This window comes from Psittacula echo, assembly GCF_963264785.1.
Source record: "Psittacula echo genome assembly, chromosome: 27".
NCBI lineage: Eukaryota > Metazoa > Chordata > Aves > Psittaciformes > Psittacidae > Psittacula > Psittacula echo.
In genome coordinates this window covers 1,765,101-1,905,269 of record NC_137762.1, presented here as the reverse complement: position 1 = coordinate 1,905,269, position 140,169 = coordinate 1,765,101, and the positions used below count along the sequence as shown (strand labels likewise).

Below are 140,169 nucleotides of genomic sequence, written 5' to 3'. Positions count from 1 at the left end.
ACCAACCTGGTGGAAAATGCAGCTGGTGAAAAATGAGACTTTATTTCCCTTCCCAGGTACATGAGACTCCAATTGAGGTTGAAACCTCCAACTCCAGAGATCACCGGCACATGCCTCAAATGCTGGGTAGGAGGGAAAGACCCAGAGGAGGATTATGTACAGGAGGGGATACCAAATGGGTTCAAGACCAGGAGGTCTGTTGTACAAAATATGCATTAGAAGAATGACTTCAAAGGTGTTGTGGAATTTTGTTCTCTTTGGGAAACCCCTGTTTTACTTCTTGATGATCAGGTTTGCTGGAAGTGGGAGCTGGGAAGGAGAAACATAGAAGAAAGGACTCCCTTTCCCACAGCAGGATGTATGGAGTAAGAAATACTGCTTCTTCTGGACGACCTGGTCTTCTCTGCAGCTTCTTAGGTGCTCACCTGTGGAGGCCTGTGGTTCCTGTGGGTCACCAGAAAGAAGGTCACTGGGAGAGAAGATAATCAGGGAGCAGTGTTGAGGCGATACAAGTCAACATGGAAATAAGCGCACATATCTATTGTCAATGAGCTGGGTTTCCACACAGGGTTTCATCCCCAGATGATATTTTTGGGATAAATATTGGTTTTTATGGAAAATATTGAATTCTTCTTCCGTGCAAAGTTGTTGGTTTTTTTTCAATCTTGGGTGCTCTTTGCAGACCCAAGGGTCTCCGAAGAAAATTCTGAATAGAAATTAAATGAAAGGGAAGGTCCACTTAGGGTTGCCTGTCTGTCTGTCCATCCATCCTTCCATCCATCCATCCATCTATCCATCCATCCATCCATCCATCCATCCATCCATCCATCCATCCATCCATCCCAATGTGCCCTATGTGCAAATGTGGACCTTGGACATTCTCTCATCACATGCATGGTGAGAGAAAGGGGTCAGCAATGTCCTGGCCCTACAACAACACTCCGTATCCTCTGGAATATGTTCTCTGTGTATTTCCCAGGTTGTTTATTACGTTTCCAGGGTATTTTGTCTGTCTTGTCTGTGTACTGAAGAGTAAAACACTGCAAAACAGAGCAGAGCCTTCCTCTCTCTCCCTGTGAGGAGTAGGAGGAGGAGGTCTAAAGGCATCTGAACCCAGCCAGGACCTCCTGGACATGCAACTGGCTTTGACCTTCTTGATTTCCCCCTGCCTCCAAGGCACCATGCAAGGATTTAATTTACTTTCCAATGTGGTTTCTTTGTTGGTTTTCCCTTACATCGTCCGGCAGCCGTTATGGACTCTTAACTGTATTTATAAGAGGCCTTTTCCTCTCATTTTAGTTATGTATTTTGCTTTTCCTTTAGCTAGAGGGGGTGGTTCAATAAATAATGGTAATGAGGCTCCTGTAATTGCTTTTGGATGTGCCTGCAGATGGAATCTTGGATAAATTATTTCTTGGTGGGAAGATTTCACTTGACTTTTTGTTGTTGTTCTTTATTTCCCCTTTCTTCTTGCCCAGCTGCCAAAGAAAATTGGATTTCCTAAAAACCAGCTACAGCTTGGGGACTTTTGAGGGCTTTTTATAAAACAACAACTTTACAATTTACCACCTTGTAGGGTTGTTGGTTAGTTTTCTCCCCCATGTGCTTCCCTGTGCACGGAGAGATTTATTCTGCCTCAAATGCCTCCCGCTCACAACAGCCCTGTATGAAAAATCGCTGCCCTTACGAGATGTTCAAGCTCATTCTTTGCCTCCTAAATTTGTCAGGCGTAAATTCAACAAAATAAAACATGTCAACAGGAAGAGAAATGACTCATGCTTCTATGAAATAGTCCTCTTGGTAGGAAAATGGTACTTTTACTGGGTTTAAAGAAAGTTCCCTCTTGACCCGGACTGGGGTTATGCTTAAAACTTGATGGCTGGAGGGGACTCCATAATATTAACTAAGTATTGCAGTTGAGGGAATTGATTTTGGTTAAAAAAAAGGAAAATAAGGCCAGGAAAGTGGGGTGCTGGGGTTGGAAGCAGCAGAGAGAGGTAAGAGGGATGGAGGGATGGGTGAAATGGGATGAAAATGCCCTGGGAGCCGTTGGAGAGGTTTGGCTGGATGGAAATGCGGAGGGCAATGGGATCGGTTGTTGTTATGTGAACTGATTAACAAGAGCTAAAAAAGAAAAGCAACTCACTCACACACTCCCACGACTAAATATGCCTTTGGTTGTCCAGGCTGAAGGAACCTTCCCACTCCGCAGTGTCTCGCATGGTTAAAAATCTGTTTTCCAGTCAAACAACGGATTTTTCCCATGACTCGCTGCCTCTGGAAATATTCCTCTCCCAGACCTTTCTCCCCTCCCCCAAATCTGTGTTTTTTTTCCCCTTCTCTTGGACATTTTTGTCTTATTTATTTCCACTGCTAGAACAAAACTTTCCGAGTCAGTAAGGAGAAAAATGGCAGCAAATGGCCAAGGGACTTCAAACCCAGGGATGCCATTTCCAAAGGCTTGGAAAATCACTAAGGGAACAGTTTCAGAAGTGCCTGTTCATCTCAGCAACTTCAAAAGGGCCTAAACCAAGAAGGAATTAACCCTTTGGCCCCTAATTTGCTTAGACGTAAGGCAGAAAAAGGTCATCTCCCTTGTCTCCAATCTCACTGTGTTTCAGGGCATGAAATTTGGGCAGGATCCTTTGGAAACTGCTTGCTGGGGAGACTGGGGGCAGGTAGATAACGGGAGGGATGTTTTGGGGGGCAAATCTCTCCTGCCTGTTTCACCCTGGCATTTGGAGCCAAAGTTGGCCAAAGGAGGGAGGGAAGGCTTTGTTATAACAAAGAATATAGAATCAGATAAAGAACTTTGTTCTTTTGCTTTATATCCTTTCTCTCTAAACCTGGAGGGATGTGTGTGACCCCTCTGCTCCAGTCCCATAGGAGCATTTTATTTCCCTTCACACGGCCAAGGTGCAAAGCTGCTTGGTCCAAAGGTGATCTAGGGAGAAACTACACCAAACCCCGCCGCAACAGGCAAGAAGGGGTCATTCCATGTCATCACCTTTCCCATTCTATCGCCTTTTCCCATTGAGTTTTGGCAGTAGCAAAAAGCCTGCCTCGATAAGTCCCAACTCGTCACAGGGGCTCCGATTTACACGAGCTGGGACGAGCAGTGATGAGAGCAGCTATAGAAATAAAAGGTAAATTCCCTTTTTAATCCCACGACTTAAAGTGGTTTATTCTTCAACACATACGTGGATCTTTTAGGTTAGTGCTAGAGCCAGAAGAAGGATTTCTCCTGCCTTTCTGAAGCCAACAGCCAACACTTGTGCACACACAGCCATGCAAAACTTCTTAGTTTCCCCTCCTGCACACCGAAACCCAAATGTGATTTCCCTTGCACGCATCCACGGTACCATTTAGATCTGCAGATATTATTCTGACCTCTGGATAATTAATGCATTAATTGTCATTAATGAAATGCCCAGCTTGCCTCATGCAAGGAGCAAAGTAAACCCAACCCGAGAGCTGGTGTGTTTGCCAGCTCCACCAGTGCTGATGCCTGGGATGGTGCTGGGCTGTGGAGCCAAATGAAGGGAGCTTTCATCAGAGCATCACTCTCGGGCCAGGGCTGAGCTGAGCCCTGGCGTGGCTGGAAGCTCCGACTGCCAAGAAAAAGTCTTCCTTGGGCCAAGAGTGTTGGTGGTGTAAGGCAAGCCTGGCTCCTTTGAAGTGTTTGGGGCAGAGCCAATTTACGCCCAGTTGGGTTTGGCCCATGGCTCATGTTTAGCAACAATATTTTCAAAAACAAACACTGGGGAGGGAACTCATGGGTATTTTTTCCTCCAGGGCATTCAATTTACTAGCATTAAAGGAAGTACTCCTCTTTCCTTTCCTTTCCTTTCCTTTCCTTTCCTTTCCTTTCCTTTCCTTTCCTTTCCTTTCCTTTCCTTTCCTTTCCTTTCCTTTCCTTTCCTTTCCTTTCCTTCGTTTTTTTTCTTTGCTCTTCCTTCTTCTGTTTCCTTCTTATTCCACATCCTCAAACTTGTGAATTGATTCTTCAGGCCCAGTTCCTGGTTCCTCCAGGATTTCAGAGCTCAATTCCTCAAGGCCTTCCCTGTCCCCAGCCCATATCAGTGGGAATTAGGTTCCTGGTTCTTGGAAATCTCAACAGCTGGATCCCACCAGAGGTCACTGACCACCCTCAATCCCCACCTGGTTGGGATCTGATGGAGTTTATGCCCACTGAGTTGGAAGATCTCATGCAAACCTCGGGTTTGCTTGTAGGGAATAGGTTGCAAGCTCCAAAATCTCTGGAGCAGGCACAGCCTCGTGCACGCTGCTGCTCCCTGAATCACAGCGCTCGGCTCTGGGGAGTGGGCCTTTACACAGCATTTGCAACCCTGTGATTCACAAAGGCTGATGGCTGCTCATACCCACGCGCAGCAAATCCACCTCGAAACAACCTCTGCCAAGATGAGCCAGGCTCGACTTTCTGTTTGCAAAGAGATTTTCTTTTGAAGTCTCTGTCTGGTGAGCTAAAAATAAGACAGAAGGATGGGTGGAAGGAAAAGACATTGGAAAAGCCAACTGTGGCTTTGGGTTTCATATGTACAGGCACCAAAGTGTCTCCATGCTTGGCTTCAGCATCTCAAAGGGTCAGACCCGATGTATAGCCGAAGTGCCACCATTAAAGACAGCTTTATTCCTTCCCTGGAGATCTTGGGACCTGAGTAAAAACCATCACCAATGAAGCTGTGCCATCCAGGCAATCATGATTTCACCCTGGGATTTTGGAGCTTGGGTATCAAAGCATTGCACAGTGTGCTTCCTCCCAGCAAAATACGCATTACCTTGGCGTCATCACGATGGATTAGGGTGACTGGAGTCAGCTGAGGGGATGGCAAAGCAAGCTCACCCCTTTATCCACCCGGAGAGGCAGGAGCTGCCAGGCCAGTCACACATGAACCAGTTCTGCAGCGCTTCAAACCAGCCGCAGCACCTGATGACACCAGCCCAGCCAAGCTGAGGGTGTCTGGGATTTGGGACATCCTTGGCTTCATCATGTCTGAAGACACAGAAGAGCTGTGAAGTTGGGTAAATGAAGCCCTTCTTAATGATCATCTTCTCTTTGGTCCTGTGTTCGCCCTGTTCCTTGTACAATGAGCCTGGATTTGAATCGGGTGTCTCAGCTCTCCCCTACAAGGTCTTGCCACCACAATGCTTTATGCATTATCTTCTTATATCAATATCTTCTTCCTCTTCCAGAGCCTGGAGAAGGGCAATAAATGGGATTTCTGGAAACTCAAGACCTCTGGGGAGGCAAAGCCAGTTCAATCTACCCCTGTCATTATGCTGGGATGAAACTCAGACCAGGGAGTTTTCTTATTGTGTGTTGATGACACCACCCTTTAACTCCATGACTAAGCCCTGGGGATGAGCCATACCCACTCTCACCTTGTTTCTTGCCAAAGCAGTGCACCTTGCTGCAGACACCAGAGATGAGGATCATTCCAAAGAGCACTACCATATTCCTTATGTTATGTAAACCCCCAAATCTGGAATGAACCATTAACCTCTCTGACTGCTCAGGTCCCTCTTCAAGAATGTCCTCTGCTGTGTATTTCTGTGGAACGCGCCTGCTTCAGCACCTGCATCCATCTCTTCCCACATATGGGACAGACGGAGCTGCATTTGCTGGGTGGGAAGGTAGAAGAACGGTTTATCCATGGATTTTTATTTGCTTTCCTTGCTTTGCTCTCCAAATGGCAAATCCAAGGAGTGGCAAGGATGTGCATCAACAGGAGAGGACCATTCCTACCGAGCTGGACACATTTCCTAACATGGCTCCATCTTTTCACACAAATCCAGGTTGATTGCCACAACATCCCATCTCAGGAAAGGGTTGGGAGCCATTCATCTTCTTGTTCTACCTTATCTGCTGTGTGCTCATTCCTGGCTCTGCCATCAACTCACTTGTGACCTCGGCCACATCATTTCCCCTCCCAGTGCTCTAATTTCTTATTCTATAAAATGAAGCTAACGGCTGTGATTTCCCTGGCAAAACACTTTGACAACTCCAGCTGAAAGGCTTTCTAACAACGGGTGCGATGGTTTTATCACTGTCTGACAGGTAGATTTGGGGTTGCTGGGAATTACATGGCTCTGAAGCATTTACTGAGCTGTTTTTAAGCTCGTAAAAGCAAACCAAACCCGCGAATGAGCAGAGGACTCCGCACCTCAAGGCTCCCTTCCACCAGAGCCAAGTGGTTCTTATCCTGAAGTTATAGTCAATGAGGTGGGATGGGACCAAATCACCCGGTTGGTTATCTTGGCACGAGCAGAAAGCCTTCCCCATGGAGATATGTCTGAGCTGCTCTTCCAGCACTTGAGAGTCAACGTTCCCTGTGAGCAACAGGTTTTAACATCTCCCATTTTGTAACAGCCAGGGCTGTATTTCATCCCTCTTCCCCAGAGATTCTGCATTAGAAAAATTTATAAGCTTGGAGGATTGTACTTAGGGATGAGCTAATGGAGGCCAGGGGTGCCTCTTCTGGGAAATGCTTTGGTGGTCTGACAAAAGCTGGAAAAATATACCTATTTTTTTCCAGTTAGGTCCATTCATCAAATTAAAGACACCACCTGCCCCTGATAGGTTTTGGCAGTCCCTGGACAATCAAACAGGAAGACCAGCATGGAGCAAACAATGTTGGGCATCCTGCAGAAACTGCATCTGAAATGGGAATAACTTTCCTCTGTACCTGTAACTCCTTCCATAAGGAAAGAGGAGGAGGAGAGAAGGGTCTAACCCACCAGCCGCACGCTCTGGAGGCTATGGAACTGATTGTAGACTGGTTAAATATGGGATAAACTGCAGAAAGAGGTGCCCAGCTGGCCTCCACCTGGGATTGCCAACTCCAGGAGGGACCACCAGGTCAGGAGTGCGAATGGAGCTTTGCAGCTTCTCCAGCCTGGGCTGGTTTGACTGGGTTCAGCTTGACATGGAGCTGAGTGGGGAGGGAGCAGGCAGGCTCTGGCTGCTCAGCCTGAGTTCACTCTCTGCATCCTGTAATGTTTCACAGTGACCTTATGGGGCCAAGAAACCAGCCCAGATCCTTTCTGGAGAAGCCAAGTGCTGGGTGCAGGAGATGATTTATCTATAGGCATCCTTCAGTGGTAGCAAAGCCTGATCCCACGGAAGACCCATCAGAAACAGGCTGCAAGTTCTCCCATTGACTCCAACAAGCCTCAAGCTCATCCTGCAAAATGGCAGATGCTCTTGGTCCTACCATGAGGGACTTCAAGGAGCTCAAAGCTAGGCCATGCTTCCTTTCTACTTTTGCAGATGCTTCGGCTCTTCCACTCCAAGCCAAGAGTTGCTGCCCTTTGACTAATCACAGTGTAAATCCTCATCTCCCATTACAAGAAGCTGCACACATTGAGGGCTCAACACCCCAGATTTAAACCCCAGGCAAGTCTCAGAGGCTCAACCCATCCCTGCATGGTGGCTGCTGCAATTGTGTAGAGATGCTCAGAGCACCATGAAAAGAAGGTTTGAAGGAGAAACCAACAATTACTGCTCAGCCAAATAACTCAATTGGGGGGAAGTGGGAACGGGCGCATTCACTTTCCTCCTGTCATCCCTTTGCTGAGCTCATTTATCTGAAAATAAATGACTGGCCGTCCTGTAAAACACTTTACTGGCAGCTTTTGAAAATGGTCTCTCCCTCCAGCTCCTAATGCCGCGTTATCCAGCAAAAAAAGCGGTGTTCCACACACGGCAGCCATCAACCACATTGATTTGTGAGGACTCAAAGATGAATGATAATGCCGAGCCACGGGACGGATGGTGATTTATGAGCCAGGAGGGAGCTGGTGGCTCGCTCCTCGTAGCCCAGGCTCTAGCACTGCTCAGGCACAAGCATCACATCATCATCCCGCTACTGGTCCCCCTAGAACCAGTAGGAGAGGATTACTGGGGATGATGGAGAGGGGCCCCTTGCTTGTGTTCACGGCCCAGCAAGGTGATGGCAAACCATGGCTTGTCATGCCATCATTAGGAATGGTTGCATTGAAGGTGAGTTGAGGTTGGGTGGAAGCTCCCCAGGACATGATGCCTGTGTTTTTAGGGTGCTATTTGAGCCAGCAGCTATTTATGAGTCCTGGGATGGAGGAAACATGGTTGCCAGAAGTTCATAGCTTGCCTTTTTGAGTGAAGTCTCACTAACCGTAAAGCACGACCTCAGAAATGGATTTTCCCTTTGCCAGCAGGATCCGGGCTCTGGGTGAAGTTTCTGCTGGGCTTTGGGCAGCATCAACATCTCTCTTTGGCAGGGAGGCTCCAAAGGTTACACTGGTGTGGAGCTCACCCAGACCTCCCTGAGGTAGAAATACTGTCCCTTGCCTTCACCTGGTTACATCAATACTGCAGGATTTTAATTACCTTTGAGACCTTTAGCTCAGTACTGATATTAATACAGCCAACAGGTCTAAAAGCCATAGAGAGGTGGGAATTCATACACCAGCTCACACGGACACACACAGAGCACGAGCGATAATTCCTTTAGGAAAGCAGCCGAAAGATTTCAGTAGGGATTTTTGCAGGCGGATCTGGGCAAAATGGGGATGCGTAGTTGGAGGAGAAACCCCACATCTAGGAATGATGGCTCAGCACCTCCTAAATTTAAGTTAATACTTAAATCCAGCTGGATTGCACCCTCTCCCGCTGCCGTCCCAAATGCCAGGCTCTTCTTGCGCAAGATCCCAAGGGATACAATGACGTGCCAGGGTTTTCCTTATAAAACTTTTCGCCCAGCTCTGCAGGATTGCAGAGGGTTGGAAAATTCTGCTGGGCATGTGCAACTCTGGGTCGTGCTGGATGCAAATTACCTTGATTACAGGTTGGGTAATTACAGTCGCAGCACTGGCGGTTGGAGGGCTGGGGGGGAAGCCCCTTGTCTTGTTTGTTTGGAGGCTGCCTATGAATCCATCTTCAAGCTTTCAACAGAGAAGGGGGGTGCGTGTGTGAGTGTGTGGGGGGACTCTGCCACTCCGCACTGCAAAGAGCATAAATCACTTCTAGGGAATCATAAATCAATCCTTTTCCTGAGCCCTCCAGCCCGTGAATGCAATGAGGCGATGGTGGAGCTCATGCTTCACAGCCTGCATGCGACTCTGGCAAGAAAAACACTCTCCAAAAGAGAAAGAAGGCTTGAGAGTCTCAAAGCCCTTCATTCAGAATGGGCAGACCCAGGAGGCTGCTAAAAGGGGCCCTGGAAACTCTAGGTATTTAGATAGGGGAAGATTAAGGGGGGGGCTATTTAGGGGATTAGTGCTGGAGCACCTTTCCCACTTGGATTTTGGGGAAACAAGCGTGGTTTCATCCTGGTTTAGTCCCTTTGGGATGCAGACACCTTTGTGCATTTGTGTCCTCTGCTCTCAAGCTCTGCCCACCCCAAACACCAGCCTCAAATCCTCGTCTTGACCTGATAACTGATGTCTTTAGTTTTATAGGGGGGTTTTGTGCCAGCCCCAAGCAAGCTAGTGGTGGGGCTGCTGTGGGGGATACATGCCTGTGACCCAGCTAGAGAGCATTAACTGCTCAACGCTTGAGCTGCGCACATTAGGGTTTGCCAGTGGGAGACACTGATTTCTCTCTGATGAGCATTTTGAACAAGTGTATTAAATGCTCAGCATCCTGCTGAGCCCTCTGCGCTCAGCATGGGTAATATATGTATTAACACGCCAGTGAGACACAGCATTATTCTTATTAAAAGTAATTTACGCAGCCCCATCACTTGACATTTATGTTTCGAAGATGGTATAAATCTGACGTGCCCAGGCAGGGGGGTTTCTGCATGGATGGGCCATCCCGAACGGGATGCTCCTACCACCAAAAGCTTTGGTTTGAGGCCAGGGAGAGAAAAAGCAGCTCCAGGAGGCTTCTATTAAGGGGAAAAAGGGAATATTTAGGGAAAGGGGGCTAAGGAAGCGTGCGGCTCTTTCTCCTGTTTTGACTAAGCTGTTAATTTGACAGTGAATGACGACGGGCTGGTTGTAAATCTGCTGCTTGTGGATGCAGTCGGCTGAAGCCGTCTGCAGGGTGGGAAGCATGACAGCGAGGTCCCCCCGGGCCTTGGTGCCTCCAGGTGAGGCTCAGTCCCATGGGATCTGCCTGTGGGGTGCCCCCATGCTGGAGCAAGCATCCTGGCGTGAGTGGGGCACAGCGGGGTCGGAGCTGGTTGTGGCGCGTCCCTGTCCCCCCAGGTCTGCTGAGCGCCAGCCGCTCCATGAGCTCATCGCTCGGGGGATCTCTGACTCAGTAAATGACCCGTTGGAAGAAATGAGGGGGAAAAATACTGGTGGAAAGCAGAAAAACACAGACCTAAAGAAACCCAAAGAAGAGCAAAAGGGTTTGGAACGTGGTTGTCTAATTTGACATCATCGGGTGCTCTTTCCACCCGGCCTCTGCCCTGTGCTGCCTGCTGTCCCCAGCGCCCTGATGTGAATTAGTCTTATATGCATGCTGTGCCTCAGTTTCCCCATCTCTAAACCAGCACTCTGCTTGCTCAAATAGGTTGCAGGGAGCCCTGAAGTGAGATACAGCAGGCAAATGGGCTTTGGTATGAGTCATTTGTAGACAAGAGGGGATAGGGCCCCAGAATAGTTCTCTCCCAAACCCAAAGAGCTCAAAAAGGGATTCCAGCGAGCTCTACCTCAAGCCCATGGCACAATCCTGTCCCTGTGCCCTGAGATGCCCTATTACACCCCATTTCCCATCACCTGGGCTTTGCCATCACCCAGCGTGCAGCGCCCAGAGGGTACCCTGGCCACCTTCTCCAAACTGCCTATCTCAGGATGGAGGGAGCCACGCACTGGAGGCATCTATTTCTCTTTGGGGACTCCAAAGGATGCTGAGGACAGCTGGAGCAGGCCCAGGTCGCTGGGGTACCCGCCTATGTTACAGCCAGGGAGCTCTGATGAACGAAGGCTGGATTGTGGGCACAGGCAAGCCTGAATGAGAGCGGGGTGACAGCAGGGACAGACACCGCGTCCCTCTGCATCACTGGCAGCCAGTATGGGACTGCATCCAGTGTCTGCAGATCATGGGAAGGAGCCAAGATGCCAACAGGTAGTGCCAAAAACCTCTCCTAGAATGGAGGCAGCCAGCAGGTCCCGGAGCGATTGCTGCCGCAGAAAGTATGGGGTGACCTACTTGCCGTGGAGTTTAACTCAGTGCTAAGAAGAAAATAGATGCCTTTAACTAAATCTGCTCCGCTTTCAGTGGCCTATATTCCAACCTGCCTCTTCAGCAGCAGCAAAGTCTCTTCTGCCAAGAAACGCTGCAGCAGTGACCTGTTTCTTGCGCTGCCAATGCCTCCAGCCCATCACGGTGGCACGAGGAACTGGAGGAGCCTGGACGCCCAAAGATGACGCATAAAGGGTCTCCTCCAACCTCTTCCTTCTGCATGCCTTAGTATGGGGTTTAATGAGGATTTTTCCCTTCCTGGCTATAGCCAAGCAACTTTTTCCACAGGTTTTCTTGCTTTTGCAGGTCCAACGACAAGGGTTTTGGGGCAATCACTTGTTCGCTTAACCGAAGGGTACATTCTCCATGGTTCTGACCCCCCTTCCTTGGGAAACACACAGCAAAGTGTCACAGGACGGTGGAGGAAAGGGGTTCGGCTCGCTTGGCGCTGAAGAAATGCCTTTAATTCCTTAATATCCCCATTTTTAGGGTACAATTATAGATTGGCTGCACCTCGCTGCCGTAAATCAGCATCAAAGGCTCCCTCGCGTCAATAGGAGAACACATGTACTTACAAGACTTTGGGTGTTTGATGCTAATAAAAGAAGATTAAACGAGAGGTCGTAATCACCCGCCGAGCCTACGAGTGCCAACACAGAGTGTGCAGCCTGGCCAGGCTGGAGGAGCTGGGGCTGACCCCCTGAGGACACCCGCCACCCCAGGGACCATCCCTATAGGGACCCACTGGGGCTGCTCCAGCTCCTGTCCCCCTCCACTTCCCCCTTCCCACACCCCACGCTGGATTTTGGGAACATTAATCACCCTCCCTGAACTGACAGTCCGGCTTTCTGTAGCCGTAGCGATTATCCAAGCGTTTTAATGACACCTTGGACCCAAGGTATCAATTAGACATGTCAGGATAAGAACTGCCTTGAGCTGATTCAGCCCATCACGACCACAAGGCAGGGACCTGTTCCAGGCTCTCCCCGGGATGCGTTCAAGCCTCTGGGGCTGGGATGGCTCCAAAACGCCGGCGGGGGGGAACCAGACAAGGATTTTGTGCCTTTTATTTAGTGCCTCGCGTGCTGCTAACTCCTTCCCTTGTGCAACAGCTCCTGCAAAGAGAGGCAGGAGTGTGCTTTAGAGTTATACCGTTGGGATAGTGTTGGATGGGATTATTGGATCATATGGGCTGGATGGCTCCTTGGCCCAAGCTCCTGCTGGAAGTAGGGTCATCTATGGGGTTAGACAAGGTTGTTGAGGGCTTCATCTTCCATTTGCTTATCCACTCATCCTTTATCTTCAACTGTCTCCCTCTATTTCTCATATTATTTCATCCCAGCCTGGTGCATCACCCATCTGCAACAGCATTTAATGTCCAAAATGCTTCCCTGCTGCTCACACAGGAATCTGCATGATTTTCCTCCTGGATATATCCCTGCTTTGCAAATGTGATACCTGCAGCCACTCCTGGATCCTTCTGAGACTCTCCACTTGCCACCTCCCATGGGAATGCCATCAGGTGGGGTCCTGGGGCAGCTCTAAGGGGGAGCTGAGGGTCACAAACTGGGATGTTGAACATCTGTCCCTTCGCTGGTGGAGGTTCAAGGCCCAAAGAACCCCTACGCCTATCCTGGCCACAACTCATGCAGCTGTGGGATGGGACACATGTGGTACGTGAAGCACATCCCTCTCCCAGCTGCTGCAAGGAGCATTCCAGCACAGAGCAGATGTGCTCGTAGGTCTGGAGATGACTCCCACAGATGTGGCTGCTCTTGAAAGATGCAAAGCTCTACTCTGCAGGTGGGTATTTCTCTTCCTTTGGGTCACCCAAGATGCATGGACTCCAGGAAACCTCTTTCTTCTGACAAAGCCCAAACTTCTCCATAGTCTTTCCCTGGTGCCAGACGGTCAAATCAAGGATTTCCGTTGAGGGAGGCCAAAACAAGACAGAAAACCACCCTACCAGTGCAAGAGGCTCAGGGCTTGGGCGGCAGCTCGGCCCGTGCTTGCTTGCCATGGCCAATGACTCAACAAGGTTGTGGGCTCAGGTTTTTCACATTCTTCTCTGCATGCAGGGAGTATTTACACCCACAAACTGTAGTGCACACACAGCTCAGCATCCTTCCTCTTAGAAAAGCCTCCAAGGAGGCAAGAGAGCCTCGAAGCTGTCGTCAACATGTGGGCAAGCCGATGAGCACTTTGTGGTGACAGAGGGCCTGTCTTCGTGAGCTGGCCTGCCAAAAATGTGTCTCTCACAGTGCTGGCAATGACATATTTTTGGGAGCTGGCTGCCTCCTCCTTCTCTGGAGCTGGAAGGGCTCTAAAGCCAATGATCTGTCAAAGCCTAAGGGCTATAAACATGTGGTTTTGCCACCCAAGGTCTTTCTCCTTAGCTTTTGCCTTTGCCATTCCGGGATGGGGTGTTTTCTTTCTTTCTTGGTTTTTTCGAAGAGTCTGTGGGATTGGGCAAATTTAATGCAGCCTACGGTTCCCTGCATTGCTGGGGCCTGCAGCTACAAAGCTTTTGGGCCAAGAACAGCACAAGTGTTTGGAGGCTTTGCCATGAAGCCACAGGCGTGGGATGCAGGACATCTCGGCTCCTCTTCACCACAAGGCTGGCCAACCTCTGTTCATAATTCATCTGTTTCTGAGTCCCTGGGGGAAAAGGTCAGAGTTTCTCAAGTGGACCTTGTCTATGCTCCTCTATTCGGAGGACATGGCAAACCCATTTTACATGGTGCAGATTGTACAGCACTAAGGGTGATTGAGGTTGGGTCATTCTCAAGAGCTATTCAACTAAAAGTGACTGTAATATGCCAATTATTTTAGAGACAGAGAAGAACAAACATTTTTGGCTCCAAGGCCAGTGCTAAACCACCTCAGATGACATATTCCTCATAGAGAGGTTGGTGGTAGGCTTTGATTGATATTTCGTGTAGTGCAATCATAGGAAAACTTATCTAAGTATTTTTTTGGTTTCCAGCTGCTGTCTGGGACTCTGAGATTTCTATTCCTCTTCCATTTTAGGCTCTTCAAGGCACAAAAGTTGCTCCATGGTGTGATAGCCTGGATAGGACCCAGCTTGCTACACGCTGCTCAAGCTTTTGGCTTCTTCTCTTACCCCAGCAGACAGAGGGGTTAGTATACTCCTTTTTTCAGCAGACTTTGACACAAAGCAGCAATTGCTGCTCCTTTTGCTTCCTCTTCCCTAAAGTCCTTGCAGAGATTGCACAAGGCTGTGTTTCCGTCGGCTTCTGATCATTCTCAGCATTTTTCCTGATTTACCCTCCAGATCAGCCTCGAACGAGGCGCTCAAAAGCAGCCGCACAGGTAGGACCTGTCTACGATGAAGGCTGAGATATCAAAGACTCCCGTTATAATCAAAGGTGAGGAAGAGACACCTGCAGAGGGTGAATCACTGGAGATCGGTACCTGAGATAGCGCTGATGAATTGTCCTCTGCCTGTGCGTACGTCTCCCCATGGAGAACCAGGTGGAACCTGCTTCAATTTAGATGTCGCAGGGTTTCCATTGGAGATGGGGTGGCATGGGCTGAGGTGGCATTTCATGCTGATTGAAGGGGGGTCACTTCTCCTCTCTCATTTATGCATCCTCATAGGAAGTTGGTGTGAACACATGCAAGAGATGCAGTGCCAGGGAGCAAACAGCATCTGGCTTCTCTTTTTCTTTTTAATTTGCCTTTGCCTTTTCTTTTTCCCTTTTCTTTTTTTTTCTTTTAATTTTCTTTTTCCTTTTTCCCTTTTTCTTTTTTTCTTTTTCTTTTCCTTTTTCTTCTTTTTCTTTTCCCTATTATTTTTCTTCTTTTCTGTTGTCATTTTTTTTGTATTTCTTATGCTTTCCTTTTTTCTTTTTCTTTTTTTTTTTTCCACACAGAGCATTGGTTTGATTCCAGGACATTTTTTAAATTGCTTTCAGAATTAGCAGGAGGTGGGGCAGGGAAGAGATCTGCTCTGGAGCTAAGCTGGGATATAGAGGCTTAATTCCCCATTCCAAGGGGAGCTTGGTGATGCAAACAGGCGGCAAAGGCCCTGAGCTGAGCAGTTGCAATCCCATCTTCTCTGGGGCACGCGGGAATGTCGGGGTGACTCAGAAAGCTGCTGTAGCTGCTGCTGGGAATGGAGCTAGTCTGAGCCCGTCGCTGCACGTGAGAGTGGGTAAGGGAGGGCAGGCAGGGTTAGGATCGACGTGGCAGAGGCAAGGAAGAAACCTGCAGCTTCTCATAGAGAAATCAGCAGTGGAAACAGTGGTGTTGTTCACTGGGGTCCTGGTGGCATGAAAGGAGGGGATTCATCTGTCCGTCATCATCCTCATCCTCCAAGCGCGGAGTCCAGTGTTACCTGGGCGGGGAGCAGGACTGAGGTGGTGATGGGTCTGGCTCATGCACGGGTGGGTGTACATCTGGCTTGTTGAGTTAGGGTCCCTCCATGTCGTTGCTGATGGCTCAGCCTGCCCTGAATGGCACAAGGTGTGGGTGAACTACTAAAGACCTGCTCTATGAGATATCTCAGATACCCTGGGGCATCTGAAACAACTCCAGACACCTACGTCTGGGCAACCCAACTGAGCTGAACACTCAACTCAGGCAGCCTTAGAAGACCAAAGGGAAGATGTCCCCATGTGAGCTGCTCTTGCCAGGCTTCCTGTATTAGCCAGGCAGGGGACCATATGCTCCCCAACCATCACAGCAGCATGTTGGGCTCCATCTCAACTATGGTGAGACACAGAAAGGCAGATTCCTTGTGGGATTCAAGCAGTATTCATGGTGGTACTGCGTGGAGTAGATGCCCCAATCACTATCTCTTCAAGCCTCAGTGTCACCTCAGTCTCTGCCTCTGTGATTGTGACTTACACCTTCCTCATCATCCCATATCTCAAACAGCCCCTCAAAGCAACGCAACATGTCAAGGGGGAGGAAGAACCCAACCAATGGTCTATAGAACCTCAGCTATGGGCACCTGAGAGCAGCTTTCAAGAGCAAAGTGAGGCTCAGGGCTGCACTGATGGGAGCAGTGATAATGGGGTCCCAGTGGATGGGTTTGGGCAGCTTGGGTCTCATAGGGCTTGTTCACCATGTGGAGGTTTCTTGCCATAGGCTTAGTGGTGACTTGAGTTGGGAGAAGGATCTGGAGCAACCAGGAGACTCCTGTCAAACCTCTCCTTGTCCTCTTGGGTAAGACTTTATCTTGTCTATCAACAGCCGTGGAAGGCTTTCCATTCAACAGAGACCAGTATCTCCAAAAAACCCTCCTTCCATCCTGACTTTGCTGTCTTAGAGGAGCTAGAGAAGAACTGAGAAGGTGCCCATTTCTCTCCATCAGCTCCAAAAGAAGACTGAACAAATTCATGCTACAAGACTAAGTGAAACACCTTCTGGCCTCCCTACCAGGACCAGCACATTGCCCTCTCCCATCAAGCCATTTTGGGGTGGACGTAGAATTAGAAGGAGAGGTCGAGGATGGGTTGGAGAAGGCCACCCTTGGCACCAACAAAGCCTCGCCTTGCTTTCCTTACCCCTACAGCTCTTGCCATGCGGAGACGTGCACCTGAAGAGGTCACGAGTTGAGAGGAGACGTCTTGGCGGTTGGGTTGGCGGAGGAAGCAGGGAGGAGGCAAAGGGGGTGGATTTGTTCTAGGCAAGGAGACAACCAGGCAAAAGAGTCATGAGTTCTTGGCTATGGAGGGGCCCATTCCTTGGAGAGAAAATTACTGGCAAGTGGCTGAAACACTGAGTGTTTCTCCCCAGCCCTTCCCTTGCTGAGAGCAATCTGAAGGCAATTATTAGAGCTACTTCTGAAAGGAAAAAGGGGGAGGGAGAGGAGGGGAAAATGCAACAACAGAAAAAAGGGAACAACCTGGAGAGCTGAAAGCTGCTGCCTGGATGTGGGTTTTCAACAAGACTGCTTGGCACATCTGTTTGCCTAACCCAATGCATCACACAGCCTCCGAAAGCTATAATCAGGCAATTTCAGGGTGTGGAGCTGGGCACTAAATAAGTACTGAGATAAGTGCACGCATTGTTCACACGCCAAGAGTCAAAGAAGTGCAGACGGAGAGGCCTGCATTGGCCCAAGCCATGAAATCATGACAGCCTTGGGGGCTTGGGGATGGTGGGGATGGTCCTGGGCCTGGGTGCTGGTTGTCTCGCAGTGGAGCGCCAGAGGGGAGAAAAGGATGAGCATTAAAAGAACACAAAAAGAAGGGAGAAAAGAGCCTGGCTTCTGCTTCTCCACACCTCCCTACGCCAAAAAAGCCTCGGTGTAAGTGTCAATGGCGTCATCGCGGAAAGGTGGTGCTTGTCACAAATAAATCAGCCCTTGCCTTTTAGCTGTGCTGATAATTATATGGTGTCTTAAGTATCTGTACAAACTGTCAGGGGAAATATATGGTGAGTAAAGAAACTTGGAGCTTGCTAGCAGGGAAATGTTAAGGTGTCTCAGCTTAGCTGCTACAAAGGAACCTTGTCTGGATTTATTTGGAGGGGGGGGAATGATGAAAGGTTGGATTCATGTCCCTTCTTGTCCGTCAGGAGACATTTCATGTAGTTGTATAACCCTAATGGTTTATTTTTGAAGGAAAACTAGAGAATCGGAGATTTGGGAACAAAACGTGGTCCAGGACAAAAGGCCAGAACCTGGGCACCTTCCGTGGTGGCAGAGAAGGTCCTCATGGCCCTGACAGTGGGGTGGCAGCACCCCAAGTGTTGCCACTCTGCAAGTGCAAGGCCAGAAAGCTCAGGTGGGGCCAGGAGCGATGCTAATTCGGGATCAAACCCCACAGGGCAAACGCATGAGTGAGCGGCCGTGCAGGACTTTCACCCACAGGTGCAGATAGCATCTGGGGTTGAGGAAATCCCCAGACTGTGGATGCTCGTAAGTATTTCATTCGCCACCCGCCCATTATCGGAACCCATAACTACGAGCAGGCAGCAGCCCAACTCAGAGAATACCACCACTGAGGACTTGACCTTGGCGCTGAGAACAGCCCCAGCCTCACTGCATGGCCAGCTCAGGCCATGCTGGGCACCTGTGCCAGGATACGGCCCCCACTGAGGTGGCATTTCTGCATTTGGCCGGGCTTTTCCCAGGGCACCCGTCACCGTGGCCTCTGGGCGCCTCGTAGCTGAGCTGAGAGCGTAATATCCATGGTGATCACAGTGTTAAAGGAAGCTGGGGAGACACTGTAAGAGGGCTATGCTTTCATTTCCCTTCACCTAAACACAACCAGTAAGCGTGTGCAAACCAAGCTTGCCTCAAAAGGCTCTGTTTTTACCCAAACCTGCTCCATTCCTTCTTCCTTTGAGCTCCTGGTTTTGGTGAATCCAAGATCTAACCCCCCCCCCCCCCCCCAGGTTGGGTTTGGGCACAGCTATTTCAGTTCTAGGTGTGGCTGCTTACACAAACTATAATTACACCAACAAAACCCCCATGGGGGACATGGCTACAACGGCACCGAGGTGCCAAAGGCACGTATGGAGATAACAAGTCCTCAGTAGACACGTCTGCCCCAGCACCTTCAGAAGAAGGCATCAGCACCACCGTCGCAGCTTTACAGGCAGGGAAACTGAGGCACGGGGCTATGAATTGCTCAAGGCCAGCCATAATCAGGACCAATCTCACCCCTCGCTGCTGCTGTGCTTCACATTCCTCCCTCTCCTTGACAGCCCACAGCCGGGAGCTTCTCACAGGTATCCTACGTGAGGGCTCCTGGGTTATTAAGCAGAGCCAGGGCTCAGTGTTGGGAAGGATGCTGCAAGCTCCTACATGCTGGAGCTGGGTTAATCCCCGCCGGTGCAGCTGCAGCCAGGCAGGGTGGCTCCACGCTGTGGCAGGGTCCAAAATGTGGGGGTTTGGGGTACCCTAAAGATGGGGGCACTGGAGATCTGCCAGGGGATGGGTTAGCAGAGATGAGGGCATGGCAGCCCTGTGGCTGTCCCTGTCCTTGTGTCCATCCCAGCAGCTCTCAAAGGCTTGGCAGAGGAGGCCACTCATCCAGTTTGCAAACTGGATAGTGAAGAGCATCTCCCCTTGTAGTGGTGCCCTGGAAGGGGCACATTCTGCTCCAGGGGGGCTGCATCACACCCTAGCCTCCCGTTATTCCACAGGGCATCCCGCCTACAGCATCTTCCCCAGGGTCATATCCTGCCCAAGTCCAGCTGCACCATGGGGCATCCCCCCTTATCCCTACCCCTCAGTCAATCCCACTCTGCCATCTGTGTTCTTGACCAATCCTGTGCTGTTACCTAGCTCTGCTTCCAGCCAGTCTTGTGCTGCCACCTCACTCTGCTTCCAGCCAATCCTGTACTACCACCCATATTTCCAACCAATCCCATGCTGCCTCCCCAGGGATATATAAACCCCCAGCAGCCACTCCCCTAGAGGGACTGTTACCCTTTTTTGGGGTAAAACTGGGTTTCCTTGGTAAATGAAACCACCCCAGAGCACCCAAACCTCTTCCCCACGTGGGAAAAAGGGGTCCCTGCACCCCACAAGACATCCATCCCCGCCTTCCAGCCGGATACATCCCTAATGCCACCTGAGCTCATTAGAACCTGGTGCTAATTGCCTTTCTGAGCAAATTTGGACATGGGGGGGGGTCTCATTAACCCCCACCCGGTGTCTTTGCCCTGCCAATGTGTCTCCTGAAGCCGCAATTAAACCCAAGCCCATTTGCATGCAGGTAACGAGCTCTTCAGGAGCGAGCCAGCATCCCATTTCTTAATTTTACATTCCCCCCTCCTTGTTTCTCCTCAACTCTCCCCAGTTCCTTTGCTTGTTTATTTATTGGCCTTTTATTGCAACCGATATTTGCATGGAAACTGTTTCCTGCTGTTCCCTTCCCACTCCAAGCCATCATCCTCGGGTTGTGACATTAGAGTTTCCATGGCAACATGTTGAGATGCCACAGAGGACCACGCTGCCTTCAGGTGGGGAGTCAGGCAGATGGAGCTGGTGAGAAACAAAGAGGGGAGGGAAGAAAACACCCGGGTTTGTGTGGCTGGAGTGGTCCAGGGCTTGCTGCAAAGCTGGGCTGGGATAGTGGGAGATGCTGGGTTTGGGGCGTTGTTGCTGAGCTGCGTGAGGACAAACTGTGGTGTTAAAGGTGTCTGCAAAATGCTTAGAAAGGGCTGGGGGGTGGTGAAGATGGGGTTCCTCAAAGGGAAAAGGGCTGAGGTAGTGTTCTACCTGCATCTCATAGCACCCTATTTCACTCCGGGATGCCCAAGACCTTGATAGGTTCATGCATCTTCAAGAAAACCCCTTGGCATCTCCATTTGAGGGCACTGGGAGCTGCAACACCACTTCTCCATAGGCAGCTCTCTCAGCCTATTCTCCCAACACCCTAAACCCCTTTTCTCCTCCAGATCTGCCCCATTTCCAGCCGAGGTCACTGGCTGGTGTTGTTCCTTCCCCTCCTCGGCTGCAGGCGGGGATGTCTGGAAATCGTTAATCCCAAGAATGTTGCCAGGTTTCTGGCGCAATGGGAAGGGGACGGGGTCGGTCCTATAAAACCTGAGCAGCCTGAGAGCGGGTGGTTTGCGAGCTCGCTCCTCCTCGCCTTGGCCTCTTTGGCAGAGGTCGGGCTCTCGGCTTTCCTGATCTATCCTGATGGCTGCTGCATCTCCAGATGTTTGTCATCCTAGTGGGGGCTCCTTGGTTAGGTGCGTGCCCAACCGCAGCCCCGTCTTCTGGCAGAGACATCGCTCTTGTGTGGCCCCATTGGGTCCAAATCTCTCTCTGATGTGGGAGAGGAAGAGATGAGACAGAGGTCTGCTTGCTTGGCTTTCCTTGACCCCTAAAGGTGACCCTCTTTTGGATCCAAAAACCTTGATGTGCTGATCCACACCTTGATGTGCCAATTCAAGGGGATGCTGGGAAGTTCATGTTTCACCTTTCAGTACAAAACCTGCCCCTGTGAAGGGTGGGATGAGTTGCATTGGGTAGGAAACCCAAAAGTACTCATTTCTGACAAGTTTCATGCACTTCCTGGTATCTCACCTCCATGCACCCAACCTCCTATAGACATCAGCAAGTCCACAGGGCTGTCACGGACGTGGCACCTCCAGGAGTAAGGCCATCATGGGACATCTCCAGTCATTGAATGGTTTAACAAAGGTGAAATCCAAACCAAATCCAAGCCACCTCTTCCTCTAGATCTTCCCAAAATGGATGCTGAAGCCTTTGGGACAGCTGCCGGCACCTCTCCAGCACCATGAACCCAGGCTCTGGCTGGCTCTTACCTGATTGTTGGGTCATATTTTGGGCAAAACTTCATCCCTCCCTTTCCCAGGACCAGCCCTCGGTACCTCTGTGCCGTCTTTTGTTGTATTTTTGCTTTTATTTCTTTCTCAGCCTATAAAATGACAGTAATAGGTGCCGCAAATCAAGGGTGTCTAGATGCTAAACACGCTGTCACTCACCGATGGGCTCTTTGTGACCCCGGCACAGCGATGCTGAGGGGCTTTTTTTCATGGAAAAGAGCTTGGGAAAGATCATTTCTCTGCAAAACTAAACCATGACTTCCTGCAACAAAGGAGGGAGCTATTACTGCAAAAAAAAACCCCTGCTGACTGCAACCAGGACACATCTTTGCAGTATATTACTGCTTATTGGAATATTCCCCGCATCTACTTTACCATATGTTTGTCCTCCCTCATTTTAGGTTGTGCTGCTTTGCTAAATTACATGTTTAAAGCCAACCAAAGGAGAGAAGAGGAGAGGGGAGACTGGAAACACACCAAGGGCTTTTCCTCTTGCAAACCCATCATGGTAAAATGAGGCACAGCGCTACACTCGCAGCCAAAACCGACTCGAATTTCCTTGTCATTTCGGTTTGGAAGGGGAAAAACCCCCCAAGTGCGATGGCTGCATCTTCCAGTTTTGATTCCCCTTGTAAGTCACAGTGGAACAATCGGCTGCTCTGTTCGTGCTACTCTCTATTCATACGGTAATTAGAAAGCTAGGAATGACAGCCCGTTTAATGACGGCTGTAATATGTACCTGCATCTCGCACAACAGCTGGTGCACTGGAGAAAATGCAGCCATGTTTCTTTGAGATGGGCTAATAGGAAAATCTTGAGCTAACAAGGAAATAAATCTCCCCAAGGCTAAACTTCGCCGAAAATGGTTTCGTGTGCAGAGAAAGGAATTTTAAACAAGTCGGGCCAAATTCAGCCTGGTTGGAGCTGAACCCGGCGCTGCTGCGGGTGCCTTCAGCCCGCTGCCGGCGTAACGGAGCTCAGTACCTGCACCTCAACGGGGTTTTTTTTCGCTGTTTATGTTGGTATAAATCAGGGCTGACACGTCCTGAGCTGCTGCGTTTACACTGGGCTGTAAAAGCTGTGGCTGGGTGGATGTAAAAGGACACGGTAGTTGGGGCTGGGGCTGGTGGGTGCTGTTAGCCGCCCGTTCCTAGCATGAGCTGGTGGCCGTGGTGTGGCTGTGACAGAGGGTCTCATGTCAGGAGGGATGCAATGAAAACTCCATGGGATTTATGCCGTTTAATTAGATCCCCCTTTCTAGGTGACCCTGCCTTGGGAAGGGGGTTGGACTAGATGGTCTCCAAAGGTCCCTTCCAACCCTAATAATGCTGTATTCTGTGTTGCAGGAGATGACGAGTGCCTTGGCAGGAGGTGCTGATGTCCTGTGCAACGTCCAAGCTCAGCTCCTTTTTTTCAGGCTCCAAGAGGCAAAAGTCACAAGGATGAGGCTGAAGGCTAAAGAAAGGGACCTTTGTGTAGCCCCAGGTGATGCAGTGGATCATTGGGAGAAAGATCTGCAGGGAAAGCAGTGCTTTAGCTAAATCACTGTGCTCCCAGTCTACATGGGACTTACCATGGGGTTAACCCTTTCTGTTGGAGACCACGTCTGATTTTGAAAGGGGATGTGATTTTCCCTTTGAGTAGCCACCTCCTCAGGATCTCTTTTCCTTCCCAGATCTACTACAGGTCTTCTCTCCACTCATCCACCAGCCCTGGCTGCCTTCATGTTTTTGTTGTGTCCTCTTGGGTGATGGCAGCTGGGAAGAAAGAAGAGAAGAAGCTGAGATCCATCACTCAACAGTCACCCCAAAACCCCTCGCATACAGCTAGCTTCAGCGTGCACAAGGGCATCCCTTTTCACAGCATCCCATCAGAGGGGGCCGTCCCAAACTGCACCCATCAACCTGAACTTTAGGTGCCCGACAGGAGCAAGCTGAGCTCGCAGCTCCTCCATCTCATGGTCCACAGCCAGCAAAGAGGGCAGGATGGGACCAAGACCCCTGCTGTGCCATGAATTACAGCCGCGGGGCTGCCAAGTCCCAGCCCAGCGAGGACCTGCCGGAGCGGTGATGATTTGCAGCTCGGCCCAGCCCAGCTCGCTGCGTGCCTTCTCCAAACGGATCCGTCTGAACCGGCTCAAGTTCTCCCCAGCACTAATTGATTTCTGCTTGCAGCCGGCTCCCTTTCAGCCCCCTGCTAGCCCCCAGCCCTCAGAAACCCGGAGATAAAGCCCCAGGGTCTCAGTTTCCTGTAGTCAACCTCCAAACATCTGATCAAGTGTCTTAAATTGTGTGGATTTCTCTCTTTTTTTTTCTTCCTCCTTCCCCTTTCTCAGGCATCCCCAGGGAAGTTCCCAGAACCATTCCTCATTTCTTCCAGCCATCTGCTCCGACCCACGGCGAGAAGCGTCTCCCTTCCTCCCAAATTCCCCTTAAAACCCGTGTTAATCCAACCCGGTTGGGTCGCACATGGGTTTTGCAAGGGACGTGGGAAACGGTTCCTCGGCAGGAGAGGACCTCAAAAGAAACCCGGAGCAAGCGGAAAGCTATCGGGGTGGAGAGCGTGAACTCAGTAGCATCCACGGTGCCGTGAAACGGGCCGTCTCAGGGGGCCAGCCCCGACCGTTGTCAGCCCATAAAAAGGAATCCTGCAAACAACTTCTCAGTGTCCTTCCAAAGGGAGCTGCTGCTCTGCTTCGTCCCTCCTCGGGCTGTAATTTAAGGGCTCAGAGGGGGTGTGTGTCCCTTCCTGGAACCGCTGGCGCTCCGCATGCTGTGAATAATATCCCGCTTTTTCCATCTGTGACTAGATTTATGACCCGGCAGCTCCGTTCAGATCTAGGTCTGATTTCGACGGTCGATGCTGGAATGTGATATTTTCCTAAATGTCCCTGTAGTGCCATGAAATCCAGTTATAAAGAAAACAAGGACATGTTTTAACAATAAAACCAATGTGCATGATCTAATTAAATGGCGTAATAAAATTAGGAAATAAATGCACAAAGCATGAAAACCTGTTCCTTGAAAAGTGAATCAAATTGGCTACTAAAATGAGCGTTTATTCCTTGTGAAGGAAGTGGGAAGATCTTGTCCTTTTGCTCCAGGAAGGGATCTCCAAGCTTTTTCCAGGTTTTGGGAAGGTTTAGTCGTTGAGGGCTGTTTCTCTCCAAGAGCTGGATGGAGCCGGAGGCAGCCAGGAGGGGGAAAAGGAAAGAAATATTTGCCTAGTGAATGCATTTACCTGCTGGAAAACCCATTCTTGTGCACAAGATTAATAAATACCTCGCAAAGGAGCCTAAGATGCCAAAGCTGGGGGAGGAAGAGGTTTGCTGCTTGCTCCAGCAAGACCCAGAAACATGGCTGGGAGATGATAACCACCCTACAGGGCTTCTATTGGTAAAAGAAGGAGCAAATTTGGTTGCTCAAGTCTTAAGCTCCTCTGATGTGCAAAAATATGACTCTCTTTTTATCCATAAGCTTCCTCGTGCCCTCCAACAGCGGGTCTGCAAGCTGGAGCAGGGGAAACTGAGGCAACAGCGACATTCCCAGCCCATGGCCATGAGCGATGCCGGCTCCATGCGTGCAAAGTGGAGGCAACAGAGGAGGAGGAGGTGAGTTTGACTCACCAGCTTAGAGCCTTGGATCCCGCCGCATTGGCAAAGGAAGAGGGAGAGAGGCCAAAGCTGGAGCCCTGGGTTTGCAGCCAGCACCAGGCACGGAGAAAAGCCTGGCTCTGCCCGGGGGTTTGATGCTAAAACCTGGCGGTCCCGGGATGCTCGGGCTGTGCTGGAGGCTTCTGGGAGGAATTTTGCAGGATTTTTTCTTTTTTCAGTTTTGCAAAACTGTGGAAATTGAGTCTGGAGGTTGCAAACCTCAACGTTTTGAAGAGCAGAGCTCCAGCATTTACAATCACCCCGTGGTCCAATTACCCCATGGTCTAAGTTAGGCTGGTGCCAACAACCAAGAGGTTCTGGGGGTCTGACTGAGATCTACCTGGAGGTGGCCACTTCTTCTCTCCCGCTCTCCCAGCAATGCCTTGGGATGCCGCTAGAAAATTCCCTTTTCCTTTTCTGCTTGGCACCGCGATTCATCCTTCATCGAGCCCATCCATCAACGGGCTTGGCTCGCTCTCGTTCACAACTGGCTGTGTCATCTCCTGTACCCCCGTGGTGTTAAATAATTAAACTGTAGCACGTTGTAAAAGAGGGGAAAAAAATAGAGATCTGTCTTACAGCTGCGGAATAAAATCATTTGGCACCAGCGCCGAGATCAGATATCGTTCTGGCAGGCAACGGTGCCAAAGCTGGGCGCGGGTTGGAGCTGGTGTCTTGACTGGTGTATGGGATTTCAGATGACCCCGGTGCTGGATTTGGCCTCCACAGCAGAAGGAAAAGCTCCTCAGTGGAAGAGGGATTTTCAGGAAATGGGAAAATCTATTCCAAATTAATTATTGCCCGACATCAGGCGAAGCTGTGAACTCGTAAGTCAGCGTGGGAACGCAGGGCGGTTGGGTTATTGCTTTAATCAGCGTTGCAGGGTGTCGATAAGGACGCGGGGTCTTATTTATTGTGTAGGTGAAAGAACATTTCAGCTCCATGCTGGATCCTTCAGGATCCTGCTAGGAACAGAGTTCCACGTGCCTTCAGGGCGAGAAGCTGAGCAGCATCTCCAAGCCAGTGGGAGATGTATGGCCATATCCCAACACCAGCATGGCTGCAGCAGGGGACACAAGAGGGGTAAAACCCTCAAGAGTTTGGGGTTTCTCTTTTTGCCTTGCAGTTTTTTACCTGCCAAAGAAACTTTCTGATTTATTCTTGGCCCCTATTTTTCATGCTTAAGGGCATGACACACATTATCATTCACCACCTTCGTTTACATGTAGCAAACATAGGTCAATTTATTTCTAAATCCCCTTTTTTATGGCTCTATTGAACTATTTGCCACATTATTTATACGTTAATGCGATGAATCCCTCTGGATATCCCACTGTCTAATAAATAACGCGACAAATCATTAAGCAGGGTGATAAAATCAAGCCATTTAAAAATACATCAACCTGTGTTGCTTTCGTGTAAAATAAGCTCCAGGGGCCCATCAGCGCCAGAGAGGAGGTGAGAGACACACACACACGTGCGCGCACACACACACACAAAAAAGGCAAAACATCTGCTTTTGCTGAATACCCTGGAAAATGAGGACCTGGTTGCTTGGGGGAGGGTGGTTTATTACGCAGGCGATGAGGCTGGAAGGGGAAGGATGAAATGAAAAGGAGGGATGATGCAGGGTTGCACTCACTGAGGGATGGATGGGTGGTTGTGGGTGAAGAGTTGAAGGCAGATGGGTGAAACTCGCCCCCCAAACCACGCGAGACCTAAATCCTGCTGTCGGGATGGCGCATGCGGCATCCTCCTGGAACAGTCACGTAGGTAACACAGGCAAAGCCGGCTTGCTGCAACACGCCGAGGCATTCACGGCTCCCAGCTTTGGGCGAGGGAAGGTGCCAGGTGGGAGAGAGGACCCGCACTCCCGGCATTGCGTCTGGGATTTTCCAGTGGAGCCGTGGCCATGGGAATCCCAAATCCCAGGCGCCTGAGTAATAGGTGAGGGGGAAGGAGAGGTGGCATCTCATCCAAGCAACCTCAAGGTGGATTAGATAGTGGGTGCTTTTGCAATCGCATCCCTGACAGCACCCAAAATCCTTCCAAGGATGAGGGAGGTGACCAAGGCCAGCGGAAAGGCAGTGTCAGAGGAATGACAGCTCCCCTCATCTTGCCTTCATTACCCACCTCTCAGTGTCCTCACAAACAGATTTGCATCCAGAGAGGCTCCATCCTCTCCATTGAACAGATCCGCCTGCTCCATGCAGATCCTGCATTGGAGGTGCCATTGCTGGGCATCATCTCACCCAAGCCCAAGGAGAAAACCCGCATAACTCGCCTGCTCGCTGCTCCCGAGCCATCGCTTGCCTCTGGCACTTACAAATGATGTAATCCACTTTATTTGTGTGACAACAAAACGGTTATTATAGTAATAAGTATAATTAGCACCAGACAATTACCATAATAATACATTTCCCTTGTTCCAGAGGTGCTTTTAAAAAACAGGTTTATTTAAGATTTTGAAGAAACAAATAAAAATCGCTCAGCAAGGCGCAGCCATCAAGTGTTCCATTGTGCTGATGCGTGGGGAACAAAAAGCGGCTCCTGCCGGAGGCAAGTGTGGACTGGGAGGTCATCAGGTTGCTCTTTGCCCGGAGCTCGGGAAAACCTTATCCCAAAGATCTTCTCCAAGCAGGCAATGAAGGGAAATACGTGGGATAACCTGGAAAGAGCCCTCCAGTGTCATCTCCTGATGGATGCAGCCCATCAAGCTGGGGGATGCCCTTGGGATGTGCCATGGGCATGGATCATGGTTTGATGGTCACCATTGGAGGATGTTTCAGGGCTCAATGCTGTTGCTTTTGAAGATGCTGCAGGGAAGTGGAGCTTAAGGAACCACCAGCTTCAGCCAGGACTTACAGAGGGATAATTACATGGGTTAAAAACTTGCTTTTTCTTTCATTTTCAAAACACACCCTTCGCGTCCATCGACAGAGCAGGGAAGCTTTTCCAGGGAGCTTGGGGCTGGAGGTGCTTCGGGGCTGGGAGTTGAGCATCACGCGAAGGGCTTAGCCACTCCGCTGGGGTCTTTAGGATGGATTTGAAGCCCAGAGTGGTTAAAAATAGCCTGGGAGACGCGTTGCTGCCGTGACACCTTTGTTCCCAACAGTGCTGGGATGTGCCTGGCTCCAGTCGGGATGAAAATGTCACCTTCACTGCACCTTGTGTCATTCCAGGGAGTTGAATGGGTGATGGGGAAGCTGTGGGAGCAGCCCGGTCCCCTCCTAAGCCACCTACCACCGTGCACCCCCAAATTCTCCTCTGCTCAGTCCCCTGTATGCCAGTGCCTCTACATGGTGTGGAGTCTCTGATGGCTTGTAGGGTTGTGCAGCTTCTCCTTTGGTCGGAGACATCATGTCCATGGGGATGGGTCAGCAAAGGGGCATTTTTGCCTCAACGTCCAGCTGGAGCTGTGGGCACACCAGAGGCAGCTGCAGAGGGGATGATGGTCAACAAGCCTCTTGGTGTTGCCTCTTCTTGCCACTGTGTGGTCCCATGAGCATCTCCCCAGCCATTGTGCTCAAGAATCAGTTCAAAACCAGTCCCAAGCTCAGCTTCCTTCCCTGCTTCACTGCTCTGCCTTCTCCCCTTGGATCATGCAACGTTGCATTGGCAGGATGCCTCTTCCAGAGCATCAGCCTGTGTTTTGAGGCAGGATTTGGGAATTTTGGGTGGAGGCAGCTGCGTTGGAGCTGCTTGGTGCTGACTTGACTGCGGCCCAAGGGCTGAATCACCTTTTTCTTGGTCTCTTGGCCAAAAGGGATGGGTTTTCCACCCAGACCAGCAGAAGACGCTGCTGCCGCTTCAGGATGGCGCTTGAGCACCATCAAACCATCCTGAATTTCCCAAACTGATACCATTTTGGCATTGAACCCTTTCCTGCTTGTCCCAAGGCTGCGATCCACAGGACACCACCTCTTGCTCATCTCCTTCCTCACACAACCCAGGTCGAGCTGTGACCCAAAGACATTTCGTCTTCCTGCCTTTGAAGCAGACGGCGTCTCCCGACCGTGCAGAAGAGCCTTGAGTGTAAACACAAGCCTGGCCTTGGTATTTTTAAAAGATGCTTTGAAAAATCCACTTTAGGACTATTATTCCTGCAGCCTTATTATTTTCAGATGCAACGAGCGAGCTGTTTGGCAGCCGGCAGCCGGAGTTAATGCGATGCAAATGCGGCGAATCCACCGCAGCTGAACTCCTTCCATGCCGGAGTAAGGCTGCGCCCTTGATTTCTTTGACAATGGCTCTTTGGAAAGACACCAAAACATCTTCTGCAAAGGCTTTTTCTCTTCTCAAGTCTGGTTCAAGCAAAAGTTTATTAGTGGAAAGGGGGTAATGAAAATAATGTGAGCTGGCATCGTAAACACGCACACTCAGACGGAGGAGCTGAATGTAGTTTGGAACAAGCCATGTAAGCACCACGGTATCGTATTCCTTCAGTCCTCCCAGCCAAATGCCAATAATTAGCCATAAATAATACCTAGGCTCCTTGCAGCAGGTTAATCCACTATAAACATGAACCAAGCTGGAGAAATAACCCGAGGATGGAAAACAGCCTGGTAGCCAAGTGAAAAGTTTTGTGCAGACGGAGCCGTTGCCAGATTCCAAGGTGCTGGATATAAACAGCTTCTTGGCTCATCCCACAGCTGCTTGGCCACCGAGCATCCCTGTCTCCGTGGGGGATTCGGGCTGCTCCGCACTGCAGCAGGGACACCCGGCGGCTGTGGTCCTTCCTCGCGGTGCTCCTGAAATCCCAGCGGCATGCAGGTGGGGTTTGCTGTGCCCACGAGGGTGGGTGCATGGGCGCTGCTGGGGACCCTGTTGTGAAGGAGCAACTCAAGATCCATCCAGATGGACTGGAGCGTGGAGCGGATGGGTGGGATTTCACCTGTCACTGGCCCTGATTTCAGCCCAGGATGAGTCTCAGGAGACATCAAGGTGGTCATTGACCTACGACCCCCTAAATTATCCAGCGGCAGTGGAAGGAGAGGAAAGCCTGACCAAAATACACCTTTTCCATGGCTCTGTGAGGAGCTCATGATGTTAGAGATGATGAAGCCTGGCCATGGGCAGCCAGAAGGTGACTGAGGTACCACCAAGCTCCTGAGGTGGAAACTCAGCCTGATCCCCTGCCCTGGACCATTATTTCTCACCTCCCGGACAGACCAGGATCGGGGCACCAGGGATGCCAGCTCCTGCTTGATTCCCCTTTGCAGGAGCTGCCGATGCTTTGTCTAAATAGAGGACTGTTAAATCAGGCGAATTCCCATCCAGGACCTCTCAGCTGCTATTTATAAAAGCTGCTGCTTTCATTAGAGCGGAGCAGGGGAGCAGGGAGAGCTCACCCAGCCTGGGAGAGGCGAAGCAGAGAGGCTGGGGCAGCGTGCCTGGTTTGAAGACAGCGCTGTGTCCATAACGCTGTGCAGATGTTTAACCAGAGCAATTCAGTATCTAGTTGCTTTCATTTTCCTAATGGGCTTTTTTCCTTTTCTTCCCTTTTTTTCCCCCCTCTTCACTTCCCATATGTATTTTTTCCCCCTTTTAGTTCCAAGCTACAAACCCCCTACGCTCTCTCCCTCCTCACAGGGATAACCCCAGTGATCCATCAGGGATAACTTCCCTTCAGCTCTGCCTCAGGTCGTTTCCATGGGGCCAAAATCAAGAATCATAGAAGCATAGACTCGTAGAATCGTAGAATCATAGAATCATAGAAAGAAGAAACAAGTCAAGACCCCAAACCCACAGGCCGTGTGGATGCTCAAGTACCACAGCATCCCCCAAAGGTTCCCCTTGCCTGTTTCTCTCCACCCCAGTCCTCCCAGCATGGATGGGGGGCCCTTGCCTGTTCAGGGTGAGTGGGGCATTAGGGACCCATCCCCTGCCAGCAACCACAGCAACCAGCTTTTAGTTTTTAAGAGGCAAAACCTGGATCTCTCCTGCTCAGGGGCTGCTTTCCTGCTCAGATGGATTAATGAAAAGCAAAGAAAGAAATCCAGAGCAAAAAGCCCCTGGGAAGGGAATAGAGGTGGAAAAGCTCTGTCAGTGACCCCATCTAGAGAAGCAAGTGGTTCTCCATGGCTAGAGAAAGGATGTGGGGTAACGGGGGGAGGATGGTGCTGCTGTGCAAGACAATATGGGACAGGACATCTGGGAGGGATGATGTTGTTCCCGAGCAAACCCAGCCACAGCAGTTCATCTCCTATATGTGTATATATATAATACTGGGTGTCAGCCCTGATGTGAGCTGGGTGGGAGGGTGAAGAAAGGCCATTTTCTGTCCCAGCATAATTCCTCCTTGTCACTCACCGCGAGGAGCCACATTCCAGCCCCACCAGCCGAGGCAAACCTTCCAAAAATATCTCTTTCACAAGGAGTTATGGTTTTCGGCTTCCTCTCTGGGGGCAAAATCCTTCCCTTCCCCCATCCCTCCAGCCCAGCATCCCTTCCAGCCAGCAGAGAAATGAAACACAGGATATTTTGCCCCAGATCTCTCCAGCTGCGGCCAAGAAAAGACACGGTTCCATTGGAGCCAAAGGTGGCCCTGTTCCAGCTCCCATGAATGGGATGTTTGGAAACCAGTTATAAGTGCTGAAGGGAATCTCAAAGAGCAGGAGGAGGGGCAGGAGGGCTGCGGGGTTGGTTGGGTTTGGGGTTTTAGGAGACCTCTCTGATGTCATTTGTCTTAAAAGTAGCAGAAGGGAAGAGGCAAAGGGGTAAAAAATGGCTTTTTACGCAATTGTTCTCTCCATGCGAGTGTGTGTCACCTAATAGCTTGAAACCTGGAGGCTAATCCCAACTGTGAGCAGTGATGCTCCAATCTGCCTAAATCCATTGAAGCAGAAGAAACATCCCCAAAGGAGGATCCTCAACCATTTGCAACTGAGAATCCACCCTGTGGCATATCCTCCGCAGTCACCATGAACGCAACACTGCTCCTTATGATCATTCAGGATCTTCTTCTCTACAGCCAGAATGGCTTTTGGAATTTCAGAGAGCATTCCCTTGCCCAATCCTCTCCGGATTAGCCCCAAATCTCTGCTTTCTCTTGCATAAGCCACATACCTCCGAGATGACACCACCACCAATTAGGGATCATGTGTTGGCAATTAAGCATGTTGGTATCCTTGCGCAAGAAAATCCAACTCAAATATCAAGTGGAGCCCATTATATGGACTAATTGGCATGGAGAGGGTGTAAAAATGGGTCTTTTAACTGTGCGTTAATCTCCCTGAAGACAAACTGTTTGTTTTCACAGCTTTATGACTCTCACTCCCACACGCATTGTAGATTTTGACCCAGATGATGGACAGAGTTATGGGAGAGAACTGTAAAAAAGTAATTAGGAATTATGAAAAACATATATAGCCCTTTTCAACCTGGTGGATGAGGCAGTGTGGCCGGTGTCTCATGAAGATTTAATACTCCTGGGCTTTATTATCTCTATCTAACCATCCATCCTTATAAAGCGATCGCGGGACAGTATGCTACTGTAATAGCCCCAAACACGACAGCCTGCAGAAGAGATAAGGCAGCTCGTGCCCAGCCAATACTCAAGCATCGTTTTATCCTTTAAGCCCATGTGAAACGGTCGATTCTTCAAGGTCAAGGCATTTGGGGCGATACCAAAGCTCCATCAATCCCCCTGACGTTAACGAGGTGGAAGATGCAGGCGCTTGGCCAAGCTGCTGTTTGGCTGAGGATGAGGAGCCAGGCTCTGCGCTGGGGTAGCTGAGCTGCATCCCCATCACATGGAGCTGGCACAACCCCTGTGGGGTTCCCCACGTCATTGAACACACAATGGTGGCTCACGGCCAACACGTCAACCCCGTTGAGTTGACAACGAGTTGTATTTGGTGCTGGGAAGAGCTTCCAGGATCACTCGGATGTGACCATGCGCGTGTGCAACATGCGTGCGCAACGATCCTGGCCGCCAACATGTCTTGATCCTACCACATGTGCACCCTGCCAAAAGCTACGCATGTCCTCGGTGGTAGTAGAAGTGCTTTGGGACCATCCAGAAACCACAACTCAACCTTCATTGCCTTTATTTCTGCAAAAAACAATGCAAAAGGGGCACAAGCAGTGGGTAGTCCAGGCTGGGAGGTACTCAGCAGCGGTCAGGATGAAGCCACCACCCACCCTGGCAGGTCTCTCCCACCCGATGATGCTCCCACTGCGGTCAGAAAGCCAATGAAGCTGGATGCTGGCAAGGAGCTGACAACGAAATGAGAAACATCAGGTTGGAGACACTCCAGCTTCTTGACAAGGCGACTACTCACACGCGGCAATGCCAGATGAGCCCCGGCCAAGAGGCGATGGCCAGCTCCCTGCGGGGACACTGCTCCACGCTGGCCTCAGCCGCAGCTGTGGTGGGAAGGGGGGTTGTAAAAACACCTCCATGCCTGGGATTTTACAATGTGCTTCCAAAAAGATTTAGGTCACCAGGAGGAGGTCTGGTGGCAGGCAGCAGGATGCTGGCTCCTTGTCCGCTGCGATGTGCAGGTGAGTCAGAAAACCTGCCCATATCAGCCAATTCAAGATCAATGGTGAGGTCTGCTCCAGGCTGGAGAGAAGAGGACATCATCCAAGTTCAAGAGGTGGTGGCTGGCTCTCACTTCAGCACCGGTTTCTAGCCAAGGGCATTCTCCAGCTTGTCCTCCTGGAGGGGTAACACTGAAACCAGGGCAGAGGAACCACCATGAAGGTCTTCACACTCTCCATTGTCTCTAGCCCTGCTCTTGATGCTTGCGTGGGATAAGGATGGTGGAAGCTCTGAGGCAAGTGGACAGTCTCCATCCTTGGCATCTCTGTCCTTGATGTCTTCAAGCCTTGATCATCATTAATGTCCCAAGGTTGGTCCAGTGGTCCTTCAGGGTCTCTTCCAGCCCACTGTGACACACTGAAGAGCCTCAACAGGAGATTGGTCTCCTAGATGGCATCGAGGGACCAGAGGTCCCTTCCCACCTCCTCCTACCCTGCATTGCCCTTCAAACCCAGCTGCTGCTCTTCAGGCAATGCCAGAGCAATGCAACCAGCATGAGATGAGAACATCTGCGATCCTCAGCCAGGCCTTTGGCCGTATTCAGAAACATGCAGGAAAATCTTAACTCACCATCTCCCCTCCAGATTGCACCTGTTTAATTCCATGTCTGATTTGGATATTGATTTATAGCAGCCAGGCCCTGGATCTGGGTAGTCTCAAATTGATTCCAACCTGCTTTCTATTGATTGAGCTTTATGTCAAGCAGCCGTAAGGTGCTTTTAAATCAACGTTCCTGGCCAATGCAGAGCTGGCACTGGCAGCTTAATAGGGAGGTATTCCCGTAAAATGCCGGTCATCTGGAAGCCAGCGTCTGCACCAGGCTGGGAGCAAATGTAACGTAGTGGGGTTTTATTTGAAATCCAAGACAAAGGTGGGGTTTGGAGGCAGAGTTTGGCAGGGAGGAAGGGCTTGTGGAGGCCTGTTTGAATGGAAGGGAGTGAATCTGGGGGTCCAGCCCAACCTGTGCTGCTTTAGGATGGGTAGGGAGGATCACTGTGACCACACCACCGTGGTTGTAACTGGGATGAGAGGTATCCCCACCACATCACCATATGCGAATGCGGAGGAGGGCCACGAGGATGAGCAGGGGCTGGAGCAGCTCCCGTACAAAGACAGGCTGAGAACATTGGGGCTGTTCAACCTGGAGAAAGAAGCTGCGTGGAGACCTCAGAGCAGCTTCCAGTGTCTGAGGGGAGCTACAAGGATGCTGGAGAGGGACCTTCAGCAGGGACTGGAGCAATGGGACAAGGGATGATGGGTTCAGACTGAAACAGGGAAGTTCAGGTCAGATCTAAGGCAGAAGCTCTTCCTTGTGAGGGTGTTGAGGCCCTGGTACAGGTTGCCCAGAGAAGCTGTGGCTGCCCCATCCCTGGCAGTGTTCAAGGCCAGGTTGGACACAGGGGCTTGGAGCAAGCTGCTCCAGTGGAAGGATGATCTTAAGGTCCTTTCCAAACCATTCTATGTCCACATCAGTAAACCTGCAATGTCCAAATGCATAGAGCCAGGAGGGAAACTGAGGCACAAGAACCCACGTTCCTTCTTGCCAGCCCATCTTCTGCAAGATGCTACCAAACATCTCCAGGAGGTGATTTGGATGGGTCATGCCTCCATCCATGAGTCCTTGCTTGTTCACAGGAGTGGCTGGGGTGTCCTGGGTCCCTGAATTGCCTCCTGCAGCATCGCCTTGCTCCCCCACGGCTGGAAAACCTCACGAAATCCTCTTCATTGTGCGGGTTTTATTGCACAATAAAAAGGTGTGGACCTTCCAGTCCAGCCTGGCAAAGGAGGGAGAAGAAGATAAATAACAGAGTCCCATAAATCATGGGAGATTAATGGAGAGAGCTGAGGTAAAGCAAATAAGAGCACGTGCATGAGCGCAGCGCCACGGCAGAGTCGCTGTGTCCTTCAGGGAAGGGTGGATGAGGCTGTTGATGGTGGCATGCTGGTGGTGATGGAATGTTGGTGGTAATGGGATCCTGTTGGCAATAGGATGCTGTTGGAGGTGGGATGCTGTTGGAGATGGGATGCTGGTGGTGACGGGATGCCATTGGTAAGGGGATGCCACCCAGTGCTGCTTAAGCACTAACTGCTCTGTACCTCAGTTCCCCACCTCCATACCTATGGGATGCTCCAGGGGCTCTTCCTGCTTCCTCATCTCTCTCTGAAACACACCAGCTCCTCATTCCCATCCATTCCTCTGCATCCCCCAGAGCCCAGACGCCATTTGGCTTCTTCAAAGCACCAAATCCAGCTCCAGAGGCAAAACCTGGGTAACCTGGATGCTCTGACTACTGAGCTGTGCTCCCCCATGTGCTGAAAGATTTATCCCTGGGTAGTTGGCTGAGTTTCTAATGAGAGCCAAGACGGATGCTCCACTCACCAGTTAATAGGCTGGGGCTTGGATTAGTCACACTAACTGGCATCAATGCACTGATTTTCTTTTTATTGCACATTATAACTCATGCTCTGGGGAGGCGAGATAGAGAGAAGCCTCGTGACACTGGGAAGATACAGCTCCAGAGGGCTATTCCACACTCGCCGCCAAGGATTTGCCATGAATGGATGGAAGGGATGGCTCAATGCCCCAAACTGGGACCCTCTTGGCCCTCGGGAAGGGGGATACAGGGATAAAGAGGCTGTGGGAGGGATGCTGGGTTTGAGCATCCCATTTGGGATGCTGTACTGCGGCTCCACCATATTCTTCACCTGCTGGGGAGGAAGGACGCGGCACCGCATTCCTGCTGATGAATCCCTCATTGCATCTCCTGCATCTTCTCCTTTTGGGTTTTGATGTTGGGCCAGATGTTTAGTGGCTGGGGGGACCCTCCATCATCTCCCACCCTCAGAAGCAGCAGAATCCAGGTGGCCATGGAGCTAGGACCACAAATCAGTGGTCCTGGACGTACTGGGATGAAGCTCAATGGGTGCCCATTGCATCAGAGCACCCCAGCACCCATCCACCTACAGCTCACAGCTGGAAATCCCAGCCCTGCAAGGCTAGAGGAGCTCTGGCAGCCAGACAGGAGCAGGCAGCAGCTCCACACGCTCTTGCTAAGCTGTTATCTCCCCATCTAGTGACCACAGCACGCATAGCAAGACGCACGATGCTGCAAATTATTTGGGATGCTCCCAAATTACTTAGGAGCTGAATAAACACTGGACGGAACAAGAGCTCCTGGAAAACACCCTTCCCAAAATGAAAACCAGTTGGGTTTGGAGGTGCTCGGAGATGCCGTGCGTGCAACGCCACCCAAAAGCCAAGTGCGCGCGTATGGGGGGGTCACATCCCTTGCGTGTCCCCGAAGTGGGGACACAGGGAGCACCCCGCGGCATTCCCACCCCGGCAGGCTTTGAGCATGAGGCTGCTCCAACCGCAGCCGCCGCGGGGTTTTTCCTTTGCTTTTCCCACTCAGCAGCTGGTTGTGATTTATGGCTCTCGCCTAAACGCTGCCACGTGGCCGAGCTCCCATGGGCGCCCGCCCCGAGCCCCCGGAATCCCACCGGAGGCCGATGGGATGCGCAAGGGGGATTTGGGGGCTGGTTTGTGGGGTTTGGGTGGTTTTCTTGCGCCGTGCACGGTGCTTTTTTTGGCTTGAAAAGGCAAATGAGGGGAAAAACAGAGAAAGGCAAAATACGCGCTTGGATTGCCGGGATTGCTTCTGTCTGGAGGGTGCAGCGGGGCTGGGAATGGGCTGGGCACGCCGGGCACCCTGGATTTAGGTTCTTTCACTCCAGTTTTCCCCTTTCAAAGTGCTGTGGGGATTGAGGGAGTGTTTTTTCTCTGAACTGATTCATTCCAGCCACAAGGGTGATGCTTGGGCCTGGCTTCCCCATCCCCCATCCCATCATAGGGCATCAGGACACCTATTTCCCACCCCCCCAAACCAATCCTTGACTCTGTCTCCAGACAAACCCCATTTCTGACCTCATGGGATGTTTCAAGCTTTACACCCCAAGACACAAAGGCTCCAGCTCTTCCCATACACAACGCAGCTACCGATGCCGGTGATTCACGAATCCCTTCTTTATTCCAGACATTTCCATAACTTTCCCAACCTTTCCAGAGGCAAAACGCGGCCGATAATTGTGTTCATGCAAATTAAAGCCAATTAAACCGAGATAGAGGAAGGCGAGACGGACTTTCCACCGACTGAAACCTGTTTGCATTTCATCAGGGCAGTAATTACAGGTTAACACGGGGGTGATTGCGCGGCCGCTGCTCGGGTGCACGTTTGGCTCCTGGCAGGTTTGGTTTCCTCCTTTTTAAAGGCTTTTCTTCGTTTTCATGCTAAAAGCAAAGCCACGGGACTTCCTCTGCCTGCCCTCTGCGAGGGGGCTCCATCCCGCCTGGAAACGGGAAGGAGATGGAAGAAGGATCCAACCCCGCTTGGGGCAGGCAGGGAAATTTGGGGCTGGTTTTGGCAGGAATGCTGAAATCCTCGCGGGAGTGAGGAAGGGGGTAATTGCTCTGCAGAGCCTCTGGAGCCTTGCAGAGCCCCAAAGGGAGGCAGAACCTCACCGACGCATCCGTAGACTCCGCATACAAGGGAACAAGCCACAACAGGCTACAGCCGCCCGCTGCGCCTGGCTCCACTCGGGATGGAGCACAGGGAGAAACGTGTTCTCCCCACGTTTTCCTCGATCTTTTCTCTTCGCCTTTGGCATCCCCATGTAATTCTGGCAAAGAATCACCCGGTGGAGCTCGTGGAGAGGTTGGTGCAAAGTGGGTGCAGAAACGGGGTGAGGTCTTCGCTTGGCTTTGCTTGGATGGATGGGTGCTCCTGCAGTGTGGAAGCAAAGCCAAGGTGGGGATGCCCAGTGGTGCAAGAGTAAAGCCAAAGTGGGGATGTCCAGTGGTGCAAAAGCAAAGGCAATGTGGGGATGCTCTCCTGGTGCAAGAGCAAGGCCAAGCTAAGGAGGATTCTAAGTGCAAATGCAAAACCAAGGCTGAGAGGTTCCTCCAGTACAAAAATCAAGTTGAGGTGGGCTTGCTCCTGCAGTGCAAGAACCAAATCAAGGTGGGGATGTTCCTGTGGTGCAAAACCAAGATAGAGATTGGGCACAAGCAAAACCCAGGCAGGGATGTTTCCCCATACAAAAGCAAACCCAGAAAGGTCCCACACCAGCTCTGTGGTCCCTCTGCACCCCCAACCCCACACAAATTCCCCCAAGCACCCACATTTCCACGCAGGGACTCATCCGATGCACCCGTTTTCCCTCATCTCGGCTGCTTTGGAAGGGGGACAAAGGAGCCCAACCCGCTGCAGAACCCAAAACGCCAGCGCAGCAACAAGCTGGGACAAGCAGAGCCCAGACAGAAGGTGGCTGCCCAGAAAATGCACCCTGGAGAGGTAAAACCCTCTTGGATTATGCAAACCTTCAGACGCCGCCTTTGCCACCGAGCGCCCTTCCAAAGCCCGCTCCCTCCTTGCCTGCAGCGAGTCGTTTTCCTTTTGATCAGCAAATAAAATAGAGTTAGTCAGGGCTTTTTTGGTTTTCCTGCCTTTTTGAGGTTTTTTTTCCACTGTCAGCACAGACCAAAAGGAGGATTTCAATCCTTTTCGTTTCTATTTCCACCTTTTCTTGGCTTTTCTCCACCCAGAATCACCGGGTCCTGGATCCATGGCGATGCTGCTTTGCTAACAGCAGAGGATTTTGCAGGATTTGGCCCTTTGGAGAGCACTTACAGCAGGATTTGACCAAGCTGCAAAGTGCCATCACTTGGGATTGCCCCCCTCCCGGAGGCTCACTGCCTTCTGCTTGGCTTCTCTAGTGTCTAATACGAGGTTGTGCCCTCTGCAGAGGACACTGGTGCCGCATCTCCCCTTTTCCCAGCTGCCTCATTCAGGATAATTTAGAGGTTTTCTCCCTGAATTAGCCACGTTCAGCTCCATTTTGACAAGAGGATTAAGAAATAAAAGCTGGGAGAGGGGAATGGGGGGGATCGGGAGCACCCCAGGGCGCTGTGGGGGTGCCATGGGCTGTGTGATGCTCGGTGCTGCGAGCAAGGACACGCAGGGCTGCGGATGCGCGGGCACAACGCTCCCCCTGTCGAAGGCGGGCTGGAAAACCGGGATCCATCCACGCTGCCGCAGAGCCAAGGCTGCCTCTTCCAGCCGGGATAAAACAGGGATGGGGAGGGATGAGAGCCCAAGGGGAATGGGTGTCCCACAGCTGCCGTTTCTCCCCCTCTTATCTCCAAAAGAAGCCTCTTTGCCTGTTGAATCCATATTCCCCACCATGCTGGAGAGGAGCATCTTGTTTCCTCCTTGGATTTATTTACCTGCAGCTCCCCAGGCTGATGGAAGCGCCCTGGGCTAACAGCTCCTTTCTCCCTGTGCGGCTATTTATAGACAAGGATATTTATAAACAAGCCAGAGATGCTCCAAACGGATCGAACATCCCATAAAAGGAAGGAGATTTGCAAGGTGGACACAGCCAGGCTGGAAAGGGGGGGAAACCCATCGAGGCCTGAAGCATCGTGGAGCATCCCCAAGCCATGGGGCGTTGGGAGGTGGGGGTTTGCTCCTTCCTTACCAGCCCACCCCTCCTGAATCTGGCTTTCCAGGCTGGAAAATGTTGGTTTTCCACCCAAAAACGCCCGTAAAGGTCTCAGTGGCTCTTAGATATGGATGTCCTTCTGCAGGGTGGCTACTGAAAGCAGAGCGGTGGCCACCAACATGTCCCTTTATTTCATCTCCCCACCCCTAAAAGGGCAAGTTTCATTCCAAATGACACCCCAGGAAGAGCAGGAAAAGGAGCACAAAATGGAAAATGAGGCAATTCTCAGGGATTTTGAGTTACTCATGACCAGGGGGGTGGGAAACGGATGCTTTGTCCTATCAGGAACATCTGCCTAAGCTTGGTACCAACTGGATGGATGCAGATGGGTTTCTGCTTTGATTAACCCCCCCCAATTAAATCAGGTGCGCAAAATCCCACCTATCTCCATAAAATGGGGCAAACCCCCTGGCTATAGGGAAAACAATTGCCATGGAGGAGCTTTGTGAGAAGCTTGGAGCCCATCTTTGGATGGGCAGGAGCCATTTGAGGATTTCAGACCAGAAACCTCCCCCCCCAAAACCCCTCTTTTATTTTTCTCCTCTCATTTTAATGTTATTAACGGGATATTTTCCCCCAAAGCAGCGGATTTTCAAGCGGAATGAGCCAACGCTGGTGTTCTCAAGGGGCAGATAAAGCAAGCGGTGGGGGAAGGAGCAGCGCCTGACCTTTCCAAAGACAATTAGAATCCTGACGGAAACGGTGGTTTAAGGAGAAGAACCCAAGCTTTGCATAGCAAAAAATCATCAAATCAGGGCTTTTTAATCCCAAGGAGGGTGTTTTTTAGGAACGACTCTGGTTTATGGGGAAATAAGTGGGATTTGGGCAGTGTTTGCACCTGATGATGGCAATTGGGCACAGCGAAAATCCCCCCAGTGGTTTTGGGGAGGTGATAACAGGTTTTAAGGGGAAAAGGAAGGGGGGGGGGGAATTTCATCCTGGTTGCTTTTTATCCCCCCTCCTTCGCTATCCCTGCAGCCTTGCTGTGGTTTATAGAGCATCTCTGCGGTGCTCATTACCAGCGGCTTTGGTCTTTTGGACTATTTTAACTTTCTTTTTGATTTTATTATTGGATTTTACGACCTTTTTTTTTTCCTTTTTTTTCCCCTTTTTTTCTAGGTAATACCCAAAAAAAAAAAAGAAAAAGAGCACCTCCCGCAGCCCCTTTGCCTGGAGGGATCCGAGATAAAATACAGAACAATTTGTCAGTTACAACGGGAAATAAAAATGATCTATTAGAGGGACAGAGCCAACCTCCACCCCGCTCCCATCGGCAACGCTTTCCCCTCCTCTTGTCGCAAGGCGCAGAAATGCCGGCTCAAAAGCACAAGAAAGGTGGAGGAAAGATGCTTTGGGGTGGAGAGTTGGGAGTTGGGGTGATTTTTCCATGCTGGGCAATGGAAAGCTGGTTGCAATGGGGATTTTTAAGCGTGGAAAAAAGAAGGTGAACAAGCAGAGCTGGATCCTAAGAGGCTTCAAAAGAGGTGAAATGCAGGATCCTAAAATATCCAGGAATTCTCTTTCCATCGATTTCAATAGAAATGAAATCAATTTCCATCATTTTCTATAGAAAATGCAGATTTTGGGGGTAAAATGCACCTCAAGGGTCAAAACTGCTGTAACCAGAGTTGGACCCACAGCCAAATGCTCTTAAATGTTCACCTTGAGGTGGGAAGTGGCCAAATCTGGGGTTTCTTCACCAAAAAAAGTCTTTCCCTACAGGAAACAAAACATCCATGGTAAAAAGTGAGGTATAGGTAAAAAAATTGTCAGAAAAATAATGGAAAAAAGCTATTTTGCCATCATCCTCTTGGGGTTTTTTAGTCTTGGCATCTTTTTGGGAGGGCTGCTGCAGGAGATGCTGGAGACGAGTTGGTGCATGGAAAGAAGGTTGTTTTATTAGGGGATGAAAATGGAGCATCCCATTGTGGAGGAGGGAGGATCTCCCTGGAAAGCCCCGATCCTGGGGAATGGAGCTGGGAATCCTGCCCAAAACCCATCTTGCCTTATCCAGGCCTCACCCACGCCTCGGGATCACCCACAGGAGATGGTGGGTTGGGGGAAAGATGCCTCTTAAGGAGCTGAGTGTATCCTGATTTGGGGAAAACGGGATTAAATCCAAAGCTTCAGAAGGAATTTGGGTGTCTCAGCCCTTACCTCCCTGGCACACATCCCATGGGGCCTGGCTGGGGTGTAGGGGCTGCTCCAGAAGCATTTTGGCCAAGCAGCCATGAAGAAACTCTTCTCTGCTGTATTTTGGGCTGGTTTTGACGCAAATGGACCCTATTGGATATTTGCTTGGGCAGAAGAGATGTGAATTTGGGGGTGAAGGTGGCTGCATCCCCCAGCATCCCAACCCAAGGTGAAATCCTGATTACAGTGCTTCACACCATCGTGTTCCTCTTGTTCCCTGTCTCTGTTTTCCCTGCAAAGCTGTGGGGAAAAGGAAAAAAAGGTGGAATTCCCCGTTTTGGGAGCGCGGCGCGGACAAAGAACTGCAGCGGCTGCGTGAAACAAAGCCCTGACAGGAGGCAGATGCCTGCCGAGGAGCCGCCGGTACTAAATCACGGCCGTGCCAGTGCTTTTCCGGATCCCCGGAGCTGGAAGCACAAGGGGACGTCTGGGAATGCCACGGCTCGGTGTCACCCCCCTGCAAAGCACCCCGGGGTGGGGGGGTTGTGGTGTCGCCCACCCCAGGGTGGGATTTGGTCCCTGCCCCGCTATCACTGGGGATGGAGGGGTTAATACAGGTGCTGGTGTCCAGGGCTGGCCTGTCCGACCCCCCTCCCAGCCCCTCTACTGGCGAGTTGAGGTCACTGAACATGCAGGAAACTGGTTGGAAACTGGGATAGGGCAAATCCGTTGGGATAAGGATGGGGCTGAGAGGCTCAAACCCACGAGGATAAGGATGGGGGGACTGGGAGGCTCAGCCCCATTGGGGTAAGGATGGGGGGGACAAGGACAAACAAACAGGAAGGATAGGTGGAGAGGAAGGATGGAGAAGTGGATTGAAAGGACAGAGGGGCAGATAGGAAGGATAGACAGAAAAGATGGATAAATGGATGGAAAGGACAGACAGACGACTGCGTGGGCTAGATGGATGGAGAGGCTAGATGGAGGGAAGGAAGAAGAAGACAGATAGAAAGAATAGATGGACAGGAAGGATAAATAGATGGATAGAAAGGATAGAAAGGATAGATAGATAGATAGATAGATAGATAGATAGATAGATAGAGGAAATGGATGGGTAGGCAGGATAGATGGATAGAAAAGACAGACAGATGGATCAAATGGATGGACATGGGCAGGAAGGATGAGGGATACAGGGATATGAAGGCTATACGGACAAGGACAGAGAGAAAGGAGAGAAAGGGTAGGTAGATAGGTAGGTAGGCAGACAGACATACAGGCAGACAGGAAAGAGACATAGGCAGTGAGGACAGATGGACAGGAAGGACAGATGGACAGAAGGATTTCTCTCTCCCTGGGCACCTCCTTGGACATCTCCTTCCACCTCAGCACCCCTCTCCTTCACCTTGGCCTCCACTGCTCCCACGCCAGCCTGGCTACAGCACCTCGACCCCTCCCTTGTCCCAATCCCTGTCCCCATCCCAATCCCTGTCCCCATCCTGTCCACATTGTGTTCCCATCCCCTTTCCTGTGCCCTATCCCCATCCCTGTTCCCATCCTTGTCCCCATCCTGTCCCCATCCCCATCTTAGTCCCCATCCCTGTCCCCATCCTGTTCCCACTGTGTCTCCATCCTGTCCCCATCTCTGTCTTCATCCTGTCCTTATCCTGTCCCCATCCCCATGTCATTCCCCATCCCCAGCTTTTCCCTGCTGTATCCCTATCCCTGTTTCATTCTCCATCTGCACCCTATCCCCCTCCTGCCCCCTTCCTATCCCCATCCCTGTCCCCTGACCTGGCACTCACTAAGGTGGTGGCAGCGCCGCTCTGCCCCCTCCTGCCTCCCCCCCCGCAGCCCTTCTCCTGCCTTCGCCCGTTTCATTCTCTGCTCGGGTTTCGCGGCGCGGCGCCTGCATACAAATGACACCTTTTCCCCCCAAACGGAGGAGCGGAGAGGGGGGTTTTTTGGCTGTTGCCATGGAAACCTTCCCTCGGCTGCTCTTCAACTTCCCGAGCATCCCTGGCCAACGTGGCGGCCGTTCAGCTGGAAAGCGGTCCCCGTGGTCCCCCCGCAAGGACTCGCAGGGGACAGGCGAGGACGTTCATGCACAGGGTGATGGACAGGGACCAGGGTCCCCAACGACCTTGGGTGTCCCCCACACTGCGGATGAGAAATGGGGTTCAGGGTGGAGCGGATCCCCTCAGCATCCCTGCAGGATGAACCCCTTCTCCACAAGGAAGGGTGAGATGGGTGTGGGCAATGCTCCCTATTTCACCTGGTTTTAACCCCAAAACAGGTCTCTCCGGCCATTTTGCAGCTCTGCTCACGTTGGCTTTACAATCTGCCTGTGTTACCCAAATTCCTGATGTTTGGCACCATAAAAGCGGCCACGGAGCCGGTGGTGCCAGGGGGAGCTTCGGTTTATGGGGTTTGGGGTTCAGGCAGCACCTCATGGCCCCGGTGTTATCAGGGTTTTAGGGAGCTATTTCCAGCCCCCAAATCCAGATCCCAACCCCGATGTAGCTTTAAGGAGCCATTTCCAGCCCCAAATCCAGCTCCTGATCACCTCTGGGTGGGCAAACAGGGAGGGATGGAGGGAGTTGGGTGTCCTCCCGTAGGTTTGCACATAGGGAAACTGAGGCACGGGAGGGCAGGAGGTGCTGGAGGGGCTGCAGGTCTCCCTGTGGAAGAGGTGATGGCTGAGTATGTGTCCCCCCTCTTCCCCTCTGCAGCCGCCCTGCCTCTGCCTGCCCCGGCATTGATTTAATGGGCTGTAATGGGAATAAAAATGAAGCCGTTTTAATGGGTTTCCTTCGCTTTTAAATATTCATTTTCCAGCGGCTTTGGCGGCTCCTTTTTCGCCTCCTTTTGTTGCCGGCGCTGGTGGAACGAATCCCATTTCCCACCGGCGGCTTTCACAGCCAGCACCGGGGTGGCCACAGCACCCAGGACCCCACCGCTCCCCCCAAAACACCCCCATAACGGGGGGCAAAGCCTCTGCCCTGGCTTTGGGGTATCCCAATTTGAACCAGGGGCTGGGGGGGTGTCAGAGTGTGGCCCCACTGCAACCCCCTGACCCAACCTCAGCCTTTTCCCCACCTACCCCCCCCCCCCCCCCTTAATAACGTTTACCCTTTCTCTCGGCTTTTTTCAACCAAATTTGGGAGATGGGGAGTAAAAAATGCAGAGTTCATCGTTTTGGCTAAATTTGGGGGTAGAATGTTGGGGATTAGGCAAAGAGCTGGAGTGAGCCTGTAGGGAACAGCCAGGCAAGCACAACCTTTATTAGACATCAGAGAATCCACTGCAGACGGGTGCTGGGGGGGCTGTTGCGCCATGCCTGGGGCCTCTGGGGGTTTGGGGGGTGGGAGGACGTTGGAGATCCCCACTGAGCCTTCGGTCCCCCGTGGACTTCCCCCTTGGGGGGTGACAGCCGGGGCTGGTCCCAGGGGTGAGGGGCGGGCGCGTCGTTGCGTTCCTGGGCGAGCCCGGAGGGGGGAGCAAGTGTCCCGAGAATGGGAATTGCTGGATCCTTCTGCCCCCTCCCCACTCAAGGGACAGATCCCAGCGCAGGCTTCCAGGGACCTGGAATCTTGGGTGCCTCCCACAGTGCATCGCATCCTGTGATGCAGCTCCACCCCGTGACCCGCTGCACTGGGATGTGGTTCTTCCCATGCTGGAATGCTGCACCCCACCCCACCCATCCATCCCATCCCCTGGCTTTCCGTATGTCCCATCCCATTGCCTATTTTCCCACTCTGTGATCCACCACCCCATCCTACCTACAACCACCTCATTCCATTGCTCCAAACATATCCCAAACCCTACCACTCTGTCCCACCACTTCATCCCACAACCGTCCCATCCCACGACCCACGACCCCACCACGAGACCCACCACCTCATCCTATGACCGACCACCCTCTCCCATGTCCTACCACCCACTCCTATATCCCACCACCCCGTCCCTGAGCTCATCAACCCCTACCTACTCCCCACTCATCACGTTGCTTGGGATGAGGCTCCAAAGGGGAGATAACAAGAAGGGAAGAATATCCTGGTTTAGGTGGAAATCCTAAAGCAGAAGGGGAAAACATGGGAATGGTGGGAGAAAAGGAAGCCCTTGGAGGCAGGCGCTGCTCCTCTGCAGTGCTGCTCGAGTCAAAGCTTCCCGAGGAGAACAAAGGAACAGCAGAAAATATTGGGAGAAAAGACTTGGGATTGATCCGTGGCCTCCTCTCAGCCAGGCTTTTGTTGCAGGTTCCTTGGGGGGGGGGGAGGAGGTTTATGCCTATAAATCACTGCTTTTGACTCAGCTGCTGTAATTGAGGCCTTTAATGAAGCTGCCCCCTGTGTCAGCATCCTGATACCTGGCTGTGGGCAGCCCATGGGACCCAAAACTGGGATACTGGGATGTGAGCACCCAAAACTGGGATGCTTGGAACATAGGCACACGATGGCACCTAAGACTGGGATGCTGGAACATGGGCACCCCATGGCACCCAAAACCAGGGTACGCAGCTGTGGGCAAGCAACCAAAACCAGGATACTGGGACATGGGCATCCTTTGGCACCCAAAACTGCGACACCGGGATATGGGCACCCCATGGCACAGAGATGTGTGCACACACTCACATGCACACATGTATGTAAGCGTGTGTTTGGGGGGGGGCTGCCCCCAAATTCCCACCTCCATGGGGCTCTCCCTGCCTTGGGTGCACAGGATCCAGCAGGATCAGAGCAAGGAGCTGGGGCTGGGTTGACCCAGAAGCCAAAGACCCTTCTTAGGGTTGGTCCGGGGGGGGGGCTGTGACATCATTGGCTTGTTAAGAGAACTGATGACATCACAGATGCAGGCAGTGATGTCACAGGTGCAAGCAGTGACATCACCTCTTCCATTCCAGCGGCTGCAGCTCTGGACCAGACACCTCAGTGAGGGGCATTTGCTGACTGGGTGGCATTGGCAGAAGGGGAAAGGGCTGATCTCCTCCTGGCTCTGCAGCACCATGGACCCACCAACCCATCACACGTTCCCACATGCAGCAGCTAAAGACATGGCCCCAGGTCCAAGGCACTGTCACTCGACCCCAGACATGGCCCCAGGTCCTAGATACTGTCTCCAGCCCAAGGCACATCCCTAGGGAGGAGATGCTGGAGAGCAAGAAAGGGGGAAAGCAACAGGAAGGGGCTGAGGATGACATGGGAAAGCCAAGCCTCTCCCTTTCAAACAGCAAAACCTCCCAAGAAAACAGCACGGTCACCCCAGCACAACCTTATACGTGCCACTAGAGAATCCCCATGGGCTCAGTTGGGTTCTACCAACCCTTGTCTTCTAAAGCAAGCCCCAAGCCCCCAATAAATCGTTGTCCTTTGCCTGTGGCGCATCCCATGGCTCCAGCATCCCGCCCGGACAGAGACGGTATCGCTAATCCTGCCGCGCTGTCGGAGTAAATCTCGCAGCTCTCCTGGCATCAGCGAGACCCCAATAAATATCTCCATTTCCTGCTGTCCTGCAGGGGAGATCTGATCAGCTTTTAAATGTCAAACGTAAAGGAAAGTTTGTCATAAAATAGCATATAAAAAGGAAAAAATAGAAAATAGGAAAATACCCCATGGAAGTGGAGGAGCCGGAGCGGAGCACGAAGCATCTGAAGGTGCTGAGGGATGTTCGGATACCCCATTCCCATCAATGTGGGTTGGGAAGATGGGATATCCAAGCCCGTTACACCCCAAAATTGCACCTTATGTTCCGGATGACAGGGGCTGGGTGCACAGTGGTGGGGTTAAGGGTGCTATTGCAGCATGGGTTGCTCAGCACCCAAAATCCTCGTGGATAAATTGAGGTGTAGCATCACCAGGGAGGCCAAAAATCCTCGAATCCCCCCCAAAACTCCCCCCTCCATCCCTGTTTTTTCTCACTCGCCGCCGATCCCCTTCCATTTAATGCCTCCCATGACGCCATCCCCATTTGGGCTCTTCTGAATCATCTCCTTTCATGGACTAATTAAGCAATAAGAGCCACCAGGGCCGGGATTTATGGAGCTGTATTTCACACGGAGGTGTGCGATGGCACCGCGTGGCCGCCAGCGCTTCCCCGTGGCCACCGCAGCACCCTCTGTGTGGGGCTGTGGCACCCAGGGGTCCCACTGACACCCAAGGGTCGTGGGGGCCACCCTGCGGGTCCTGCTTCCCAACCCAGGGGTCCTGGTTGCCATCCTGGGGGTCCCGGCTGCCACCTTGAGGTTCTGGTTGCCAACCCTGGGGTCCTGGTTGCCACCTTGGCATCCTGACTGCCCCCATAGAGGTCCTGATTGCCACTATGGAGGTCTCGGTTGCCACCCCGGGGGTCCTGGTTGCCCCCATGGGGGTCCTGGCTACCACTGTCCAATTGTGGGTGTGACGGTGACCCCCATGATCCAGCTGTGGATGTGATAGAGCCCCCCATGATCCAGCTGTGGGTGTAAAACTGACCCCCATGATCACTGGGATCCAGCTGTGGCTGTAACAGTGATCCCCATGCTCCAGCTGTGCGGGGGTCCGGGGCCGATGCTCACACCCACGGGGATGCGCGGTTGTGCCCCCCGGATCCTCCTCACCCTTCCACCCCCGGCCCCGGGGGGGGTCCGTCGGGGCAGCCGGTCCCCATCCCGGTCCCATCCCGGTCCCCATCCCGGTCTCATCCCGGTTCCATCCCGGTCCCTATCCCGGTGTTTCGGGGTCTTTTCGGGGCCGGTCCCACTCCCGCCGCCGCCTCATTAGGATGCAGCGCGGGCGGCGACTGCGCCAGCGCCGGGATCGGGAGCGGAGACGGGAACCGGGAGCGGGAACAGGGATCGGGAAGGGAACAGGGACCGGTAACCCCCACTCAGGCGCACCCGTTCCCTCTTGTCCCCCCCATCCCCTCCCGCCCCAGCCCCCTGAACCCCCTCGTGAGACCCCGTCTGCTCCACTGCCCCCCCATCCTCCCTACACCCCCTTTCTCCACCAGGGCACCCCACAGCAGCCACCCGGACCCCAGAGACCCCCCCCCACCATTCACACACGTGTGTCCCCCTTGAAATTCCCCATCACCCCCCCAGCACCCCCTCCATCACCCCGCCATTCATCCCCCCCCTCCAGCCCCCCTTTCAATCCTCAGCATCCCCCAATCCTCCCCCATTCCCCACTCCTCCCTCAGTTTCCCCACCCAGCACCAACCCCCCTCGCACTCCAAGCCCCCCCCCAAGGTGAGGCCCCCCCAACCCCCCCCCCCCCAAAATCCCCGATCCCCCCCTTTGGAACGGCGGCCGCCGTCACGCCGCGGCGGCTTCGCACCCCCCGCTATTAATCGCAAGGTCAAAGCCATTACGGTGAGATTAAAACCATCAGAGCCCATGCGGGGGGTGAGGAGGAGAAGGGGGGGTGTGAGCCGGGCCCCCCCCTTGCCCCCCCCGTCTCCGCGCACACAGAACATTGCTTTTTAATTTAAGCCGTTAAGGTCAGTGGCAGCGAATGGAGCTGCTGTTTCCATCAGGGAATAAAAGGGAATAAAAAGTGGGGAAAGGAGGAAAAATAAAGGAGAAAGGGGAGGAAACGGAGGGGGGTCGACGTTTTGGGGGGGGTCCGGGGGAGTTTAAGGGGGTAAAAGGGGGGTTGGGGTGACGGGGCAGGTTGAGGGGTGCGGATACGTGCCTTGCACATGTGCACACGCGTGTGTGCCCGTGTAAAGCCTGTGCATATACACCCTAAGTGCACATACACACGCACACAGGCTTGCACACACATGTGCACACACATGTACGCACACATGTACGCACGCATCCCGATGCGCACGCACACACATGCACACAGTACATGTACAACCCGCATCCATGTGGGTGCACACACAACCGTGCACATACACTCACATCCATGTGCACATGCGCCCCTCGGTCCCGTCCCGTCCCGTCCCCCCCTTTCAGCCCTGTCTCCTCGTTATTGATTTTCCTTTAATGAAAGTTAATTATCGCGATGATTTAATTAATGGCGGCTCCCGCATTAGGGCTGCTCGTAAATCCACTGCCTGACAGCGCGGCCCTGCACCCACCCGGTCACAGCGGCCCCCCCCGCCCCTTGTGCAAGGGGAGGTTCCCCGGTGCTCCAGCACCCATCGGGGGTCCCCCCAGCACCCTGGGGTAACAGGGTGCCCCCCTCAACTTGACACACATGCATGCTGCTTGCACACACATGTGCAAACACTCTCATGCTCAAGCATAGGGACCGCAGCCACGCACATGCACTGTGCACACGTCTGTGCAACAGGTACACGCACGTGGGAATGCACACGCATCACGTGTACACACATGGACACACATGCGCACATACATGTGGACACACACGTGCACACACACGTACAGGCATATACACACACTAGCACACACGCATGTACATACATGTACACACAACACACGTAGACACACTTGCTCACACATGAGCACACACACGTGTACACACATGTACATACTTGCACACAGATGCACACACATGTGCATACATGTACACACGTGCCCCTCCAATTGAGCCCGCAGCGCCGCTCTTGGCCGCCAGAGGGCGCGGTGAGTGACAACCCCCCCGCAGGCCCTCCCCGCTCCACGCGGCGCTATCCCCTCGCCTCCCAGCAGAGGGCGCACAGCCCGCGGCTCCGCCACCTCCCGTCCGACAGGCGGCGCGGCGTGGCGAGCGGCGCTCGGAGCGGCTTCTCAGTGATGCTTCCGGGCAGTGTTTCCGGTTGCGCCTGCGCACTCGCTGCCTCCGCGACCTGCCCGCCGCCGGTGCGCCAGGTGAGGGCCGTGGCCGGGCCCGGGGCGGCAGCGGGGGGAGCCCCTCGGTGGGGACAAGGGGAGAGGGGACCCGCGGGTGGGGACGGGGATAGAGACACCCCCCGGGCCTTGGGGGCGGACAGGGCTGCGCCAGCCCCCCACATGTGGAGTTGGTTGGGGCTGGGGCATCCCCTCACACACTGCTTTGGGGTGAGCGCCCGGAGCAGGGGTGGGCCTGTTTTGGGGTGACCACCTCTGGTTTGGAATGAATGCTCCCGGTTTTGGGTGACAACCCCGTGTTCTGAGGTGACCTGGCCCTATTTTAGGGTGCACCCCCCATTTTGGGTGACTAGCGGCTGTTTTGGGGTAATAACCCCTTGTTTTGGGATGATCTTCTGGAGTGTCCCCCCCTGTTTTGGGGTGACAACCCCCTGGTTTAGTCTTCCTCCCTCGTTTTGGGTTGACAGCCCCCTGTTTTGGGATGCCCCCTCATTTGGAATGGCCACCCCTGTTTTAAGCTCCCCCCTGTTTTGGGGGACCATTCCCTCACTCTGCCTTTTGGGGTGACCTCCCTCCACGCTGGGCTTTCCCCCCGCCATGCTCTGTCGTCTCCAGCCCCCATGCGCCCTGCAAGGGCTGGGGGTCCCCAGGCCATGTCCCGCCCCCTGGAACCAGTGGGTACCTCAGGCTGCACCATTCTCTGCCTCAGATGGGGACCAGGGGCCTCCTGACCTCCTGGTGCCCCCCCCGGGCAGGTGAACCCCCCCCCTTAAACCCCAAATTCCTGTACCCCAAAGTGGTGGCGCTGAGCCAGGAGCTGTCACTTGGGTGACCAAGAAATGTCCTGCCCTGCATGGCTCATGTCCCGTGTGTCCCCATGTCCCCTGCCTGTCCCAGCACCCATGAGGCCAGGTCCCATATACTGCAGCTCCTCACACCCCATGTCTGTGTCTTCCAGCCGTCCCCTCCACGCACGTGTCCCTCCGTCCCTCACCATGTACGCCTGTGCAAAGTTCCTCTCCACTCCTGCACTAGTGAGTAGTGACAAACCCTCCTTCACTCTCCCTTTTCTAGTTGGGGGGGTGATGTGTGACCCCCTTGGGGACAGGGGGTAAGGTATGGGGACACTTCTTGCTTGTTTAGGGCCACCTTGGAGGGTGAATGGAGCCGCGCTCTGGTAAAAGATCATTTATCATCACTCCATGGTTACTAATTACCCACGTGGAGGTGGATGCGGTGCTGGGAGTCAAGCACCTTTGGTGCTGGCCCCAGTGGCACACAGGACCCATACACCCGCTGTGGGACACCCTTGTGGTGGTGGGTGCCAGTTCAGGCTCTCCCATCTGGGTGCTGCTGGCTCATGGGGCTGAGCATATTTGGGGGAGGGACACCAGTGGTGACAGCAGTGGCATCAGGGGACTCTTGGGTGCTGGGGAGGATGGAGTGGGGCATCCCACCCCAGTCTGAGGGTGAATGTGCCTTGCAGGTGAGGAGGAGCCCGCGGATGCTGTGCCAGCCCCTCTCTGCCTCTGTGCTGAGCAGCCCTGAGGCCCGGACAGAGCAGGTAACATGGCCAGCTTGGACTGGGGAACACTGGGGAGCCACAGGGGTGCTGAGCACCGGCCTTGGGTGGGGTGTGGGGAAGAAACTGAAGCTGGGGTGAGGTTAATCCCCCTCACCCCCTTGCCCACCCTCCTGTCACATCCCCAGGCACCGGCGGGCACCCACCGGGCTATCCAGACAAGCACAGCCCACCGTGACATCGACACGGCCGCCAAGTTCATCGGTGCCGGCGCTGCCACGGTGGGGGTGGCCGGTTCTGGCGCTGGCATCGGCACCGTCTTCGGCAGCCTCATCATTGGCTATGCCAGGTCAGGGGGGGCACCGGGGTGGGAATGGGGGGCTCGGGGCTGGGTGTGCTCTGCTGAACAGCCTCTCCTCTCCGCACAGGAACCCCTCGCTCAAACAGCAGCTCTTCTCTTATGCCATCTTGGGCTTCGCCCTCTCTGAGGCCATGGGGCTCTTCTGCCTCATGGTGGCCTTCCTTATCCTTTTTGCCATGTGATGGAGATGGTGACGAGAGCCTCCCTGTGCCCGGTGCCCTGGCAGGGGGGGACCCCTGACCCTGGCCTTGCCGCAGGTGGGAGGGGAATAAAGACGGTTTGATAACGGGACCCAGCTCATCGTGTCTCTTTGGTGGCTCCTGTGTCAGTTGGCCATGGTTGGCATGGGGAGACCGCGCTGTGGGGCGATGGCAGTGTCCCCAGAGGGCACACAAAGTGTCTGCAGCCGCCCTGAGCCCCATGGGGACAGGGACATCATTGATCCCCAGGGACAGCAGAGAGCTGCTGAGACTGCGACCTGGGCTGTTACCTCCCCTTGTCCCTGCCCAGGGGCACCACCCGCTGGGGGACACCTCAGCCGGGCCCTGGGGTTCGGGGTGTCCCGGTACCGGGGTGTCCCCGTCCCGCTGCAAGGCGGGTTCTCTCTCTCGGAGGCGTGGTTAGCCCCGCCCCTTCGTGATGGAGCCCCGCCCCTTTGCAGCGAGGCTCCGCCCCCGAAGGGCTCTCATTGGTCCGGCACTGTCACCTCCCCTCTGGTCTCGCGAGAGTCTCGCTCTGTGGGGAGGGGCGGTGAGGAGGGGGGGGGCCCCAGCGCGAAGAGGCAGGCAGCGCGAGGCCCCGGCGGCGGCGCGGCCCGGCGCTCCCTCAGGTAACGGGCGGGGCACCGGGCTCGGTGGGGGCCGCCCCGGGACGGGGATGGCGGCGGCGGTGGAACCCCCGGGGGCCGGTGGAGGAGCCCCGGCCGGCCCTTCCCCCCACAACTCTCCCCGAGTTTTGGTGAGGCGGCCGCTGTGCCTTGCGCCGCCTCTTCGTTGATTGACAGCGCTCTTCAGCCAATCGGCTCGCTGCCAGGCCTGGAGTGAGGGGCGCCGCAGCCAATAGCGGCTGAAGGGGCGCCGCGATGGCGCAAGCCCCGCCCCAAGTGGGCGGGGCTGCTGGAGGCAGCGAGGGGCCCGGGCGGTGCCGGAGGGGGGGAACCGGAGGCCCCGGGGTGGGGGGGGGAGAACGCGGAAAACGGGGGCTTTCCGGGGCTGAGGGTGGAGGTGTGGGGGGGATCAGCGGGATATGGGGTGTCAGGAGTGTGGGGGGACAGGAGGGAAAGGGTCTGGTGGGGCTCTCTGTGGTGGGGGGCTTGGGGGGAGTGCTGGGGCATATGAGAGGGCTGGAGGGGCGCAAATAAGGGAGGCATTGACTGGGGGGGTCTTGGGATTTTAAGGGAGAGAGGGTCTTGTGTGGAATTCTGGAGGTGAACCCTGCAGAGGTATTGGGGGTCTGTGGATGGGGGGGGAACTTGAGGGGTGAGAGAGCTCTGGAAGATGAGAGAGAATTGAGGGGGGGCTCTGGAGATTGCAGATATGGGACATCCCTCAGTGTGCAGGTCCTGGGGGACCCAGAAGAGACCTGGGATGTCCTGGAGGGGTGGTAGGTGTGGAGACCTCAAGGGTTAGAGGAGCCTTGGGATGGATCCTATTGGTGACCCCCTGAGGTGCAGGGGGAACCCCTTTAATTGGGCTCTGCTCTCCTGGATGAGGAGGGATTTGGCCTCAGTGACTCTTTTGGGGCAGGTGGGGAGGATCCAGGCCTATGTGGGGGGGCTCCCAGTGGCAAGCAGCTGTAGACAGGGTGTAGAGAGGTGGTATGGTGAGGTGGGGGTGTAGAGAGGTTGTAGGGTGTAGGCTGGGGCACAGCTGTGGGTCTGCAGGGTGCTGGGAGGTGGGGGACTCTCAGCAGGTCGTTGACTCCTGTGGTACTGTCAGTAAGATGCAAACAGCAGGAATCAGGGTATGAAGTAGTTTCTTTCCAAGTCGAAATCAATGGTTACTGGGGCACTGGGAGAGCTCAGACTTCTCAGAGCTTGTTGGAGTGATGAGGTTTCACCATGCATTTGCTCACCTGCTGCTGGCACCGTGAAATCCGCCTCTCGGTAGCTCCAGCTCTGTGAGTGCAGCTGGATCACAACTCAAAGCTGGGTTGTTCCTGCTGCCAGAAGTGCTGGTTTGGAGTCTCTCAGCTAAGGCAAAGAGATCAGCTGGTTCAGGTGTGTGCTGAAGTGTGTGACAACAAAACCTCCTTGTTCTGCTCTGCTTTGCCCATTTGCTGCCTCTTTACTGAGTCCCATCATTACCTTTCCTTATGAAGTTATCACTTTTCCCCCAGCTTGGGTCCTTCTAAAGCCAACATTTCAGGTTAACATTGAGGAGTACAACAGGAAAGTGTCACTAATGCTTCATTGAGCTTCCCAGTTTGTTTTGCCTCACTTGTGCTTTTGGGGTAGGATCTTTCTTCCACCTGGAGTGGTCTGAAGGACTTGGCTGGTTCTTTGCAAACTGCTTTTAAAACAGTGGTGCCTAAACTGGAGTTGGTTCTGGAGAGGAATGCAGCAGTTCTCAACCATGGGCTTTGTTGGATGCTTTTGGATTGGGGGTTTTCTCAGTGGAGCCTAAGAATAACTTCACTGTTTGAATGTGGAGGAGAAGCTTGTGGGAGATGGATTGAGCAGCCAGATTCCCATTTGGAAAGCGAGGAGGGTTAACATCCTCGCTCCTCATTTCCTTAAAGCAAGAGATCATATTCACCTTTGGTGACAGGAGTGGGGTTGTGCCTGTTGCCAACTGCAGTCCTTCTGTGGGCTGGGCTTCTTGTTTGCTCTTGGTGTTAAAAACTAACAGCAAAGGTGTGGGTTCAGGGTGGAAGCAGTGTGTTGGGCATCAGCCTGTGAGGCTTGTAGGGATTCCTGGGCTTCTCTCAGTGTGTTCTTTCTGCTCCTAGAAGCTGCTTGGGAAGTGAGAAGTGGGAGGCTATTTTAGCACCCGATAGACCTCACTGCTTTGAGAGCTTGAATGCAGCCCTGAGTTGCCCTAAATACCTGCCAGTGCTTTGGTTCTACCTAAGTGTGGGACGTTCAACACTTCCTCTGCTTTTTGGCACTTCCCTGTCAGCTAACTGTAAAACATCATCATGGCCACCTCAGTTACTGCTTAGCCAAGCCAGGCCTCCAGTTATTTTAATCTTTCCTTGTAAATCAATCCCTCCAGCTGCTTCACTGGATTTTCCTGAATGCCTTCCAATTTGCCAATATCCTTCTGATACCCAAGAGCTTGGAGCTGGCCGTGCTTTGCAGCAGGACTTCCCCTCCCTGCTCTCCGTCTGCTCGGATTAGGAGGAGGAAAAGCTTTACACAAACTTGGTGAACACATTCAACCTCCCACTTGCCATTTGTCTTTTGCTGTAGCTTAACTCTTCCCTGTTGAGGGGACGTCTACCATTAATCTCTATTTATTGCTTCTATTTCTGTTGCCCAAGGTTCCTTAGTTCCCAGTTTTCTCCAGAGGTTCCCACCGTATGTATTTTGTGCTCTGATTTCTTTCCCTCTCTTTGTGATTTATGGAGGTGTCAGGTGAAAATGAACTTGCTCTTGAGCCTTGCTGAGCCCACCTTGGTACGTTGTGAGTGGTGTTACTCATTTAAGCTGGTTGCTGGTTCCTAGTCTGGCCTAACTTGGAAGCGCTGTTCTCAAAGGGAGTTTGTGGACGTGGGATGGGGCAGGCAGAAGATTCCCCTCTCCCGTTTGGAAAGGTAGGGAAGTTTGAGAGAGGAAGTGAATGGGTGATGGTTGGGGGGAAGAAACCAAAACCTCCTTCCATCTTCCTTGGGCTGGTTTCATGTGGTGAGGCAGCTTAGGAGGAACTGCCACATCCTCACCCGGAACTAGTTGCTGCTTCTTGATGGTGGAACCATTTTAAACTGGTTCAGTAAAAGGCTCCAGCTGTGGCAGCCTCATGGTGCTGGGGTTTATAGCATGTGGTAGCAGAGGATCTCCGAGATGGATTTGGTTCTGGACTCCTGTTCTGCTGCATCACGTGTGGGCTTTCTCACTTTCTGTTTGGGTTCATTTATCCTTATCCCCTTCTTAGGGCCTTTTTTGACTTTCCTTTCTTTCTTCAACATTCCCAGCACCAAGAATTGAGGCCAGATCCCCAAAATTGCTCTTCCCTCATTTAGCAGCCAACTATGAGGCGTTTTGAGAGGAAATATTGGGAGAAGATAGACCTGGGGACCTGTTGCTTCCTGAACTTCATTAAGTATTTCCCCCCACCTTTTAATCTAGTTTCTTGGTTTTGGTTTCAAGGAACTTGTAATACAGAGGGTGAATGCTGTGTAGGCTGACCAAGGATGTAAGCCAGGGGCTGTGTTTCCCTGGGGAGCTGGAAAAGGTCTTTGTTTTATGCAGAGGTGTGTAGGAAGCTGCCTGTAAAGACTGAAACAAACACACATTTATAGCCTGGCTTCCTTTGGAATATAAACCTGAGGGTTTAATCAGCCTTTGCATCACAATAACTGTCACATTTTTCTGTCTGGCTGATGAATTCCTACATAGGAATTCCTGGTGAGTTCCACTTGAAGTCACAGAATCCCAGGCTGGTTTGTGTTGGAGGGAGCTTAAAGCTCATCCAGTTCCAACCCCTGCCATGGGCAGGGACACCTTCCGCTAGAGCAGCTTGCTCCAAGCCCCTGTGTCCAACCTGGCCTTGAACACTGCCAGGGATGGGGCAGCCACAGATTCTCCATTCAACCCATTCCTGTGTCCCACCACCGTCACAAGGTAGAGCTTCTGCCTAAGCTCATCTCAGTCTCCCCTCTGGCCATTCCCCTTGTCCTGTCCCTACATCTCTTGTCCAAAGCCCCTCTCCAGGTTTCTTGTAGTCACTTTAGGCACTGGAGCTGCTCTAAGGTCTCCCCTTAAGGAGCCTTCTCCAGGCTGAACAACCCCAGCTCTCGGGGTATCTTCATAGTCTTTAGCAAATCTTTTGATTCTGCTCCTTCTCTGCTTGTTTGAACCCCAAAGTCAGGATTTAACCAGCATGTGGCCTTATTCTGCCAACAGAAGCACTGGGACAGGAGCCTGAGGCTGTCTCCCATGTCCTCAACCCTCAACGTGCAGGTGGACAAGCTGCAGGACCAGGCTATGGAGCACAGCAATGCTGAAGGACACCAGGATTTCCTTATTTACAGCCCTTGGAGGTGCTGGTGTCCACAGAGATGCCTCTCCAAGCCAACGGTTGATGTTCATGCACTCGGGTTTGTTCTCCTTCCTCAGAGCTGGTATTTACAGTGTGTTTTGCTGCAATTAGTCTTGGCTCGTGGGAGTTTGGCTTAATTCCTTCTCTGAAGTTCAATTTCACAATCTTCCAAGAGGCTTCTTGCCTTTTTCTTCCCCACACACACCTGGTGGGGCACGTGCTGCTGCGCAAGCCAGGCCTTCAGTAGCCTTTGTAGGGCTTTGTTTGACATTTGCTTTTGAAACATGATGAATTCAGCGCCTAAACCAGCTCCAGCACAGTGTGGTTTCACCCAGGCGAAACCGGATTCTAATGCAGGTTAATGCTTTAGCAGAGTGGGATTTTTCTGGCTTGCACCTCTTCCCTCTTAAGTTCTTTGCCAGTGAGAGGCCAAGTTGGCTGGGATGGATTTCCCTACCTCCACATCACCCTTTTGCTGCTGTAGGTGAGCAGGGGCTGCTGGGCCATACTGGGACAAGCACAGATCTGAGCTCCCAGGCAACAGCAGCCATGTATTGAAGTTCCTTGCTGAAAGCAATGCATTTTATACCTCAAAGCAGCTTCCAGTGTCTGAAGGGGGCTACAAGGATGCTGGAGAGGGACCTGCATCAGGGACTGGAGCACTAGGAAAAAGGGTGATGGGTTCACACTGAAACAAGGGAAGTTCAGGTTGGAGATAAGGAAGAAGTTCTTCCCTGAGAGGGTGCTGAGGTGCTGGCACAGGGTGCCCAGAGAAGCTGTGGCTGCCCCACAGCAACGTGCTCTAGTGGAAGGTGTCCCTGCCCCTGGCAGGGGGTTGGAACTGGATGAGCTTAAGGTCCTTTGGAACCCAAAGCATTCCATGACTTGGCTCCTGGGGAGCAGCACCGGGATTGGAATCGGCTGCTGCTCTTCTTGCAGGAGCTCTCCCATGGTGAGCCTGCAGCGGTCTGGAATGCTGCTCCCATGTCCCACCCTGGTGTGAGGGAAGAAAGCAGCGGTAGAGATGTGGTGCCAGCCTTTGCAAGCTGGTTCATGAATAAACAAAGCTCCTCTGCCAGCAACGGGCCGTGCTACCCACTGCAGCTCTGCAGAGCTCTGAGCTCTCTTTGTGAGCCCTAGCCACTGAAAAGCCCTGCAAGAGGAGCTCTGCAAAGATGTTTTCTTCCCATTCTCCCATAGGAAAAGGTTGTTTCAACTCCTTAAGGATGAAATGTGAGTTGGTTGTGGGGCACTGGCGCAGGGTGCCCAGAGAAGCTGTGGCTGCCCCATCCCTGGCAGTGTTCAAGGCCAGGTTGGATGGGGCTTGGAGCACCCTGCTCTAGTGGAAGGTGTCCCTGCTTTAAGGTCCCTTCCAACCCAGACCACTCTGGGATTCTGTGCCTGGGGTTCCAGAGAGAGTAAAGCTTCAGAGTTCCCTTTTCCCTGCCCTTTGGGGATGTGCTGTTGTTAGCAGAGCTCTTGCACAGCTTTTTGTATGCCTTAAGAATGTTTTCAGCCCTGGCTGGTAGAGATCTTGCTCTGGATGCCATTGTTGCTATGTAAAATAATCAGAGTAATCATAAAAAGCAGTTTTTCAGACTTCAGTGTATTAAAGACTTGGCTAAATGCACTTGGCAGGGAATAAGCAATGCCCAAAGGAGTGTATTTCTACCTGTTAAAGTGACTGTACTGAGCTGTCTTATGCCCTTTAACTGTTTCCAAAGTGAGTAAAGCAGGCTTGGAGCAGAACCCAGCTTTTGGGGTTTTGTGCCAAAAAGCTCTTGTTGGTGCTGAGTGTGCTGTGAGGAAGGGAACAAATGTTCAGCTCACGAAGCAGTTAATGCTTGCCATCATTTAAAGCAGGCAGTGTTTAAAATAGACCCGTTTCTGGTCGTGTCCAGGGCTGAAGATGCTGGAAAATCCTTCAGAGCTCTGAAAGGACGTTGAACTGCAGCTGCGAAGTCGAAAGAGGTTGTGTACAGGGAGGGAAAGCTTTGCCGATTGAATCCTGCAGTGAAATACGCAGTTTACCTTGTTCTGTTCTCGTTGCAGTGGGATCTGAAGGGAGGCTCTGGCAGCCTCTGCTCCTTCTGCTCTTCCAGTGGTAGCAATAGTGCTTTTACTTCTGTATTTGGAGTGTTGGTAAAGTCGAGCTGGATGAGGAGATGAGAACCAAAGGCAGATGGTCACCAGGGCTGACAGCACCTGGGTGCCAGGGCTCAAGGAAATAACTGTTGGCTCCTGAAAACTGAAAGCAGAGTGGAGCATCCCCCAGCACAGGGGAGATTTACCGTATAGAAACAGGGCTGAGGAGGCTTATCTATAGCCTCAATGGGATTAGAAGTTTCTACATGGCAGAGACACTGCTACAAACCTGGAGGGTTTATGTAAGAGTGAGCATTGCTCATTGTCCAGATCCATGCTCTGACCCAGCCACGTGCACACTGAACGTGACAAAACGTGATTGGGGCTTTTGGAACAAGAGCCTGAGCGTGCTGGCAGTGCTTTAGTGAGTAAGTATGTTTTCATGGAGTCCCAGACTGGTTTGTGTTGGAATGGACCTTAAAGCTCATCCAGTTCCAACCCCCTGCCATGGGCAGGGATACCTTCCACTAGTCCAAGTTGCTCCAAGCCCCATTCGTATAGATGTTCTTTGTGTTTCTACCCCACATTGCTTTCTTTTCCTTTGCTTTTGGGAAAGCTCTTGTCTTTTCAATGCACACAGAGTGCCTGTGTGTATGATCCACTTTTAGGCTGTTGTATCCTTCATCTGTGCAAGATTTCAGGTTGAATTATGTCAGTTATCCAGGAAATCATTGCTGTGTTCAGTGCTAAACCACAATCATTCCAAGGCGGAATGCAGCTTGAGTTAAACAACTCACAATAATGTCCCACATTTCTAGACATTGCTTAGATTTGGAATATTTCTTGCTCCCTTCTGATTTTAGGGCTCACATATCAAGTAATGACACCGTAAAACGTGTGTGCCTTGGAATGCTAAATAAATAGAAATGGCCAAATAGGATGTAAATAATAACAAGGTGGGACAAAATATTTCTACTTTATGGGCATGCACACGTACAGGAGCTTCAGGTCTCACTGGCTCCTCTCCCACTGGTGCTATTTTGGTTACTTTAATTCATTGGTAAGAGCTTTATCCATAGGTAGTCGCTTACAGAAGAGCCTCTTCTGTGCTGAACTCCACTCGGCGTTGACTTTGCTCTTCCCCTCATACCCCATTGTGGGGAAAATATGCCTAAGCTTGACTTTGGGTTCTTATGGCCTGTTTTCAGCAGGTTTTTACCCCTCACTTTCATTGAAACAAGGGCTCTGAAGACGCTGAATGATTCCAGGCAATGGGGCTTTGGTTTCTAGGGCATTTCTGAGCTAAAATAGTGCTTGTCATGGCTCTCATTATCTCTCCTCAGGAAGAAGCAGTGAGTCTCTTAGGTTTTTCCTTCCTTCCTTAAACTTGAATTATTCCTCTCTCCTGTAGTAGCTCTCTTGCAATATGTTGGCCCTGCTGTGAAGAAGCACAGAGCTGAAGATGTATCACCACTAATGAAGGAGCGACCCAAGAGCTGTAGCACCAAGATCCAGAAGCTGCCTGCGTGTGTCTTGGAGTGTCTCTTTGCTCTGTGTCGTGCTGCAGACTCAAACCTGCTGGAAGCAGCTCCAGAACCATTTCCTACCCAGCGATCTGTGCTTGAAGCCTCTGTGGGCTGCAAGGGTTTGGTTGGTTGTGGGTTAAAAGAGGAAAGAAAAGCTTTTTGCTTGGGGCTTCTCCATCTAAGTGCTGCTCTGTCTCTGTCAGGGTCTTGCAGGTTGGTCTCACCTTGTCCCTAAGTGTAAATACCTTAGGGACATCCGTAGAGCCCATCTTTTCTTCCCAGAAGTTAAGAGAGGAAGAACTTTGGCATATGAGGGATTGGATGATGACTTGGAGATGGTCTTTCTCCATCTCCTTGCCTGGGGAAGTTGCTGACTTGCTGGGTTATGTTGGATTGTGTCTCATGTGCATCCAAGGCTTCAAAACCTTTTGGATGGATGCCTTTTCCTAGCAGAAATCTGACACTTGGCACCTAAGGAGAAACCTTGCCTGTGTTAAAGCATGTTTTGCCAAGCTACAGCTGCTTCGGTGGTGTTTGGCATGGGTAACTCGAAGGAGGTATTTAGAGAGCAGCAGCTACTTCTCTCTCAGGAATCTGGCCATGAAGGGAGGAGCAGGAGGATGTGTGCTGGTAGGGCAATGAGATCTGGCCTTCTCCCACCCTAAAACCCCACAAAGTGCTCACAGGGCACCTGAATAGTGGCCCTCAGGTCAATGATCCTGAGCAGAAGGACCTTCTGAAGATGGTTCTACATCGTTCAAGCTTCTTGTCCTTGGTCTCACTTGCTTTTTCCATCAGGGTGTTCTGCACAGATATCTCAGGTTAGATATAAGGAAGGAATTCTTTACTGTGAGGGTGGTGAGACACCGGCACAGAGTGCCCAGAGAAGTGGTGAATGCTCCATCCCTGGCAGTGTTCAAGGCCAGGCTGGACAGACATGGTCTATGCTCATCCCTGTCCATGGCAGGGGGTTGGAACTGGATGATCTCAAGGTCCTTTCCAAGCCAAACCATTCTGTGATTCCATTTTCCTTCTTTCTGTGCTGCCTGTGATGTAAAGGCAGTCCCGTGGCTCAGCTGGGGCCCAGCTGTGCTGAGATGACATGAGGCTCTTCAACACCTTGCTCTGAAGTCCAAGCAGGAGGCCAGATCTGATCTGGAGGCTGGCCAGCGCGAGGAGGCTCTCGGACAATGGAGCTTCTATGATGGTTTTTATCCTCCTCATGGCACTTTTTGTTATGGTAACAGTCAACTCCTTACTGTTTATAAGAGACTGATAAACAGTGGAAGTCGTGTGGTTGGGAGGACTGGTGGGGGCTGGGCTGGGAGAAGCCTTCTGCTGGCTGGAGCTCTCAGGCAAGGGGGGTTGTAGCTCTCGCTGCAGGGGAAAAGCTTTTCTGGCCTCACTGAAGTCACTCGTAGCTGATGTGCTGCTTTGGGACCAGGTTTTAAGGCCCTTGCAAGGGAGAAGTGAGGGTGTAGCACATCTTTGATGTATTCCATCTCTTTAGGGATGCTCTTGTGGAAAGGGGATCCTCCCCAAGCTTGGGAGCAGTGCTGAACACCCAGCAAGGTACAGTCAGATGGTAAAGGGTTGGACTTTGCTTTCGCCCTGTGCTGTAGGTGAACTTGTAATGACTTGTTAAATACTGTCTGTCTGTTGGAGATATACTTCCAGGCGGTTCCTTGCCAATATTCCAGTTTATACAGTTGGGTTTGCTTTATCAAGCTTATAAAGCAGAAGGGTGTTATGCCTCTAAAGCAGATTTTATAGCACTGGCTTTTGGCTCTCTTTCCCAGATGACAATTTTAAGCTCTCTTGTAGCTTTCTGGTTACAAAGCAAACATTCTCCCTCCTTCTTTCACACCCCAAAATAACTTTAAAGGCAGAGCCTAAGACTAACAGCAGCCTGCACTAAGCTCCATGGTGGCCTCTCCCTGTAAAACTTAACACCTTTTGCAATGGCTTTGGGTGTATAATAGCTGCTGGTAGTCAGATGGAGCTCTGGGCACCCAAAGGTGCAGAACAGGCTCTGTTCCTAACTCCCTGCAGGCACCTAATTTAGTTGGGAGAGTCACTAGTGGAAATTAAGTGCCAGTTGACTTCACAAAGCATCTAGAAGCAGGTTGGGCACCGAGCCCTGTATCTTGGAGAACAAACCCTGCCATAAGGAAGCCTGGATGTTCAAGGGACTTGTGGTTTTGGGTGGTTTTTTTAAGGAAGAACTTGCCATGTTTGTTTTTATCCCACTTTCTGATGGATTCTGATGCTCTGAATCATCACTGCAGTGTCCCACGTTAATCCAGGGTAACGCAGGCAGCTCCAATGCTAAACCCCAGCCTGATGCTGGGTCCCCTTCCTGCCTTTTCTGGGTGCTGCTCCCAGTTTATTCAGAGCACCGTGTGCTGAATATTCATGTAGCTGAGCAGGAAGCTGGAGGCAGAGCTGTTAATGGCTGCACTTAGACAAATAATAAAGAGCCTTTCCTGGAACACTCTCAAAGCAACATGTTTCCTTCCTTGCATTTTAGTGGCAAATCTCGGACTATTTTTGCGAGCTTGGGGCAGTGCCTTGTGCTTCCTTCTCTTTTTTTGGCTAGCGGAGTGGAAATGGCTCTCAGCCCGACTGCTTTTCCCTTGGCCTTCCCAAAAAGCAGTTTGGGATTTGATTGAATCCAACCTCTCTTCCCATTCCAGCTCCCAGTGCAATTCCCCATTCTGCCTGGAGTCTGCCTGTGCTCCTGCATCTTCTCTTGTAGTCAGATGAGTTTCACAGCACAGGCTCTGTGCAGCCATCTATAATGATCTAATTTATTGTGGGTTTATCTCCTCTTCCCAGTAGCAGCGTCCTTGGGGCTTGGGCTGGTGTCTTGAGCACTATTTGTGTGTGAATAGGCTTGTTTGTATTGCGGCTTGGGTTGTTAATGCTCCTGGCATGGCTCCCAGGTCTCACCCAAGTTATCCAAATGGAGCTGGGATGGCCTTGCCACTCATTAGTCTCCTGGAATGAATCCCATGGAGCTCAGGCTCATCAGAAGTTAACTCCTAGCTCTGTTTTACCTTCTTTTCTGCATGAAAGTGCTGAAGTAGTGAGGAGCACAGTGAGTGGATCAAGGAGAAGGAGCTCTGCCTGCCATTGGTGCAGCAGTACCCAGGTGACAAAGATGTCTCTCTTTTGGGGGATCATTATAAGAACACCATTTGTGATCCAGTTCTGTCTCTCCTCCTGCTGCCTGCTGAGCACTGGAGTTTCCCTATGGCAGTCACAGCCCTCCCTGCATCCTCCACTCTTCACCCTACTCAATATCCTGGGACAATTGCTAACAGGTTCTCTATTGCCTGTTGCTTGAAAGACCTCTTGGATTTAGCTGCACCTTGGCTTGGACTTGCTCCTGCAGGCCTGAGGCTCGTGTCTGTGATGGGTTTTACACCTGATTGCGAAGGGTACTTTGTAAACCAGTTATAATCTGTGGCAGTACATGTCGTGCAGTGAGACGGGACAGGGCAGATGCACTGAACCATCCCGGTGACCTTTTTGCCTGCAGGTGTTGCCCATCTCCTTCCTTCCAGCTGTAACTCAGCCATGTAAAAGTGAGGCTGAAATTCCCTAAAATGCCCCTTTTCACAATTGGTTCTTCTTTTGGAGGCTGAAAATCAGGAGAGGGAGATGAGGAGCCCTTTTGTTTCTGCCCCTTTCACTGACACTCTTAACTTGCAGTCAGTTCCCAGGGCAGGTCCTTTCTCTTTATGTCCCTATCTATAGCGCTTTTCTCTCTTCTAACCCATTCTGCAGCTCATCCTTCACTCAGGTCCTCCCAGGTGAGTAAATCTTAGCAAGAGAGAGATGTCAGTCAGCAGAACATGCAGGTTGCTTTGGTTTTCTGTTCCTTAAGCCTATTTTTAGGAGGTTGCTCTGCAGCTCTCTTGGGTTTGTCTCATAGTTGGTGCAACCTCGAGCTTTAATTTTGTGGTTGCATTAATGTAAAGTTATGGTTTATTCCTATAAATCCTAAGGCTAACATGTGCTTGTACTGGTGTACCAGTAAGTGTGCTTGTGCTGGAGGCTGGACCTGCTCTGGCAACGTGAAGCAGAACTGTTTTAGCTTCTGCCCAAGTGTTCAATGAGATGTGAAGTATTTCAGCTTCTCCTGCAAGGCACAGGGACAGGAGTGTCAGGCACCAGCAGTCCTGAGGAACAACAGTCACATGCAAGTACAATAGAGCCTTATTTTTAGAGCATTTTTCATACCAGCTCTATCCCCCAACGTTTAGCAGAGCTAATGGCTTGGGAGTGTCGCAGAACCACAGCTGGGTTTGGGATGAAGGGACCTTAAAGCTCATCCATTTCCAATCTGCTGCCATGGGCAGGGACCCCTTCCACTGGAGCAGCTTGCTCCAAGCCCCTGTGTCCAACCTGGCCTTGAACACTGCCAGGGATGGGGCAGCCACAGCTTCTCTGGGCACCCTGTGCCAGCGCCTCAGCACCCTCACAGGGAAGAGCTTCTGCCTAAGAGCTCATCTCAGTCTCCCCTGTGGCAGGTTAAAGCCATTCCCCTTGGCCTGTCCCTACAGGCCCTTGTCCCAAGCCCCTCTCCAGGCTTTTTTGTAGCCCCTTTAGGCCACCATCATCCGGACCCAGGAGGGTAAGAGTCCCAGCAGCATCCTCAGAGGGGATGAGGTGCCAGTTGCTTGTGACTTTGGCAGAGCAGGAGAGGCCTGACTCAGAGTTACAGATCGTGGCTTGAGGCTGCTCCAGACCTCAGCTAATTGTCAGGAATTCAACTGGAACAGTCTGTAAGAGCTTCAGCAGCACAAACCCCACACTTTTTGTGCCTGGATCCTAGTGTTAGTGAACCTACACTGGGGTGTAAGATACTTGTGGTAACATGGAAGTGTGGCTGTAGGTAACTTCCTAAAGACAATGAAGAGTTTGACTGTGGCCCTTCCTGTGGCATCAAGCTGCCAGCCATACCCATGACTGTCTTGTGGCTATGGGCATATCTCAGAAGCCAAACTAGTGCATTTGGAAGGATAAGGAGCATCTTGGATTGAAAAGATCCCTAAATGTGCTTTCAAAAGCACATTTCCTGCTTCTCGTGTCTCTTCCTAAACTGTTTCCAAATTGAAGTTTGTCAAATGGATTCCATGAGGTGCCAACACACTTCCTGGGGGAAATCCTGTTCAGGAAGGCTGCTCTTTCATCGCTGCTGTTGATGCATGTAATATGTCTAATTCCTTTTAAGGGACTTAAAATATTACCCCTAGGTGTCTGTCTAGACTGGGATAATGGGCTTAGTTTTTTCTTAATGGCTTAGTTAACATGCTTTGGGACCACTTCAGTTTATGGACTGATGTACCAGGGGGACTGTAGCATATGGGCTGGCTTGAATAGCTGCAGGAAGAATGAAACTTGGAAAGAAGGGGAAATTTTGGTTCTTGAGGTAAGTAAAATCACTTCTCCCCACCTCACGGCCTAGGCAAGTTCTTCATTGCAAATAGAGGATCTGATGAGCAGCTCAGTTTGGGTGAGAAGAGCTTCTGCCTCAGAGCTCATCTCAGTCTCTCCTCTGGCAGGTTAAAGCCATTCCCCTTGGCCTGTCCCTACATCCCTTGTCCAAAGCCCCTCTCCAGGTCTCCTGCAGCCCCTTTAGGCACTGGAGCTGCTCTCAGGTCTCCCCTTAAGGAGCCTTCTCTTTTCCAGGCTGCCCCAGCCCAGCTCTCTCAGCCTGGCTCCAGAGCAGAGCTGCTCCAGCCCTCGCAGCATCTCCATGGCCTCCTCTGGCTTCGCTCCAGCAGCTCCACGTCCCTCTTGTGCTGCTGCCCCAGAGCTGGATCAGGGCTGCAGGGGGGGTCTCACAGAGAGCAGCAAAGGGGCAGGACCCCCTCCCTGAGCTGCTGCTCTGGGGGTGCAGCCCAGCACAGGGGGAGGGTTCTGGGCTTAAGCCCACACTGAAGGCAGGTCATGAGAAGAGTCCCTCATCTCCTGGATGCTATCGCAACACGTGCCTCCTGTGTCAGCTCTGTGTCAGCTCAGTGTCAGCCCAGCATCTTGGCATGCACTGAACTGCTCCACAGAACATTTCTCATTTATCTCCATGCTAGTAGTAGGAAGAGGCGATGTCCCAACAAATCAAGGAGGAGATTAACTTCAGGAAGAAGCTGTCATAGCTCTGTTAGCGCTGACACTCTCAACTAGCAGTGCTGCATGACTGGTGAAGTGTGGCCTTTGGCTGAGCTCTGCTTGTCCCTCTTCACGACCGTCCCCTTGTGATGCTGCAGTTGCTTTGATGAGGAGTTAAAGCTTCGGTTGAAGGTGGGACTGAGATCCACAGCAGAGCAGGCGCTCTCTTGGATGCAAAGCTCATGTTTATTCTGTTTTCCTCCATGCTGTGCCTGCTCCAGAGGAGTTGCTCCCGTTGAGAGCACTGCTCTATACAAGTAGGCTTCAGGAAATCTGTACTCTTAAATACCCTGTGCAAGCTCCAAGGGGTGCCTGATTATCAGCACAACATACACTGGAGACTGCTGTGAAGTGTGGCTTCAGCTTTCCTTTTTTTACAGCCAGCCTAGAGGTTGTTTGTGTGAGTTAATAAGGCAAAAGAGACAGAAAACACACACAGGCTCTTGGAGCACAGTGTATTTGGGTTGAGAATGGCTTTTCAGCTCTCCCGGAGCTTGTCAGGGCCGTGCTGACAGAACTTGGAAGCACGCTTCAGTCATCTGTCTGCATTTCTTCCCTTCACCTTGCTGTTCCCAACATGCTGAAACTCATCAAAGCAGTGAAATACTGTCCCGCTGCTGCAGGAAGAGGAATGGGAACATGCTCCCAGTATCCAATCAGCTGCTTATTCTGCCTGTTCTCCAGAATAGAATTTATTGAAGCAATTTATCCTGCCTAAATGTGACATAAATCTGAGCACATGTATGTACATACCAGGCATAGGCGGTAGTGAATGAGCAGCTAAATCTTGCTTTAAGGAATGAGTGAATCCTCCTGATGCTTTGCAAGATCAAGTAAACTGAGGGCTTTGCAATGGGTTGCTCTTGGGTTCTAATAGAGCTGCTTGTTAGGACCTCAGAAGTCACAATGCAGGCAGCCCTGGTTTGTTTTCCTGCTCTCTGTTTTCGGTAGTGTTATCAGAGCATGGGGACTGACAGCTCATCTGGTTCTTTAATTTCTCTACTAGCTTTTATATGCATTGGAAGCATAGAATAGAATAGGATCAACCAGGTTGGAAAAGACCTTTGAGATCATCAAGTCCAACCATTCTCCAGCACTGCCAAGGCCACCACTGACCCATGGCACTGAGGCCTCGTCTCCACAGTGTGTGAACATTCGCAGGGACGGTGACTGCAGCCCTGCCCTGGGCAGCCTGTTCCAATGCCTGAGCACCCTTTGGGGAAGGAATTGTTCCTCAGCTCCATCTAAACCTGCCCTGGTGCAGCTTGAGGCCGGTTCCTCTTGTCCCATCCCTTGGGAGCAGAGAGCAGCCCCCTCCTGGCTCCATCGTCCTGTCAGGCAGTTGTAGGGAGCGATAAGGTCCCCCCTGAATAGGATGTAGAGAGACCTTGAGGTTCTTCATGTTGGGGAAGGCTTGGGCTGCTCGGGTAAGGGCAGATCCCTGACCTGTGTAATTAAGCCAGCGCAGGGTTGGCTGCTCTGTGAGATCCAGCACTCTCCCTCCATAATAATTACTCTGCTTGTTTAAGATTTGCTTGTTGCTGGAATAAGCGCATCCTCAACCTCATCCCACGCACCCGAGTTTAAATGTAGGAGGGTGATTTAAGCACTCCTCAAACACTTCCACTCACTTTGACAGCAAGAGCCATTGTAACTGTCCTTTAAAGTTTGGTGACTTTGCTGCTCTCAGCACCACAGCTCTTAACCTGGAGCTGCTTCATCACAGGGGCCCAAACTGGTTTGGGTTGAAAGGGACCTTAAAGCTCACCCAGTTCCAACCCTTGCCACGGGCAGGGGCACCTTCCACTAGAGCAGCTTGCTCCAAGCTCCATCCAGCCTGGCTTTGCTCTTTCCTATGAGGGTGCTGAGGTGCTGGCACAGGGTGCCCAGAGAAGCTGTGGCTGCCCCATCCCTGGCAGTGCTCAAGGCCAGGCTGGAGCAAGCTGCTCTAGTGGAAGGTATCCCTGCCCATGGCAGGGAGTTGGAACTCGATGAGCTTTAAGATCCTTTCCAACCCAACCCATTCTATGAATCTATGTTCCTGGCCACCTTTATTGCCTTTATCCTTAACACTTGTCCTGTACAAGGGAGCGTTTTGGCCGCTCGCCCGTTCCATTTGCGAGAGGGCTCTTTATCCTTTGTGAGCTCGTGTTTGTATAGGCCCTGGGGTTTTGCTTAGTAAATTCCAACATAGGCCAGGGTTGTGGAGAGCTCTCCTCTTCTTGCGGGAGAAGAACGGGCAGCTACTTACTCACAGCTTTTGGTTGTTGCTTTGTGTGCTGCGGCCGAGCCAGTGCTCAGAGAGGGGAATTCCCCCCCTTGTAAACCCCCATTTTAGCTGCTTTAGCACATGGTAATACAAGAATAATCTTGTTTTCATATTAAGCACTAAGTGATGTCTGTGCCTCTTCAATCCAAGCAGAAGGGGAGTATCTGCTGTCCCTCAGCGTTCCCCCTCCGCTGTTCCGTTGCATTCTTGGAGCACTTTCTCATGTAGCTCCTAAAAATAACAACCCTCCCCACCCTCTCGCGCTGCTCGGTGCATGTGTGAGTAGTTAGAAAGGCAAAAAGGGCCCTCAAAAGAGCTTGTGTCTTCATGGCCACGTTCTGCTTTCAGTTCCACTCTTGCCTGCAGCGAGCTGACATGTGTCACCGAAGCCAAGTGCTGAGGAAGAGATGCTGGAAGCAATATGAAGAGCCGGAACGTGTTCGCAGAGTCAACCCCCCGAAGAGAAAGCATTTGCTTTGTTATGGCTTTTTAAAATCCTGCTATAAAGAGAGCAGTGGGGGGGGGGGCAGCAGCATTTCTGGCGGTGGAGGGGGGGGTGACTTTATTTACTCTTGATTTCTTATTAATAAGGACAGCTTCACTTGTAGCATAATAGGAGTGAGTGTTTTGTTATCCTTGGCTATAAGCTGTGATAAACTACCCCTGCCATCAGCCTTGTAGTTTACCCACTAGGGAGCCAGATTATTGCCTTGTAAACCAGAGCACCACTCCTATAATCCCTTAATTAATTAAATGACAAATTTTAGTTCTCTCCCATTGAAAATATAACTTGTACATAGAGAGGGCTTGGATTTATTTCATCGCTTCAAGCTCACGCTTTTTTTTTTCCTCCTCTGTAGATTGTCTTTGCTTCTGTGTCTCTGCTTTCCTCAATGCCTCTATCTATGGGGTGTTCCAGAGGTCTTTGCTATGCAGAGTGGTCTTGTGCTGGAGCAGAGCAGCTTCCAGTGTCTCAAGGGGGCTACAAGGATGCTGGAGAGGGACCTGCAGCAGGGACTGGAGTGATGGGACAAGAGGTGATGGGTTCAGGCTGGAACAGGGGAAGTTCAAGTTGGATGTAAGGAAGCTCTTCCCTGTGAGGGTGGTGAGGTGCTGGGATGGTTTGAATGGAGAAGGTTTGGATGAACCATCCCTGGCAGTGTTCAAGGCTGAGTTGGATGGGGCTTGGAGCAGCCTGCTCTAGTGAAAGGTGTCCCTGCTCATGGCAGGGGGTTGGAACTGGATGGGCTTAAGGTCCTTTCCAACCCAAACCATTCTATGAGCACCATCCCCAAGTTGCAGATGGTGACACTGAGAAGCACAGAAGTCCTTTGACCCTCTCAGAATCAATGCTGGGCCTTAGTGGGAGCCCAGGCATGGAAAACTCAGTCTCGTTTCTCCAGCTGGGCTCTCCAAAGTCTTATTTAAACTTGGCTTGGCTTAATTCCTCTTCCTCAATTGTGCACAAAGAATCCTCCTTCCCTGCAGCATTCATCAATGCCCACCCTGCAAAGAGCAGCTTCTGCTCTTGGTATTTGAATGTTGGGAGCTTATTTAACAATTTCCTCTTCTTTTTTCTCTCCACAGCTTGACTCAGCTGCATGAAATATGGGTGACGACAGGCCGTTTGTGTGCAATGCCCCTGGCTGCGGACAGGTATGCTTCCAGGGTGCTTTATTGGGAACGTGGTGGTGTGAATCAAAGTGGCTGTTTTATCACTCAGGCAAAGAGTTTAAAGCCGGTGTTTTACGTGAGCACTGGAGGTAATCAGATCAGAGGATTTGCAGTGTGTAAATCCAGGTTATGAGCAAGTGCACTCCAAAGTAATGAAACCTGCCTTGCTTCGTGGGGTATTGGTATTCCACTGGTGTTTCCCACACAGCCCAGAGAGAACCCTCATCTCCTGTTAATGTTTGCTGGGAGTGTTCCTCAGCTTCTCTCAAGGCTGTTGAAGCAAAGGACAGAATCAGCTCTGTCGGGATGCGTTTGCTGCTGTCGCATATTCCTTAAAGCAGCTGAGAATGTGACACTTGATGGTTTGTGTTATGTGAACCCCAAACTGCTGGAGTCTATTTTGGGCTTGCAGGAAAAAAAGAAGAGGTCCATTGTGAATTTGTCGTCCATGGACAAAGTGCTAGAGCTGGGTATGGCCTTGCTTTCCTAGGGCAAAGCTTGGTGCTTTGGATGAGCCACATCTCCTTTTCCATCACGCAACCAGGAAGGCCCCTCTCCGTTGTGTTTGGTTTTGCATTCCCAAAGCTGAGTTTAGGGTCTCCCTGGTGCTTGGTGGCAGCTCACACACTGTGTTAATGGGAGGAACAGGGGTTTGTGCAATTGGGAGCTGTTAGAACATGGAGCTTCTGTGGCAGGACAGCCCTGTGTGGAGCACAGCAAGAGCTGGGTTTGTCTCTTCTGAAGCAGTGAGCATCCAAGTGCCAAGATGCCTTTGGTGGGGGGGGGATTGTGGCTTTTAATTAGGTATTAAGTGATGTGCGCACACTTTGTTTTCTTGGCTGCAGCCATGGGATGTCAGCTTGCCAAGTGATTATGTTGGGATGCATCTGGGAGCTCTAACCCATCCCAGGGTACCCGCCCGTCGTCGTGCCTTCTTCGTTCTTTGGTGTATTTAATATCTTATTAATACCTCTTGTGGGGCTCTCAATTGAGATGAAAGAGAATTCTGCATCCCCAGGGCACATCCTTTTGAGCCTGCATGTGGATTCTGTGCCATGTTTATTCTTAGAGCACAGAAATGGGGCCAAAATCTCATCTGGTAACTCTTGGAGATTGGGGCTTTGTAAAAATACACTGTTGTAGCTCAGCTTTTTGGCCCTTCTAACCCCGGTCTCATCCGGAGCCTTTTCCATTCTCTTGCAGGTGATCTTCCTCTTTCTTTCTTTTTTTTTTCTTTTGGGAGGCTGCTTTTTATCTTGTACCTCTTTGGCTGTGAAATTGTGCAAGTCATTTCTAAAATGTATGAGCTGTATTTGAGCACTTAATGGTGTGAGCACTTCAATCATACAACCTTCAGCTCGGATTCAAACACGCAATTAAGGCAAACAACAATGTATTTAAATTTAATCTCCCCCAATCTCCCACAAATGACAGATAAAGGTGGTTGCTTCCTCCTTGTGCTGTTCCAGACTGCTGCTTATGGGTAATTCTGCCAATTCTTCATGTTAATATTGAAATGTTAGAATCGGGGTAATTCAGAGCACGATGATTCATGGGGATCCAACCTGACCTCGTGCACAGCTTCCTAGAACGTCCTTCACTACCTGCTCAAAGCACAGCATTAAATAGTGATGACCCAAACTTGATGGAAAAGATTTCCAGTGATGGGAAATTCACCACAGCCCTTGGTGAAGTTGTTCTCATAGTTAATTCCTCTTGCTGGTAAGGAGAAATGCTGCCTTATTCCCAGTCTAAACGTATTCAGCTGCAGCTTCCAGGTTGTGGGTCTGGTTCAGTTTGGTTTGTTAGATAGAAGATCCTTCCTGTTGAGTTTGTGATACCTGTAGGTATGCACTGACTGATCAAATCATCCTTAACACTCCTCTGGACTAAATACATGCAGCTCCAAGCCTCTCCCTGTAAGTCTTGGTGTCTTCCATGCATGATTTCATCCTCTCTTCTGTGCACCGCTTCACATTGGAGGTTTTTAAGAGCCTTCCCAAATCCTGCTCACCACTAACGTGCAGCAGTACCTCTGGAGAAGCTCGGTGGTACCCAAACCTGTCATCAGCTAAAATTAACACTGGATGAGCTGGGCTTTCTGGGGCAGGGTGGTTGTGCTGAGCTGAGCACAAGGGGAATGCAATGGGTAGCTTTGGATCTTAAAATGAATGTGAATTTGAAGCTGGGGGGCTGATGGTGCCCAGCAGCTGCCTGCAGGGCTCAGCCTCCAAAGCACGTGCTGCATTGTTTCCCCAGCAGCTTGTGCTGCCTTTTGGCACTAAACCCTGACCCCTTGACAAGCCCCATCAGAAACAGGTTCTCTGTGGGGATTCTTGTTAAAGTGAAGCCTTAACAGGGGTCAGAGGGGGCCGCACCTCTCTTCTGCTCATTCCCTCATTCCCAAAGATCCAGACCTTTGGCTTTAAACATTGGCCCTGGGTAAATGGAGATGAGCTGCTGGGTTTCACTGTGGGCTGGGGTGGGGGCATGGGGACAAATCCCCCCAGTCCTTTTCCACTCACTACAATTAGAGATCTGCCTCTTGCAATCACTGCAATGTGCTGCAGCACTGGAGAAGGGAGAACTGATTTGAATGGGAAACTGGAGACACTGTGAAGCCAGAGGTGACTTTCCTCCTTTAAAGGAAGAAAAACCCCTATTTTGCTTCCCAATGTAATGTCTTTGAACCATGAGCTGCTGCTTTCCCTCTGGAGCTGGTACCAGCCCTGTCTTTTATGGTATATGTCCTTTTTCCTCCCTTTCCTTCCCTGTTTCTATGCAGAGAAAGGCTGTCAAGCTTTTCAGGGAAGAGAGGATGGGGAAGAGAGAATAGCCACCAAAAATAGAAGAGCAGATCTCGCTGTACCCCCCGTATCATCTCAGCTAGTGGGCTTTCAGTGGGGCTGTAAACATGTTTTGGTTGCTAGGTCTGGAATGGTGGCTATTTTTGGAGCCTGGACTCGAGATCGCTTCCCAACAGCGAGGCTGCTGTGCCACAGCTGACACCTCCATGTGCTGCGGATCCTGCTTTTAAACCAGATTCTTCTCAAGGTCTTTCGTCTGGGTTCTCCTCAAAGAGGACAGATGACCCTGTCCTCTTCCCTTACCCGCTTCCCCATGTCCTTTATGCGTGGAGGGAGAAGTATCCTACAACAGGGACATGCCCCTTTGTGCTGCTGCCTGAGGATGAGGAGGGAGGTAGAATACACAGAGCAGAAGCCACAGAGCAATGCCTCAAGTGAGGCTTTCATTGACTCTCTTGAGTGAAACTAAGCTGGGCTGATGTGTGCGCACTCTGCAGCCACGTCATGGGGAGCTTCTCATTGACCAACACCCCCAGCTCCTTCTCCTCAGGCTGCTCTTCTGCTCCTCTCCTGAAGGCTTTGGATACTTGAGGCTTTATGAAGTCTCATAAAGGAGAAGCATCTTTATTAATAAGCCTGTTTGGGCCACTCCTGTTGCCCAACCTAATGGAAGGGCCATAATATTAAGTATCTTCTACTAGGAGCAGGACTTTCCCTAGCCCTGCCTCCCCTCTCCACACCATTTCCCTGTTCATAAGTAACACGAATCATCACTGGGGTCCTAATTCCAATGCTCCAGTTACACATTGAGGCCATTTCGTCAAACAACCATTTGCTTTTGAGACCTCCCCTTAATTTACCAGTTTATTCCCTTTAAACCTGTGGCACTGAGGTGATGCTCGGGCAGCGTCCAAGAAACGCAGAGCCCGCAACTTCCATGAGGCCAGAAGATGATTTTTCTTCTTTGTGGTTTATTGTATCCTCTTATCTTGTCATATAATAGAAATAATGTTTATGGCATTGAGGCCTCAGCATCACTTGGCATTTAACCAACCTCAAAAGCAGTTTATTGCTTTGTATACTCTGCCGCCATGACCATTATCCCTTAAATCTCTATTGCCTTGTAATATACGAGGCAACAAATGGCTTCTGAGATTGGTTAAATGTGGAACTGAAGCTGAGGTGGGTTTTGTAGCTTGTATAATCCAAACGAATATAGATTATTCCTTTTATATGAGTCCTGGTATAGCGAGGAGGGGGGAGAAATGGCTCTTCTCTTACTGAGAGGCTGTGAGCTCTCCTCATCACAGCTCAAGCTTTGGGATGCTCCAGGATGTGCATGGTGCTGTGGTCACTCCGTGGGATTTCCAGCCGTGGTGTCATGGCTGTTGGAAGTCTGAGCTATGATTTACACCCGTGTATCTTCATCCCACATTCGGGAAGGGACCAGCTCCACCAGTGTGAGGAATGAGGCTTGTCCCTGTCCCTGCAGGTACATCAGTTGCAGAGTAACAGACTGAAGCAGGTAGGCAGGCACAGAGGAAGGAGTGCTCATGGCTCTTTGCTTTCAACAAAGCATCTTTAGTATGATTTCAAAGGTTTGCTTTGTTCCCATCCTTCTCTCGTCCCTTTGTAAAGCAAAAGGGGAGGAAATATTCCCTGATGGAAGCTGCTAGGAGCCACTTTTACCATTGGGAAGTCTCAGCCCTGCTGGGACTTGCTGCCAGCCCTGGCCAGGACCATGCAGAACCCAACTGTGTTTAGTTTGAGTATGAGCATGTACGTAAAGAAATGGTTGTGCATTGATTTAACAGTGTCTGGAGATGTTGTTCCTGGAGCTGAGGAAGCGAAGCCAGACAAACTGCCTAAGAAATTCTATGTTCAACTTGAATCCTTGAGGAACTCCGGCCTAACTGGCTGCCTGCTGTTAGAGCAAGCAGGAATGGAAGTGGTTATTAAGCACGGTTACGATACCCTGGGCTCCAGTAGGAATTGTTACTGTCCTGGCACGGGAAATGAGAGGGACTGGACTTGGACACAGGCCTTTGTCCTAAAAAATTCAGGCTTCTAACACCCAATGATTCAATGAGGTAGGAAGCATTATTCCTTGGAAAGCTGAGCCTTCTTCTGTGGAGCAAGATGGGGAATGTCAGGCCCCAAAGCTGCGTGTGAGGGTGCCAGGCCAAGAGCAGGAGTCACAACTGCCCCTTCCAGGCTCACATGGATTGATGTTGGGTCTCAGCTCCAGCTGACACCACGACAGTGGGGCTGGATGCTGCATGTCACCAGGGACAACAGGGCTGGCTCACACTGGAGGCGCTTCCCATCTCATCTGATCTTGGAAGCTGAGCAGGGTCTATGATTCTGTGATCTCCAAGCACATGCAGGTGGCTCCAGGCAGTGCCAAGACTTCCCAACATGCCCCAAAGCATCGCTCCCTGTTGGGTTTGAGCTGTGGTGGATGCTCCCACTCTCAATATTAAAATGAGAAATGGTGGATGTTAAGGATGGAGCAGGAATAAAACTCTGCCCTGAGCTTTGTGTCAGCCCGGGCACAGCGAGCACCTGTCTGTGTTAGCAATAGCATCACGTTATGTGCCATGTCCCTACTGCACCCGGATGATATGAAGAGCTGAGCCATAAACTCCAGTTTCTTTTCAGGGTTTGAAATGGAAAGGGCTGCAGCTCTGTGGTGATGAATTCTGAGCTGTGTGCTCCTGCTTGCTTTGCATCTGCAGCCTTTTTATAGGAAGCTGAAAGGAAATCCTACAGAGAACCATGTTGGTGAAAGGTCTGTCTCTGGTTTTACAGGGAGGCAGGTTTCCAGAGTTCATTCTGGATTTCAGATGAAGGCCTCCCCAGCTGCACTACCTGCACCTCAAGCCCACAATGGCAGATGCTCCACAAATCTCAGTGTGGTTACAGGCTGTAATGGGTCCGCATACAGGTAGTGTTTGGCTGTAGTAACTCTTGAGGTTGTTAGCGTGAAAAGAAGTGGATTAATCGGAATTGTAACTCATGTATTGTCAGCAGAGCGAAATGAGCTCTCCCACCTCTTGTTTGAAGGTAGGTTTTGGAGGCGGGGATGGGGGAAAGCTAATTTGGAATACTGAGAAGCTTGGGAAGGCATCTGAAAGCAGGAAACGTTTATTTTTTACACTCCTATAACTTAAAAACGGCCAAACCAATTTAAACCAAATTGGATAATAAAAAATATTGCTCCTGGGCTGAGCCCCTCTATGCCAAGTTCCAGCCTGGAATGAATTTTTATGGCCAAATTATAAAGCCCCTCGAAATGAAGGTTTAAAATGGAAATGTTGACAGACCTTTAACTACAAAAGCATTGTCATAGAAGTTCTTTTCTTTTTTTTTTTTTTCCAAAATGGCTGTTTTAAAATATAATTAAGACTTAAATATTATTTAATAGCAGCATTTCCTGTAAGTTAAAAATCTTTATCATTCCACTGCCTGGGATTCATTGCCACTTCGGAGCGTGCCAGCTCTGCTTTGCATTTGGAGCACGTGTGTGAGCGCTGGACCCACACAGACACTTGTCTCTCAGATGGAAACGGCTCTGGACAACATTCCAGATTCCCCTTTTCTGAAGAAGAGCCTGGATGCCAAAGGGACTCGCTGGACCCCTGCTCCAATCCCATGGCTCTGCGAAGGAGCAGCCACGTGAGGCTCTGCCAAAGCTCAGCTCTGCTAACATGAAACCTCAGGGGGTTCATTCCGTGTAGGAAAACCCATTTTCATCCCCTCTGGCTGCTGAGGTGCTCAGTAGGAACTCTGCTTTTAGCCTGATGGCTGCTTTGGTGTCCTCCATGCACGCTGAGAGTGCTTTGGAAAGCTGGAAACCAGCAGCCATGAGGAACCTGGGAGCTGCTTCCTCGCAGGAATAAAGGAAAAGGCTTCTCTTTCGCAAGGGCTTCCCACAGGCTTCTCCCTGCACTCGCTGTCGCAATTCCCAGTGCCAGGGGATGACCTCATGCCATGGGGCAGGATGATGCTGAGCAGTTGTCACACCCCCCCCCCCCCAGCTGGGGCTTGGTTTTCATCCCTGTCCCTTGCTTGCATTGCTGATTCCTCTATTTCGCTGCCTTGCCTTCCACTCCCTCCCCATGTTTAAAAATACCCCTTGGTTGCTGCAGTGCAGAGGCAGGGTTGTTGCAACACCCTGTTCCTGCTGTGGCACATGGAAGTGGAACTGGCAACAGTGTCCTCTCCTTTCCTGCTGGATTTCTTGCTCTCTCCTTCCTGGCAGGTGAATAAGCTTTAACCCTGCTGCCAAATGCCTTCCTTGGGCGGGCAGCCTCTGGTATGGGTTGCTGAGAGCAGGATGCAGAGACCCGTGACATCTTCACCTTAATGGTTGGTTGCTCCTCTTCATCCTTCTGCAGCCACATGTGAAGGGCTGGGGGTGTGAAAGCAGCTTTTCTCTTCTAGCAGGGTCCCAGCCACAAGCTGGGACATCCACCCCTAAGGCCATTCTGTTTTAAAGAGCAAGATTTACCCAGCAATGGTTATTCCATGCATTTCAGGCTGTTGCTGTGTTGTCCTCCTGCGTGTACTGCATGTGTAGCACTAGGATTTGCCTGGCAAAAGGTCTCTGGACGTGCTTGAGAAGGCTCTGCTGTGTGTTTGATGAGAAACCTCCCAGGTTTGGGGGTCAAGATGGATCTGTGGGTTTTGTGTGGGTGAAGTAATTGCTTCGAGCACAAACTGGTTTAAAGCGTAGGGATCAATAACTTCAACTCATGTTAGTTCCCTCCTAGTTTGGATTTTCTTAGGAGCATCTGGGCTCTGACTTTGGCTTCCTACTCTGGAGATAGAGTGAGGTTTGGTGATGGCCTTTACATTCCTGGCCCAGGGCTGCGCTAGACCAAGCCCCTGTTAGGATTTGTGAGCCAGACTGGCCGCTGCAGCAATGGAAATGAAGAAATAGCACCTTTGGATTTGACGAAACAGCTGCATTGTTTCCCCTCCTTTATAGTCTAAGACACACTGTGCCAAGGCTGCAGAATACCTGAGTAACACCTTCAAATCTGCAGGAAGCAGCATTAATGCAGGGCCTGTCAGAGAAGATGCGGCTGGAGGATGCTCCATGCGCGCCGGCCGCCGCATCCGCGCGCTCCGCAGTCGTTCATTAGCATCCTTGTTCATTTTGGCATAAAACTGGAGTATATGAGGCAGCACACAACTAGTAAACCTATTTCATGGGGCAATAGAAGAGCCAGTAATGGATCTAATTGCCCTTTTGGAGCACCTCTGTAGTCCCAAAGGATTCTTGAAGCGCTCACAAATCACAGCAGAAACACAGCTCCTGCCGAGCTGCGGTGCTGGGGAAGGGGCGTTGGGGGGGTCCTGGGTGAAGGGACCCATCCTGCCCTCAGAGCAGCAGCCCTGTTCTCTTCAGAGCTGCTTAAAAACTGCCTTTAACCATCCTTGTTTTGGAGGAAGGGCACTGAGGAGCATCGAGCCTGATTTCCAGGGAAAGCTGGGCTGTTAAGCCATCTGCTCTTTGATGGGTGGCTTGCAGACTCAGCAGCTATAAATGTATATTTAGGGAGAGAGTGCACACTAGGATATGTTCCTATATAGTCTCGTATGTGTATCTACATATATATTTATATGAATATGAACATATTATATGAATATGAGCATATAAAGGAGATTAGATGTTAAAATCATGGAATGCTTTGGGTTAAAGGGAGCTTAAAGCTCATCCAGTTCCAAGCTCCTGCCATGGGCAGGGACACCTTTCATTAGAGCAGCTTGCTCCAACCCGGCCTTGAACACTGCCAGGGATGGGGCAGCCACAGTTTCTCTGGGCAACCCATTCCAGTGTCCCATCACCGTCATAGTAAAGAATTTCTTCCATATATGTAATCTCAATCTCCCCTTTTTCAGTTTAAAGCCATTCCCTCTTGTCCTATCACTATGTGCCCTCGTTAAAAGTCCCTTGCCACTATTAGGAATAAGTTCTTCACTATGAGGGTTTCCCCTTTCCTGGGAGCATGATCAGGGCTACAAAAATACCCCCAAATGAACCCGTGCACTCACAGGGAATGGTTCCTTCTCTTTTTGCTTTAAGGGAGTTCTCCAGTCACAGTTTCTGCTGGGACCGAACTAATCTCAGCCCTTATCTACAGCTCTTGCTCTGTATCAGTATCAGTAATGCAAACTGCATGTGCTGTTAGCACAGAGCCATAAATTAAGCCAGGCTTTTATTAACTTGCAGTTTAAACTGATCTCAAAGCTTGCTTGTGGTCCTGAGCTTAACAGGAGCAGAAGGCTGTCGGTGGCTGTGCGCTCCCATAGCTGGCATTACCACACTGGCCATGGATTGGGAGCTTAACCTTGTGTGAGCTGATCCATCCATACTGGAGGGCAGGAATCATCCCTCATCAAGCAAATGAGAGCAGGGCACTGGGTTTGGAGGTGGTAGAGGGAGGAGGGCTGGTTGGGAAAGGAGAGAGATCTTAAGATACAATCGAAACCTGCCTTATGCTCAGGAATGGGCTTTTCTTCCTCTTTTGAGCTCTGATTCGTTTTCTTGGCCAGTAAAATATTTCCTTATTTGAAAGCAGTCTTTTAAACACAAGGCTGTTTGGTTTTGTGGGGGTTTTTAGTTGTCATTCAAAGCCTCACTTGCTACCTGTCAGCTTTGTGTGGTACTGCATGAGTTACTCCCCAAGCGTGGATGCAGCACGGAGCTTTAACGTCGTGCAAGAGAATCACAGAATGCTTTGGGTTGGAAAAGACCTTAAGATTATCCATTTCCAACCCCTGCCACGGGCAGGGATGCCTCTCACTATCACGGATACACTTGATTTTCAAAGAGGTGCAGGAGTTTTCAGCATTTTCTATTAGATTCTTGCACAAAAGCCTATCAAGTGGCTGTTTAAGGATTAAAAAAGCAAGTATGAGGACCCTTCCTGAGGCTTCCATCTCCTTCCCAGCAAGAGCGATGCTGAGGAGGATGCTTTAGATTGCAAGGAGAAGGGGCAGGAGTGTTTTCCTCCTGCTGCTGAGCCCCTGCACGGAGATAGATGTTAGTAACCAACACCATGACCTGGTTTTATTTCACTATCTAAATAACCAGTGGGTTTCTCTTTTCCTGAGCCCACTTCCCCTGTTCCACCCTCTCATCCCAGAAGGACACAACCGAGCTTTGCAGAGGCACCGGGGGGCGGGCAGAGCCGGCTCTTGCCCGTTGGAAAGGCAGCTCAAATCCTCTCTTTTTGTCCCAAGGATGCTCTCGCTGGGATGGGAACGGGCTTTGTTGGCTGGAGGAGGCCGCTCCGCCCCTCTGCGGCAGCGGGCGGGCGAGCCATGCGGCGCTTCCCGGCCGCCGCGGGGCTGCCAGAGCGCGGGCGAACAGGAGATGCTGTGCCCTTATACACTGGGTAGGGAGAAAACACCCCCCTGAGCATCTCATTGCTGACGAGCAGGGTGGAAAAACCCCTTTAACCTGAAATCTCAAGTCCTTTGTAGAGATTTCATGTGAGAGCTGAGCTCAAAAGCGGGGCTGCTTATAGAGGGATTTCTAATAGTGCCTTTTTGAAGCATTTGGGGGGGGGGGTTTGGAGTGCCATTTCCCTCCGTGGTTGCTGCTTTGCATGAGAACCTTCCTTAAAGAGTCAGCTCTTGGGTTGAGGTGTAAAAGCTCACAATAAATACATTTGTTTATGGATTATATATATACATATTGAGAAGGGTGGATTCACCGGGCAGCCACTGCGTTATCCTGCTGCCGCGGGGGTTGTGATGCTGTAGCCACACAAAGGACTGGTGTTTGCATGTCAAAAAGAGAATAGACCCCCACTTTTGGGGCTTTTCCTTCTCTGTGTGTAAAGAACAAGGCTCGGGGGTGGTCTGCAGCAGTCCCTTTGTGTACAGGAGGCAGCAAGCAGGGACTTGTTCATTGCCACCCTTGTGCGAGTGGAGCTGGGCTGGAGGAATTGAGGCTAAAGCAGGGCCTGGGTGGGAGAGGAAAGGGCTGAGCTCTTGGTACCAGCCCTACAAATCTCCTGCCGTGGTGCATCTGAGGAGGAGCATCGTGTTTAGTTAACACCTGCTTAATGCTGTGAGCAGAGAAACAGCTCCACCACTTCCAAGCACTTGGAGCAGCTGTTTTCCTCAAATAATTTCTTTTATATATGCTGGATTAAAACAATAAAACCATTAAAGTCCTCAAATTCCCCCTGAGAGTAAACATGTAGACAATAAAGAGCTGTGTGTGTGTAGAGGGGATGGGGTGGCAGAGTTCTGCAGCACTGCAAAACAAGCTGTCAGTTCATCTCTGCACTAAAGGCTGCAAATGAAACCGGTCCGTCAAGTGAAGTTCTTGCAGAAGGTTGAGCAGAGCAAGGCAGAGATTTGGGGGATGCTGAACTGGTTCAGGTTGTTGGTAAATGGGAAGCACATCTTGTGGAGCGGTTAGGCAGAACTTCATTTGGGGGTCAGTTAAATAGCTGACAGCAATTCAAAGCATCACTTCTGTTTATCTGCTTAAAGCCCCTTAATGTGGCTTCAGACAGGGAGATGAGAGCTTCAGCTGCACTAAAACTCAGTTATAAGAATAGGTATTACAAGGACTGGATTTAAAGCCATCTAAGCTAGGCTTAAAGAGCAGATCATGCCTCTGCTGCCTTGCTTGTGTGTGTCTTGCTGCCTCTTTGCTATAGTTGCTTTATGCTTCTACCTTCCCCACTGCTTCTGCTGCCCCAGACATCTGCAGAGCCAGTGCTGAGGATACAGCACAAGCTCCTCATGGCACAGCATCACTTTGACATCTTCATTCTGGCTTCTGCCCTTAGAAGAAGCTGCTAATTCACCTCCTCGCTGGGGTCTTAATCCAGCCTTTTGTGTCTGAGCCTTTGGGAGGTGTTTCCTGCACACGTTTTTTGTATTAAACCCACTTTGTGCTTGCTGTGGTAGCTGGGCTCCTTTTTAAGAGGCTTACGTGCTGCTTGCTGTAAACCTCCAGCCGTTTGTGAGCTTTAAAAGAGAATTTCAATGCCTTTTGCTTTGCCTGCATGTGAAATTTTATGTCCTGCAGCCCAGAATGGGGGCAGCAAAATGGGAAGGACCCAAAAGATGAGAATCCAGTGATTTTTGGTGGCCCCAGCTGTGTATTTCCACATTGCTGAATCATCACCCAGTTGGCACCACGCCGGGGGGGATCTCTGCCTGCGAGGCTGTAGATCAAACGCGGTGGGGAAAAGCTGATGGCAAAGCTGCTTGTGTTACGTTGCTTCTATCTCCTCTTCATTTTGCTTGCACTTTAAGGGTTTATCCACTTTATTAGGGGCTGCAGGTGGAAAAGGATGTTAAAAGGGTATATACAGGAGGCAATTATAAGTGAGTGAGAGCTTTGAGCTGGCGTGAATCGCAGCTGGGAGCTCAGTCCAGGCACAGAAAGGCTTTTGCTGGGGATTTGGTTGGGTCTGGAGAGCTGGGAGTGGGTTAAGGCACTCCTGGATGTAATCCTGGGGTGTAGATGGCCCCGTTGTGAGCTCTGTCTTCGCAGGGGTCGTGGGATGTGTGGAAATGAGTGTGAGAAGAGCAGGACTTCACTATAAGGATGGTGGGACACTGGAATGGGTTCAATGGAGAAGCTGTGCCTGCCCCATCCCTGGCAGTGTTGAAGGCCAGGTTGGACAGGGCTTGGAGCACCCTGCCCTAGTGTGCGGTGTCCCTGCCCATTGCAGACGGCTGGAACTGGAGGAGCTTTAAGGTCCCTTCCAAACCAAACCATTTCATGATTCTATTTATCTAATCTAAACCCCACCTCTATGTTCATATAATGATGAACTAGATAAGCTTTAAGGTCTCTTCCCACCCAAACAGGTCTGTGATTCTGTGATTCCCCATGAGCCTGATGTGACTTGCTGGGGCAAACCTGGCACCGTTTGAAAGTCGGTGCTGTTGCCTAATGATTGCAGCTGATTTGGGGTGAGAAAAACAGGCTCCAGAGCCTGAGTGCGGGAGATGTTCCTGCTGGAGGCTGGAGTCAGGCAAAGAGCTTGGAGTTAGAGCCCTCTGCAATAGAAACCCATAAATCCTGAGCGAGAAGAGGGTCACTGAGAACCTCATCAGGGTGGGAGCAGCAGCGCTGCGTTAATATGCCCATAAATCTACCTGTTACGATAAACCAGGTGGCTCTTCCAAGAGGCAAAAAGAGTCAAGCGCCAGGAATTGAAGGGTTTTTTTTTGCTGCCTATCTGCTTTTAAAAGCTTAATTATGGTGCTGAGCTGACACCTGACAACTTATCATGGCCCTTATAAAAGACAGGGCTGGGGTTTGTGTCTGTATCTGGGAAGCAGGGGCAGAAAAAGAGGGAAGGAGCTCTGTGCATTGGCCAAAAGCACCATGTGGGGAGGCACAAAGGAAGGATGCCTTGGTGAGATCGTTGTGGGAAGCTGGTTGTGCTTTGAGAGCTGCTTGGAATAAAGAAGGTGAAGGGAGGTAGAGAATGGAAATTGCGCCTTAGGATAAGATGTGGAGCTCTGTGAATAAGGGTGGATGGGAAGGGATGCGAGGGCAGGAATAGCTTTGGCCTCATGGGAATCACTGCAGGGGTTTGGTGGGTTCCTTAGTTTCTCATTTCACATCTTGTATTGGGATAGATGTGGCGACAGGAGCTGGCCAATGCCATCCCCACTGGGCACTTGTACCTCTCACTGTAGGCAGAGCAACCTGCTCTAGTGGAAGGTGTCCCTGCTTGTGGCAGGGGGTTGGAACTGGATGAGCTTTAAGGTCCCTTCATCCCAAACCATTCCATGATTCTATGGCTAAGGCAGTTATGTGGGTCTGCGCTTCCTTACAGCATGTTCTTTCCAACTAACAAATGCCACCCTTAAAGGGGAGAAAACCCCCAAACCACTTGAATTCTGCCTTCAGTTAACATGCTGCTCTCACCAGACTTGCTGCTGGAGAGGTGCAAGCTCAGGCCCACAAAACCCACCCCTGTTTTCAAGCGATGGAGCCTCACACACCATGAATGGGTGGGCACATACCCAATATCACCAATGAATTGAAGGAAATCAACCTTCCAGTGCCTTAAAAACCTGAATGGGGACCGTGGCATCCTTTTCCTAATTATAGTGGTGATCAGAGGTCAAGGCTGAGTCACGGAGGCTCTTCCAAGCTCCAGCACAATGAGAGCTTCCAAGCACTGGCACAATGAGAGCTATTTCCCATTGGAGCTAACTTTTCCTTTAGGATCAGCTTTCTTGTAGCCCTGAAACAATAGTGCAGCAGCAAGAGGATCCTGTTAGCCTGGTGCAGGCATCTTCTGAGCGGACAACCCCCAAACCTCTCAGATGAGACCAAATTTAATCTCCCTTCCCCTTAACCCTTGAGAATTAGCTTTGGGAATGACCGTAAGGGGCTTGGATTGGAGTTGAGGCTGTTTGGAGCAGAATCCACTGCTAGAATCCTGCTTTCGCAGCACTGGTTTCTCTTCCTGGGGTAAGTACAGAAAGGGAGATGTCACCATCCCGTGCATGGGCACAGCAGCTCCCTGCAGCTCTGCCCTGCTACTTGAGGACCCAGCCACACACCCTTGCTCCCACAGAGCTGCATTGGGTAGCTAAGATCTAAGCAAGACATCCAGATCCTGCTTTAGGCTCAGTCCTGCTGGCTCCAGCCCCTCTGTTGCCCTGTACCTCCATTTCCAAGCTCACTGATAGCATTGGGGCAGCATCCTCAGGCTGCTTCCATGACTTGGCAGGGAGCAGGGAAGCAGGAATAGCCCATACCATGGAGCTGCCAAAGCCTCTCCTCGCCCGTGCGGCACTGACAGGCTTGGCCACCATCCAGAAGCGGTTTAAGATCCCGGTGCAGCCTCCCCCAGCACAAACCCACAGCCCTGCAGGCAAATCCATTCACTCCAGGTTGGGGTTGGATGAGTTTTACACATTACATTCTTGTTTCTCAGGGTACGCAGGGAAGGAGGCTCCTGTTCTGCTGCTCTTTGCACTCTGAATCCCCTCGCATGCAGGCGCGTGCAGGACCGATGCTGTTTGCTGAGAAGGAGGGTTTGTGCTCCCACATTCTTCATTCAGGAGCTGTGGAGTGTTTAAGGCAGGAAGAGTGACTCATTTGGTAAACAGCAGAGCCACGCAGGGGGAGGCAGGAGCCCAGATTGGGTTTCTGTGGTAGATCTGAAGCCTTTGGGGGGAATTCTTTGGTTTCCCCTGTTTTTGCCCCCTTCCTTCTCTACCACCACCACAGGGCCTCAGGATCCTTTCTCTGCATCACACCCATGAATAACCCAGCTGCATAAGTCACCCTTTTCCTCCCTCAATGCCACACAACTTCCTAACCCAGCTCAGCCCCAGCTGAGCAGTAGGACAGGGCAGGAATTCCCCTTAGCCCCAGCTCCCGTGTCTGTGCCCACTTTCCTTAGGCTCTATCCCCCAGCTCCTGTGACGGGAAAAGACGCTGAGCTCCTAATGAATCACTGAGCTCCCACACTTGAAATACTCTCAGGGCAACGCAGCTCTAATTGCCTTTGTTAATATATATTCTTTATTTTCCTGCAGTGCTTCTCACATGGCTCCTGGTACTTGCGTGCGCAGTCGGCTCCCTCTTCCCTAACGCCTTCATGAAGGATTGTGCCTTTCCCCCCCCCTTTTATTTGCTGTCTGGTAGGTAGGGGAAGAATTGATGGCTTGCCCAAGGTCACACTGCAAACCTGTGCTGCTGCTGCTGGGATTCGAGCCGGGGATGTAATAATGATTCACATCCACATTGGAGCGATCTGGGGGTTCCCATGGGGCCGGCGCGAATCCATCGGCACAAGCTGTGGAGTTGCTGACGTTGTGCAGCTCCACCTTCTCACTCACCTCCCTTAATTACCGCTGTGCCTCTCCTCTTAACTTATGTGGCAGCAGTAATTAATGCATGGGTTTTAATAACCTTCACTTGCCTCCAAACAAGCCTAAAAACCGCTCCACCGTGTGGAAGGAAATCATTATGACGGCTCTAAGCGAGCACCGCCGGCGCGGCGTGACCTCGGGCAGCTCCCTGCATCCATGCTCTGTGTCTGGCTGCAGAGAGCTGCTGCTGCCACGATGGAGCTGCCCACAGAGAGCTCAGGAGGAGCAGACTTGGCTCCTCGAGGTGTCCATCCCCCTCGAGCATCACTCGAGCACTGCAGGAGGATGGCGGTGTCTTAGCAAACCCTGCCTGCTCTCCCATCGAGATATAGGAGCTTGGTCTTCCCAGCTTAGGTTTGAATCCTGGGATTTGGGCTGTGATTCCTGATGGAGCGGTGCCTCTGAAGCACTGAGGGCTCCTTGTATGTGGGACCAGGTGTACTTAGGGCAAAATGAGGGGTTGCTTTCCCCCCGGGTGCTCCATAAACCACCTCAACCATCTGCTGTTTGCCTACGTATGCCCCTTTAAAGGGGAGAGAAGGTTGGTTCGTGGTCCTTTGATGCACTGCAGAGGAATTCCTCAGTAGCTGGAGATGGCTTTAATGGGAAAAGCACTCGGTGTCCAACCCAGGTTAAATCCCAGTGGGATAAATGCCTTCTTGGCCAAGCAGGTTGGCTGCTGGCTGCTCCATAGGGATGGTGCTTGGTTTTGCCTGCACTCAGATGTGCCGATGCTCAGCTCAGGCTGAAGGAGAAACGGTGTCTACCATATAAGACTTTATTAAAATCACCATAAAGAGAAGAAGTAAAGTTGAGCAGAGAGTTTATTAAAGACTTTGCCCCGTGTGTCCTTGGCTTCCCTCCTCACTGCTATATGGTGTGCTGTAGGCCAGATGGTTGCTGCCTTCCCCCCTGCTGAAACACCTGCATTTCAGTGGAGGGGCATGTGTATGAGAAGCCCTCTGGGATATGGGGAGCTATAGAAATGTAAATGAAATTATTTACCTACTCGGAGTTAAATGCTCTGCCCTTCTGGCCAAGGAGGAATAGGGATGGGACGGGCTCCAGAACCTGCTTAACTCTTTGTTTAAATTGCAGGGAACTTTTGGGGAGCAACCTCTGCATCTCAGTGCTCGCTGCCAGTGATTTGGTAGGAGCCGAATAGTCAGCCCATAATATATCCTCTCCTTCTGGTTGTTGCTGCCTTATAAAAAATATGGCTTGTCTGTAACCTCCCAGGCACTGAGCTCAGGGAAACTGGAGTGTCCTGTGTCATGCTTTGGCGTCTTAACCCTGCTGCTGCTCTCCCTCAGCTCGCTGGAGAGGATGGGAGAAGCCCGACGTGGAGCCGCCTGCATTAGAAGGGCAGCTGATGTGACACAGAGAAGATGCTGCTGTGCAGCGCCAATCTGTGATAACCGAACACCCAGCCCCTCAGAAAAACAACATCCAAAGGCAGATGGTTCTCTGTAAGGAGGGAAAAAAAAGCCGAATTCTTGTGGTTTGCACAATGTGCATCCCAAAAGTAGTGTTTGTTAAAGCGGCGCTTTTTGGCTCTTTAAATGTGGCTTTGCAATGCCAGCACCCCGTGCTGCCTGTAAACAGGCTGAAGTTTCTGCTGCCTGTTCTTTCTTCCTTTATGCCCTTTTAAATCAAGGAGAGGAAGGTGAATTCGTCACAGGATGTAAGCAGGTTTGTAAAGAAAAAGGCACGGCCACATTGGTCCCTGGTGTTGCCTGAGCCAAAAATGGCATCTCAAGGTTTAATCTTGATGCAGTTTGGGTGGGTGGGGGGAACTGCACAAATGTGCTGCTTACACATAGAGCTGGCTGCAGCCCCTCTGATAGTCACAGGACCTGAGTGAGTAGAAAGAAGCTTTTCCTGCTGCCTGTGGGAAGGGCACCGGGTGCTGGCAGCCCAAACACTTTGCAGAGCAGCATCCTGCAGCAGTGCAAGAAGCGGCCCCGCTGCGGCAGTGCCGGAGCCAAGCGCTGCTGCGGGTGCTGAGCCGGTGGCCGCGGCTCCTGCAGAATTCCCTCTCATCCCTCTTTCTGCTTTTCTTCCCCCCCCGGCACAGGCTGGAGTGAAACGACCTTGACTCAGGGGCGTTCTCAATGGAAAGCCTGCGCTGAGCTCGCAGCCCACCAGCAGCCTCTCCCCCTCCTGCAAAGGGCTTTTGTGCTCAAGGAGCGGCAGAGCTCCCTTTGAATGCTCTACGTGCAGTAAATGATGTGGGGTTTTTTATTCTGGAGCTGATTGCTCGTAAACCTTCACTCTTCCTCTCATTTATCCTGTTCAGGCTCGCGGAGGTGTCGGCTCGTCCCTCCTCTAGCAGAAGGATGCTGCCACTGAAACCAGCTTTCCAGAAGCGCTCAGTAACCGGAGCTGCCGCGGCCACCTTCGAGCTGCACTGACTCGGTGCCTTGGCTGCTTCCAGAGACTCAGTGGGAGCAACTGGGCTCTGAGCTCTTCTGAAACCTGGCCTGGCGAGCCCTGCCATAGGGGGAACCCTCCAAGAGGAAACAGGTCCAAAATCTGTGTGTGTCGTCTCTTGTAAGTGTAAAAATAAGACAATTTAGCTGTGCCCTGGGTGCATTCTTTCAAACCAACAAGTCTTTGCGGCGTTCCCTCCTCGTCGTCTCCTTTCCTGTGGAAATGGGCCCATCTGGGGATTCACGTGGTCCCGGGTAGATAATTGTAATGGTCCCCCCGGCCTTTAAAATCTATGAATCACTCCAGTATCTGGGCACTTTATGCACATTAGTGAATTAATCCTTACAGCCTCTCTGCAAGGGAGGGAATTATCGTTGTCATTGCTCAGATGGGAAATGGGTGAGATGGAGCCCAGATCTGCGCAAGAACTGGGGGGTCACATCACTCACCAGCAGTAACAGCTATAACCTTTGGGCACCCAGCCCTTGGGGGCACCCGTGACCCCGCATTAGTTACCTCTGCCGTTGTGCTGAGCGAACGGGGAATATCTCTCCAGCCTGCCAAGCGGCTGGAAATCCATCTGAGCCCTGTCAGCAGCGAGATGGATGGCTGGGGCGTAGGCAGCAGGTCTGCCGCAGCCGGGAAGAGCGTCGAGGACGTGCTGCTCGGATGCTGGGTGGGCTGGGATGAGTGCAGGAGGTCCAGCATCTCCCCATGGCCTTGGCCTTGCTCTCCCGTGTCCTTCCCAGCAGGAGGTTCCCCAAGTGAAGGAGGTGGGTACCCCTCACCCATGGAGGTGCCAGGAGAGCAAGGCAAAGCCCTGCAGTCCTGCATCCAGCCCTGGGGCATCAACACAAGAGGGATGTGGAGCTGTTGGAGTGAGGCCAGAGGAGGCCACAGAGATGCTGTGAGGGCTGGAGCAGCTCTGCTCTGGAGCCAGGCTGAGAGAGCTGGGCTGGGTCAGCCTGGAAAAGAGAAGGCTCCTTAAGGGGAGACCTTAGAGCAGCTCCAGGGCCTAAAGGGGCTCCAGGAAACCTGGAGAGGGGCTTTGGACAAGGGATGTAGGAACAGGACAAGGGGAATGGCTTTAACCTGCCAGAGGGGAGACTGAGATGAGCTCTTAGGCAGAAGCTCTTCCCTGTGAGGGTGCTGAGGTGCTGGCACAGGGTGCCCAGAGAAGCTGTGGCTGCCCCATCCCTGGCAGTGTTCAAGGCCAGGTTGGACACAGGGGCTTGGAGCAAGCTGCTCCAGTGGAAGGTGTCCCTGCCTGTGGCAGGGGTTGGAACTGGATGAGCTTTAAGGTCCCTTCCTCCCAAACCGTTCCATGATTTTCTGACACCCCCATCCCCTCACCCCCGGCTGATCACATCACAGTCATTGCTTTAGGGCATCACCACAACCGGATGGACTTTGGAAGTCAAACCTGTTGTGGCTCCTTTTAAAATGGTGACTTTGAGCTCAGCTCATCCACACTGGGGCTCTTAGTGCGCTCACTCCCCTCCCGTGCCGCAGTTGCAGACACGTGCCCTTTCCTTTTGTTTGCCCCGTTTTCCAGGTGTTTCAACCATGTCAGGCAGCTCGGTGGTGTCCGTGGACAAAATAACACCCGCTGTGCTAGGTTTAAGGTTGGAGCAGCGTCTGTGTTAATGGCAGCTGATTAATTCAGCTGTGTAATGAGCTCGATGGAGACAGCTTTGGCTCCTCGCCCCTTTCAGTTCTGCTCCGTACCACAGCTTGTGCTTGCGGTGCGGTAAAGTCTTCTTTTTACAACCAGGCACCCGTGGAACAGTGTGTGCTGTTGTAGCCTACACCCGGTCTATATTAAAACTGCCTTTTGGCTGCATGACTGGCCCAGGGTGTTTATGTGCTCTGCAAATGACTGTCAAGGTTAAAAAATAGCTGTGCTGGAGCTGCCGAAAGAAGCAGCAAGCGCCGGGGCTCCGCGTGGCCGTGGGCTTGGATGCGATGGCTTCAGCGCTTGCCCGACTCTCCTTCTGCAGCAAAGCCGGTTGTAAGCTGTGCAAAAAAGCAAGGCAAAACCCCGAGCAAGCCCTTGTTCCTGCTGTTGTGCTTGTTAAAGGCATGGAAAAAATCTCAGTCTGACTAAACGCGTCAGCCTCCTGCATTTCTTCTCTGGCTCTTGCTCTAATGGCGATGGTGCGTTGGTCCAGCTGGAAGGATTGTGTCCTATTAAATAAAGCTTTTTAACTGCGCACGTTTATTGATGGAGCTGTCACAGCCGGTTTAAGGGAAGAATGTGGCGTGGGCAGCTTCAGGCTGCCTCGAATTGCTTTTCTCCCCAAAGCTGTTACAGTCTCTGGGATAAATAAACCCAACCCTGTGCTTTCCAAAACCCCCAAATGCCATCCGAAGGGAGAGAAAAGCAGGAATCGGGGCGGTGGGTGGTGTTGAAACTCAGGTTTTACTCAGCCCTTGGTGTGAAGCCCTTTGATTTTTCGTTATCCCAAAGAGTTCATAGTCTACATCTTCCTTTTAATTCCAACACCCGCAGAATCGCGGGCTGAAATAACACTGCTGGATGGCAGCTGCTGATGGAAGGAGATTAAATATTAAAGCCAATGCTGTGGCTTTAACTCATTCCATTTTTTCCCCCCCTCTCCCTCCTCTTTTCCCCCTTTCTCCCCCCGCTTTCGTTCTCTGTGTAAAATGACATGATTTAGAACTGAAGTGCCAGACTCAGCCTCTAGGTTTCGGCGTTTGGAAATGTATGTGGAAAGATATATTGTGTCTGTGAGCATTTCTGTGCAGGGAAAAAGAGAGCTCCCCAGCCTGCGAGACCACATAAAGATGTTAAATAGAGCTGTAACACGCACCGAAAGCAGGGAAAGTGCCCTAGAAAAAATAAAAAAGGGGGGGGGGAGGAAAAGTCTAAAAAAAAGCCGGTGATGGAGCAAAATGAAAGATTAAAATAAATTCAGTTATAGCAAAGCTGGGCTGAAATGTGCCCGTGGTGGAGCCGGGGAGGGAAATGAGACCCTGTTCTCTCCCTCATCCTCGTGCCGCTTCCCTCATGGACCTAAGAACCTTTGGGACAAACCAGAAGCAGGGATTTTCTTCCTTTTCCTTGTTCCCCTGGCTCGGGGTGCTCGGTGTTCCGGGAGCAGCAGCCTCCTGCCTGCTCAATATTCATCTGGAGCCGGCTGCTCCTTGCTCCTCACCAAACCCCTGATTTATCTTTCTCTGCTTACCATAACCCACCTATTCTCATGTCACCGCGGGACGAGGGTGAGCCTTAAAAACCTGGAGTGCTTTTGGGGCCAGAAACATGACCACGTGTCAGTGCCCCCCCCCCCCCGTGTCCCCCCTTCTCCTTTGCCCCAAGACTGATGCAAAACGATGCTACAGATTTGGTCTTTTCCCGTTGGGAAAAGGACGGCGGTGCTTCGCTCGCTTCTCCTTTGTTTGGGGATGCTTTGGCATCGGCAGGGTTTGTAGCGCTGGTTGGAATGGAGGCTGTGTTTGGAGCAGAGCTGAGGGGTTTGGGAAGCTGCAGGGAATAAAGAAACGCAGGGCACGTGTGTCTTTAACAAAGCCATTAATAAATTGTAGTTAAGCTTTAGTTACGGACCAGATCCGGGAGCAGCAGCGGGATAGCTGCAGCGTGCCCACCCGGAATTCCACAGCCAAAACCTCTTTGCTTTTCTCCCTGCCACACCATTAGGACCCAGCAGCTCTGAATTTGTGTTAACTTGAGCCCCGGTGACGAGTCGGCACCAAAATCACCTTCTCCTAGAGCATGTTTGAAGGACGCTTTGATAACACCCTCATAGCACCGAAGGGAAGATGGATGGATGTGTACGGATGCGCCCGTTGTCTCGGCATTGCTGTTCCTTCCCTCCACTAACATCCCCCCTATGTCACACAGCTCCCAGGAAGGCACCGTGGCAGCTTCCAAGCCTGGAAAACAGGGATTTGCTTAATAAAGGCAAATAAATCTGAGTTGTAAATAAGCATCAGTGAGAGCGAGCGCACCCGGGGTGTGATGCTCAAGCTGATTCACCGACACAGGTGGCTTTGGGTTGGGGTTGTTTGTTGGATGCTTTAAAGAGGCTCACACAATTGTGAGGGTTGGAAGGGAACTTAAAGATCATCTGAGAGACAAAAGGAAGGGGGAAAAGGGCAGGAATGCTTCACTGCAGCAGCAGCAGCTCTTTCTAGAAACGAGCCCGATGCCGCGCGGCTCCGGGATGCATAAAAATCCTGCGGTACGGCCCGAGCTGTGCCCTCAGCTCCCGGTTTGTCGCAGTCTATTAGGAGAGGCGCAATCCATCCTCGGGTCTTTATGATGATTTGCTTTAACCCCATCCCTGCCTCACCCCTTCCCCTGTCCTTTCCTTGATCCCGATGCTTGGGGCTGGTGCAGCCGTTCAAAGCAGCCCCACAGCGGGTGATGCTGGCCTTTTGTCTGGGTTTCAGCCCCATGCGCTCGGCTCCCTCACCCAGCACATCCCTAAAGCTGTCACGGGTGGGTTTTTATCCTGCAATTCAGGTGGAATTTCAGATGGAGTCTCTATGCTGCATCCCCCCTCTCCGTGTTCCACGGTGGCCGTGCTTCGGCTGCGCCATCGGCAAGCTGCACGCCGGGCATCTCGCTCCATCCTGCTCCATAAAGCCACAGCCTGGATGAGCGGGCAGGTGCCAGCTTTGCCACATACCATCCCCAAGCCATTCCCTAATAGACCCTAATTCATCCCTCCTTTAGGCAGCAATAAAGGGGAACATCTCACTGCATGAGCGGGGCGGGTTTACATCTCCGCCATCGGTTGCAATGCTTAGCAAAATGTATTATCATCATCATTATTATTATTAACAACAGTTTTTGCCCCTCATTCCCCAGAAGCCCCATGGAATGGCATTTTCCTTCCACACCCCGCTTCCCACACAACATGTCCCGCTCTGGTTTGGCTTTAACACTCGGCAGTGATTGCGTTACCGTTGCTCTCCGGGCGACTTTCTCTTCCTCCCCTTTCCCCATCCTCCTGCAGGATGTACCCGTAAAACCCCAATGCATTTATTCACCGCTCTCTCAATGCTTTCATTGCAGAGGTTTACAAACGAAGACCACCTGGCTGTTCATAAACACAAGCATGAGATGACATTGAAATTCGGCCCCGCTCGAACCGACTCAGTCATCATCGCAGGTATGCGGCGCTCTGAGCCAGGCCAGCGCGGGAAATGGGGCACATTAATACAGCATGACTGCAAGATTAATACCAGGGACCAGATGCACTGCAAAACGGCTCTACCTCCCATAAAACCCTCTTGTGATCTGCATTTAATCAGGAGGAAAGGAAAGCCAGAGGCTTCCAAGTTGCTATTTTTTTCCCTTTTTTATGGCAGTATCAGGTTTTGTGGGGTTTGGGCTCTTTTTTTTTTCCCTCCTCCTCCTCTTTTTTTTTTAGCTCTCACCCTTTTTATTAAGACTGGAAGATTTATGGCCAAAAGGGCTTTCACGTTCCTGTGTGTGCTTTGAGGACGAGGAGCACAAGCTGACAAACTCAGCTTCCTCTCCTCAGCCCAGGTGTCAATTTTTGTGAGCTTTTAGGCTAGCAGTTAATAAATTAAAGCACCATTGAGGGCACCAGTTTGTGCCTTTGCAGAGCCCAAACGAGGAGCTCCTGAGGCACGGGGTCAACGCAGCCTTTATAAGATTGGGAGAACAAAAGCATCCCCCCTGTATATCGCTGTCTGGCAGCAGATCATTGCTGGTTACAGATACCCGCCTGCTTTGTCAGTCCCTGTTCAGTCAGGCTGCTTAAAAGGTTTGTGTTACCACTGGCTGAAAAGGCCGTTGCTGAGAACAAGAAGAGAGGAGGAAATGCTTTGTGAAGCCTTCAGAGTTCAGAAGGGGAAATGGAGCTGGAAGAGCCTGGCATCCTTTCCCTATCTCCAGCCCCACTTTGGTGTTGAAGCAGGAAACAGCAATTCAGTTGGTTCCTTAAAGCCTTCCCATGCATTGTAGCTGCAGGTAGGATAATAGGAGAGCTGCTGCAGCCTTTGCTGGAGGGGCACAACGCTTCCCCCTGGAGAGGCAGAACAGGCTCCCGGAGGGAGATTTGATTACAAATGGGATCAGGCTCATGGGAGTCGATGGTGAAGAATTTGGGGCAGGGGCTGAAAGAACCCTCACATTCCTAAAGGTGCTTTTAGCTTCAGTTCCCCCCCCTTTCTAAACAGGGTTCACAGCTTTTGCTTGCTCAGTGCAGGGTGTAGGTTGGGCGGGTGGTGATGGGGGAGCAGGAACAGGGGATGGTCCCATCTCCAGCCAAAATCCCACCTGCTCCAACAGGGGGACAGCATTAAAATGATAGAATGGGTTGAGTTAGAAGAGACCTTAAAGCTCATCCATCTCCAACCCCCTGCCAGGGGCAGGGACACCTTCCACTAGAGCAGCTTGCTCGAAACCTTCTCTTTGCAGCCCCCAGAGCTGTAGATTAAACCATGCAGTGAGTCTATGATTCTCCCGGCGCTGTAGATTCCTCCTGTGCCGAAGCTCCACCAGGTAAAACCATGGGTGGGATGCAAGGCTTCAGTTTTAGCACAAGGAACACGGTCCAGCCCCTTTCCCAGCTCCTCTGAGCCGATGCTCAATGGGTTGCTCAGGGGTAAACCACAAAGAACATAAACCCCCCCAACTTGTTTAGCTGTGGGCAGTGCAGGACCAGCCTATTTAACGCTGCCTTTCCCTGTCTGAGATCTTGACGCAGCCGGAGCAGCCGGGGGGTTGTGAGGGCTATAAAGCACGCTGGCTTTGAGCAGTGAGATCCAGGCTGTTATTGCCCTACATTCCTAATGTCCTTTCTGGTTTGGTTTTATTAAGCCACCATTTTGTCTCTGGCTTTTCTTGTTCTCTCCCTCGCTCTTGCTTTGTGCCGAGCCCAGGGCAGCCGCCTGTGTGTTAATGTGCAGGAGGATTCAACGTGCAGCTCTCGCCGTGCTGAACCTAAAGCGAGTCCTAAGGAATTGGTCTCTCTCTGCTGGTTAAAGCTGGTAGAGATTTGGGCTCCAGGCCCATGTGCACGGCTTGGAAGGACATTGCTAAACAGGGAATGGTCCGGAAAGAGCCCAGGGAGCTGTTAAAGCACTGGAAAAACAACCTCCTGCCGAGATCTTGAGCTGACAAAGTTTCTTGGTTTAATGAAGAGAGATGTGGGGGGGAAGCAAAGTGTGCTCGGAGGAGACCTTTGCTTTATCGACAAAGCCAAAAGGTAGGGTTTGAACAGGCTGGCAAAAACGTGTAGTCCTGGGACAGGGAGGGGAAGGAATCACTGGAGTTGCTTCCCGAAGACTCCCCACCCCTGGCTGGAAAGGGAATGGGATGTTTCCCATAGCCCCTTCAGCTCGCGCACTGCTACCGCGGCTCACCCAGGGAGCATCCGTGCCAAGCAGCTGATGTTTTATGCAGGAGGTCAGGCTAAACTATCCCAGGGATCCCCTTTGTGCTTCAGAATCCATGTGCTTCTGCTGCCAGATGGATTCTTTCGGTGCAGTGTGCTCGGGCCGGATTCCCACTAGTACCTGGACTGCTGACCTAACGTCATGCAGCACGAGGCTCGCCGGGAGCGGGGCCATTGCTTCCTGCTTTATAGCCTGGGTGATGGCCAGAGAGATCATGACTCAACGTGTTAATCTGGTGGAAAACGGGCCCCAGAGGGATGGCTTTGGACAGGGTGGTAACGATCAGCACTCCCACGGAGCCGTCTGTCCGAGGATGGGATTAATGCGTGGAGACAGCACGGGGAGGGAAGCGGCTCTGCCCGGCTCTATTCCACACACTGGAGCTGCTCTGGTCAGCTGGTTCCCGTCTCATCACTCTCTATTTGTAAGATCTGCTGTTTCAGGGAGATGAAACCTCACTGATTTCCTTCCTCGCAGCAGCAATTCAGCTGAGGACAGGTGAAACCCCAGGATGGGAGGGACAGGACACGAGCCACAGGCTGGGAATTCTGCAGGAATCACTGCCTGCCTCTCGCTGCCTTGGTTATTTAATACCAGAGAAACAAAATCAATAAGAAATGAGTTCCCCCTTTCCAAATTGTCACTTAAGACACACACCTTAGCAGAAAAGCACTCAGGCTTCCACAACACCCCATTTTCTGGGGGTCCCCAGAGGGGATTAAGGTGGTTCAGGAGGTATTTTCTCCCCTCTCTCTGACTCATGCTTGGTGTTCAACCCCAAACAGATCAGACTCCGACTCCGACTCGGTTCTTGAAGAACTGTGAAGAAGTGGGACTCTTCAATGAACTGGCCAGCTCCTTTGAGCATGAGTTCAAGAAAGCTGCAGAGGATGATGAGAAAAAGGCAAGAGGCAAAGGCCAGTGTTGTCATAGAACAGAGCTAGGTGCATGTCATGAGGGCTGGAGGGGGGACAGTGCTGCGCTGGTGAAAGGCATCGGAAGGTGTTGAAGTGTTGGAGGTGTAACAGAGGGTGTTGGAAGGTAACTTAGTGTCATCTGGGATTTAATATGGGACTTTATTATTTGAACTCAGGCGACTTGGGCTGGTTATCCTGCGATCCGAGGCCTGGTGTGAAGGGATTTTGATGGTTTATTACCCCTTTGGTCTTTCACGTCAACAAAAAACCCCTCAAAGCACCCCCCAAACCCAAGGCAGTGCCCAGCATACCTTGCACCTTGAGAAGGAGACGCAGGAAAAGAGCCAGGACTCTGCTGAGCAGCAAAAATTCACTCAGAGCTTCCTTTGGGATGGAGATCCTGAAGGCTGATGCCTTTAAAGTGCAATCACCAGTGATCAGCTCAGCTGCGTGCCTTTAGCATGTGAAGGGATGCAAACAGAACATGCAAACAGAGCAAGGGGCTCCATGGAGGAGAGGCTGTTCCTAACAAAGAGCTCCTTCCTACGCAAGGTGCTATCGATTCATGCTACCCCTGCCAACCTGGGGAGCACGGGGGGCTGAAGGACACCGGGATCTCATCGGATAGCAGCTCATTAAGGCCATTTCCCCCTCCCTTTCGCAGGAGCTGAGGAGCAGCAGATGCGTGGTGGGCTCTTAGGCTGGCACATACATTTACTAAATTGATCTATGGGCGTCCATACGCTCGCAGTCAGCGGCGCTGCTCGGAAATAAACTGCAGGAGCAGAAGCCGCGTAAATCTTCCCTCCGATGGGCAACGGAGGAATTCAGAATTAAACCTGAAAACTGTCTTTCAGCCTCGCTCCTAATAACAGGGCTCTTTAAAGCAGAAATTGATCTCTCTCATTGGTATGCTGCAAGGGCCTCCTCGGCGCTGCGCGGCTCCGGCTTCCCTGCCTTTTGTTCTCGGCTCTGTGCAGGGGAGAAGGTGGCTTTGCGCTTGTGGTTTCCCATCGAAATGGTTGAGCAGCCCACAGTCTAGCCAGTTGGTTGCTAAGTCAGACCACCCATCTCCTAAGCTGTGCTACCTAATAGCTGCAGCTAAGACCCTTGAGCTGTTCAGTGTTCCCTGGGTTTCGCTTTAGGATGCCTGCAGTCTAAATATTTCTGCCTGCAGCCAGGCAAAGGGGGTGTTGTGAAGCTTGGGGTGGTTTCAGGCATGAGGGAAGGCATTTTCCCTCCTAGAAAATCTCTGCAGAGGCGAGGTCTCCCCAGCCCAGATGGCTTGTCACTCAGCAAACCTGGCCAGAGCTGCCTGCTGCATTTCTGAGATGCTTTCAACCATTTGGCCGCATGGAGCCCTTGTTGCTGCTGCTGTTTGTGTTTTGTCCTCCCGTTCCAAGGGTGGTCTCGACACCAGCATGTTAATTAAAAACATAGACACAGCAGGAGCTTCCCTAGAGGCACTTTAAGTGGTTTGAAACTTTCCTGCATGTTAATCCCTTCTCCTTTGCGATTCCCAGTGCAAGGTCTCCACTTAAGAGGGCAGGTAAATGGTTACTGCACCTACCGCAAGCAAAGCCCCTGCATAAATCAGTGCACCCCACTCCGAGCATCAGGAACGTCCACAGATGCCAGGATTTACCCTCTTTGCTGCAATTTTCCCTCCCTGGAGAGGACTTAAAATGCAGCAAAGGAGGAGGTTTAGGTTGGATGCTCGGACGAGCTGTCAGCGGTCGGGGCGAGTGAAGGAAGGCGCTGGGATTGATTGTGGAGGGAGGGAGACCAGGTTGGACAAACAGCTGTCAGGGATGATTTAGGAAGAGTTTCTCCTGGCCCGGATGGAAGGAGGGACCGACCTGGTGATTTGTGAGGTCTGTTGGAACCCAATTAAATGCAGCATCCTGCAGAGTCTCGCTCCGGTGCATGCTCCTCTGGTGCTCCATCTTCTCCCTGGTCTCCTCTTCCTCCAGCTCTGAGGAAGGGAGAGGCGGCTGTTCCCTTTAGTTATCCCTTCACCTTATTGTCACTTATTGCCCTTTTCCTGTGCCCAGCAAGTCATGAACTGGTTAAAATGGGGCACATGGCACTGCTGGAATCTGGGGGGGGGGGGTGGCAAGTTGCCAGGTTCAGGCATATGGTTGGGTTTTATTTTAATGGGGCGCTCATAGATATTTAATAACTTGCATGGCTCTTTGTTTGCTTTTGATAATCGGGTCATAAAATAATTCAGGCTGATTTATACAATGCTTTACAGCTCTGCTGTGAATGAAAGTGCCTTCTGGAACTCGCAGGCATTTGGCTTTGTTACCTGTTCTCCTGAGCAGAGCCCTTTGAGGAGGGGAAAAAAGCAACCAAAATCGAAACTATGGAAAGAATTGTGTGTGGTGTGTTACTGAGGAGCCACAGAATGGTGCCATCTGGGGCAGAGACTGTCTTCTCCAGGCCTCTGTCGCTGTTTGGATGCGGCTGGCGCGGCCGCCTCGGGCTCCCAGATGCTCTTCAGTCCAGATAAATAATAATCCCTTGGCAGAGCTGTAGCAATTCCTCTGGGAGCAGCCCAATGCTTCACAAACAATGTGAGCCAATTGTCCTTTCAGTCTGTGGCTGCTTTCCTTGTAGAGTGCTGGAGCCCTGGACATGTCTCTGCCCTCCACCCCGGACATCAAGATAAAGGAGGAGGAGCCAGTAGAGGTGGACTCATCCCCACCAGACAGCCCTGCTTCTAACCCACAGTCACCACAGAACAAGGAGAAGGTAGGTCTCCTCCACCATACCCCATGGAGATGTTAGCCTCTCCTCTGGATGAGAAGAAGCTTTTTCTCCACGTGGGTGTCAAGGTTGGATTTGGGCTTGTGAGGTTCCGCTTGTTTTAGAAAGAAAGAGTAAAGTTCGTTTGCTGAAATACACATTTGCTGCCCTGAAGTCTCCACATGGATTTGGCTACTGCAGAAGGTCTTGTGTTCACCCTGGAAATGCTTTTGTGGCAGGACACGAGTGACAAAAAACTGATAAACTGATGCATCTTCTATGAGACCAAGACCAGCTCCCTGTGTCCTGGAGGGCTGGTGATTCAGAGCAGATTAGTCATAGAATCATGGAATGGTTCGAGTTGGAAGGATCTTCAAGCTCACCCAGTTCCAACCCCCCGCCATGGGTAGGGGCCCCTTCCACTAGAGCAGCTTGCTCCAAGCCTGGCTCCTTTAACTCTGGCAGGTTAAAGCCATTCCCCTTGTCCTGTCCCTACAGGCCCTTGTCCAAAGCCCCTCTCCAGGTTTCCTGTAGCCCCTTTAGGCACCGGAGCTGCTCTAAGGTGTCACGTTATCCAGGTGACATTCTCCCTCTGAACAACTTCCTACCCTAGAGATGCTAGCTGGGGCTGGAGCAGTAATCAAGGAGGGGGATTATTTCCCAGAGGCTGCTGCAGACAGCAGGATCTCAATTTCCATGTCCCACTCCCTGCTCTGCCATCAAATCGCTGTGGCTTTGGGTAAGTTTCTCCCCTCGTGCCTCAGTTTCTGTAGCAAAGGTGCCTTCCATTTGCACTAAACTGGTCTTAAGCCATCAGAAGGAAGAGAAAACCAGGTCATCACTAAGCTGATAACTCACAGCTTGTCTACTGCCTGTTGTTCCTCTTCAGGAGATCCCCTCCAAGCCTGTCATCGTTTCTACACCTACTCCAACCATCGTGCGGCCCGGCTCGCTGCCGCTCCACTTGGCTTACGACCCGCTCCACCCTACGCTGCCTTCCCCAACCTCTGTCATCACCCAGGCTCCCCCTTCCAACAGACAGCTCGGGTAAGTGCAGGGGAAGGACACATGCACTGAGGTTCCTCCTGTCCCGTCAGGCTGCCTGGGCAGTAATTAGGTACCTCAATCAGTTCCTTGATGATCAGAACAACCGAGGGGCTGTGGTTCCCGCTGCGGCTGCTTGGGCATAAGGGCCTCGCTGCAGCACTTGTCTGCAGAAGCGGAATGGGGTGGAAGTGCAGGAAGCAGGAACTAATTGTCTCAGGGTAACGAAACGAGGCAAAACTCACCATGGGGAGGAATTAAACCCAGTCCCCCAACATGCTGACATGCCACTTGTTGTCTATGCTCAGAGCAGGGCTTGGCTGGGGACTCCCAAGTTGCTTTTGGAGACTGATGGCGGCAGCGGGAGCGGCGGTAGGAAATTGCCTGCCTCTGGAATGGCTATGGGAATTTCTCAGGCAGCTGTTGCCTCTGAAGTGTAACCTCTCCTGCAACCTGCTGGCCTCCTCCATGGTCAGCTCCTGCCTCGGGAGCTGTTTGTTTCGGCACATCTAATGACCTGCTCCTTGTTGCTCCTTGAACAATCTGGAGCCAAGGCTCCAGAGCAGTCGCTGCAGCGGTTACGAGCCCTGTCACACTGGTGGGTAGCTCCAGCCCTGCACATAAAAGGAAGGAGCCTAAAGGATGCAGGAAACACATTACAGGGAGCCCTCAGGAGACATATATTTAGCTCCACTTCTGTTCTTTGGTGTCAGGATGCATCTTTTTTGCTGTGGTCCTGGCCTCTCTCTAATTACCCTTGTTTGAGGCTGGCTCCTTACATTAACCAGGCCATTTGTTCTGGCTGTCAGTTCATATTTGTGTGTGTGGTTTTTGTGCTTTGACCCTCTGGCACCATCAATCCCGATTTCCTGATGGAAAGTTTTAAATCCTGTCTTGAGGCATTAAGGGGTTAAGTGATTGTCCGGAGGTGTTCCAAAGGGCATTAGAGTCCTTCTGTAACCCAGCCCAGGCACCCACTCCTGAGGCTGTTTGGAGTCCCCTTGTGCTTAGAGGCATGAAGAAAGCAGAACTGGAATAAGCTGGACTTGAATATGATTTTATATTCCCTTTATAGCCCACAGGGGTCGATCCCTCCTCAGGGATGGGGTTGCAGCTTTGAGTGTCCCTTCGTTGGGGCTGGTGCAGACGTGGCAGGGCTGTCAGTGTGACAGAGATGGAGGGGAGGCTGTGACCTCCCTGTAACTTGCCTTGTTAGGCTGGGATTTTCAAAAGCAGCCTGGAGGATTTGGGATGCCCAATAGAAATGAATGAGAGGTGAGCGCTCGCGTTCCCAAGGCAGCCTTAAAAATTCCAGCCTGAGTTATTGGCACCATGAACTCCCCCCTTCCTCTGACCCACAGCTCCTGCTGCTCCCCACCCTGCCGTTACTCCATGCCAGCACAGCTTCCTCTGAGGAGTCAGCCCAACCTCCTCCATCTCCTTTTTATCCTTCCCCCAAAGTCCTGCTCCCAGCAGCTCTGCTCTGCTCTTCCCGGCTCATCTCTGCCTCCATTCGGTTCCCTGCTGCGCTGCTAGGAACGGAGGAGGAGCAGGACATCAGCCCTTGCTGGCAGAGGGGTGGTTTCCTTCCTCTCCCTGTCGTCTGGAGCACATAAGCTCCAGCTTTTCCTCTGTTCTCCTAGAAAGGCTGAGTCGGGAGGGTCCGAGCAGGAGCACAGTGAGGTTTGTGATGCTCTGAAGTGGAGGCAGGGAGTGCGTGCCTGTTGCCACAGGCAGGAGCATTGCATTTCACTGCAGAACGATCTGCAAAGGAGGAATTCTAGGGAATTGTAATCTGTCACAATTAGGCTCCAGTGGGATCTTCTCCTCCCCCAGGGAGTGGGGCCGTTCCTGTCTCCCAGAGCCTTTGTCTGTGCAGACACAGACCAGCTCTCCATCCACTCTGTGTTTGGGAGGTTTTCACTGGAATCAGATTCAGAAGTGGCTGTTAATGGAAACTAAATCAAAGAATCATGGATTGGGTTGGAAGGGATCTTAAAGCTTTTCCAACCCCTGCCACTTGCAGGGGCACCTTCCACTAGAGCAGCTTGTTCCAAGCCCCTGTGTCCAACCTGGCCTTGAACACTGCCAGGGATGGGGCAGCCACAGCTTCTCTGGGCACCCTGTGCCAGCGCCTCAGCACCCTCACAGGGAAGAGCTTCTGCCTCAAAGCTCATCTCAGTCTCCCCTGTGGCAGGTTAAAGCCATTCCCCTTGTCCTGTCCCTACAGGCCCTTGTCCAAAGCCCCTCTCCAGGTTTCCTGTAGCCCCTTAATGCTGCTCTAAGGTCTCCCTTTAAGGAGCCTTCTCTTGTCCAGGCTCACCCAGCCCGGCTCTCTCGGCCATAGGAGATGAAGCCCTTGCAAACCCTCTCGTGGGTGCTCAGCAGACGTGGCTCACAGGACCAGAAGTTACTGGTAGGCAGGAGCAGCCCTTTGGCTGGTGCAAAGCTCAGCCCATGAGGACACTTCTCATCTCTCCAAGGGGGAGCTGCAGCAGCTCTTGGCTGTGCTTTTCTGTCTGTTCAGGTGGACATTGTGCCTCAGCCACCCTATTTTACCCAGCCCGAGTACACCCAGGGGCACATCATATCCCAGGGCCATCCACATCACTGCCAGCCCCGAGTGAGGAGCAGCAGCCGGGATCACCCTGGGGAAGGGCAATGGGAAAAGGAGCCCAAATCCGCTAATCAGAATTAACTTGTGCTTGTGCCCTTGAGCTCGTGGGGCTGCCGGGACAGCATAAACTTGAAACCCTTCATGTGAACTCAAACTGTTGTTTCTGCAGGTCTCCCACAGGTTCCCTTCCCCTTGTCGTGCAGCTTGCAAACGGACAGACCATGCCCGTGCTCCCAGGCCCTCCCGTGCAGATGCCTTCTGTTATATCGGTGAGAGAAGCTTCCAGCACAGCCCTGCATGGCAGAGGAGGGGACAGCGCTTTGCTCCTGCCAAATAGATGCAGACACTTCCCATTTTGTCAGCGTTAAAATATATCTCCCCCTCTGTGCAAGATAAGACTTAGAAGAGGAGGAGGAGGGGGGCAGCTCTGGCAAGGCAGTAATAACACGTCCATCACACTAGAGGGCAATAAGTCTGGAATAAAACAAAGCTTTGCCTGGACAGATGGCTCATGCCATTGATCCAAAGCTGGGAACGGTAGGATCCCTGATTAGCTGCTTCCATTTGGAACAGCGTACCTCAATTGAAAGCATTGGAGCTTGCAGAGAACATGTTGGTTTTGCAGGCCAGGAAAGCCACCCTAGCTTTGCCAGTGGGCTAAAGAGCTGTTGGAATATCAGCCTTGCAGGGTGTGCTTTTCCATACAGAGAATTTTCCATGCTGCAGAGCTCAGGAGCAGATTTGCCTGGTGGGTGGGTGCCTTGTCCATCTTCTGAGTGCTTCAGCTCCTGACCAGGCAGCCCATGTGGATCCTTCCTGTCCTGCTGGGCATGTAACAGCCAAAATCTCCTGCCTCAGGTAACAGGAATGTTGACGTCAAAGCAGGCAGATGCACTGGCAGCTCAGCTCAGCTTGTGGGCATGGAAACATCTTCAAACCTTCCTGTTTGTTTGAAACACACCTTGTGTTTTGTAGTATCACAGAGTTGTGGAGTGGTTGGGTTGGAAAGGATCTTAAGAACATACAGTTCCACCCCTTGCAATGGGCAGGGCCACCTTCCACTGGAGCAGCTTGCTCCAAGCCCCTGTGTCCAACCTGGCCTTGAACACTGCCAGGGATGGGGCAGCCACAGCTTCTCTGGGCACCCTGTGCCAGCGCCTCAGCACCCTCACAGGGAAGAGCTTCTGCCTAAGAGCTCATCTCAGTCTCCCCTGTGGCAGGTTAAAGCCATTCCCCTTGTTCTGTCCCTATGTGTAGTGCTTTACAACAGCACACCTGAGTGGCTTATAAAAGCAAGTGCAAACTCTGTTTTTTTCTCCTCTTTGTGGAGGGAGAAAGCTGTGTGTAGGGATGCTCTGCCTTACCCTTGGTGTTGTGGCAGCTTTGCAGTAGAGCTGTGCGGAGATCTAGAGGGGATCTAATACCCTCCCACTGCGTTTGCTCTCCTGTGCTGGTGGGGAAAAGCCCTCTGGGAGGGCAGGGAAAGGAAGGGAAGGAAAGGAGGGTTTAGAGCTGCCCTCCTCCTGTCCTCAGAGGTTGGTATGGCTGGGTGATTCTGAAACAGGCACCATGGCCACCAAAGGAGTGGCTGCTGGCCTTCAGTGACAGCAGCAGGAATTGATGGCAGCAGTTAAAGGCTGAGCATGTGTCAGGCTTTATAAATGTGCTCAGTTGGGGAATTATTACAGAGCTGCTTTGCGGAGCGCGGCATGAAACCACCTCAGCTTCCAAACCCTTTGTGTTGCTTCCTCCCCAATAGCTGGCTCGGCCGATGTCCATGGTGCCAAACATTCCCGGGATTCCTGGGCCGCCCATCAACAGCAGCGGGTCCATTTCCCCATCAGGACTTCCAGTGCACTCTGAAGCCAAAATGGTAAGTGTTGAATCCATGCTGGCGAGGGCGTCACGTCCATGGCGGTGTCCCTAAGTCTTCAGTGGCTTCTCCGAAATCCTGCCGAGCCATCAGAACATCTTCCCATACCAGGAGCAGGTGTTGGAAATGCCACCAGGAATATCAGGCTCATCAGCACTGCGGCTCTGGCAGGCAGAGGAGGCACGTTGTTGTCAAGGCAAACGTCAGCCCCATCCGAAACGCGGCTGTTTAGTTCTAGTTCCAAGATAACAGATGGGTTGGAGGTGGGCTTGAGGAAGGCAGAGCCAAGAGAAGAGATGCTGTGCTGTAATCCAAGGATCGTGGGAATGGCTTTCATGTAAATCCCTTTAAAAGTTTATAAAAGAGTTTTCCTCTCTTGATTCTTCATGACTCAAACAAGGTGTAAGAAGAGGGGGGAGCAAACCCAGGCCAGGTTGGATGGCGCTTGGAGCAACCTGTTCTAATGGAAGGTGTCCCTGCCCATGGCAGGGAGTTGGAACTGGATGACCTTCAAGCTGCCTTCCAACCCAAACCATTCAATGATTCTCTGATTCTGTGACCCACCCCCTGATTTTTTGGCCTGGATGGGGTGGAGCTGTTTGCAAACCCACCTCTTAGAGCTGCTCACCATTGTCACTGCTCCCACTGCACCCTGTTTTGGTGTCTGCAGGATCCAGGGGCAGCTCAGAGCTACAAGTGGGGTGAGACACCCTAAATGCTGAGGCATGAAGGAGCTATCCTGCCCCACTGGCCTGTATGTGGCTGCTCTGTCTGCTTGCAAGACATGGTCTCAGTCATGTATAGGTCCTTCTCCATCCCAGAAGGACCCCTCTGTGGGTGATGAAGGACATTTGGGCTCTGCAGCCTGTTCAGTCCATGGTCTGTCTGCAGATCCTGCCAGCTGGGAGTGGACTGGTGCCAGTTGCAGTAGTAATTTTGGGATGTGGACACCTGTCTGCTTGGGCCTAAGCTGAAAGCTGCCTTTGGGAAGGCCAGATGGTGATGGCTTTCGGTTGGATTTGAATCAGCCGCAGTCTCTGAAGAGCCCAGTCCCCAGCAGCCTGGCTCCTTGGGTGACAGAGGAGCTGGTTAAAGCCTTCACAGCATGGAGAACAGGTCCACTGATGTCCTTTTACCTCCTTTAACAGAGGCTGAAGGCCAGCTTGACTGCGTCTTCCTCACTGAACGGCAGCAACCTGGTGGTGGGCTCAGCCAGCACGATGGTGACCGCACGTCCGGAGCAGAGTCAGATCCTTGTCCAGCACCCTGACGCCCCTTCCCCAGCTCAGCCACAGGTCTGCTGCTGCAGGGCTGGAAGTGCTGGGGTGTTCCTGGGCCTTGGGGAAGGCAGAGGAAAACCTTGTAGCTTCCTGTTTTGCAGAATGGGTTAAAACCCCTTGTTTTTCAATGCTGCTAATGCTCTCCAACACCACCAGGCAGCAAACTTCAGCAACACGTTCATTTGCTTGACAAGGTCTGGAGTTTGGAAAGAGTATTTTCGCTCTCTTCTCTCTGCTCAATTACTGGGGTTAAATGCTCCCCTCTTAGGCAATCAGCTCCAGTAGCTCCTGCCAGCACACCAAATGCCAGCTTTCCATCAGGATCGCCACCTGCTCCGTCAGTTAGATAGGCTTCCAAAAGTTTAATATCCATATGCTGCCTGACAGCGAGTACCCGAGTGGAACTGCACTCCCTGATTGTGGTGGTGTAATTACAGAGCCCTCGCAGACGCACCGGCAAGGTTGTGCCTTTGCCCTCCCTGCCTTTTCCCTTTGTCCTCCCCAAATCAAAGCAGGAAATATGTGGCTTTACTTGTACCAGTTGCCTCTGAGAGCTTCTTTAGCTGGAGGTATCCAGGGTAAATTGAACCCAGCTTCATTCTGAAAGCAGATTATCCGCTCCCAAGCTGGAATTTGTTTGTGCTCTGTGAATGAGTTACTGAACCCAAGTGGAGATGGCGCTTGGACCCGTGCGTGGTTGCGTGCGTCAGAGTGGGACTGAGTGCTCCCAGCCCTGCAGCTGGATGTCACCCTCTGTCAGCCGATCCCTGATCCCTGCCCATGTGGGAGTCTCCAAAGTGCTTTTTAAGCTCTCTTTAAGTGAACTCAAAAGGAAGGTGGTTTCCTCGGTGTGGTCATTTACCACGTTAGCTCCTGGGCATGGAGGGGAGGAAACTCCTGCTGTTGGTTATGTGCAGTTAGCTGACTGGAGGAGTTTGGGATTTAACTAATTCCCTGACTTTCACACATTCACTGGCTTCAGGATCCCAGAGAGTTCATTTAGGAAGTTTGCAGACTCCACTGAGGAAGGGCTGCCAGAAACACCTGGAAAAGGCTCTTTAGAATCATAAAACCAACCAGGTTGGAAAAGACCTTTAAGCTCATTCAGTCCAACCCTTACCCCAGCACTGCCAAGGCCACCACTAACCCATGGCACTGAGGGCCTCATCTCCACAGTGTGTGAGCACTTGCAGGGACGGTGACTGCAGCCCTGCCCTGGGCAGCCTGTTCCAATGCCTGAGCGCCCTTTGGGGCAGGAATTGTTCCTCAGCTCCATCTAAACCTGCCCTGGTGCAGCTTGAGCCCGGTTCCTCTTGTCCCATCCCTTGGGAGCAGAGAGCAGCCCCCTCCTGGCTCCATCCTCCTGTCAGGCACTTGTAGGGAGCGATCAGGTCCCCCCTGAGCCTTCTTTTCTGCAGACTGAACCCCCCAGGTCCCTCAGCCGTTCCCCATCCCACTTGGGCTCCAGGCCCTGCACCAGCCCAATTGCCCTTCTCTGGCCCCGCTCCAGCACCTCAATGTCTCTCTTGTAGTGAGGACCCAGAAGTGAACTTTATCCCCACCTCCCCTGTCTGCCCTCGCTCCATCCCTGCACTGAGCAGCTCTGGCTGCTCTGCAAAACCAAGTCTCTTTTAACGCCAGTTTCCTCTGCCAAACCTGGTTGTGCTGCTGTGTGCCTGCCTGTCCACAGCAGAACTTCAGTGTCTCTTTCCCCACCAGGTTTCCCCAGCCCAGCCCACCCCCAGCACCGGCGGGCGACGAAGGCGCACGGTGGATGAAGACCCCGATGAGCGCCGGCAGCGGTTCCTGGAGCGGAACCGGGCAGCAGCCTCCCGCTGCCGTCAGAAGCGCAAGCTCTGGGTGTCTTCCCTGGAGAAGAAAGCTGAGGAGCTCACAACCCAGAACATCCAGCTTAGCGTGAGTATGTAACTGAGGCTGAGCACAGCCCCTTGCCAGCGTTAGGACCGTCACTCCGGAGGGAGCAGCTTCCCCGTGCTGCAGAGACAACGTGCTGCTGTCTGGAGCAGGAGTGCTGCCTCTAGATTTCATAGGATCATGGGATGATTAGGGTTGGAAGGCACCTTAAGCTCATCCAGCTCCAGCCCCCTTCCACGGGCAGGGACACCTTCCACTAGAGCAGGTTGCTCCAAGCCCCATCCAACCTGGCCTTGAACACTGCCAGGGATGGGGCATCCAAACCTTCTCCATTCAACCCATTCCAGTGCCTCACCACCCTCACGGGGAACAACTTGTGCTTTATATCTAACCTGAACTTCCCCTGTTTCAGTTTGAGCCCATCACCCCTTGTCCTATTGCTACAGTCCCTGATGCAGGTCCCTCTTCAGCATTCTGAGTGCAGGAGTGCAGGGGGTTCTCCCCAGAGCACAGCAGAGGTGCAGGATCCCCTCCCTGAGCTGCTGCTGACACTCTGGGGGTGCAGCCCAGCACACAGAGGGAGTCTGAGCTCAAGCACACACTGAGGCCAGGTCATGGGGAGCTTCTCCTCACCCAACACCTTCAACAAATCTCACTCCCTGCTTTCCATCCTGATGCTCTGCCTCGAGCGGGCCATGGAGGAAGAACTCTCCAGTGCTCTAGTTTCTCTCCCTGTCTCCTCAAATGGGCTCTGCCCATTAAGGCAGCAGCTCAACGAGCAGCACCAGCCTCTCAGGAGCAGGGCATGGAGGCCCCAGGAAGCAGCTCCCCTGCGTAAGGGAGAGCTCTTTGCTGGCACAGGGTCAGCAAAAGCAGCCCTGGTTCGCTTCCCTGCACAGAGGACCTGGCACCAGGAAGAGCAGGGAAGGCTCTGCAGCCCCACTGCTGCTTTTTCCTGGACAACGGGGTTTTCCTGGTTCTCCAGCAGCATCCTGGTGTTCCTAACAGAAGTGTAGCACATGTAACATAGAGACTTCACTTCCATTGCTATCAGCCCCCTTGTTAATGCCAAGCATTGAAGGGTCTGCAAAGACTGAGCTCAGGTCCATTCTGAGCTTTTTCTTTCACTGCTGGCTTGTGACTCATGTGCTGGGATTTTCAATAGCACTGATCATGGCATTTTCATTCTCTTCCCAAGATAATTATAGATATTGTTTCCTCAGGCAGTTTTGAAATACAATTGACTTCATTCCAGCTGGTTCTCCAAACATCTCAGCAGAGGAATAACACACTTGCACAAAGTCTTCAGGGCAGTAGATCTGCTTTACAGACGAAGCCTACGGAGGTACCGAGAACTTGGAGGAGCTCTGATGTTCCCCAGGGCTTGGCATGGCCTGAGCTGGTTTTACACTCAGCTTCTCACTCTGTTTAGTTTTCCATCAGAGCCAACAGCATTTGCAAGAGGAATCAGGCAAATGTATGTCCAGGATTAGGTGATGAACATAGCAAGGGGCTGCTGGAGGGAAATGTTTGTTCATGTCTTACACACTAAATTCCCCAACCCCAAAACCACTGTTTAGTGTTCCTGGGCTGGAGACATCTGAGATTAGACAACACATTGTAAGTTGGTGAGGCACATTCATCAATGTCCTGCTAGAGGCTATTGCCAAGAGCATGAGTGATGCACACGTGTGTGTTTGTTTTTCCATCCCAGAATGAAGTTACACTACTGAGGAACGAAGTTGCTCAACTCAAACAGCTCCTGCTGGCTCACAAGGACTGCCCTGTCACTGCACTACAGAAGAAGACACAGGGCTATCTCGGTGAGTGGTGGCTTTTGCTGGTCCTTACTGCCTTTTAAGTAAGTCTAAACAGATGAAACGTGTAGGACACAAAGGAGGGGAGTTTTCGTCTTAGTCTCTGCTCCATCACCTTCCAGCTGCTGCTGGTGGCAGGACAGGATAGACCTTGGTCCTGCGTTTTCTGCTGTTATGGCCTTTAAAGCCTCAGTATTAAGGAGGATCCACCCAATGCTGGAGCTTCAAATTTCCACCAGGTTAACCTGGTTTATAAGATCTTGAAGCCAGGCAGAAAGGGCCACAGTGGTGTGAAAGCACCATAGGAAGGAGGTAGCTCATCTCCTTCCCATCTCTCTAGTGTTGGATACTTGACAAATATCCTAGATAGAATCACAGCATGGTTTGGGTTGGAAGGGACCTTAAAGCTCACCCAGTTCCAACCCCCTGCCACGGGCAGGGCCACCTTCCACTGGAGCAGGGTGCTCCAAGCCCCTGTGTCCAACCTGGCCTTGAACACTGCCAGGGATGGGGCAGCCACAGCTTCTCTGGGCACCCTGTGCCAGCGCCTCAGCACCCTCCCAGGGAAGAACTTGTGCCTAAGAGCTCATCTCGATCTTCCTTCTGGCAGGTTAAAGCCATTCCCCTTGTCCTGTCCCTACAGGCCCTTGTCCAAAGCCCCTCTCCAGGCTTCTTGTAGCCCTTTTAGGCGCTGTAAGACTGCTTCTCCCTGGAGTGTAGGCCAGCGTCTCTCCACCCACTGCCAGGCAGCCTGCCAAGCCCTTGATATCCTCTTTGAAGTGAAAAACTATTGCTGCTCTGAAAGCAAAGCCAGAGTCAGAAAGGGCCAGACTCTATAAATGACATCATGGGGCTCTAGATCTCATTCTCTGCAATTCCCATCAAATTGGCTGAGGTTTGGGAGTAAGAAGCCTCTTTTTATCTTCTTTTCTTTCTTTCATTTTTTATATTGCTGCCTATTTCATTATAATCAACCCGGGAGCTAAGCGTTATGTCTGGATTCTTATGTCATCTCCGCAATAACAATCCCACACTGTGGTATTTGCAGAAAGGCTTTGGGAGGATGCTGGGGTCCCCTAGCGTTGCCTGGATTAATGCAGGGATGGGATGGATGGAGATAGGAAAAGGAAGGAGGAGACAACAAAAGCCTGGAAAGCCGGCCCTGTCCTTCCTGATTGCCTCCCGATTCCCATCTCCTGGCTCTCTGAAGCACTCTCCTGTGCAGTGAGGCACAAATACGTGTTGTACAGGGCACAGCCAGTTTATTTTCCCTCATTACAGTGACTCAGAGCTTGAGTAATGTGGTCGTGAAGCTGCTCGCTGTCCCCCAGCCCTTGCAGGCAGGTGTATAATGCAGAGAGGCAACATGATTTTTCCTGTTAACTTCCCAAGTTTACAGTTCCTATTATTATTCCTCACAGTCTGTCTACTCCAATAATAGGAATCCATCACACATCTGAATAATAAAAAGGAAATTCACCCCCTCACTCCCCCCCCATCCCCGGCTGCCTTTTTTATTAGTGAGATTTGTGACTAAACAGGTCCTTAAACAAAAATGCCAGATTCCCTCGATGGAATTACAGCTGCCTCATGTACAGTTGGGTTGTTTTATTTGTAATACCTTGTAAATCTGCTTTTTTGGGATGCCAGACTCTTCTATTGCTCTGCTCGACCTTCTCTCATCACTGAGTCAGTTTTCAGATCTCTGCTTGGCTGGTGAAGGCCGAGCCAAGGTTCCACCAGGTAAAACCCACTTGGGAAAGGAGTCCAGTGTTCTGGAAGTGTTCAAGGCCAGGTTGGATGGGGCTTGGAGCAACCTGCTCTAATGGAAGGTGTCCCTGCCCATGGCAGGGGGTTGAAGCTGGATGAGCTTTAAGGTCCCTTCCAACCCAACCCATTTCATGCCTGATTCAAGCACCCAGTAGAAATCTGAGCCCTAAAGAACATTTCCCAGTTCACAATAAGGTTGTAAACCTCTTCTTTGACTTTCTTTCCCCTCGTGTCATGGGATTTGCCATCTTGACGTGGAAGAAGTATCCCACCTCATGCCATTATTTTGCTCTTTTAAGGGAAGGTGACCGCATCTTACCCGTAATTCATCTAGCCAAGTGCACAGGAGGGAATTTCTTCCTGACATGTGTGGATAATGAGCGTATACCCCTAAAGAGAGAGGTCTGATTGCTCTCGCCTTGGCATTTGATAGGTCACAAATTATCCTCTGTGTTAGAAGCTCTGCACAGGGGCACAAGGGGCTGTTTGTGGGAGGGAATCCAAAGTGTTGGCAAACCGATGCACATCGCTCGGAATAGAGCGCAGGAGAAGGTCTCTGCCTCCATCCCTTCAACTGCTTCAGGTTAGGAAAAGAAATGGAGCAAGGAAACAGTTTGTGATGGGCTCTAATTGATTTTAATGTTCTAGAGGACAATAAAGAGCAAACCAGGTAATTTCTATTAAAAATGGCCAGAAAAAGCCCTGCCTTACCGAAGGGTTTCAGTGCACGTTTACCCGTGTGCTCACCAACAGATGGCAAAGCCTCTGAAGGAGCTATTGAGTCTCTGGGCTAAATGGCCTTGAACCAAGTACCATGCCAGGAAACAACATGTAGGAAAGTTCATTTCTTCTAATGAGGAAACAGATTTATTACACTAAAGGTTAGGCAGGGTCTGCTTGTCCTCGGTGTGCAGCTTTATGCCTTCCTGGCCTCAATTCAGGACGATTTGTCGGTGGTTCACTGAGGGATGGGGCCAGCAGGACCCGCTGGGTCATTATGTCCCAACTCTAATCAGTTTTATTTCCAGTCCTCACTTGCTTTTGCCAAACAGCTGCTTAAGGAGGGGCCCGGCTTGGTGGGAGGAGCTGGGATTCCTGCAGGGATCAGCCTCTCTGCTCCAGGCTGCTTTGCCTGGGAATTTCAAGGCCAGGTTTAGATGGGGCTTGGAGCAAGCTGCTCTAGTGGAAGGTGTCCCTGCCTGTGACAGGGGGTTGGAACTGGGTGAGCTTTAAGGTCCTTTCCAACCCAAAGCATTCCATGGTTCTATGATTCAGTGAAAGGTGAGTGTTGAGTAAATCCCTGACTAATTTCTGCACACACTTTGGAGCAGAAGCAATCTCCCATCCCACCGCCTTGCTGCTACCACCCGGTAGCAGCACGCACAACGTCACTGTAACCTTATTTTCTTCTCTTTTCCTTCCATCCCTTTCTCCTTCTCTGGCCAAGCAGAAAGCCCAAAGGAGAGCTCGGAGCCCACGGGCTCCCCTGCTCCCGTTATCCAGCACAGCTCCGTGACGGCCTCTCCCAACGGGCTCAGCGTGCGCTCGGCAGCAGAAGCAGTTGCCACCTCGGTGCTCACGCAGATGGCGAGCCAAAGGACAGAACTGAGCATGCCGGTACCGTCACACGTCATCATGGCCCCACAGTCCCAGTCTGCTGGCAGATGATGTCCCAGCCTGGGCGTGTGACCCGGAGCTCCCCACCACTCGCAGCCGCAGAGACTGATGTACCCGTGGCCCTGACGAGTCGGGGAATGATGAGGATTTGTATTTCTTTTCTTCTTTGAGTCTTTTCAAGTGAGTTGAGGGCAGCCTTGGCGCTTCTCACAATGCATAGCCTGTACAGACCCTGCCCGGCCACCGCCTGTCCCCACGGGACAGCCACACCTCTTGGGGTTGACAACCTGTCAGCTCGCAGAGTGACCCGAACACGCAGAGCTCACTTGGAAAAGCACCTTGAAAGGTTCGCTTTCAGGTATCAGTTACATTAACACTAAACCTCCATGCTCAGTGCATCCCCTTGGCGCTTTCACTCTTCCAGGTCCCCCCCTTTCTCCCTCCTCCTCCTCACTCCCAGCAAAGGAAAACAGCTCTTGGGAGGCTGTGACATTTAGTCGTGCTGTCAATGTATTTTATTTTTAACAGCATGCTGCTTCCAGGCATCTGCTCCCCCCTCTGCTCTCGCTACCTGAAACATTGCACCTTCGCACAAGAAGCCTCCCTGAGCTCCGAGGTTAAAGGGATCGAGGTTTGTTTCCTCGCATACTCACTCCCAACGTGCCAGCAACAGGTTTTTGGACATGTTGGGAATGGAATTGCCATAAATCAGTTTGTGCCCAGTGATTGGGAGAGGGGGGGACATGGGGCTGGGGACACACACACGTGTTCCCGGTCGCTTGTGCCGCACCAGGAGCTGCAGACGTTCGTGGATGCTCTCGTACTGGGATGCTGTGGTTGCTGGAGTAAAGGTACCGGCTGGTTTAGCAGCAGAGGGGCTGCTCTCAGTCTTCCCTGCAGGAATTGGTGCTGCTCTATGCCTGCTGGGACCGGTGCAAAGATGCTCTGGGAGGTACATGCAAGGATGAGCTGTCCCAGCAGGCAGGAATAACTCGAGTCCCAGAATTCATCATCTGCTCCCAACTCCACTACAAAGAAATCCCTCCATTTCCAAGGATCATCTCCTCTACACGTAAACTCTATGACCTTAACAATGGTGGCCTTAACTCATGAATTAGTTGCCTGTTCCAAGGGAGGGAGCACAATGTAGTGTTTCTTTTTGCCTGGGCTTTTACCTCTTCTTCACGATTCTCTTCCGCTCTTGGTGGAGCATCCGTTGCTTCCTAGCCAGAGCAAAGGAAGAGCAGAGCTTCCAGTTTCATGGAGTGGGTTAAAAACCCACCCTGGATGTTGAAAGACGCTTGGAATAGGGTCGGTTTTGGGGGGTGTGTGTCTCTGTGTGCGCTTCCCGAGGCGGCAAGCGACTGGAATCAGGGATTTGGAAGCGGGAAGGGGTGCTCCATGCGCTCAGGCTCGTGGAAGGAACCTTACCAAAGTCCGTGGAGCTGCAGCAGTCCTTGGTCTTCCTCTCCTCCTCGCGAGGTCCCTTCTCACCTGAGCTCTCGCCCACCTCAGGTTGCACTCGCCACTTTTGAGCCAAGTTGGTGGTCAAAGTGATTGCGTTTGGCTTCTCCACACTTGGAAGGTTCCCAGGGACAGCAAAACCCAAAGCATGGTCTGAGCAAGAAACCACATCCCGTTGGGGATGGGGGCAGCTCAGCCGTTGGTGTTTCTAATCGATGGGATCTGGCTTCCTACCCCTTCTTCCCTCTTCTTCAGGTTCTCCTCACCTTGGCAGTGCTGGCCACGGCGGGTCTGGGTTCGGTTGCTTGGTGCTGCTGTCACGCTCCTTTGGCTCCTCTTGCTTCCAAAGTTGTCTTGTGCGGAATCGGGGTCACTTCTGGCCTTGGCAGTTCTCATTCCCGGTTCAGATCCTCCACTTGTTTCTGGAAAGCTGCTTCTGCAGAGTCTGTACCCAGCTATTGCAGCTCTTCCTATCCCAGCGTTGTTGGGGTGCTGCAGTGGGGGTTTCAGGATGTCTGAGCACCTGGGCAGAAAGAGGTTTCAGCCAGGCCAGGGATCAGGAGCTGTTTAGGATGGGCAGGAGCTAAAGCCAGAGGGTTTTGCAGGACATGGAAGATCCAGCCTGGTTCTGCCTCCTCTCTTGGAGGTGCTGCTGGGTGCGGGTTGTGGAGCTGTGACAGGCAACAGGAGAAAACCCCATCTATAACCCGCGTTGGTCTTGAGATCTGCCCAGTTTGCTTCAAGGCGGGGGGGGGGAGGGAGGTTGGAACAAGCGCCTTTATTTCCCTGGAAATAGCAGGAATGACAAAAATGTGTTCTAAACATATTTGCTTCCTTGAATCCCTGTTCTTGGTGTGCAGTGCTCCGGGCTGGGTCCGACAGCAGCTCACCAGCTCCTCCTAGGCTCCGCAAGCGTTCGGCTCTGCAGGAAAAACCCCATCTGGCCAGGGATGAGGTTGATGGAAGGAAGGGAAGAAGCAGGAATTAGGCTTTGGGCTCATCCTGCCGCTGGTGCCTTGGTTGCTTCATGGTGTTGGGGTCGGTTGGATGAGGCAGAGCTGAGGGGATGGTGGGGTTAGAAAGGGGGAACATTGAAGAGGCAGCAGATGGGGACAGGGCCACACACGGCAGCGCTGGCATTGAATGCAGCAGCTTCCCGGCCCTTAATGTTGCCTTTAGGGACTAAAAGTGACCCGGTTTTCTGTGGTGGGAGAGCAGAGATCTCAGACACTGCTGGTGATGAACGGGGACACAGAGAGTGGTTCTTCTCCTCGTCTCCCTGTCCCCCGTGCTCCCGATGCCATCCGTGCTCCCTTGTCCCTCTGTGCTCCCCTGCTTAGTGCCTTGGAAAACACCCAAATCCATGAAAACACCATTGTAAAGCTCCAAACCTGGGCAGGGAACAAGTGTCTGACCAAACCTTAATGGTTTCCTTCATTTCATCGACAGGGTTCCAGCTTTCAGTGTCCTTTTTGGGGGTGTTTTACCCCCAAAGCATCTGATACCTGAACCACTGCTGTGGAAGCAGGTCCCAGAGCAGGGTTTGGGTCTTGCCAACAGCATCCCTACAGTGAGGAAAGCAATCAAAACCCCAGCATGACCCTTTGCTAACGCGTCTCTCCCCCAGCCAGCAACTGGATGGAACCATCTGATCCCATCCCGGTGTGATGAATGGACTTCCCAAGCCATAAATGCCACTTTGGAGCACACGGGGTGAGGTTTATCCTTCTTGTGGTCGCAAAAGCTGACGCTGAGCCAGACCCAAACCTCAGGAGCTGAATGTCGTTGGTGGCTGTTGCTTTGTCAGTGGGATGGACACATTTGGGTGCCTCTTTCCAGGCTCTCCACTGTGTTCTCCTCTCCTGGATCATGCCTGTGCTGATCCCAAGGAGCTGATGGGCTCTGAGCGCTTCCAACAGCTCCAAAGAGCCGAATGGCTGCTGGGTTCTTGCCCTGCCTCATCCCCTCCTTCTTCATCATGTCTCTGTGAGGTTCCTTCTGCAGGCTGTAGGTGTAGAGGGCAGGTTTTGCCTTTGGGGGTGGTTTTGGGTGTAAGGTGTTCTTTCCAGCCGGTTTGGTGATGCAGGTTCCCCCCAGACCCATGGCGATAGGAGAGGGTGAAGGTGGCGTTTTCTTCTGCTCCTGGTTCAGCTCTTCCTTGAAGACGTTCAGGGCAAGAAGCCCCCCCGGTCTCTTGCTTTGTGCTTCAGGGTGATTCCTCCTGCTCTTCACATGCTCCCAAGGGATGGAGCACCCCAGACCCTGCTCTTTGCCTTAGCTTGAACCCTGCTTAGGTTCACCCAGCATCATCCATCCCTCCTCTGGGGCCCATTTGATGTGATCCTGGGGCACCTGCAGGAGTTTGAAGGTCACCTTTTGGTGGTGAGGGAGGTCGGGAGACCCCCAAGGGTGGCACCAGCCACTGGGATTCATTGTCCTGGTGAATAGAAATGGCTGAAATCCACATCCCAGCGTGGTTGTTCCCCACCTGGACCCCAGGAATGCTCCTTCCTCTCCCTTGGCCTCCAAATCCCTTGGGATTAGGGAGGTTTTGGGGTCGGTGCCGCCTTTTCCTCCCCAAAGTAGCTCCTTGGTTCTGGATTCCGATGGCTCAGCAGATGTGGTCGGTGTTGGACTTTATGGACCCGTTCCGCTCTGGTTCCCCCCCACTTCCATGCCCTGAAACAAGCCCAGGAGGTGACAGAGGGACACAACGGAGGCTGTGGGGTGTCCCTTTGTCCCCCCCACGCTGCTTCCTATGCCAAGCTTCCATGGGAGAAGCCAAGAAAAAGGACCCCTCCCCACCCCGAGGGTGTAGTATCTATTAAACCCCACGTATCTATTGAGTATATACAGCCCTATATAGACGTATAAGCAACTTCCCAAGCGGATGCGCAGCTCCTCATGGTTTTTCCAGCTGTAACCCCCTTCCCGCGGTGTCCCCCCACCCTGTGAGCGGGTCCTCACAGCTCCCTGGGGACACGGGGACACACGGGGGGGACACGTCTCGTACCAAACATGTAACGTGCCTTTTATTTATGCTGCAAATATAACATTAAATATTACCCAGGAGCCGGTGGCTGCTGCCCTTTGCTTCCGGGGAGGTGACCTGGGTTGGTGGCACCCGTCTGGGGGACACGGGGTGGTTGTCACCCACTTGGGGGATGCGCTCAGTCCTCCTTGGGGGCACCATGGGGTTGTCGCCTGCCTGCGTGACACCATCGAGCCATAGCTTGGGGTACCGCGGGGTGGCAGCCGGTGACCCTGCCTGTGGAGGGGGGGAGACAGGGTGGTCCGGGGCACCCACGGGTAGAATTGGGGCGATTTCCGCTTGTTTTGGGGCAAAGGGAGCGGGTGAAACACGGGCTCGTGTGTCCCGTCGGGGCTGCAATAGCGCGGCGCGGCCACACGGTGGCGGCCATGAGCCGCGGCGGAGAAGAGGGGGGACCGTGACGGGAGCGGGATGGGGGGGGGGGGGTACAGGAGAGGGGTCCCTGTCTCGGGGTCCCTGGTCGGGGATTGGGGACAGCGAGGGGGGGGTCCTGACTTTGGGGCGTCCCGGTCCGAGGCGAGGGTCCCGGGACTGGGGCGGGTCTCTCGCTCCGGGCAGCCCCGGTGGTGCCGGTTGAGGGTCCCGGAAGAGGGATGCGGAGGGGCCCCCATCCATTTGTCGTCATCCGCCCATCACCCGTCCGTATCCGTCCATCCCCGGGGGCCGTCGCGGCTCGTAAATGGGTTCCATTAGGGGCCGGGATTGATTTAACCCCCGGCCTTTTCCCCCGGGTCCCCCCGCTCCGGCCCGGTTATAATAAGAGGCGGCGGCGGCAGCGGGCTGTGGGGGCGATGGACGGGCGGATGCTGCTGCTGCTCCTGCTGCTGGGGGGGGCCCTGTGCGCGCCCCGCTCCTGCCCCGTGGACCCCGGCCTGGCCCCGGTGAGCGCCGTCAGGGGTTGGGGGGGCTGAGGACGGGCTTTTCTATTGGGGGGGGTGGAACCCTCCGGGTCCGGCGCTGCCGTAACCTCCCCTCCCGACCTCCCCGTCCGACCCCTCCGCACAGGCCGCCGCCGTCTCACCGGGGCCGCCGCTCCCCGCCGCCTTCCTGAGCGCGATGCTCCGGTCTCTGCAGCGGCCCGGCCGCAGCCCCGGACCCCCCGTCCAGCCGCAGAGGTGAGCGGGACCCAGGGGGGGCCGGGGACAACGGGGGGTCCGGAAGGGTCTGGGGGGGGACCCGGGAGTTTGGGGGCACCCAGAGCGGGACAAGGAGGTGGCCTGAATGGTGCCGGGTCCCCGTTAAGGTCTGTCTGTCCGTGGATGTCCCATGTCCGTGTCCCTCAGTCTGCTCCCATCTGTTCCATCGCCTTCTGTCCATCTGTCCCCGCTGTACCTGTCCTTGTCCATCTGTCCATCCTCTTGCATCCCTCTGTCCCCTTCAATCCCTCTGTCCCTGTCCCTCTGTACCAGTCTGTCCTTGTCCATCTGTCCACCCTCTTGCATCCCTCTGTCCCCTTCGGTCCTTCTGTCCCTGTCTCCCTTTGTCCATGCATCCATCCCACCCAGTCCATGCGTCTGCTCCATCACAGGGTGAGGGTCCAGCCCCAGCTCAGCCCCCGCAGTTGGGACCCTCCGGCCGCCCCCTTCTGGACCATGGCGACGCCGCAGCGCTTCGGCCGCCGCCGCTGAGCCTCCACCCGCTGAGTCTGTCCCAGTGTCCGTCCATGGTCATCCGTCCCCCAATAAACTGATGCCACCCCCGTAACAGTGATTGTTCATTGGTTTGGGCTTTAAAACGTGGGGGTTTTCTTTATTTCTTATTTTAATTCTTATTCTGAAACATTTATTTCATATATTTTTCTATTTTTTAACCTTATTTGCTTGTTCTCTGCCAGGAATTGCAGTGGGCAGGGGGTGGCAATGTCACACAAGGCACCTCAGACAGAGCAGGGATGTGTGCAGGGGGATCCAGAATGGGGCTGGGTGGGATGAAGGTTCTGGCACAAGGTAGAAATCCCCCATCAGAGCATCATCCATTGGACCATCCATTAGAATTCAAATTAAATCCAAAGGGATCCCAGTTACCTTTTATACGGGGGAAGGGGGGGATGTTTAGTCCTAAATCCCATTGGCACAGGTCTGTGGGCTCAGCATACGCATCCCAATTGCCCTTTTCCCTAAAACTCCAGGAACTGAGGGAAAAACAAGGCACTGGAACCAAGCTGGGGGCAGAGGCTGGTGCTTTGATATCCCCCAGGACCAGTGGCCGTGGCATCCGCATGGGATGCTCGGGAAGCTTGGAGACATCAGGAGCCAGCAGCAGGATTTAGGGAAGGTTTTATTACACTTTAGGGAACAGGAAGTGGAGAGCTGTGGGTCTGAAGGGAAGGGAGCAGGTTCAGGACGAGGAGGCTGGGAAACCCCGGATGGGTGAAGGCGGCTGCATGTGATGGATGGATCCTTCCCTTGGAGCACCCAATGGCTGCCGTCCGCGGAGGGTCCAACATCCCCATGCTGATGGTGCTGGAAAGCTGATGCCTTGGTTTGCCATTTAATTGTACCTTAAAAATCAAACCCAAACCAACACGAAACGGCTTCAACTCCCCCCGGAATCAGAGTCGGAGCTTTGGAACAGCAACAGGGATTTAACGTGTTGGCAAAGGAGCAGCCACTTTGCTTCAGCAAGACCAAACCATGATAATATACCCAATAAATGCTGATCCCCCCACGTTCATCGTAGAATCATGGAATGGTTTGGCTTGGAAAGGACCTCAAGATCCAGTTCCGACCCCCTCCCATGGGCAGGGACACCTTCCACTAGGCTGAGTTGCTGAAATGAGGTGCCGAACATCAGAACAAAAGCATGGGGAGAACAAACCAACCTCTTCCTATTGGAAGTTACCGAATCCCCCACCCCATCCAGCTTCATTTCCTTCATCATATTACAAACGGAGAGCAGAGAATCCCCATGAGTTTTCGAATGACTCATTTTGAGCGTTGGCTGTTGGGGATGACTTACACCAGCAGTGGGGATGCAGCGGGGAAGGGGATGCTGCGCGGCTCCTCCTTTAGGTACCTCTTTGCGGAGCTGCCAAACAGGAGAGGAAAGGTGGGGATAAACCATCCCAAAGTGGGTTTTCACTTGGGATGGGGCTCACGGAGCGGTGCTGGGTCATTGGTGCTCCCCTCTCCCCTTCTCACCTGAACCGCTTGGTGTTGATGAGCCAGTGCACGAAGTCCTTGGCCTTCATCTTGTCCAGGTAACGGGTGAAGTCGCTGGTGAAGGTTCCTTCCGAGTGTCGCTTTGTGTTGGACACCAAGGTCTGGGCACTCTGTGGCTCGTATGAGCTCCGTCTGCTCGGGATGGGGCAGACAACGTGGCTTTAATGCACATGGTGGCATCCTGCACCCTTCCGGGCACAGCATCCTCTCAAGCATTGACCGTGTGGAGCATCCTCCAGGAAAGCACTAAGAATCCATGGAAGTAATTTCCCAAGGGGGTCAGCCCAGCCTGGCCAAGTTTATTCCTGACATTATGTGGGATATCTCATCCTATATTATTTGCCCTGTATCTTGGTTGGTTGTGGTGGGTTTGTGCCTCCAACCTGCTGCTCCTGGGAAGGAGAGCGGTGCTGCCCGAGCCTCCTATCAACCCCTCCAGGATGGAGAGATGATGTTGGGGTCCCTCCTCTCCCAAGTTCACCCAGGCAGAGGGTTCCCAATGGCTTTTCCTCCCCATGGAGTGCGGCTCAGCATCCTGCCCAACCCATTGTGCCCAAAGCATCCCGCCCAAAGCTCTGCTCTGCTACATCCCACTGCATCCCATCACTGGTCTGACACAGCTGAGAATTCCATTGGATTGGACCTGGCCATGTTCCCTGCATGGGCTCGGAGAGCCAGGAAGGAGCATGTCTGGAGCAATGAGAACAGGAACGCTGCAGTAGTGAGGCAGCAATAGCAGTGGTTGAGCTGCTCCACCAGCCCCTGCCCATGGCAGCATCTCCTGGACCAGCTCCACCAACATTCCCTACCTGGATGTGTCAGCCAGGTCCTTGGTGCCCATCGGCCACGCTGTGCCCATCAGCATGGCCAACACCAGCCCGCAGAGGTTCAGCCACTGCACGACCTGCATTGGTCCTCCTGGAGAAGGCAAAAGTCACGATAGAGGCATCCACATCGCAATAGAGAAAACCATCACCATGGACCCCCCTGGCCCTGCAGCGTGGCACGGGACAGGTCCAGCCTGGGACAGCCTCCAGCCTGGGAGTCCTGGCAGCGTTTGGATGGGTGCAATGGGAAGTGCGGCCTCACAATTCCCTATGGGCACCTCTGCCATTGCTTAAGAGCAGGCGCAGAGCCCCAAGGAGGGCTTTGGCTAACCTAAAGGTAGAATTCACTGCAAGAAGCCACATCACAATCTCTATTTAGGAGCCCTCTTTCTATCTAGGAGCCCTCTTTCTATCTAGGAGCCCTATTTCCATCTAGGAGCACCATTTCCATCTAGGAGCCCCATTTCCATCTAGGAGCACCATTTCCATCTAGGAGCACCATTTCCATCTAGGAGCACCATTTCCATCTAGGAGCACCATTTCCATCTAGGAGCACCATTTCCATCTAGGAGCCTTATTTCTATCTAGGAGCCCTCTTTCTATCTAGGAGCCCTCTTTCTATCTAGGAGCCCTCTTTCTATCTAGGAGCCCTCTTTCTATCTAGGAGCCGTATTTCCATCTAGGAGCCGTATTTCCATCTAGGAGCACCATTTCCATCTAGGAGCACCATTTCCATCTAGGAGCCTTATTTCTATCTAGGAGCCCTCTTTCTATCTAGAGGCACTATATCTATCTTGGAGCCCTCTTTCTATCTAGGAGCCCTCTTTCTATCTAGGAGTCCTATTTCTATCCAGGATCACTGTATCTATCTAGGAGCCCTATTTCTATTTAGAAGCCCTATTTCTATCTAGGAGCTTTCTTTCTATCCAGGAGCACTGTTTCTCTCTTGAGCTTATCCCTAAGGTGCTGGGGAACTTCCTTGACCATTCAGTGCTCAGAAAAGCACTTCCAGAGGAGCTGAGTGTTTAGCCTGACATTCCTTATCCTCACTGGATGCCTTCAGCCATTCAGGAGGAGGAAAATTCCAGCCCCAACCCCTGATAACCAGACTTTGGGATGCCCATCACCAACCACTTGCATGACTCGGGTTTGATTTCTTCCAGTATAGGTAGGAAAGAAGGGAGGAAAAGGGTTTGATCCCAAGATTGGTGGGAAAGAAGGGAGGAAAAGGGTTTGATCCCAAGATTGGTGGGAAAGAAGGGAGGAAAAGGCTCTTACCTTTGCAAAGCCCTGCTCCCCTCCAAGCGAGATCTCCAGTTCCTCCTTCCCGCAGGTTGTGGCGATGCTCTTCCCCTTCCCAGCGCTTTTAAGCTTGTTAGGAGGATGCTGCGAGCTGACGGGGAGGTCACTGCTGCTCCTGGCTATAGCTGGATGGGTCACTGTGCATCATTAGAGCAGCCTTGAAGAGGGGCTGCTGCAGGAAAGGCTGTTGCCGTGTTTCCAGCTGATGCCTTCAGCAGGGGATGGGGCTTTCGTTGTTGCTCTGCCCTGGTTTTGGCACTTCTTGGCCCAAAGGAGTGACCTGTGGGTTTCCTCCTTTCAGGTGACTTGGCCCCTCATTGCCACCGCGGGGGCTGCAGGGAGAGGTGATTCCTCTGCCCTTTCACACCCCTCCGGGTTGAGTTAAAACACACAAAGAGATGAAGCAGGAGTGGAAGTGCCAAAGCAGCGTTTGGGTACCCGAATGCTGCTGCTTCCTGCAGGGCAAAACCCGGCTCTGCTGCACGGACACCCTTGGATCCAAGCCTGGGTTTGTCCCCCAGGGCCAGATGTGAAACTGGGGCTGTTCAGCATCATTTGGTGATGGCTGCACACCAGCAAAAGGAGCGTGAGCAGCGGTCATGGATGGGATCCTGCCCCTCTGCTCTGCCCTGTGAGCCCCCACTTGCAGCACTGGGTGCAGCTCCAGGGTCCTCAGCATAAGGACATGGAGCTGCTGGAGCGAGGCCAGAGGAGGGCATGAGGGTGATCAGGGGCTGGAGCAGTTCCCATAGGAGCCAGGCTGAGAACACTGGGGCTGGAGCAGAGAAGCTGCGTGGGGACCTCAGAGCAGCTTCCAGTGGCTGAAGGGGGCTACAAGGATGCTGGAGAGGGACCTGCATCAGGGACTGGAGCGATGGGACACGGGGTGATGGGTTCAGACTGGAACAGGGGGAGTTCAGGTTGGATGTAAGGAAGAAGAGGGAGCTGGGACACTAGGATGGGTTGAAGGAAGAAGGTTTGGATGCTCCATCCCTGGCAGTGGAGCAAACCCCTCAGGTCCCTGAAGCTGCAGGAGCTCAATGAACCTCTGAGGGCTGCTCCTGACGGCAGCTGCCTCTCTGGGGCAGTTTGGAGCTCTTGGCTATGGAACGTCCATGGTTCAGTGCTCAGGGGACAAAACGTGCCCCTTGTCACCCTGTGCACAGTCAATGGGCAGAGAAAAGCCGGACCACGCTTCCCCTTCCCCCAACAGCAGCCCCAGAGGAGACGAGGGCTCCAGGTCCTCATCTTCCTGTGCTCTCCCCCCGGGACCTTTCTGCCTGGGGCTGGGTAATTATTGTTGTGCTACCGAAGAGCTCCCTGCAGCTCCCATCACTGTCAGGACGGGGCCGGTGCTCAGCAGACGCTCGTCTTGAGGAGCCTTTTAATGAGGGCCAGCGATGGCCTCACCGAGGAGCTGTCATCAGAGGGGAGTAATGAGCTCAGCCTTCCAGGAGAGCTCTGGGTCTCGCACCCATCACTGGCGTAGAGGGTTCTGAATGCCACCAAATGAGCCCACGCTGACCCTGGTTGTGATGTGTCCCCCCCCTCCCCACCCCAGGAAGACACACGAGGAACCTGCGGTGCTCAGCTCAGCCAGCACAGAGCCTGCTGCGGTGCTGCTTGGTCTTCCTAATGAGGTCTCCCTTGTTAGTGGGTTGGAGAAGGGTCCTACAGGAGCTTTCCCCACTGATGGGGGGCTCCCGGTTCCAAGGGTCCTCTGTGGTCCTTCCCTTTCCGTCTGGTTGGGTTGCTGGTGGATCTGCCACCCTAAAGGCCCACACCATGGGGGCATGAACCTATCTTAGAAGACCAGAGGATCATGGAACAGCTTGGGTTGAACTGGACCTTCAAAACCATCTGGTCCAATCCCCTTGCAATGAGCAGGGGCATCTTCCATTGGATGAGGCTGCCCAGAGCCACATCCAGCCTGGCCTGGATTGTGTCCAGGGATGGGGCATCCACCACCCTCTCTCTGGGCAACCTGACGTGCAGGAAGATCCGGATTTGGTCCCATTTTGTCCCATTTTACGTGTGTATGGACAGCAGGTGGCAGCCTGCCTCTGCCAGAGAGCCAGGGAACCAACCAGGCTGGAAAAGAGCTTTAAGCTCATTCAGTCCAACCGTCCCAAGGCCACCACTAACCCATGGCACTGAAGGTGTGTGAGCACTTGCAGGGACGGTGACTGCAGCCCTGCCCTGGGCAGCCTGTTCCAATGCCTGAGCACCCTTTGGGGCAGGAATTGTTCCTCAGCTCCATCTAAACCTGCCCTGGTGCAGCTTGAGCCCGGTTCCTCTTGTCCCATCCCTTGGGAGCAGAGAGCAGCCCCCTCCTGGCTCCATCCTCCTGTCAGGCAGTGTAGTGTTCTGCAGGCTGAACCCCCCAGGTCCCTCAGCCGTTCCCCATCCCACTTGGGCTCCAGGCCCTGCACCAGCCCCATTGCCCTTCTCTGGCCCTGCTCCAGCCCCTCAATGTCTTGGAGTGAGGGGCCTGGACCTGTCCATCCTTCCTCTGTCCATCCTCCTCTTCCCTCACAGCATCCTCTCATTGCTCCCCAGCTCCCCACCAGTGGGAAGTGATGGTGATTGGGGTCAGATCAGAGGCTCTGTCCTTTCACCTGGGTCAATCAGTGCATTTTACTCCCTTAACCCCAGCAATCAGCCTCAGCAATCAACCTCACCTGGCTGAGCTTTTGCTGCCTACAAAGCCTGGTGCTGAGTCCACCCATGGTTTTTAGCCCTGAGTTTGCCATCCCTCCTGCTCCCTGGATATTCCTCCTGGTCCTCTTCGCCTGTTCCTTGCTCCCTGTGCTCTCAGCATGATGCTCTGCACTGAAAGGTGGGTGCTTCCCTTTCCCTTCCAGAGGAGAGCAGATGCTAAGGGCTGTGCTGGGTGCTATGAGGTGGTTTGGAGCAGGCTCAGCCCTTTGGGGCACCCTGGCCCAGCACCAAGCCATTGTTGGGTCATGCTGGGGCCCTGCGGGAGCTGAACTGGGGCAGCTCTGGGCAAGTGAAGCTGTGAGTGTGTGAGGAGCATCCGTGCTGATGCCCATGGGGTTGGGTTTGTCTCACATGGGTTTAGTGCTGATGTGCTTGAAGCCTGCCAAAGCCCTTGTGTAGGGATAGGGTTGGGTTGGTTTTATACCCTCTTTTATCGGAGGCAAAGGGAGATGGTGGGGAAGGGTTTGTTCCTGCTCAGTGTCCCCTCTTTAACATGGTTCATTTCTGCTCTGTGCCCCCTTGGCTTTGAAATACGGAGAACTCTGTCAGGTTTATTTTCTCACCTGCCTCTTCTTCCTGCCCGTGATGCTCTCGAGATCTTGGTTATCATTGTACATGGGCTGAAATGGCCTCAAATAGAGCCTGGAGCTAATGTGGCTGAGGTTTGCATTTCAGCCTCTTGATTTCAATGGGCCCTCGGCAGGTTTGTGTGTGATTAAACCTGCACTCCTCCGCACTGCAGGAACTCCCCCTTTGAGCCCTTCTTTGGCTGTTTGCGATGGCTTTTCCCTTGGCAGCGATTGCTGGCAATGGGCTGCTGAAACCTGAGTGTGCCATAAATAAAACCTGCTTTGCATCCAAATGTACCAATTAATCCTGGGTGTGTCGCTGCAATTAGATGACAAATTATGCCTCCAGATTCACTTGCCTGTTTAGATAGAGAAGCTGTGTTTGCTCAGCCGGGAACGGCTGCCCATGGCTTTCCATCTACCCCAGGGGATGTGCAATGATAAACAGGGGAGCTGCACCCTGCTGCAGCGGCAGAATTTGGACCCTATGGCCTCAGCTCCTTTGCCTGCAGCCTGGAAGCTGGTCTGCTGCCCATGCCGGGCGTTTGAGCCCTCTCTTATTGCAAGATATCAGTGCAGAATTCACTCTTGCAATGTTGAAGAGGAGCTGTGTGCGGTGCTGGGGTCCTCAGCATGGACATGGAGCTGCTGGAGCAAGGCCAGAGGAGGCCATGAGGATGCTCAAGGGCTGGAGCAGCTCCCATAGGAGCCAGGCTGAGAACATTGGGGCTGGAGCAGAGAAGCTGCCTGGAGAGCTCAGAGCAGCTTCCAGTGTCTGAAGGGGGCTCCAAGGATGCTGGAGAGGGACCTGCATCAGGGACTGGAGCGATGGGACAAGGGGTGATGGGTTCAGACTGGAACAGGGGAAGCTCAGGTTGGATGTGAGCAAGTTCTTCCCTGTGAGGGTGCTGGGGCACTGGGATGGGTTGAATGGAGAAGGTTTGGGTGCCCCATCCCTGGCAGTGTTCAAGGCCAGGTTGGATGGGGCTTGGAGCAAGCTGCTCTAGTGGAAAGTGTCCCTGCTTATGGCAGGGGTTGGAGCTGGATGAGCTTTAAGCTCCCTTCCAACACAAACCATTCTATGAATTAAGCCCCATCAGCTTGGGGCAGGGTTTGCCATCGGACCTGCAGCTCCTGTGCCCTCCTAGCAATTGTGGGTACCTGATTTGACCACTCTGCTCTAGCTCTGAGACTCTGGGGCTGGTGCTAAATAGCACGCACTGATGTGCTGCAGGATGCTCCCTCCTGATCACCGTGGTGCTGCAGATGTCCCGTTCACAGGTTGATTTGGAGCGTGTCTTGATGTGGATGGAAGCGCTTTATGGTGGGGAAGAGCCTTGTTAATGCACCAAGACACTGAAGCACTGAAAAGCTGGGGTTGCTGCTAGAGAAAGGTGTTTCCTTCACATGCTGTTTCCATGGAAAAATGCATATCTGGGGGTTGAATTATAAAGGATGAGTAAACCCAAGGCAGGGATGAGTAAAGCAAAGGCAGGGATGAGTAAACCCAAGCCCAGGGTCTTGCTCTTGCAGGGATGCTGCCTATGCAGAGCTGAGCTGGTTCCTGATGTTCAGCTTCAGTGCTGAGCTCCAAATCTAAAGCAAACTCCAGGACAAAGGCATAGAGATAAGGAGCCTCTTGATGTCACTATTTACACACCCGACTTAAATCAAAGCTTTATCTCCCGATTAACTGCTCTTACAGGGTTTCTTTGTGAAAGAGCCATAGAGGTTTTCTTATCTGGCTGGAACAAAATAAACTGATAGTGGTTTATATCCCTTTCCCTTTTGATGCGGATGGATGCTGATAGCAGCTATCATAATTCCTATGGACTCTGGTCTTTTAAAGGAGGAGGGGGGAATGGCTCCCTGTTGGAAAGCAATTGGCTGGTTTGGGTGAATAGCTTGAAAACTAAGGAATTCCCTTCAAGAGAGGAGCAAGGGTTCGTTTTCTCCGGCTGGAACTGCTCGGGCAGGGAAAGAGCTGCTCCATCACAGGATAAATGCACCTCTTGGGAATGAGGGAGGAAATCCCAACAGTTGAGGGAATCCTTGGGGAAGGGGAATTGATTTCTCTCTCTTTGAGGCCCTTTGACAAGAAAAGGCAAACTGTATAGGGCATCTTGAGCTTCGTTTGATCCTTTTCTTCCCCTCCCCAGCTGCACAAGAGGGCATTATATCAACCTGCAGCTGTACCTGGCTTGTGGGCAGGAGAGCTCTTGCTGTCTTGCCAAGCAGGATTAATGTCAAGCCGGCAGCCAAGGGCCGTATCCTGGAGGGTGCTTGCCAGATGCTCTGTTGTGTTTTGTTGGTTGGTGGTTATGGTTTTAGGGGTTGTTTCTGAGCTGAATTGGATCCTGGATCTCCAGGACCCTTCCCATGCAGCAAGGCTGGGCATGAGGACTCGTCCTCCTGTGCATCCCGATGCTGGTTGGAAGCCACGAGCTTGGGAATCTCTTGTTTTGGAGGAAACCAGCCCAAATGCTGAGTGTGCATCAACCCCGGGGTGGGAGCTCAGCCAGTTCAGAGGCCTCTTACTGGGCTGGGGCTTAAAGCTGCTTAATCCCTTCTTTGCTTGCTAAGTCCTTGTATTCTCCTTGCTCTCAGCAGCTGTGCCTGGAAAACCCTCCTGGCTCCGGAGCTGCCCTTTCCCAACAAAGCACCTTTGTCAGGCAGACCTTAAGGTTGCGTCTTTGTTTTCCCTTCTTTACTTTATGGCTCTCTTTTATTGATGTCGCCACCCCGCAGCACAAGGAGCCATTATTGGAGCCGCTCTTGGACTTTGCCTGTTTGCAGGAGGGAGGTGAAGAACAAACGGGCTGTATCCTGGAAAAGGGAGCTAAAACCTTGGAGCAAGAGGAAACTTGGCAGCAGAAACGCAGCCCTGAGCCAGCAGCGAGGAGCCTGTGGTCCAGGCAGGGAGAGAACCTTGTTCTCCTGTGGGATGCTGAGGCTGCTCTTTGGAGGAGAGGCTGGAAGCAGGAATGGGGTTTTTCCCCCTTTTAACTCTAAGGGACCCCTCTCTGATGAGGATTTTCCCGGTCTCCTGCTTGTTCTCCATGGAGCATCCCAGCAGAGGGCAGCAAGAGATGTCCCAGGCACCCGTTGCTCTCCCATGGGTGCTGCTCCATGCTTACTGCAGCACCAGCCCAAACGCTGTCCCCTTTTGGTCCCCAACCTTGGAGCATCTGTTAATAACTCCCAATTATTATGCATATTATAACTCAAATAAAGCCAAGTCTTTAGATGCTTTTAGAAGCATTTTTAGGGCTCTAGGGGGGTGTTGAGGTGGGAAGAGATTCTCTTGCCCTCCCTGGGCTCTGGACATCTTCTGCCCTTCATCTCTTGAATTGCAGGTTTATTTGGGGGCAACGCTCATCCTGTATTCCCATGTATTATGGTGCTGCATCTCCCCATGCACTCAGCAGGGTCTTGGTGCACTGCACCGACGCTGAAGCAAGGACCAAAGCAGAGCACTAGTGGCTTCACACTCACGTCTGCAGTGGTGCCCACTGCTGCTGGGTGCTGAAGCCTGACCCGATGTGCTGCTGCATTCGACCCAAGTCATCCTTGTGTGCAGTGCTGGTGCCCTCAGCATAAGGACATGAAGCTGGTGGAGAAAGGCCAGAGGAGGCCATGAGGATGCTCAAGGGCTGGAGCAGCTCCCGTATGGAGCCAGGCTGAGAACACTGGGGCTGGAGCAGAGAAGCTGCATGGGGACCTCAGAGCAGCTTCCAGCGTCTGAAGGGGCTACAAGGATGCTGGAGAGGGACCTGCAGCAGGGACTGGAGCGATGGGACAAGGGGGGATGGGTTTAGACTGGAACAGGGGATGTTCAGGTTGGAGATAAGGAAGCTCTTCCCTGTGAGGGTGCTGGGACACTGGGATGGGTTGAATGGAGAAGGTTTGGATGCTCCATCCCATCAAGGCCGGGTTGGACGGAGCTTGGAGCAAGCTGCTCTAGTGGAAGGTGTCCCTGCCCATGGCAGGGGTTGGAACTGGGTGGGCTTTAAGCTCCCTTCCAACCCAATCCATTCTATGATAGAAGCCCATGAGCAAACACAGATGAAGGCGGCGGATGCTGAGGTGGAGGCTGCTCCCGGTGCCAACAGGAAGGGTGGCTGTCGGCCCTCGCTGCTCCTGGCTCACAGAACCGGGACCGCAGCAGCTCAAGGCTGGGCAGAGGCTGAGTAGGAGGGGGAAGCTCGGTGCGTGCGCTCGAGAGGAGGTGGGTGCTGGCACAGGCTGGAGCGTGACTAACGCCAACATCCTGCCGGGCTCTGCCGTGCCTCTGTGCCGAGGTTTCTCCTCTGCCCTGGATGATGCACAGGAAGCATCTCAAGAGCCTCTTGCGTCTCCCAGTGCGCTGCAGAGGGAGAGCATCTCTGGCTCGGCTTCTTTGTGGCACCTGAGTTGGTCCTTGCCTGTTTGGGGCTCTCCAGCAAAGCTGCTCCTGGAGGGGTCTTTGCTTTCCTGGGCCACTCGGCCTTTGCAGCAGCACTTGATGGGCTGCAGTCCCCCTCTGCGGTGCTTTCCCATCTGCCCTGGTGCTTGCCTGTGTGTCTCCATCCCTCATCACCCCGTTCTCAACAAGCAGGACTTTGCTTTGCTCTCCAGGTGCTTTTCATGGGAAGTCAAACTCCAGCTTGAAGCAAAGCATTTGGGGTTGCAAAGCCCAGTGCTGGTGGCGGGGATGTGCTCCCAGGTTGGGCAGCGTTATCCCTTCTTGCTTGGGGGCAGTGATGGAGGGAGCTGGGCTGATCCTTTGCCAAGGGTTGAAGCAAAGAGGCACCTTCAACCCATTGGAAATACCCTTGTTTAACAGGGATATTGGCACAAGGTCTTGTTTCCCTTCAAGCACTTGGTGCCCTCCCCTGTGTCTACAATGGCCCAGCAAGCTTGTGTTTCAGGGACTTTAGATGCTGCACAAGGAGCCCTTCCTTAAACAGGTTGAAAGCTCTTTGATGTGCGAGGAGATATAAGGTTTCAAGGTTGCTACAACATGGGAGAAGTTGGGGTTTTCCTCCCTGCCAGAACAAAACAGGACCTTTTTAAAACTGTGCTAATGGAAAAGATGGTCCAGAATGAGAAATAGTCTGTGAAATGCTCTTGGAGTAAGGCAACTGCTGGTAGGGGTGTTTAGGGGGTAACTGCACTTTGTTATGGCACACATGTACAAGAAGGATGTGCTGCAGTGCAATAGTTTCACCCGATGTGCTCTAAACCAGGGGATGTGTGAGGAACCGGTGATACGAAACACTGATTTAATTCACTTCCTTATAACCCAACCGGTGCTGGATGCCCATGGCCATAGGAAGGGTGGGTGACAGTGTGGATGGAGGTGTGCTGAGATGCTGCTGTTGGAATGGCAGCTCCTGTTTCAGGGAGAAGCAGGGAAAAGGGCTGTGACTGCGTTGTTGTGCACTGCAGGTAAAGCTGGTTTGGATGCCCAGGGATTATATCAGACCTTGGTTTGTCTGCTGGAGTCGAGGTGGGGTTTTCCCTGTGAAATGGCCATTTCTGTGGGGCTGGTGCTCAGCAGTAACAGCCCCGTTCAAAACAGGGCTTGAATGCTTAAAAAGACCCAAATTTCTCCAGGGTTAAGCACTGCTGTTCTCATCCTTGGGCAGGCAAGAGCAGGCAGAAGGACCTTGGGGCTCCCCAGGCATGAGCTGGGCTCTGCCCTGGCACAGGTGAGGTCACATCCCTTGCAGGATGCCAGGCTTTGGGCTGGATTAAATGCAACCTCTCTGCCATGGATTGCACCTAACATGGACCAGCACAAAGCTGGGTGGGGAAGGTGTGACACGAGCACCAAGAGCTCTGCACCGGGCAGGATGCTGCCGGCATCCAGCCTGTGCTCACTCTGGCTGAGGGTCTACCCCTGCCTGTGCAATGGGGAAGGGGGTTCATTGCTTGGGCCCCCCTCCCCACTGCCCCCAGCCCTGCCTGGGTCCATCCTGGGTTTTCGAGCCAGGCGCTGGCTGCTTTTTGTGCTGACGCAGAGCTGCTGTGGCAGATGCTCTGATTCATCCCATGGAGGGCTCACACCCAGCCTGCCTTTCTGCTGCTTGTTGGGCACCCTGGAAGTGCTGCTGTGGGCTGGGCCCCTCCATGGGGTGCTGTGGTGGTCCCTGAGTCCCTTTATGGGGTGTGGGGTATGCCAGGACTCCTGGATGCTGGGGTGGATGGGGTTTAGGTCAGCAAAGAAAGGGGGATGCTCAGGGTTCCCTGCTCTCAATGTACTTCTGGGTGCATCCTCAGGGTCCAGGGGTGCAGCGGAGGGAGACTGTGGGATGCAGCTTTCGGGATGCTGACCTGCCCCATGCTTTGCTGTGGGGTGCTTTGAAAGGGGTGTCTCTGGTTTCTGGAGGTGCTTTAATGTTCCACTGGGGCTTGTGTCTGAAGAGCATCACCATTCCATGTGCAATCGTGCTGCCCTTTCCCAATGGGAAAGGGGCTTGTTATTCTCCACCCTTAAGAAAGGGGAAACTGAGGCACAGAGGGGTTGTTGCCTCAGCCCATCCCTGAGGAGGGGTGGGATGGGAGGGTTAAGGCAGGGTGCAGGGTTGTGGTTTTAGCTCCCTAGCTCTGTGTGACCCAAACTAGGGGCTTTTCCACCTCCTTTTCTCCTCCTGCTTGTCACCCATCTCTTGTGTTGAGTGCCAGAGCACGGAGGGTGAAGGAAAATGAGGGGCAAGGGTCTGCTGCTACCCAGGCTCAGCCTGCATTGCAAAGCCGCTTCAAGTAGGGGTGATGCTGCCCATCTGCCATGCGAAGGGGGCATGACCCATGTAGTGGCCATTGGGCTGCATCAGTGAGCTCCTGGACAAGCATCTCCCACCTCCTTTGGGGTCTGTGCTCAGCAGAAGCCTCACCTCTGCAGCACAAAGAGGGGCTGTGATGGAGCTTTGTGAGGGGCTGGATTTGGGAAGCCGGAGGGAGGGATGGAGCCGGTGTCCCCATGGCCAGGCTGGAGCGAGGCGCTTTGGCAGACAGTGGTGGCAGAACTGGAAGAGCAGGGCTGCAGCAGGAGGTCAGGGCGAAGGTGTGGGTTTGGCACCAGGAGAGGGGCTGGGAGCGTTGTGGGTCAGCTTTTGAGGGCACCAGTGGGAGAACTGGTATGGCAGAAAGGCTGAGTCAAACTGGAGCGTGAAGGATTGCTGCTGGCTCCTCCCTGCCCGTGCCAGCCCTGCTGATGGGCTTCACACTGCCCTGGACCTGGGTCCTGCTTGTGAGGCATCCCCTGCCTGGTTCATCCTCACCACTATCACCTCCCCAACCACCCCATAGTGCCAGTTCCCACAGGGTTTGGGGTCCAAGAGCTGCCCTTTGGGATGGCTCTGCAGCCAGCTTCATCCATTCTTGACTCCTACAATCTGATGCCCGTGGCTTGTTTAAAATTCCCTTTATTCACAATAAATAATATCCTATCTTACAAAGATCTTGACACAAAATGCACAAATCACGGTTCTTTCCACAGCCACGAATAAATAGGACTCCCCAGCACCAGCTAATGCATGACAAAGAGCATCTATGAGTAGCGTTGGCCCTGTGGCGGGGAGGAAGCGGGGGATTGGGCTGCACCCACCTTGCCCAAAGCTGTCATTCTTCTCTGCTGGGGTCTACATCGTGTTTCCATCCCCTGGGCCATCAGATGCAGGGGTGAAATCCGGTGTGCACCAGCACATGCAGGCTCAGGCCTCTGCCAACGGTGCAGAACTGGCACCGGGGAGGGCAGGGATGCAGGCCGGTGGGTGCGAAGCTGCAGTTGAGGCTGCCCCCGGCTGAGATGCCTTCGCTGGCTGCAGTTAAGCTTAGGAGAGGTTCTAGCGCTCACACTCATGTAGAGGGGTTATATACAGACACTGCAATGCTCCTTTCATAGCCACAGGCGGTCTTTGAGTTAAAAGACTTTTGCTTAAGAGTCTGCTGTAGCTGGATGTGTTCATTGGTGCACACATGAGCCCATGTGTGGAGCTTCCTTCCCTCCTTCTGCTCGTTCTTTCCCAACTCTTCCTATGGTGGGGTCAACTCCATGGATTTCTTCCTCTCCTCTCTCTGCTCTTCCCACTCCTCCTCTGACTCGTAGGTGCCCTTGATGATGGCAACCCTATCTGACATGTTCATGCAGTAGGGGACCAGGATGTAGAAGTAGAGCAGCGAGGCCAAGCAAGCCCCAAGGATGGGTCCAACCCAGAACACCTAGAAAGCAAACAAGGAGGAGGGTGAAAGCAGGTCCTGGAGGATAATGCACCAGGTCCAGCCATTACACCAGCATCCCTCGCTGCTCCACGTCACTTATCCCATGCAGAGACACAAATACCCATCCCAGTAGACTTCTTGGGCTGAACTCCCTTCAAGCTTTGCTTCCTGAAGACAGCAAGCTCTTTATGAGTGCAGAGATGTGTGCTGGCAAGGAAGCACCAAGCCTGCTCTGCAAGGCTTGGGTCTGAGCTTGCAGGTTCAGTAGGTGAGTGGAAAGCCAAAGCTGGGCTTCTCTATGGACTTTATGGACATCAGATGATGCCCTGGCTCACTGTGCACCATTGCATGGGGGCTATACTGGCTCTATGCTATGGGGATAACCTGTTCCCCATCCATTCATCAAGTGTTCTCCAGTCCCTTTTATCCTTTCTGGCTCTAAAACATCCAGCCCCGTGGCCATCCCTGCCCTCTCCCTTGCCCTGCATCTCATCCAGCCTGATCCCAGCACTGATGCTCACCCAGTGTGCTGAGCTGAACCTCCTCACGATGACCGCGGGCCCAAAGGACCGGGCTGGGTTCATGGAGCAGCCGGTGAAGTAGATCTGTCGGTGTGGAAAGGAGACCAGGTTAAGATGCAGCATCTTAACCTGGCCTCTTCATCTTAACCCCTGGCTTAGCAGATAGGGACAACTTCCCAGAAGCAGGGACTGAAGCGGTCCCTGGTGCTGTCTCTCTCAGAGAGGCTGCAATGGACATCATCCTTCCCTACATCACCATGGACAAGGAGCCCGGCGATGTCCCGTTGGCTCTCCCAATGCAGCTCCCTCTGGGACCAACCGCATGGGGGTATTCTGGGGGGCTCTGTCCTAGCAGGATCCTCTGCCCGGACACTCACCCCCACCAAGTGGCCTACAGCAACAGAGAGGCCAATGGAAAGTGCTGGAGAGCCCACGTTGCCGCTCCTCCGGTTGTCCGTGGATGCGAAGATGCAGGCGGCCAGCTGGAAGGTGAGGATGATCTCCACCACGAGGGCCTGCCCGGGGGTTGTGTTGTTGTTGAGCTGCCAACCGGCAAAAGCAACAGTCATCACCCATCCCCAGGGCTCAGCAATGCCGCTTGAGTGCTTTGCTGGTGGGTTTGGGCTCGCAAAGCCATGCAAGAGAAGCTCCCCAAGTCCCCTGCCTTTGGGCACAAGGTGCTGTGCTGCCATGGGTTCTTTCCCTGAGAAGGAAGAAATCACCTTTCTTGGCCCAAAATCTGCCTCTCTCCTGATCTCTCCCTTCCCAGCACTCTCCAATCTCTTTCCACTCACTTGTCTCCACTGCACTCGGTGTTTTCCTACCAAATCCCACATGGATTTGTCCCTTTTTCTGCTTTGTTTCTTTCCCCCTTGATCCTTGCAAGCTGTTGCATCCTGATTCTTCTCCCCTCTGCTTTCTGGAGGCTGAGGGGCACGGGATGAAGGGAGAGGGTTGGGGTGAACGTTTGGGTGTTGTCCCAGTGCCTTTGTGCTCTCCACTGGGATCTGTCAGACAGGCTGGACCCCACTGGGCTTGAGAAGGACAAAGTGCCCCAAGACCCATGCTTTTTAGCTGAAGCTGACTGGTTTGGGACCGGGAGCATGCGGGAACAAGATGCATGCAGCATCCTACCCTGGTGTCAGAACCCTCCGCCACAAGTCTGTGCTGATCCCAGGGGTCCAGACCTGATGTGGTTGGAGCAGTGGCTCCGCTGCTCCCATTTCAGGTGGTTTGAGACAAGCTCCTCACCCCCACTTATCTCCCAGGGTGCCGATGTCCTGCCTTCTCCTCCAAGAGCAGCCGCTTGCTGCCTGCCTGTGATTGATCCTTCAGCTCTTCTCCATCCTCCTCCCATCCCCAGCTCCCCCAGAGCGGCAGTGCCAGCGGGCTCTGCTCCCCCTGCCCATGCTGGCTCTGCTCCCTGCCCTCCAGCCTCTGTCCTGGCACAGCTCCTATCCCAGCACTAATCTCCAGGTGGAGAGGCTGCAGTCAAGAACATCTCAATGGTGCTGGTGACTCACTCAGGCCCTTAGGATAAAGGAAGCGCTTATTAAAGAAGGGAAAAAAAACATGCCATTTATTACCCCGCACAATAAACCTGTCATGTCAATCTGTTGGCTATGCCGGGGTTTGCTTCTAGCCCATTCCCATCCCTCTATGCAATGCACTGAGATGGACCCTCCGCATGGATTCGGCTCTCCGAGCTGGCACTGGCACGAGCTACCCACTCAGAAGGGAAGGGGAGCCCGCACGGCAAGGTGAACCATCTCCAGGCAAGGATACTTACAGCGTTGATGGCCAGGTTACCACGGGTATTGGCCGGCGTCACCCCATAGAGGATGCCAGCCCCAGCGATGGCCCCGACCAGTTGGGCGATCACGTAGAAGAGTGTGCGGAGGAAGGAGATCTGGTTCCCTACGAAGAAGGCGATGGTCACGGCCGGGTTGATGTGGGCGCCGCTGATGTGGCCAAATGCCTGCACCAACGTGCCGATGGCCAGGCCGAACGCCAGCGCGATCTGGAGGATGCTGGGCAGGGCTGACGGCCACTTGAGGGCTGAGCCGAGGCCGATGAAGACGAAGATGAGCGTGGAGAGGAACTCCACAAAGACGGCTCGAGCGAAGGCCAGGGTCAGTATTTCCTTCTTCATGGTGGGAGTGGGTAGAGGGCAGCTGGGAAAGAAGAAAGTCTGGGTTTGCTCTGTCTCCGGGCTCTTCTGTCTGCACCCAGTTGTAGGGCCATACCTATCTATATATGCAAGAGCAGCAGGGAGCTGTGTTACAAGGCGGTGGGTGGAGCCAGGGAATTAGCCAGGCCTCCCAAATTATCATGTGAAACTGGAAAAGTTTCCATCTGAAAATAACCACGGAGCCTCTTGGTGAACCAGTGACTCAGATATTGGTGGCATTTCTTTATCCTGCCCTCTGCAAACAAAGAGCCCCTATAGGGTGTCTCTGTGGTCGTTAGATAACGCGGTTGCATAACGAAGCCCTGCTCCCTCCTCTGCTTTTCCCTCTTACCACCTCTCACCAGGCTTTGGGTGGCTCATTAGCAGAGGTGTAGTTCATGTTCCCCTCCTCCATGTGCTTGCGGGCTGGAGAGGGCTGTCATTCTGTCTGGGAAGTCTTGTTCCTGGTGTCAGGCTGGAGGAGCGTTCCTGGAGTCAGGAGTTCTCATTCCCAATGTGTTCGGTTGACCTGGGATACTGGGACATAAAGCAAAGTGAAGCTCCTGGAGCGGCTCCCAGGCTGCCAAGGCAGCTCAACCATAGGAAAGAAGTGGTTTGCTAAGGGAGCTTGGCTGGGTTTGGGGGACGCTTTGCCTATCTGGGGAGCCACAGACAAGCTGGAGGTGCCTGCATGGGGTGATGGAGCTTGGGTAAAGGCAGCCGATCACTGCAGAGCCTGGCTGCGGACCCCTTTGCTGCCTTGCTGCTCCTTCCAGGGCATTGAGCGAGGGCTTTGCCAGCGCCTGGGCTGGCAGTCGGGGTGCTCGCTGCCCGTAGCCAGGCAGGGTGGATCCTACCCCTGTCATCTCGGGCCCTTTGCTTTTCTTTTTGCCTTTCAAGCTGTTGCTCAACGAGGGCAGTGATTTTGCTCTTGGGAATGCCAGCAGAAAGCCACAGGCTTTGCATGGACACAGGCCATGGTTGCATGTCTCCTTCCATGCTCCCGTGGGGTTGCCCTCCATCCCTTGGCTGGCAGGGTTTGCAGCGGGGAGGCTCTCGGTGCTGTGCAACAGGGAGCTGCTGGGGACTGAGGTTGAGGGTTTGGG

The 140,169-nt window shown here is 52.5% G+C and overlaps 3 protein-coding genes across 9 annotated transcripts; 2 read left to right on the top strand and 1 right to left on the bottom strand.

Annotated features, from left to right (window-relative positions):
- Positions 1-51,066: 51,066 nt before the first annotated feature.
- ATP5MC2 (ATP synthase membrane subunit c locus 2) lies at positions 51,067-53,309 on the top strand. The gene is made up of 5 exons (XM_080635466.1): positions 51,067-51,163; positions 52,101-52,176; positions 52,629-52,706; positions 52,853-53,013; positions 53,093-53,309. The coding sequence occupies exons 2-5, from the start codon at positions 52,138-52,140 to the stop codon at positions 53,205-53,207; spliced, it is 393 nt and encodes a 130-aa protein (XP_080491592.1). The 5' UTR covers positions 51,067-51,163; positions 52,101-52,137; the 3' UTR covers positions 53,208-53,309.
- Positions 53,310-53,765: 456 nt separating this feature from the next.
- Positions 53,766-117,367, top strand: ATF7 (activating transcription factor 7). 7 transcript variants are annotated; one of them, XM_080635459.1, is made up of 13 exons: positions 53,787-53,854; positions 71,874-71,942; positions 89,958-90,184; positions 95,157-95,253; positions 98,296-98,414; positions 101,050-101,184; positions 102,068-102,225; positions 105,009-105,108; positions 106,599-106,712; positions 107,861-108,007; positions 109,712-109,909; positions 111,582-111,690; positions 114,905-117,367. In XM_080635459.1, exons 4-13 carry the CDS (start codon positions 95,205-95,207, stop codon positions 115,120-115,122), a joined length of 1,347 nt encoding a protein of 448 aa, XP_080491585.1. In that variant the 5' UTR covers positions 53,787-53,854; positions 71,874-71,942; positions 89,958-90,184; positions 95,157-95,204; the 3' UTR covers positions 115,123-117,367. The 7 variants fall into 7 exon arrangements, with proteins under 7 accessions (XP_080491581.1, XP_080491585.1, XP_080491584.1 ...); XM_080635458.1 differs by having other exon boundaries at positions 89,958-90,211; XM_080635455.1 differs by lacking the exon at positions 89,958-90,184 and having other exon boundaries at positions 53,766-53,854.
- Positions 117,368-136,186: 18,819 nt separating this feature from the next.
- On the bottom strand, positions 136,187-139,045 carry AQP5 (aquaporin 5; the record flags this gene model as incomplete). The annotated part of the gene is made up of 4 exons (XM_080635453.1): positions 136,187-136,372; positions 136,894-136,977; positions 137,271-137,435; positions 138,683-139,045. 4 exons carry the CDS (start codon positions 139,043-139,045, stop codon positions 136,187-136,189), a joined length of 798 nt encoding a protein of 265 aa, XP_080491579.1.
- Positions 139,046-140,169: the final 1,124 nt, after the last annotated feature.

Bases quoted from the DNA above. Each gene is read 5' to 3' on its own strand.
- ATP5MC2 (XM_080635466.1), top strand. From the start codon at position 52,138: ATGTACGCCTGTGCAAAGTTCCTCTCCACTCCTGCACTA. The intron at 52,707-52,852 runs GTAACATGGCCA...TCACATCCCCAG, and splicing joins CTGAGGCCCGGACAGAGCAG to GCACCGGCGGGCACCCACCG. The intron at 53,014-53,092 runs GTCAGGGGGGGC...CTCTCCGCACAG, and splicing joins CTCATCATTGGCTATGCCAG to GAACCCCTCGCTCAAACAGC.
- ATF7 (XM_080635455.1), top strand. From the start codon at position 71,895: ATGGGTGACGACAGGCCGTTTGTGTGCAATGCCCCTGGCTGCGGACAG. The intron at 98,415-101,049 runs GCAAGAGGCAAA...CTTTCCTTGTAG, and splicing joins CAGAGGATGATGAGAAAAAG to AGTGCTGGAGCCCTGGACAT. The intron at 108,008-109,711 runs GTCTGCTGCTGC...TTTCCCCACCAG, and splicing joins CTTCCCCAGCTCAGCCACAG to GTTTCCCCAGCCCAGCCCAC.